At 41.5% G+C, this 144,179-nt stretch overlaps 1 protein-coding gene across 6 annotated transcripts; it reads left to right on the top strand.

Moving 5' to 3' along the window:
• The first annotated feature begins 5,111 nt into the window (after nt 1–5,111).
• Nucleotides 5,112–109,731, top strand: LOC130885278 (inversin-A-like). Of its 6 annotated transcripts, XM_057786737.1 has the most exons (21): nt 5,112–5,345; nt 6,377–6,536; nt 7,562–7,704; nt 18,819–19,027; nt 72,693–72,810; nt 73,545–73,718; nt 75,062–75,168; nt 78,355–78,416; nt 80,969–81,005; nt 82,651–82,712; nt 88,508–88,541; nt 90,388–90,449; nt 93,177–93,213; nt 94,968–95,029; nt 97,169–97,202; nt 98,987–99,044; nt 99,624–99,656; nt 100,316–100,459; nt 106,732–107,032; nt 107,217–107,454; nt 108,056–109,731. In XM_057786737.1, the coding sequence occupies exons 4-20, from the start codon at nt 18,864–18,866 to the stop codon at nt 107,414–107,416; spliced, it is 1,689 nt and encodes a 562-aa protein (XP_057642720.1). In that variant the 5' UTR covers nt 5,112–5,345; nt 6,377–6,536; nt 7,562–7,704; nt 18,819–18,863; the 3' UTR covers nt 107,417–107,454; nt 108,056–109,731. The 6 variants fall into 6 exon arrangements, with proteins under 6 accessions (XP_057642720.1, XP_057642724.1, XP_057642722.1 ...); XM_057786741.1 differs by lacking the exons at nt 18,819–19,027; nt 72,693–72,810; XM_057786739.1 differs by lacking the exons at nt 5,112–5,345; nt 7,562–7,704 and having other exon boundaries at nt 6,482–6,536.
• Nucleotides 109,732–144,179: the final 34,448 nt, after the last annotated feature.

Genomic DNA, 144,179 nt, shown 5'->3' on the forward strand with positions numbered 1-144,179 from the left:
TCTGTGCAGTCACAGCCTGTGCTTCAGAGTTCCTCTCCTGGTCCTCTCTGTGAAGTCACCTACATTGCTGCAGAATTCCTCTGAGATTGTGGGGGATAGGAGGGTTTGGAGGCAGAGTAGGACTTGTAGCTTACAGGGTCCAATCAGTGGGGTAGGGGTGTTGAAATACCCTACCTCTTGAACCTCTCTATGTACTTTCAGCCTGTGTTTCAGAGTTGCTCTGAGGTCATGGGGGATAGGAAGGTTTGGGGGCAGAGTGAGACTTGTAACTTACACGGTCTGATTGATGGTATGGGGGTTAGGGGCAGCCTACCTGCAGGAAGCTTACCTACTGGCTGGCTAGAGAAGCTGAGACAAGTTGCGAGGGTCCTGGGAGTTTTCCCTGGTGTGGAGGACCTAGAGAGTGGGCTGCCCTGCCAAGTGGGTGGTCACTCACCTCTTGGTCTTCTCTGTGTATTTTCAGACTGTGTTTCAGAGGTCCTCTGAGGTCATGGGGGATACAAAGGGCTGGGGGCAGAGTGGGGCTTGTAGCTTACAGAGTCCAATCAATGGGTTGGAGTTTTTGGAGCAGGCTACTTGTAGTTCTTTGGCATCTTTTATTTTAACTTCTTTATTTTATGCATATGGGTACTTTTTCTTCAGGTATTTTTGGATACCACATGTGTTTTTGGTGTGTTAAGTGGCTGGAAAAGTATGTGTAAACCTCCATATAGTTGTTGAAAACCAAACATTCTTCTCCACAATAGTAGCCAGTAATCTTAACAGCTGAGAAAAATCTCTCAAGCTCACTTTTATTTTTTTGGAGACAGTGTCTTTCCATGTAGCTCTAGCTGTCCTGGAACTCAGTCTGTAGTTCAAACTGGCCTCAAAATCACAGCTATCTACCTGCTTCTGCCTTCTGAGTACTGGGATTAATAGCATGGGCCATAGCATCCTCCTTGTGACTTGTATGATTAAAGTGCTTACTGTAAAGAAGGCCTTGCACTAGCACTGAAATTAAACCTCACATTGCTTGCATCTCCCTGGGGAAACAGACAGGTAGCAAGAGAAAGCATACCCAGCTTAGATGGAGGTTCCAGTGTCAGGACAACTAAGAATGGTCAGATAAGTGGCAGCTCACAATGGCACCAGTGCTGGGAGGTCTATGCATCGTTACAGCCATGATCATCATGCTCAGGATAAGTTCAGACAAAGAAGAGGTAGAGGGATGAGGTAGCAATTGACCAAGACTAAATACTGAGCAGTGATGAGCAGCATGTGCTTTGCTAAAGCATGCATAGAAACTTCCACCTCTGGATGGCTCCAGAGCATGCAGAGGAATACAACAACTTCAGACTCACATATTCTGAATTTCCTACAGCAGGCAGAACCTTCCCTTGCTACTCAGCACAATCAAGGCCATGAAGACAGTTGCTAGGCCTGGGGACATGGGGCCTTGGGTTTAATTCAGGGGGAAGCTCTAATAGCTTAAATACAAGCAGTGTCACAAACTATTTGAGTTGTCCTGGAAGGAACATCCTAGCATTCTGGATCACTAGAGTCTTACTGGTAAGATTGTTCAAGGTGCATATGCAGGCTTATTACACCACAGGTCATGTCTGAGAGTCTGACAGCCCAGGAATCTGACTGTCAACAGGGTCCTCTGTTGCACTGTGAATAGTCTAGAGATACATTTGCTCGGTGCCGTACCAGAACCCTAGTCTGATCAGCATAGGGGGAAGTGGGACGCCATGTAGCTGCTCCCAAATACAGATGTGCTGGAACCTTGCCAGTAAACCATGAGCCTCATGGTAAAATAGAAAATAATGGAAATAGGTTAATTTAAGATGTAAGAGCTAGCCAATAAGAAACTAGAGCCAATAGGACATACAGTGATTCAATTAATACAGTTTGTATGTGGTTACTTCAAATCTATGTGGCCGAGAATGAATGAGCAGCCTCCACCAACAGCAGGCTATTTTCTTTAATTTTTTCTGGTGTCTTTTTTTCAAACAAGTTGTCTATTTGTGACCTTGGCTGTCCTGAACTAGTTCTTTAGATCAGACTCGCCTTCAACTCCTTGAGATCTTCCAGCTTCTTCTTCAGTAGTTCTGGGACTAACCTGGTCTATAAAGGGAGTTCCAGGATAGCCAGAGCTGTTAGAAAGAGAAACCCTGTCTCGAAAAACTAACACATATATGTATATATTTTTTTAATAATTTTTGGCCAGACCTGGTGGTGCATACTTTGAATCCAAACAGTCAGCAGGCAGATGCAGGTGTACCTCTATGAGTTCAGTCAACCAGATCTGTATAACAAGTAATAGTCCAGACGGAGATCCTGCACAAGTCTTCTGCATGTGCTCCAGCTTCCTCACTGTTATGCAGTCAACAGATCTATATAACAAGTAATAATGCAGACAGAGATCCTGCACAAGTCCTCTGCGTGTGCTCTAGCATTCTTCACTGTTATACAGGCAGCCAGATCTATATAACAAGTAATGGTCCAGACAGAGATCCTGCATAAGTCCTCTGCGTATGCTCTAGCTTTCCTCACTGTTATACAGTTCAGGCCCAAGGCAATGAAGTGATTCTGCCCATTTTAGGATGAGTCGTCTTATCTCAATTAACAATCTATAAAATCTCCCCCAGTCATGACAAAGTCAACCTGATCTCAGTAATTCCTCATTGAGAGTCCATTTTTCCAAATGACTTTCTTTTGGGTCAGGGTGATAATGAAAGCTAACAAACACACTGTCCCAACATCACTGCTAACATCAGGCAGAATTTGTGCCTCACATCTGTGGTCTTCCGTGGGACCAATGCCTGTAAGCTTCTTAACATGAAAAGATACTTCCTGAACATCTTTTGCCCATAAGGAATCTCAGGTTCTATGTGTCAGATTCTAGTACTTTGACTACCTTAATGCCCAGTAAGAGCAGACCACTTCAAACTACATCACACAGTGGAGTTATTCCTGTATCAGTCACATGCTCACCACACAGAATTCAGTCATATTGTCTGCCCCACTGACTGTCTTGCTTGCCTCATGGCACTTGTTCCTAGTCTATGCAAACTTGTTCCTCTGGCAGAAACATTGCCTGACTGACTGCAGTTTCCATCCTAAGACCAACAGAATCTGTAATTTTCTTTGAGAGGCATTAACCACTGAGAACCTAGACAGCAAAGAGGACCCTAAGAGAGATATAGATGGATTTACATATGAAGGAGAAAAAGACAAGATCTGAGTAAATTGGGAGCATGGTGGTCACAGGAAAGGGTAAAAAGAGAGAGTGGAGGAAGCGAGGGGAGCATAGAACAATGTACAAATCAATAAAAACAATAAAAGAGGCATTACCCAAAAACCTGTACCCAACAATTTTTCTGTCCTTTTCACTGTTGCATTCTATCCTCTTCTATGTCCTTTTCTTCTAGAGCAGAGATGCAGCCTGGCTGTGCATTGGGTACACTCTGTGTACAGAGCATTGATGAACCAGGCACCCAGGTGACCTTGAAGGTGTTCTGCTTTGCAGGGGTAGCCTCCATGAACATCACCGTGGTGTGTCATGGATCAAAGAGATTATCAAGCTTCGAAGTCCATCAGGTAGCTGCTCCCTGGCTTGTTCCTTTAGGACCAGTCATCTCTTTGCTCATGAATGCCTGTTGTTTGTTAGTAGGGCAGTGTCTAATGTCCAGAGGGCAGGTTTGCTATTCTGATCAGTGATTGGCTTTTAGAAAGTCATACAAGTCAAAAATGGATATGGTCAAAATGGAAACTATGGTCTTATTTGCTTTATTTATTCAATATTTTTTATTTTCTGTAAATGAGTAATTTATCTACACATAGCTTTACAAGAGAAGATGGCATCAGAACCCACTGGAGATGGTTGCAAGCCAGCCTGTGGTTGCTGGGAATTGAACTCAGAGCATCTGGAAGAGCAGCCTGTGTTCTCAATTGATGAGTCATCTCTCAGCCACTTGTTTTGATTTTTTATAGCCAATAGTTACATGAGTTTGTCATAGGCATTGTACTATGCTAGCAGAAGTGGGTATTACTCAGTAGATAAGATGGCCAAACCCACTTTCATTTGACCTCTATGTGGATCTAAGGAAAGGCAAGAGCAATGTCCTTAAATTACAAAGATGATTCTACCTACCAGTACATCTCCATAAGATGAAAGACTGTTAGGGAGAATGGTAAGTTCTTTTTATTAGAAAGGATTGGGAAGTGAGGCCTTAAAGGTTGGGTTTGTTTCTGGTTTATTTTTTGAGGAAGGGTCTAATGTCTCCCAAGGTGTCCTCAAGCTGGCTTTGCAGGTTCCCCTTGAGCTTAGTTCATCCTGCTTACACTTCACAAGTGCTGAGATTTTAAGTGGAGCCACCAAGACCAGTGAGGACAGCACTAGTCATTGACCACAGTACTTGCTGCATGCTAGGCAGGCACTCTGCCAGCTGAGATATGTCTACAGTTGTCTTTATTTTCCCACTATCCTTCCTTTTCCTCCATTAGTCAGACCCTCGCTGTAACTTACAGAGCCCTGTAACTAATCCTGCCTTGGTGTCTTTCGTGCAGTGTGGAGAGCATCACACTCGGCCTGAGGCCTTTCATCATGCTGGATCCACTATTTCAGCTTTCCTCTGCCAATGGATCATCACACTTTTGCCATAGCCTGATGAGTGCATTCTCTAAGTGCACCTGGGACAGTTTTCTAAATCTAAGCCTATGGCTTCTATGACTGTACTCTTATACCAAATCCTACACTGTAACCAGCCCTGCAGGTTCTTCTGTATGTATTTTCAAACACTTGTACTTCAGGAATGTGATGTTTTCTCATCTACATTTATCCTAACATGGCTTCTCGGGAATATTTAATTGTTTATATTGATGAATAGAGTGATTTTAAGGAAGGAACAAGAAGTTTCTGGGCACTATTTGAAAAGCATAGCTTATTTCTCAAAATGGAAAATACTATGGGCCTTCCAATCAAGCTAAGGGAACTCTAGCTTTAGAATGAAGAGGTGTTGAAGATCTTCTCCTGTGTTCCAAGAGAGGCTCCTGGAAAGGGAACGTGGGCTTCTGGTCATTTCAGAAAAGGCATGGAGGCAAAGGCTGTTCCCCATGACATCAGCAGTCTCTTCTCTGCACAATCTGTTGTATCCTGGAAAGCTCCTGGAATCCCGTGATGCCACCAGTGATGTTGCAATACCAGCTGCCTTTAGGCCATTCCTTCAGTGCCTGTAGGGTACACCATTAGAGATGTTGTCAAGACTGAGGAGTCTACATGGGAGAGAGAATGGTGATCGTCCAGAGAGCAGAGAGATGTAGAAGAGTATACAAGATCAAATGAATGGCTCTGGATAGAAACAGTGAGTCCTGGGCAGGAGATGTTGAGCTTCCTGGAGGAGGTGGACTTGTGGTAATGGGACAGAGGAGCTAGAGACTCTGAGATGCAAATGGGATCTCTTGTTTATCATAAGTCCTAAAATTCAAAGATTCCAGAACATTAGTTTATCAGTTCCCTAATCTAGGAGCTGGCCATGCCCAAACTGTTATGTGGGAGTATCTAGCTTTTACATTTATTGGGATTTGGAGATATAATTTGGGGACAGAAGGAGAACAAACAGCAGAAGGCAGGGAGGCACTAATGTGTCCCCACCTTAGGACACGCCTTACTGCACCTCACACTCAGTAACTTCCTTTAGGTTCAGTGGCTCTCTGACACTAGTCACATGGAGCGAAAGGTGTTTCTGGCTAAGACATTGTGTCCTCAGACTGTACAGCAGAATTCCTCTGACCACCTCTCCCTGACAGTGGCCCACTTGGGGTACTGATCAGCATTTGAGGGGGGCAGCCAGTTCTCTAGGGTAGCCAAAGAACTCTCAGAGGCATGGTACTAGGACAGAGATCGACTCTTTGATGCCAGCTTCCATGTTCTGGATTGTCAGTGGGGTGACTTAGTGAGTCTGCTGATCATGTTCTGCCCATGCGTGACTTTTCAATTTACAACTCTTCCAGGCAGGAGATCTGGGCTCCTCACAGCACCTGAGTGCTTGTGCACTCTGTCATTTTTCTCCTGGTTTCTGAAACCACAGGAAGGATTCAGGGTCCTGGGCCATGTTGCATCCTGTGCTGCTGTGAATAAGCCTGAAGAGTTGCCCTCTGTTTTCACCTGAAACATGTGTAGGAAGGCAGAGAAAACCCCTGGCTTCTTATGTAGCCACATCTCTACATAGTGATGGGAAAGATTACATTCACAGAGGGTGCAACTCAACCAGGCTGAAAAATTTGGTTTGTCACTTGGTTCCAAACTTGATCTTTCTGTTTGGGCCTCAGGGTGGTCTGTCTGTCCTCTGTGCCTTGTCCTGTGCAGTTTCACTTGTGTTCTGTCTACCCACAGATGCTGCTATGGAGCCAAAATCCCACCCAATGCTCCTCACCAAGAAACAAATGAAGCAGGGAGTAGATAGGCTGACCATGGAGCTGCAGCTGATCACCAGCCAAAGAAATGAGCTGCAAGATCACCTGACCTCCATCAGTGAAGATACCATGGAGAACAGGTATTCATTGTTTCCGTCTTCATGGGACTTTCAGCAATGTCACCCTCACCTTTTTCCTTTAAGGTTTTGGGTTCTCAGGTACCGGACCTTCAGTCCTGAATGCATTTGGGAAGGACCTGACAGGTGGTGGCTTGGGTGAGATACTAGCTGCTGTGAGTTTGTGTGAGTCTTTGAACTTGCCTGAAAGCTGATTGTGTACTGGAAGCTCCTGGTAGCAGCTGGAGAGACTTGTTCCTACTTTGTCCATCTGTGTGCATGACTTATCTGTGTGCATGACTAGAAGTCCTGGGACTCATCACAGTTTCTCTCTAGCTTTGTGCCTCATACTCTTAGACAATAATGCTCTGCGAATTTCTTTGGCATGCAAACATGGTTCTCTCTCTCTCTCTCTCTCTCTCTCTCTCTCTCTCTCTCTTCCTCTCTCCCCCTCTCTGCTTCCTCTCCCTAATGTGTTTGTGGTTGTTTTTGATTGTGTGTGTGTGCACGCACATGCATTTTCAGGTTTGTGTGTCCATAAAGACTCTGGGATCCAGGGGTCTGTAAAGGACATGATGATTTGCCTGCACCAATTTCCGGGTGGTGCTAGTGCTGAGATCAGAAAACCTTACTTTAAACAGCATAGCTCTTGTCCTACATACTCACCTTCATGACCCCTAGGCATCCCTTGTGGGACTTTATATCACTATCCTGTGTAATAGTCACAGGGGACCTAGAATCGCTGTTCTGAAGTGGGAGAAATGTCATTGTAATATTTGGTGTGGCAAGACGTGTAGCATAAACCCTGGTAACATGGAGAGCTACACTGAATCTCTAAGCATACTCAGTGAACACATGTGACCATGGCATCCTCCATCTGTGAAGCCAGCTGGTCTAGTGCCTAGATAACAAGTTTAAAAGCACCAGGAGGTCTCTGTACATAGGATGCAGAATGTGGCATTCAGTGGACTGTGGTAGACCAGGATACAACGTGAGTTCTCATGATCCTTGAGGCCTCTGTTCACAAGGTTTTTTCCTCCTGTTTCTAGGCCCTACCACAAGCCAAATCCTTTCAATGAAAAGCTGATTTGGAGCATGCACAGGTCGTGTTAGAACTAAGGACCCTGGAAGCTGATTACACTGAGACCTCAGAGAAGTTCAGTGAGCTGACCAAGGAGACAGTTTTCTATCAGTAAGTGCCCATCTTGGCATGGACTCCAAAAGTTGTGAAATGGCCATCTTTGCCTTCATTTTTTCTTTTTCTTTTTTTTTTTGAATATATATATATATATATATTTTCTTTTTAATTTTTTTATTAATTAATTTATTTAATTATTAAAGATTTCTGCCTCTTCCCCGCCACCACCTCCCATTCCCTCCCCCTCCCCCAATCAAGTCTTCCTCCCTCCTCAGCCCAGAGAACAAGCAGGTTTCTCTGCCCTGTGGGAGGTCCAAGGACCACCCACCTCCATCCAGGTCTATTAAGGTGAGCATCCAAACTACCTGGGCTCCCACAAAGCCATTACTTGCAATAGGATCAAGAACCCATTGCCATTGTTCTTTAGTTCTCAGTAGTCCTCATTGTCCGTTATGTTCAGCGAGGGCGGTTTTGTCCCATGATTTTTCAGACCCCGGCCAGCTGGCCTTGGTGAGTTCCCGATAGAACATCCCCATTGCCTCAGTGTGTGGGTGCACCCCTCGCAGTCCTGAGTTCCTTGCTCGTGCTCACTCTCCTTCTGCTCCTCCTTTGGATCGTGAGACTTCAGTCCAGTGCTCCAATGTTGGTCTCTGTCTCTGTCTTCTTTCATCGCCTGATGAAGGTTAATATTCAGGAGGACGCTTATATGTTTTTCTTTGGGTTCACCTTCTTATTTAGCTTCTCTAGAATCACGAATTATAGTCTCAATGTCCTTTATTTATGGCTAGAAACCAAATATGAGTGAGTACATCCCATGTTCCTCTTTTTGGGTCTGGCTTACCTCACTCAGGATCGTGTTTTCTATTTCTGTCCATTTGTATGCAAAATTCAAGAAGTCATTGTTTTTTACTGCTGAGTAGTACTCTAATATGTATATATTCCATACTTTCTTCATCCATTCTTCCATTGAAGGACATCTAGGTTGTTTCCAGGTTCTGGCTATTACAAACAATGCTGCTATGAACATAGTTGAGCATATACTTTTGATGTATGTTTGGGCATCTCTTGGGTATATTCCCAAGACTGGTATTGCTGGGTCGAGAGGTAGGTTGAACCCGACTTTCGTGAGAAACCGCCACACTGCTTTCCAAAGTGGTTGCACAAGTTTGCATTCCCACCAGCAATGGATGAGTATACCCCTTTCTCCACAACCTCTCCAGCAGAAGCTATCATTGGTATTTTTGATTTTAGCCATTCTGACAGGGGTAAGATGGTATTTTAATGTTGTCTTGATTTGCTTTTCCCTGATTGCTAAGGAAGTTGAACATGATCTTAAGTGTCTTTTGGCCATTTGAACTTCTTCTGTTGAAAAGTCTCTGTTCAGCTCAGTGCCCCATTTTATAATTGGATTGATTAACCTTTTACGGTCTAATTTCTTGAGTTCTTTATATATTTTGGATATCAGACCTTTGTCAGTTGCGGGGTTGGTGAAGATCTTCTCCCAGTCAGTGGGTTGCCTTTCTGTCTTAGTGACAGTGTCCTTTGCTTTACAGAAGCTTCTCAGTTTCAGGAGGTCCCATTTATTCAATGATGTCCTTAGTGTTTGTGCTGCTGGGGTTATACGTAGGAAGTGTTCTCCTGTGCCCATGTGTTGTAGAGTACTTCCCACTTTCTCTTCTATCAGGTTCAGTGTGTTTGGACTGATATTGAGGTCTTTAATCCATTTGGACTTGAGTTTTGTGCATGGTGATAGATATGGGTCTATTTTCATTCTTCTACAGATTGACTTCCAGTTTTGCCAGCACAATTTGTTGAAGATGCTCTCTTTTTTCCATTGTATACTTTTAGCTCCTTTATCGAAAATCAGGTGTTCATAGGTTTGTGGGCTAAAGTCAGGGTCTTCTATTCTATTCCATTGGTCGACTTCTCTGTTTTTATGCCAGTACCAAGCTGTTTTCAGTACTGTAGCTCTGTAATAGAGTTTGAAGTCAGGGATGGTAATGCCTCCAGACGATCCTTTATTGTATAAGATTGTTTTGGCTATCCTGGGTTTTTTGTTTTTCCGTATAAAGTTGATTATTGTCTTCTCCAGATCTGTGAAGAATTTTGATGGGGATTGCGTTGAATCTATAGATTGCTTTTGGTAGAATTGCCATTTTTACTATGTTGATCCTCCCAATCCAAGAGCAAGGGAGGTCCTTCCATTTTCTGGTGTCCTCTTCAATTTCTTTCTTCAAAGACTTAAAGTTCTTGCCAAATAGATCTTTCACTTCCTTGGTCAGAGTTACCCCAAGATATTTTATGCTATTTGTGGCTATCGTGAAAGGTGATGCTTCTCTGATTTCCCTCTCTGCTTCCTTATCCTTAGTGTATAGGAAGGCAACTGATTTTTTGGAGTTGATTTTGTAACCTGCCACATTACCAAAGGTGTTTATCAGCTGTAGGAGTTCTTTGGTAGAGTTTTTGGCGTCGCTTATGTATACTATCATATCATCTGCAAATAATGAAAGCTTAACTTCTTCCTTTCCAATATGGATCCCCTTGATCCCCTTATGTTGTCTTATTGCTATTGCTAGAACTTCAAGCACTATATTGAAGAGGTATGGAGAGAGTGGACATCCTTGTCGTGTTCCTGATTTTAGTGGGATGGCTTTGAGTTTTTCTCCATTTAATTTAATGTTGGCTGTCGGCTTGCTGTAAATAGCTTTTATTATATTTAGGTATGACCCTTGTATCCCTAATCTCTCCAAGACCTTTATCATAAAGGGGTGTTGAATTTTGTCGAATGCTTTTTCAGCATCTAATGAAATGATCATATGGTTTTTTTCTTTCAGTTTATTTATATGGTTGATTCCATTGATAGATTTTCGTATGTTGAACCAGCCCTGCATCTCTGGAATGAAGCCTACTTGATCATAATGGATAACTTTTCTACTGTGTTCTTGGATTCGGTTTGCCAGTATTTTATTGAGAATTTTTGCGTCGATGTTCATGAGTGAGATAGGCCTGTAATTCTCTTTCTTGGTTGGGTCTTTGTGTGGTTTTGGTATCAGGGTAACTGTAGCTTCATAAAAGGAATTTGGCAATGACTCTTCTGTTTCTATATTGTGAAATACATTAAGAAGTATAGGTATCAGCTCTTCTTGGAAGTTCTGGTAGAATTCTGCATTGAAACCATCTGGTCCTGGGCTTTTTTTGGAAGGGAGATTTTTGATAACTGTTTCTAATTCTTCGCGACTAACAGGTCTATTTAGATCATTCACCTGGTCTTGGTTTAGCTTTGGTATATGGTACTTATCTAAAAAAGTGTCCATTTCTTTTGCATTTTCCAGTTTTGTGGCATACAGGCTTTTGTAGTAAGATCTAATGATTCTCTGAATTTCCTCTGTGTCTGTGGTTATGTCCCCCTTTTCATTTCTGATCTTATTTATATGCGTGTTCTCTCTCTGTCGTTTAATTAGTTTGGATAGGGGTTTGTCAATCTTGTCGATTTTCTCCAAGAACCAACTTTTTGTTTCATTGATTCTTTGGACTGTTTTCTGTGTTTCTATTTTGTTGATTTCCGCCCTCAGTTTGATTATTTCCAGTCTTCTACTCCTCCTGGGCGCGTCTGCTTCTTTTTTTTCTAGAGCTTTCAGGTGTGCTGTTAAGTCCCCAATGTATGCTTTCTCCGTTTTCTTTAAGTGGGCATTTAGTGCTATGAACTTTCCTCTTAGCACTGCTTTCATCGTGTCCCATAGGTTTGAGTATGTTGTCTCTTTATTTTCATTAAATTCAAGGAAGACTTTAATTTCTTTCTTAGTTTCTTCCTTGACCCAGGTGTGGTTCAGTAGTTGACTGTTCAGTTTCCATGAGTTTGTCAGCTTTCTGGGGGTAGCATTGTTGGTGCCTTCTAACTTTAATCCGTGGTGATCTGATAAGACACAGGTGGACACTGATATTTTTTTGTATCTGTGGAGGTTTCCTTTGTTTCCAATATGTGGTCAATTTTCGAGAAGGTTCCATGAGCTGCAGAGAAGGTGTATTCTTTCCTATTTGGGTGGAGTGTTCTATAGATGTCTGTTAAGTCCATTTGATTCATTACCTCCAACAATTCTCTTAATTCTCTATTAGTTTTCTGTCTGATTGACCTGTCCATTGGTGAGAGAGGTGTGTTGAAGTCTCCTACTACTAGTGTGTGTGATTTGATGTCTGCCTTGAGTTTTAGCAGTATTTCTTTTACATAAGTGGGTGCTTTTATATTAGGGGCATATATATTCAGGATTGAGACTTCATCCTGCTGAATTGTTCCTGTTATGAGTATAAAGTGTCCCTCTCGATCTCTTCTGATTGATTTTAGTTTGAAGTCAGTTTTGTTAGAAATTAGTATGGCCACACCTGCTTTTTTCTTAGGACCATTTGCTTGAAAAACCTTTTCCCAACCCTTTACTCTGAGTAGATGCCTGTCTTTGTGGTTGAGATGAGTCTTGCAAACAGCAGACTGTTGGATCCTGTTTTCGTATCCAATCTCTTAGCCTGTGCCTTTTTATTGGTGAGCTGAGACCATTAATATTAAGTGATATTAATGACCAGTGGTTGTTAACTCCGGTTATTCTTATTGCTTTTGGTAGAAGAGTTTGTGTGTCTCCCTTCTTTGAGTTGTGCTGTTGAAGGGTCGCTATATGCCTGGGTTATTGTAGGCAGTGTTGGCAACGTTGGATTCCTTGGGTTGTGATTTTCCTTCTATTACTTTCTGTAGGGCTGGATTTGTGGCAACGTATTGTTTAAATTTGTTCTTATCCTGGAATGTCTTGTTTTCTCCATTGATAGTGAATGATAGCTTGGCTGGGTATAGTAGTTTGGGTTTGCATCCATGGTCTCTTAGTTTCTGTAGTACCTCTATCCAGGACCTTCTGGCCTTCATGGTTTCCATAGAGAAGTCAGGTGTAAGTCTGATCGGTTTACCTTTATAAGTTACTTGGCCTTTTTCCTTTGCAGCTCTTAATATTCTTTCTTTAATCTGTATATTTTGTGTTTTGATTATTATATGGCGAGGGGACATTTTTTTTTGATCCAGTCTGTTTGGTGTTCTGTATGCTTCTTGAATATTCAAAGGAACATCTTTCTTTATGTTGGGGAAGTTTTCTTCCATAATTTTGTTAAAAATGTTTTCTGGACCTTTGAGCTGTGCCTCTTCTCCTTCTTCTATCCCTATTATTCTTAGGTTTGGTCTTTTTATTGTGTCCCATATTTCCTGAATGTTTTGTGATGAGAATTTGTTGGTTTTGGTGTTTTCTTTGATCAGTCCGTTTATTTTCTCTATGTTGTCTTCAGAATCTGAGATTCTTTCTTCTATCTCTTGTATTCTATTGATTATGCTTGTTTCTGTAGTCTCTGCTCGTTGACCTATATTTGCCATATCCAGCTGGTCCTCAGTTTGTGTTTTCTTCCTTGCTTCCATTTCAGTTTTCAATTCTTGGACTGTTTCTATTACCTGTTTGATCGTTTTTTCTTGGCTTCCCAGGGTATCATTTACGTATTTACTCATTTCTTCAAACTTTTTGTTATACTTCTCATCCATTTCTATGAGGGCGTTTTTTACATGTTGTTTAAGGGACTCTATTGCTTTCAAAAAGTCAGTTTTTTCCTCTTCTGTGTTAGGGTGTTCAAGTCCTTGTGTTGTAAGATCATTGGGTTCTGGTGTTTTCATGTTGTTTTTCAGATTGTTGGGTGAATTCTTGCCTTGGCGTCTGCCCATCTCCTCTTACCGATGCTATCTATTGGGTTTGATTTAATTGTAGCGGGGCAATCTTCTCCCAGTGCGGGCTTCACTGTTTCTTGCCTGCACTATCCTGCATCCAGTGCCTCCGCCGCCCGGGCCTGCCTGCCCGCCTGTGCCTCCGCCGCCCGGACTTGCCTGCTTGACGGTGCCTCCGCCACCAGGGCCTGCCTGACGGTGCCTCCGCCACCCGGGACTGCCTGCGCACAGGTGTCTCCGCCGCCTAGGCCTGCCTGCCGGTGTCCGACGCCTGGGCCTGCCTGCCGGTGCCTCCGCGGCCTGGGCCTGCCTGCCGGTGCCTCCGCCGCCCGGGCCTGCCTGCGCGCCGGTGCTTCCGCCGCCCGGGCCTGCCTGCCGAAGCCTCTGCCACCTGGGCCTGCCTGCCGGTGCCTCTGCCACCCGGTCCTGCCTGCGCGCCGGTGCCTCTGCTGCCCGGACTTGCCTGCCTGCCGGTGCCTCCGCCGCCTGTGCCTGCCTGCACGCCGGTGCTTCCGCCGCCTAGGCTTGCCTGCCGGTGCCTCCGCCGCCCGGACCTGCCTGCGCGCCGGTGCTTCCGCCGCCTAGGCTTGCCTGCTGGTGCCTCCGCCACCAGGGCCTGCCTGCTGGTGCCTCCGGCGCCCAGGCCTGCCTGCGCGCTGGTGCTTCCGCCGCCTGGGCCTGCCTGCCGGTGCCTCCGCCACCCGGGCCTGCCTGCGCGCCGGTGCCTCTGCCGCCCAGACTTGCCTGCCTGCCGGCGCCTCAGCCGCCTGGGCCTGCCTGCGCGCCGGTGCTTCCGCTGCCTAGGCCTGCCTGCCGGTGCCTCTGCCACCTGGGCCTGCCGCCAATAGTAGGAGACTTTAATACTCCTCTCTCACCAATGGACAGGTCAATTAGACAGAAACCATGATGTGGTTCCCCAGCTCGCCAAAGCTCTCAGTTCACCATATGCCAGCAGCAGCAACTTCGCTGCAGCACAAGAAAGCACAGCCGCCAGTGCCTCCATGAAGCTGAGTCTCCTTCATTTTTTCTTGAAGGAGCATCCCCAACTCCGGTTCTAGCCTTTCTGCTTCTTAGCAAGCAGCCTTAGCATGCATCTCTTGGACTTTTGTCTCTTGGACCTAGTATTCCTACATGTGAAAGAGATTGTTAGCTGGAGGCTGGGGTTACTGGAGGCATGGGTGGCAGGATCTTATTATGCAGAGCATCTCCAGCAGTCTGCACAGCTGGCTCCTAGTGGAGCAGACTCAACTGGAGAAGTTGTACATGCTGAGGCAGAAGAAAAAGAAACTGCTAGATGACTAGGTGACTGGCCTCCTACTGAAGCACCACTTGGAGGACTTGAATGTGATCTGTAAGGACCGAGAGGAAGAGACTAGTGGCCTCAAGACCCAGCAACAAGAGGTAGGGGCAGACAAATAAGTCAGGGTGAAATTGGGCACCTTTTGCCCATTTGACTGCCTCTCTGCCCATCTACCCACCTGTGCTTGCACCCATCACCTTACTTATCCATGTTCCCATCCAGCCACCCACCTCATGCTACCTGGGGTGTTCATTTCAGTGTTCATGCACAAATACTTCTGGGACATTAGCCTCTCGTGAGAAACTGAATATTGGCAAGCCATCCCTGAGTCTGAAGTTGCAGTCTAGTGAAGGAGAAGGGTCAATAACATACCATACATCTACATGTCATTATGATAGGTAACATTCTGTGCTCAGAGCTTTGAGTAAGTGAGTTCCTGGTCCTGGGGCTCTTGTGAGATCACAGGTGGGAAGCAGTTTGCAAGGAGGAGATTTCCATGCAGGTACCAAATGAGTGCTTCTCACAGTCATGGATGTGGTTGACATGCGGCCCTCTCCTTTCTTCCTGCATCCCAATATTTTCTCTTCCCATTGCCCAGCTCTTGGTTTACAGTAATAGAAGTCAAGTAGCAGTTTGTCAGCCTCTTTTCTGTGAGTGGTGCTGGACAGTTCCCCATCCAGCTGTATATAGTCTGGGGTTATTGGATTATCCGCTCTGGGATTTTGACAAGCTGGTGGTGGATGGTGTGAGACTTGGGCCTTCAGGAGAAGAATTTTCTAGCTAGTTCAACACAGTCTGGTCAAGAATATCATATTTTTCACAATAGTATTTCTCCCCAGGGAATTATGTATGGGTTGTGAGATTCTTCTGAAAGATTGGGTGTGGTTAGTCTAAACTGAAGATGTGTGTTGTTGGAGGCTGCTTGTTCATTTCCCAACTGCCCGGACTCAAAATAACCACACAGAAACTATATTATTTACAATACTGTTTGGCCAATAGCTTAAGTATATTTCTGGCTAACTTTTATATCTTAAATTATCCCATTTCTATTAATCTGTGTATCACCACATGGCTGTGGCTTACCGGCAAGGTGCCAGTGCATCTGTCTCCTGTGGGGGGCTACGTGATTTTTCTCTGACTCTGCCTACTCTCTCTCTCTCTCTCTCTCTCTCTCTCTTTCAGCTGGGCTTTACTCTGTTAAGCCATTGAGCAAAAACAGCTTCTTTATTAACCAATGGCAATAAAACAGATTAACAGCATACAGAAGGGAATCCCACATTACTTCCCCATTTCTGTCAAATTAAAAAGGAAGGTTTTAACTTTAACATAGCAAGATTGCATACAACAAAACAGTTATGAAGCAAGAATTATAGTTACAATATTTATATCTACTTTATATTTTATTATAACTAAGGAACAGTATAATTGTAACTACCTATTCTTCAACTCCTTCAAAGACATCAAAGATTTCAGAAGGATATATTACGTAAGTAAACAGGAAGTGCATTGTAAGCAACTTCTGAAATTCCAGAATTGACAGAGACATCTCGCTGCCTGGAGAGTCACCCAAATTTCTTCTTTAACTTTGAGGCATCCCATTTTCAGCCCACAGAAACATAGTATCCAGCAGACTTTTCCATGAATCAGGAAATTTCAAAGACAGTTCCATGTATATTGATAGTTTGTCAGTCACATTCTTCTGTATCCTACAGAATGTTTGGCAGACTTGTTCATGACACAGGAACCCTGAAAGACCATCTCACCTTCTTCTTTTTTTTTTTTTTGTTTTTTTTTTTGTTTTTGGTTTTTCGAGACAGGGTTTCTCTGTGGCTTTGGAGCCTGTCCTGGAACTAGCTCTGTAGACCAGGCTAGTCTCGAACTCACAGAAATCCGCCTGCCTCTGCCTCCTGAGTGCTGGGATTAAAGGCGTGCGCCACCACCGCCTGGCTCCTTCTCACCTTCTTTAGACAACTTCAGTAGTCATTTTTCTATGAGTTCTGCAAGTCCAGTCAGGCAGTTCGGGCAAGAGCAGTTTCTTGCCCTCATGATTAACAAACTCCATGAGGAGACTCTTTAATGTCCATCATCCTCTTAAAGTAGATTGGTGCTGCCAAGAGCAGATGTGTCATGAGAAGTTATAAGTTTTTAAAACATTTTAAATGTCATATTCTGTTAGTCTTTGAAAGGTTTGAAGATTATCTATCTAACTGAAATATATCTCTATATATCTAGAAAAGCTAACTAACATGACGACAATCTTGATCATTGTAGATGACTATTATTAGCCTATATTTCTTAATTATATACTACATTTTTAAATGAGCTGCACAAACACAACACTTTAATCAAGAGCATAAATTTACAAATAACAAAACTGACCTAAAATTTGTATCATTGAACAAAGATCTATACCAATGCAAAGTACCCATCTCTATAGCATATTCCCCTTTAAATGTAAACAATCATCTAGGGAATTTGGATGTAGTTATCTCCACTACTTCCTGCTTTTTGTTGGGCAAAGTAATTTTGAAGGAGGATCTTGGTCCACCAAACCACATTAATCTGGAAGGAATCCACAAGTTCTCATCCGCTTTGGAAACAAAATCTCTTTTCCAAGACAACAAATCTTGAGACCCAAGTTTTGAAGTCAAGATACCTTTAAAATATATATATGTTGGTTTACCTTAGCAACAATGAAATATCTGTACAATGAAATATCTCTGTGTAGTTAGCTCATTCACACTCAAAAATTCAGAGAAAACACAATAATATACATAATCCAAAATCTCTGTGTATATTCTATCTATATGTGGCTTATTTTTATTACTCCTTTTATCTATGACTGTCTGTATTCTATCTCCTTAAAGACTTTTTATAACCACTTATTTCCTTTTGTAACTGAATATATTCTTTTTATTCCAAAACTGTGACCCATTTAGAGTTCATTTTCATCTTAATTTGTCTTTATTGTGTATCTGTAATCCTTTTCTGACCAGGACTGCTTCTTAAAATACAAAGTGGTGTGGCTAGGCCCAAGGCTGCTTTGCCTTTTGGCTCCACCTAATCCAAATGGCAAAGGTCTGTTCACTGCATCCGAGACTATCGGGTGGGAGTCATGCTCACTGCCTCAACTCTGGTAACCAGTTGGTCCATGTAGTGACCAAATAACTTGCAGCACACTGCTCACACACCCTATTGGAGTGCTTTGCCTCCTGAAAGGTCCAGTGTGCACACTGACAACACACACCAGGAAGCCTCCATTTGGAAACCACACTTTTTTTTTGCTACTGCCGAATAAAGAAGCCTCTTATACAGGAACCATGGTGCTCCCGCTCCCCTTCAACAAACACAGCCTATCCAAAAAAAAAAGTGCCAGCTACCAAGAAGCCATTCTTATCTCTTTCCCTTTGTGTCTAGAATTTATTTTCAAGCTTCTCAGGTTTTACAAGGATGTAATCAGCCCCACACTGGCACACTAGTCTGTTGTTGGAGGCTGCTTGTTCATTTTCAGACTGCCCAGACTTGAAATAATCACACAGAAACTATATTATTTGCAATACTGTTTGGCCAATAGCTTAAGTGTATTTTTGGTTAAGTCTTAAATTAACCCATTTCTATTACTCTCAGAATTGCCACAGTGATGTGGCTTTCTGGCAAGGTTCGGGTGTGTCTGTCTTCTGGGGACATCTAAATGTATTTTCCTTGACTCCAAGTACTCTCTGTATATAGCTTTTCAAGCCTGGCTTTCCACTGTTAAGCTATTGACAGAAAACATCTTCTTTATTAACCAATGGCATAAAACATATTAACAGCATACAGAGGGGAATCCCACATTAGATGTCCTCTTCTGCCATGATATTTCTTTCTACTGGCTTCCTTCTTTCCTCCTTTCCTTTCTCCATCTCTCTCTCTCTCTCTCTCTCTCTCTCTCTCTCTCTCTCTCCTTCTCTCTCTCTTTGTATGTGTGTGTGTGTGTGTGCTAGTAGTAGTAGTAGTAGTATAAGTATTTAGGTGATCTTGTGTGTTATGCATGTGTGCGATTGGCTAGTAGTCACTCTGTTTCTGATCAGTCTCTAAATTGAATCCAGGTTTCTAACTCTCCTGGGTGCTTTTACTGTTTTGTCTACCTAGCTGACCAGCAAGCTATTTGGATCCTTTGTATGTGCCTAGAGATGTATGATGGTCTGTGACTCTCCACTAACAACACAGTCTTCTAATGAACTGGAGCTCAAGAGATTGGAGGAAAGTCTTCAGTTCCTGTGGAAGCAAAGGGGAATGCCCATGCAGAAAAAGGACTTGTCAGAAAAGCTACAGCATCACTTTGAATTCTTCCAGCCGAGGTAGGAACCCAGGGTCGGGGAGGAAGTAGAGCCCAGTAGGTACCTTTTACCTGGAATCTCTGTCTTTTATTGTCTTCTGCTCACATGTATGGTTTCCAACTAGAACCAGGGAAAAATACCTAAGAGAATTGTCCTGGTCCAATCAACAAGAAATTCTGTTCAGAAAACAATATATTTGATACTCAGTGTATCTCCAGAATTGAGTCTTCCTTCCTCCCTTCTGAACTCTCCATGTTCTGAGCAGAAGTTTCTTGAACTGGCAGTGATCTGCCTGCTTCAGCTTCCAAGTAATGGGATTTAAATGTGTGTACCACCATACCTGGCTGAAATAACACTTTTGTTTAGGAACATCCCTTGTGGAGAAGAGAATTCCACCTTTGAACTTTGTTTTCTGCAATATTACCCATTTCTTGTGCAAAGTGTTCTCTGAATAGAATAGGTTAAGAACTTTCCAGGATGACACAGGCAGATGCCTCAGCTACAGGTGAGATCAGAACCTTCTCAGAGTATGCTGTTACCAATTCCCAAAGAGAGCCAGGATGCAGGTTCCCAGCTCTAGTCCCAAGGATACCACAAGTTTCTGCTTGGTCCCAGATCCCTGGCAGGGCCAGGGTACTCAGGCACACATCTCAGGAAATGCTGCTCTAGCATGAGAGGCTCTATCCTGCATGATGTTCATGTTCAATTGTTTCCTGGACATGAGAACTCAGCTAGCCTCATGACCTTGTTCAGCTTCCTAGATGGCAAGGCTTTATTATGATTATCAATAAAATGATATAGTTGATCAGTAACTCATCATCAATAACAATTGTATTGCTCATATACTCTTGGACATGGTATTAATATCCTGTTGTTATTTACAAAATGATTTTTTTCTGAACTTTAGGAGAATGTCCTATTCATTCAAGTAGAAAGACCATTTTACAGTGCTGTTTAAAATATGACATGTTTAGGTCTGAAAAAATTCTAGGCCTAGCTACTATGTGATCCTTTTCTTTTGAGGATAAAAAGAATGGTATCAGTCCAAAGATCAATGTTGATTGTCCAGGCCACCTAAGGTGGTGGAAGATGGTAGCTAGACAGTTGAAATGCATGTCTCCTCACCTGTGTTCTAATTGCTTTCATCTCCTGTAGTAAGAGGAGCACGGGCTGCATCCCACCACCTGGCTAGCTTAACCCCAAAAATAACCACACAGAAATTGTATTAATTAAATTACTGCCTGACCCATTATGTCTAGCCTCTTATTGGCTAACTCTCACATCTTGATCTAACCATTTCTATTAATCTGTGTTCACCACGAGGTCGTGGCTTACCTAGAAAGATTCAGCATGTCTGACTTGGAGGCTCCATAGCAGCTCTCCCTCCATGCCTTCTTTCTCCCAGCACACAGTTCTCTTTTGCCTGCCTATCTAAGTGCTGCCCTATCAACAGGCCAATGCAGTTTCTTTATTCAACCAGTGAAAGCAACACATACACAGAAGAACTTCCTACACCATTTCCCCCTTCTCTGTTTAAACAAAAAAGAAAGGCTTTCTTTTTAACATAGTAAAATTACATATAACAGAGCAGCTATCAAGCAAGAATTACAATTACAGTATTTAGATCTATTTTATCTTTTATCATAACAAAGGAAAATGATAACTATAACTATCTATCTATTCTTCAACTCCATCAAAGACTCCAGAAGGATATAATATTACCTAAGTAAACAATAAGTAAGCAACTTCCCAAACTCTGGAAATGACAGAGACATCTCACTGCCTGGACTGTCACCCAAAGTTTTTCTGTATCATTGGAACATCCATCTTCAGCCTTCAGGCCCATAGTTTCCAGCAGACTTTTCCATGAAGCAAAAAATTTCAAAGACAGTTCAGTCATTTTCTTTTGTATCCTGCAGAATGTCTTGCAGACTCTTTCATGAAGCAGGAACCCCAAAGGACCATCTCAACTTTAGTCAAGTTTAACAGTCCTCACTCTTTATCAGTTCTTCATGTCCAGTTTATGCAACGGTCCAGGCAAGAGCAGTTTCTTGCCCAAATCGCTAGCAAACTCCATAAGGAGCCTCTTGGATACCCATCTTCCTCAGGAAGTAGCTTGGTGCTGCCAAGAGCAGACGTGTCTTGTTGTCATGAAAAGCCCTAAGATATTAAAACATTTTAAATGCCATATTCTGTAGTCTTTGAAAGATATGAAGAATACCTATCTAACTGAAATGTATCTCTATATATCTAGAAAATCTAACTAACATGACTACAAACTTGACTATTATTGATGATTATCCATTGACAACCTATATTTCCTAATTATACATTACATTTTTAAATGAACTACACAATCACAATACCTTAATTAAGATCAGAAATACATATACATATAATTAAATTGACCTTAAATTTCTATCAATAAACCAAGATCTATACCAAAGCAAATTATTCATATCTATATCATATCTTCCTTGAAATGTAAACAAACAGTTCTAAATAATATTTGGGAATATGGGCACAGTTATTTCTCTCCAAACTTCTTCATGCTGTATGGGGGCACTGTTAATCAGGTCTTTTATGGTATATCCTGTGTGCTAGGTTTATCTTAGTCTGAAGTTGACTGAAGTAATTTTTTGAGGGTGTTCACAGCAACCTTTCAAGAAGGTGTGGTCTATCATACCATATTGGTCTAGAAGCAATCCACAGGGTCTTATCCTCTGTGAAAACAAAAGAAGAACCTCTTTTCCAAAGCATCATATCCTTAGACCCAAATTTGGAAGTCATGATACCTTTAAAACGTATATGCTGGTTTAGCTTAGGAGATTACACAATGAAGTGTCTCTCTGTATTTAGCTCCTTCACGGTCAAAAAATTTAAAGAACCCAATAATATAAATAATCCAGACTCTCTGTGAATTTTTCATTTTTACGTGGCTTATTTTTCTTTATGACTTTACTCTGTCTCTTCAAAGACTTTACCCTTTTTATAAAAGCATTATTTTATGACTATATACTCTTTATTTCTTTTCTCTTAAGACTAATATGTACCTTTATTAAGCAGTGTGACCCATTTAGAGGGCTTTTATATCTGAATCTGTCCCATTGTGAATCTGTAATTCTTAACTATCCAGGAGTACTTATTAAAATGCTAAGCACAACTTAAAAACTTCAGTTGCGCCATTTGGGGTAATAAGGTACCGCCTGTTTCCTGCCCAGTCTAAACCTTAACTGTGCTGTTATTATGATAATTATGATAGTTCCTGCCTGAGATCAGCACAGTTCAGCATAGTGGAGCCGCTTCTGCCTCAGAGCCATTTGGTGCCCCTGAGCCATACACAGTTCCAGGCACACAGCAGTTCACATTGCCATCAAGCAAGCCGTAGCACTTTACTCACAAAACCCCATCCAAATTCTCTGTGTCTCACGAGAGACAGAGGTCACACTAGGAGCATAGCACAGAAAGCCGACTTTTTAAAACTGTGCAGCTTTTTTCTACATCTGAATTAGGAAAATCTCTCTTCAGCATGTCACCAGCAAACAGCAAAAAGCTATGTTAAAGTCTGTTATTTTCTGTGTGTCTAGAATTTTTTTTAAAGACTTCTCAGGTTTTACGTGACATTGGGCAGCCACATTGGGCAGCCACTCTGTTGAAGGAGGAGCAGGTTGCATTCCGCTGCCTGGCTAGCTTAACCCCTGAAATAACCATGCAGCAATTGTATTAATTAAATTATCTCCTGGCCAATTAATTCTAGCCTCTTATTGTCTACCTCTCACATCTTGATTCAACTCATTTCTAATAATCTGTGTTCACAACCAGGTTGTGGCTTACTGGGAAAGATTCAGTATGTCTGACCTGGAGGCTCCATGGCAGCTCTCCCTGCCTTCCTTCTTTCTCCCAGCATACAGTTCTCTTGTGCCTGCCTATCTAAGTGCTGTCCTATCAAAAGGCCAAGTTAGTTTCTTTATTCAACCAATGAAATCAACATATAGACAAAAGAACCTCCTACACCAATCTCCCAGGTCCAAGAATCTTCAGTTTGGGCTTGAACAGGCTACAGCCCAGACTGAGGGCCACTTTCAGAAGGAGCTGCTACTGTAAGAGCCACCAGTTTATCCCCATTGCCAGAAGCTACTCAATTTTGGGCATGCATTTTGTTCTTCAAATTTGGTTTCCTTTGTGTAATAGGTCTTGATGATGTCTACCCAGTAATCCAGCATGGCTGCTTCTGGGTCTTGACTCCTTTTCCCCCTTGACAACACTGTTGTAGGAACTGAGGAAGCCAAAGGAACCCATAGACATCTTGAAAACATCTCATTTTTACCCTAGGATCTAGGCCTCTTCATAAACAGACACCACTTCATGACTGGGAACTCACAAGAAGGAAAATGCCTTCTCACCCTTGGGGAGAACATGCATATAAAGCCCCAAAGATGAGTGGCTGTTTTCATTTTGAAAATTCTGTTACAGTTGGTGACTGTCTTCCTCTTATGTCTCCAAGGCAAAGCGTATGTTGTCTCTCTGTGCTATTCAATCTGCAGAGAGAGAATGCTACTTATCTTCATTTTCTTTGGGTTTTGGTTTAGGGTTTTGTTTTGGGTTGTTTAGGTTTTTGTTTTGTTGTTATATTGATGTTATTTGTTCTTTTTCTTGCTTTTTCCCAATTTGCTAAGGTTTTTCACTGTTTATATTGACTGCCCATTTAAAGCCCCTTTTGAGAAAAAAAAATCTATGTTTCTGCATAAAAAAGCAATTACAACTTTTCACACTTAAGTCCAGCCTCTTTAGTCAGGTGTGGTGTCATACTCCTATAATCCCTGAACTCACAGGCACAGATGCATCTACACAAGGTCCAGCCAGTTCAGAGCTGAGGAGGTTACACTGGATACAAACATGCATGGCTATGTGCAGGATGCCCAAGGGAAATGAAAGAGCTGTGGGGTTCAGGACAAAGCACCAGGGAGACTCAGACTGCTAGAATCTGTATGGTACAATGATATCAGTGCACATTAGGAAGATGAACTCTAGAATGTTTATATCCTTAGGAATGGAATGATTGCAGATGAGGAAAAGCCTTGGACCAGGTATACTTAAGATATGTCTGCAAATGGAGGTGTTTGGGACTCCACTCTAGCTAAGGATGCACAGGGGAGGGCTTCAGAAAAGAACTGAAGCAAATCCAGAGCTGCTGGACCTCCAGGAGGAGTCTGCGAGTGTAACCAATGCTCGTTCTGATGGATCATCTAGGGCACTTTAGTGGACATGACTCAAGTGAATTCAACAGTCTTTGAGACAAAGCCTGTAACATGTTAATCCTTGATCTTGGTGAGAACATGACATATAGTATAAAACCCCAAAGAGGCATGGCTCTTCTCATCTTGAAAAGGTTGTAACAATCAGTGACTACATTGCTTCCACCTGTCCAAGGTCAGCCGCAGGCTCTAGGTCTGTGCTTCTCAATCTGCAGTGAGAGAATCCTGCCAGCTTAATTTTTGTTTGTCATTTGGTTTAGGTTTTTATTTTGGTTGTTTAGGTTTTACTTTTGTTATTTTGATTTTATTTGTTCTTGTTTTTCATAATTTGCCAAGGGTATCATTCACTGATTGCCCATTAAAAGCCTCATTTGAGAAAAATGTAGTGTTAATTAGTAAAATATAAAATGATTTCAATTTTTTCACACTCAAGAGCAGTTTGTTTTTTCTGGTGTTGTGCTACACTACTATAAACCCAGAACTCACAAACAGACATGGATCTACTTGTTCCAGGCAGCATGGGCTACATAGTGAGTTCCCAATCAGTCAGAGCTACACAGGTTATTGGTGTCTTGGTTGAGGATAGCCTGGCTTGCTCTCTGGATAAACACTTTATGAGGAAATCAGTACCCATACTGTATCCATCATCAATGATAAGCACACAACGTAAATAATGACCTTCCAAGTCACTTAGGGAAGCAACATTTGTCTAGATGCTGTTGTCCTTGCCCATGCATTTGATGTACTTTTTTTCTTTTTAGATTTATTTATTTTTTATTTTATGTGAATGGATGTTTTTCTTATTATACATTTGTGCACATGAGATGAACAGTTGATTCTGCCCCTTGCCATTGGAGATGTCAGAGTATATTGAGGAAAGGTTTCTTCTAGGTGACTGTTTCATAATTGTAGAACTCCTGGGGCAGATCCAATTTCTGAGACTGGAAGTAAGTCAGAGAGTTCAAATGTGGAGGAAGCAAGCCTGTGGGTCCCCAGACAGGAATTGATAAACCCAGGCATTTACAAGCTCAGCAGGCAAAGCATCATAGTAGAGGCTTTGGTTACTCTCTGCCACAGGTCACCTCCTATTTCTGAGATGACCCTGACACAGAAAGAGCCATCTATAGATACACTGGTAACTATGCAAGACTTGGGTTAGGCCACACTGCTAAGTTATTACTATATTGATTGGGTCTCTTTGTCTGTTTTAGTACCTTGTTGGATCTTGGGACAGCTATGCCTTACTCACTTGTGTGTTCTCAGCAGAGTGGCTGCTTTGTTAAATGCTGCCAGATGGGTATTGTCCTGGCTTCTTCTACTGGCATTTGTGCAGGTAGATGGCAATTTCTTGTCAGCCTTCCTCAGTCTAAACTATCCTTATTTCACAGTGTAGACTGTGCACTTCTTTTTTATCTCCCAGATAACTAAATACTTCCTGTCTTGAAAGCATTCTCTCAACCATTCTCAAGGACCAGTGTTGGGGTGAACAAATTGACAGATAACTACCCTTACCCTGCCTGCCCTGTAATTGTTGTAGAAGATGAGTTTAGACCTGGGATGTAACTCAATGGTAGAATAGTCACAGTGTGGCTCCAGGCAAGTGACTTCACCTGTCTGAGCTTCCATTTATCCACCTAGCAAATGGTAATTCTATTAGTGCCTCCTTCTGAAAGCTGTTATGATCAGTACATGGACAAGGCAGTGCTCAGCACAGAGGCTGGTACCATGATGCCCCCCCTTGCCACTGCTAGTGAGAGATGACTAAGTGCCTAGTGCTGAAGGACTTTCTGCAGCTTTCTTACTAACTGGAACAAGAAGAACCAGGAATTCCCTCCAGAAAGGTGACCAGGATGGGCAGACAATGGGAAGGACGGGTATCCACAGAAGCCCCAAGACAGCTAATGCAAAGGCTCTGTGGCCACAGACTCTGAATTCACACACAGGACCTTTAGAAATTAAAGCAAGGGAAAAACGGGGTCTCAGTAAAGGCAATACTAAAACTCATGGCAATTCTTTTGCCTCGGCCTCCCTAGTAATGAGATTAGAGAGACAGATACCACTGCACCCAGCTAAGACAAGTGTTTGTGTCATTATCATAATGACTCACAATGGCTTCAGCCTCTAATTGGGATGCTAGTGAAAGTGGGGACCAGCTGGATCTAGAGACAGTAGTCATGATGGTAGTAAATGAGATCTAGAGGAATGGGAACAAAGCCAGATCATAAGGAATCTGAGCCACCAAGAGATAAAGCCACAGACTGGTAGATTTCAGTAGCGAGTGGGTTTGGGAGAGACTCAGGAACCAGTGCAAACTGTCATCTTGCAGCCCCAATTTCTGACCAAAGGCCTCATTCCACACATCCATTTTGGTCTCAGATAGTCAGCCACATGCTCATGTATCCCAGCTTTTGTATCAGGGGTGCCCCCATTATTCCATATGAGCATCTTCTGTTCTTCCAGGTCTAACACAACTTTCTAAACCACGCTCTGAGTCTCTTGGTTATAGTCCAAAAGTCAGTGCAGGGAGTGAATCAGCACAAAATATACCCATCAGTCAGAGGTGCCAACCATAGGGTAGAGGGCCATGGCTAGATAAGACATAAACCTAGACCCCCAGTACTAGGGGATGGAGACAGAAGTCTGAGAAACCCTAGGCAATTATAAACACATCCACTACCAGGAGGAAAACAAAGTCCTTCCCATTGTGTCACCCTTCAAAACCACAGACGGGGATCCAAGGCAGATGGACCTGTGTACAGTCCAAATCATGTCAGAGGTCTCTGTGCTTGCTTCCAGAGGTGACATCCCAATTCTCTGTCTCTTGAGTTGGGTTCTTAGAGCGGATATGGGCCTGTCCAAGCCTCAGCTTCTACATCTGTGACATTCCTGGACCATCACCAAAACAGCAGTATTATATGTCCTGGAACCACCCTGTTACTTTCTGCCTGGAAGAAGCCACCTCCATGGCATAGCTCTTTGAGACCTACACAGGGACCTAGGAGAAATCCCATGCAAACTCTAATGGAGCTCAGAGAATGCTAGTACTGACAGTAGCAAAGGCTTCCTTCTGTCCTGTGTGCCCATAGTGGGTTCTGGCACCCTTGGCACCTCTCTTCAAACCTTCTGGGGACCTACGACTAAGCTTTCATTCTCAGGATGGTAAGAGTCCCTGCAACCACAGCAGGGTAAGAGTCCCTGCAACCACAGCAGGACTTCCCTGCTCTGAATAGAGTTGTCCTGCTCTGCACAGGGAACTGACCACAAGGCTGTTGGCTGAAGCAATCATGGTTCCCTGCTGACTCTGACTGTGAATTTGCCACTCCACGTTGATGCTCAGAAGCAGGGGAATTTGTGGCCCATGGTGGGGTCCTCGATTTGATTCCATTGGTCAACATCTCTGTTTTTATGCCAGTACCAAGCTGTTTTCATTACTGTAGCTCTGTAATAGACTTTGAAGTCAGGGATGGTATTTCCTCCAGAAGTATTTTTATTGTATAGGATTGGTTTTGCTATCCTGGGTTTTTTGCTTTTCCACATAAAGTTTATTATTATTCTCTCTAGGTCTGTGAAGAATTTTGTTGGGATTTTTATGGGGATTGCATTGAATCTATAGATTGTTTTTGGTATTTTTTCATTTTTACTGTGTTGATCCTACCAATCCAAGAGCATGGGAGATCCTTCCATTTTCTGGTATCCTCTTCAATTTCTTTCTTCAAAGACTTAAAATTCTTGTCAAATAGATCTTGCAAATCCTTGGTTAGAGTTACCCCAAGATACTTTATGCTATTTTTGGCTATCACGAAACGTGATGTTTCTCTGATTTCCCTCTCTTCTTCTTTGTTCTTTGTGTATAGGAGGGCTACTGATTTTTTGGAGTTGATCTTGTATCCAGTCACATTACTAAAGGTGTTTATCTGCTGTAGGAGTTCTTTGGTGGAGTTTTTGGAGTCGCTTATGTACAGTATCATCTGCAAATAATGAAAGTTTGACTTCTTCCTTTCTGATTCAAATTCCCTTGATCTCCTTATGTTGTCTTATTGCTATTGCTAGAACGTCAAGCACGATATTGAAGAGGTACGGGAGAGAGTGGACAGTCTTGTCTTGTTTCTGATTTTAGTGGAATGGCTTTAAGTTTCTCTCCATTTAATTTGATATTAGCTGTCGGTTTGCTGTATATTGCTTTTATTATATTTAGGTATGAAAGTTGTATCCTAGTCTCTCCAAAACCTTTATCATAAAGGGGTGTTGAATTTTGTCAAATGCTTTTTCAGCATCTAATGAAATATTCATATGTTTTTTTCCTTCAGTTTATTTATATGATGGATTACATTGATATATTTTCGTATGTTTTTTTAATTTATTTTTATTCTTTTTTAATTAAAATTTCCACCTGCTCCCCGTTTCCCATTTCCTTCCTCCCACATATTGCCCCCTCCCCACATTCCCCTCCCCCTATCCCCACTTCTCTTCTCCTTCCCCCACTCCATTCCCCCTCCCTCTCGATACTGAAGAGCAGTCCATATTCCCTGCCCTGCAGGAAGACCAAGTTCCTCCCACTTCTATCTAGATCCAGGAAGGTGAGCATCCAAACAGGCTAAGCTCCCACAAAGCCAGTTCATGTATTAAGATCGAAACCTAGTGCCATTGTCCTTGGCTTCTCATCAGCTTTCATTGTCCGCCATGTTCAGAGAGTCCAGTTTCAACCCATGCTTATTCAGTCCCAGTCCAGCTGGCCTTGGTAGGCTCCCAATAGATCAGTTCCACTGTCACAGTGGGTGGGTGCACCCCTCGTGGTCCTGACTTCCTTGCTCATGTTCTCCCTCCTTCTGCTCCTCATTTGGACCTTAAGAGCTCAGACCGTTGCTCCAAATTGAGTCTCTCTCTCTATCTCGATCTATCGCCAGATGAAGGTTCTAAGGTGATATGTAAGATATTCATCAGTATAGGATAGGGTCATTTCAGGTTCCCTCTCCTCAGTTGCCCAAGGTACCAGCTGGGGACATCTCCCTGGACACCTGCGAGCCCCTCTAGAGTCAAGTCTCTTGCCAACTCTAAGATGTCTCCCTTAGTTAGGATTTATACTTCGCTGCTCCTGTATCCACCCTTCCTATATCCTAACCATCCCAATCCCCCAAGCTCCTCCCATCCTCCCCTTCTAACGTTTCTCATCCCATTTCCCCTTAGTCCCATGCCACCTCACCCGCAAGTTCCCAGTTTTTGCCCGGCAATCTTGTCTACTTCCCCTATCTAGGCAGATGACTATACGATTTTCTTTGGGTTCACTTTCTTATTTAGCTTCTCTAGGATCACAAATTATATGCTCAATGTCCTTTATTTATGGCTAGAAACCAATTATGAGTGAGTACATCCCATGTTCTTCTTTTTGGGTCTGGGATACCTCACTCAGGATAGTGTTTTCTATTTCCATCCATTTGCATGCAAAATTCGAGAAGTCATTGTTTTTTACCGCTGAGTACTACTCTAACATGTATATATTCCACACTTTCTTCATCCATTCCTCCATTGAAGGGCATCTAGGTTGTTTCCAGGTTCTGGCTATTACAAACAATGCTGCTATGAACATAGTTGAACAGATACTTTTGTCATATGATAGGGCATCTCTTGGGTATATTCCCAAGAGTGGTATTACTGGATCTTGGGGTAGGTTGATCCCAAATTTCCTGAGAAATCTCCACACAGATTTCCAAAGTGGATGCACAAGTCTGCATTCCCACCAGCAATGGATGCGTGTGTCCCTTACTCCACAACCTCTCCAGCAAAGGCTATCATTGGTGTTTTTGATTTTAGCCATTCTGACAGGTGTGAAATGGTATCTCAAAGTTGTTTTAATTTGCATTTCCCTTATCGCTAAGGAGGTTGAGAATGATTTAAGTGTCTTTTGGCCATTTGAATTTCTTGTGTTGAGAATTCTCTGTTAAGTTCAGTGCCCCATTTTTAATTGGGTTAATTAGCATTTTAAAGTCTAGTTTCTTGAGTTCTATATATATTTTGGAGATCAGACCTTTGTCTGTTGCAGGGTTGGTGAAGATCTTCTCCCAGTCAGTGGGTTGCCTTTTTGTCTTAGTGACAGTGTCCTTTGCTTTACAGAAGCTTCTCAGTTTCAGGAGGTCCCATTTATTCAATGTTGGCCTTAATGTCTGTGCTGCTGGGGATATATGTAGGAAGTGATCTCCTGTACCCATATGTTGTAGAGTACTTCCCACTTTTTCTTCTATCAGGTTCAGTGTGTTCAGACTGATATTGAGGTCTTTAATCCATTTGGACTTGAGTTTTGTGCATGGCGATAGATATGGATCTATTTTCATTCTTCTACAGGTTGACAACCAGTTCTGCCAGCACCATTTGTTGAAGATGCTCTCTTTTTTCCATTGAATACTTTTAGCTCCTTTATCAAAAATCAGGTGTTCATATGTTTGTGGGTTAAAATCAGGGTCTTCTACTCGGTTCCATTGATCGACTTCTCTGTTTTTATGCCAATACCAAGCTGTTTTCAATACTGAAGCTCTGTAATAGATTTTGAAGTCAGGGATGGTAATGCCTCCAGACGATCTTTTATAATATAAGATTGTTTTGGCTATCCTGGGTTTTTTGTTTTTCCATATAAAGTTGATTAATGTCCTCTCAAGATCTGTGAAGAATTTTGATGGGATTTTAATGGGGATTGCATTGAATCTATAAATTGCCCTTGGTAGAATTGCCATTTTTACTATGTTGATCCTCCCAATCCAAGAGCAAGGGAGATCCTTCCATTTTCTGGTATGCTCCTCAATTTCTTTCTTCAAAGACTTAAAGTTCTTGTCAAATAGATCCTTCACTTCCTTGGTTAGAGTTACCCCTAGATATTTTATGCTATTTGTGGCTATCGTGAAGGGTGATGCTTCTCTGATTTCCCTCTCTGCTTCCTTATCCTTTGTGTATAGGAAGGCAACTGATTTTTTGGAGTTGATCTTGTATCCTGCCACGCTTCTAAAGGTGTTTATCAGCTGTAGGAGTTCTTTGCTGGAGTTTTTGGCGTCACTTATGTACACTATCATATCGTCTGCAAGTAATGAAAGTTTAACTTCTTCCTTTCCAATTTGAATCCCTTTGATCCCCTTATGTTGTCTTATTGCTATCGCTAGAATTTCAAGCACGATATTAAATAGGTAGGGAGAGAGTGGACAGCCTTGTCGTGTTCCTGATTTTAGTGGAATTGCTTGGAGTTTCTCTCCGTTTAATTTGATATCAGCTGTTGGTTTGCTGTATATTGCTTTTATTATATTTAGGTATGAAAGTTGTATCCTAGTCTCTCCAAAACCTTTATCATAAAGGGGTGTTGAATTTTGTCAAATGCTTTTTCAGCATCTAATGAAATATTCATATGTTTTTTTCCTTCAGTTTATTTATATGATGGATTACATTGATACATTTTCGTATGTTGATTCAGCCCTGCGTCTCTGGAATGAAGCCTACTTGATCATAATGGATAATTTTTTGGTTGTGTTTTTGGATTCGGTTTGCCAGAATTTTACTGAGAATTTTTGCATCGATGTTCATGAATGAGACTGGTCTGTAATTCTCTTTATTGGTTGAGTCTTTGTGTGGTTTTGGAATCAGGTTAACTTTAGTTTCATAAAAGGAGTTTGCCAATGACCCTTCTGTTTCCATTTTGTGAAACACATTAAGGGGTATGGGTATTAGCTCTTCTTGGAAGTTCTGGTAGAATTCTGCATTGAAACCATCTGGTCCAGGGCTTTTTTTGGTAGGGAGGTTTCTGATGAGAGCTTCTAATTCCTCGTGACTTATAGGTCTATTTAAATTGTTCACCTAGTCATGATTTGATTTTGGTATATGGTACTTATCTAAAATATGTGCATTTTTTTTTTTACATTTTCCAATTTTGTGCCATACAAGCTTTTGTAGTAAAATCTGATGATTCCCTGAATTTCCTCGGTGTCTGTGTGGTTATGTCCCCCTTTTCATTTCTGATCTTGTTAATTTGCATGTTTTCCCTCTGCCATTTGATTAGTTTGGATAGGGGTTTGTCAATCTTGTTGATTTTCTCCAAGAACCAGCTTTTATTTCATTGATTCTTTGGATAGTTTTCTGTGTTTCTATATTGTTGATATCAGCCCTCAGTTTGATTATTTCCAGTCTTCTACTCCTCTTTGGTGAATCTGATTCTTTTCTTTCTAGAGATTTCAGGTGTACTGTTAAGTCTAATGTGAGCTTTCTCCCTTTTCTTTATGTAGGCACTTAGTGCTATGTACTTTCCTCTTAGCACTGCTTTCATAGTGTCCCATAGGTTTGGATATATTGTGTCTTTATTTTTGTTGAATTCAAGGAAGACTTTAATTTCTTTCTTTATTTCTTACTTGACCCAGGGGTGGTTCAGTAGTTGACTGTTCAGTTTCCATGAGTTTGTAGTCTCTCTGGGGTTTGAATTGTCATTGAATTCTAACTTTATTCCATGGTAATCCTATAGTACACAGGTGATTACTACAATTTCTTTGTATCTGTGGATATTTGCTTTGTTACAAGTTATGTGATCAATTTTTGAGAAGGTTCCATGAGATGCTGAGTAGAAGGTATATTTTTTTTTTCTGTTTGGGTGGAATATTCTATAGATGTCTGTTAAGTCCATTTGGTTCATTACATCTGTTAGTTCTCTTATTTCTCTGTTAAGTTTGTGTCTGATTGACCTGTCCATTGGTGAGAGAGGAGTGTTGAAATCTCCTACTATTAGAGTGTGGGGTTTGATGTATGCTTTGAGTTCTAGTATGTTTCTTTTACATATGTGGGTGCTTTATATTAGGGGTGTAGATATTCAGGATTGAGACTTCCTCCTGATAAATTGTTCTTGTTATGAGTCTAAAGTGTCCTTTTCCATCTCTTCTGATTGATTTTAATTTGAAATCAATTTTGTTAGATATTAGTGTAGCCACACTCATGTGTTTCTTAGGTCCATTTGATTGAAAAACCTTTTCCCAACCCTTTACTCTGAGGTGGTGTCTGTCTTTGAGGTTGAGGTGTGTTTCTTGTAAACAGCAGAATGTTGGATCCTGTTATTTTATCCATTCTCTTGATCTGTGCCTTTTTATAGGTGAATTGAGTCCATTGTTATTAAGTGATGTTAATGACCAGTAGTTGTTAACTCCAGTTATTTTTTTTGGTGATAGTGTCTGTGTGTTTCCCTTCTTTGAGTTGTGCTCATAGAGGGTTGTCAGATGCTTGGGTTATTATGGGTTTTGTTAGTTAGCTTCCTTGGTTTGTGGTCTTCCTTCTAATTTTCTGTAAGGCCGGGTTTGTGGCTACATATTGTTTAAATCAGTTTTTGTCCTGGAATATCTTGTTTTCTCCATCGATGGTGAATGCAAGCTTTGCTGGGTATAATAGTCTGGTCTCTTAATGTCTACAGCACATCTATCCAAGACCTTCTGGCTTTCGTGGTTTCCATTGATAAGTCAGGTGTAATTCTGATAGGTTTCCACTTACATGTTACTTGACTCATTTCCTTTGAAACTTTTAATATTCTTTTTTAATTCTGTATGTTTTGTGTTTTTATTATTACTTGGCGAGGTGTTTTTTTTTTTTTTTTTGACCCAGTCTATTTGGTGTTCTGTATGCTTCTTGTACCTTCATAGGAATATACTTCTTTAGGTTGGAAAAGTTTTCTTCTATAATTTTGTTGAACATATTTTCTAGACCTATGTGCTGTAATTCTTCTCCTTCTTCTACACTTATTATTCTTAGGTTTGGTCTTTTCATGGTGTCCCAGATTTCCTGGATGTTTTGTGTTAAGAATTTGTTGGATTTTTGATGTTCTTTAATCACTGAGTTTATTTCCTTTATAGTATGTTCAGCATCTGAGATTCTTTCTCCCTCTCTTGTATTCTTATATATGGTTATACTTGTCTCTGTAGTTTCTGTTCATTTACCCGGATTTTCTATATCAAGCCTTCCCTCGGTTTGTGTTTTCTTCATTACTACCATTTCATTTTTCAAGTCTTGAGCTGTTTCCATTACCTGTTTGATTGCTTTTCCTTGTTTTTCTTGGGTATCTTTGAGAGATTTATTCATTTCTTCGACATTATTGTTTGTCTTCTCGATTCCTTTTTTTAAATTTTATTTATTTATTAAAAATTTACACCTCCTCCCATCCTCCTATTTCCCTCCCACTACCCCCACTCTCCATCCCCTTCACTCTCTAAGGAAAGTCAGGGTGCCCTGCCCTGTGGGAAGTCCAAGCCCCCCCCATCCAGGTCTAGGAATGTGTGCATGCAAACAGACTAGACTCCCAAACAGCCAGTACATGCAGTAGAATCAAAATACGGTGCACTTATCCTTGGCTTCTCAGTCAGCCATCATTGTCAGCCACATTCAGAGAGTCCAGTCTGATCACATGGTCATTCTGTCCCAGTCCAGATGGCCATGGTGAGCTCCCATTAGATCAGTCCCATCTTCTCAGTGGGTGAGCACACCCCTCATAGTCCTGAGTTCCTTTCTCATGTTCTCCCTCCTTCTGCTCTTCATCTAGACCTTGGGAGCTCAGGCCAGTGCTCCAATATGGGTCTCTTTCTCTATCTCCATCTGTTGCCAGATGAAGGTTCTATGGTGATATGCAGGATATTCATCAGGGTGGCTATGGGAGAGGGCCAGTTCATGCACCCTCTCCTCTGCTCTCCACAGACCTAGCTGGGGAAATCCCCTTGGACACCTGGGAACCCCTCTAGATCCAAGTCTCTTACCAACCCTAAAATGGCTCCCTTATTTAAGATATCTTCTTCTCTGCTCCCATATCCAACCTTCCTCCATCTCCACCATCCCATTCCCCCAGCTCTCCCCAGTCCTCCCCTTCTCCCTTCTCTCTCCCCATCTCCCCTTCCCCCACCCCACCCCCACTCCCCTGCTCCCAATTTTTGCCCCATGATCTTGTCTACTTCCAATATCCAAGTCTTGAACTGTTTCCATTACCGGTTTGATTGCTTTTCTTTGTTTTCTTGGGTATCTTTGAGAGATTTATTCATTTCTTCTACCTTTTTGTTTGTCTTCTCCATTTCTTTTTTTTTCCATTTCTCACTTGAGCTGTTATTTATTTATTTATTTATTTATTCTTTTTTAATTAAAATTTCCAACTGCTCCCCGTTTCCCATTTCCCTCCCCCTCCTCCCACATATTGCCCCCTCCCCCCACTCCCCTCCCCCATCCCCACTCCTCTTCTCCTCTCCCCAGTCCATTCCCCCTCCCTCTCGATACTGAAGAGCAGTCTAAATTCCCAGCCCTACAGGAAGACCAAGGTCCTCCCACTTCCATCCAGGCCCAGGAAGGTGAGCATCCAAACAGGCTAAGCTCCCACAAAGCCAGTTCATGTATTAGGATCAAAACCTAGTGCCATTGTCCTTGGCTTCTCCTCAGCCTTCATTGTCCGCCATGTTCAGAGAGTCCAGTTTCAACCCATGCTTATTCAGTCCCAGTCCAGCTGGCCTTGGAGAGCTCCCAATAGATCAGTTCCACTGTCACAGTGGGTGGGTGCACGCCTCGTGGTCCTGATTTCCTTGCTCATGTTCTCCCTCCTTCTGCTCCTCATTTGGACCTTAAGAGCTCAGACGGTTGATCCAAATTGGGTCTCTGTCTCTCTCTTGATCTATCGCCAGATGAAAGTTCCTGTGCCATTCTCCTTGGCCTCTCGTCAGCTCTCATTGTCCGCCACATTCCGAGAGTCCGGTTTTATCCCATGTTTTTTCAGTAGCACTCGAGCTGGCCTTGGTGAGCTCCCAATAGATCGGCCCCTCTGTCTCAGTGGTTGGGTGCACCCCTCATGGTCCTGACTTCCTTGTTCATGTTCTCTCTCCTTCTGCTCCTCATTATAACCTTGGGAGCTCAGTCCGGTGCTCCAGTGTGGGTCTCTGGCTCTATCTCCATCCATCGCTAGATGAAGGTTCTATTCTTCTCCATTTCTTTATAGCAGCTTTTCACATCTTGTTTAAGGTCCTCTATTATTTTTATAATGTTACCTTTAAAGTCAATTTCTTCTACTTCTTCTGGAATAGGATATTCAAATCTTGTTGCGTGATCCATGGACTCTGGTGATGTCATGTTGCCTTTCAGGTTGTTGGAGGAATTCTTGCATTGGTGCCTGCTCATCTCTTCTTTCAAATGCAGGCAGGAGAGTCTTGGCGTTTTGGTCCAATCTTTGCTGTGACTGACACCATGGGTGGATCTCCTCAGTGCAGAAGCAAGAATTGTTCCTGGGCCAAAGACCTCGCAGACCATAGTACATGCTTCGGGGAGGCAGGGTCATGTGGAACAAAGAAACTCCTGCAGCAGGAACTGGAGGGGTCCTGTGCTCCTTTCCTGGACTGTCCACCCCACCCCTGGATGGCACACACTCATCAGTCCGGATGGTTCTCTTCAGTACGGGGATAGGGACTCCTGGAAGTCCAAGGACCCCGCAGACAAAAGGGTTAATTTGGCTGGAGGGGAGGGTTATGTGGAACAAAGTAGCCCCTGCAGCAGGAGCTGAAGGTGCCTTGCACTCCCTTCCGGTGGGTGGGCGCACACTCACCCCTCTGGGTGGATAGCCTCAGTGCAAGAGCAGGAACTGTTCCTGGGCCAACGACATCACAACGACAATAGGGCAGGTTTGTGGGAGGCAGGTTAATGTGGAACAAAGAAGCCCCTGTAGCAGGAGTTGGAAGGGCCCTGTGCTCCTTTCCTGGAATGCCCGCCCAACTGGCAATGGCACCCACTCACCAGTCTGGATTGTTCTCAGTATAGGGACAGGGACTCCCAAACTTGATTATTATAGAGGATTATCTATTAACCTATATTTTTTAATTATACATTACAGTTTTAAATGAACTACACAATCACAACACCTCAATCAAGAGCAGAAATGTACTTATAACAAGATTGACCTTAAATTTGTATCAATAAAACAAAGATCCATACCAAATGCAAATTATTCATATCTATATCATATCCCTATTTAAATGTAAAAGAACTTTTATAAACAATATTTGGGACTATGGGCATAGTTTTTTCTCTCCAAACTGTTTCGTGCTATATGGGGGCACTGTTATTCAGGTCTTTTATGGTGTATCTTATGTGCTAGGTTTATCTCAGTCAGCAGTTGAGTGAAGTAAGTTTTTGAGGGTGTTCACGGAAACCTTTCAGGAGGCCTTGGTCCATGAAACCATATTTGCCTGGAGGCAATCCACAGGTTCTCATCCTCTGTGAAAACAAAAGAAGAACCTCTTTTCCAAAGCAACTTAGACTCAAATTTGGAAGTCATGATACCTTTATAACATACATGCTAGTTTAGCTTAGCAGTGAATGACATGTCTCTCTGTGTTTAACTCCTTCACAGTCAAAAAAGCAAAGAAAACACAATAGAATACATAATCCAGACTCTCTGGAAATTTTCCAGTTTTATGTGGCTTATTTTTCATTACTTCTTTTCATCTATGACTATATATACTCTGTATCTTTAAAGACGTTACCGTTGTTTTAAAGCATTAACTTTATGACTCTGTATACTCTTTTTTTTTTCTCTCAAGCCTACATACATTTATCCAACACTGTGACCCATTTTTAGGTCTTTTATGTCTGAATCTGTCCTTACTGCATTGTCTGTAATTTTTTACTGTCTAGAAGAGCTTTTAAAATATTAAGAAGCTTGGTAGCTTGGTTTCAGCTGCTCTGGATGTTGGTTCCACCTTTCTCCAATTTTAAAATGGTGGAAGCACGACTACTGTTAGCTCTGGGGCTGCCAGGCAGGAGTCATGCTCAGCAGTCCAACCCTGAGAATGAGTGTGTAGCACATTAACACTTTTTTTTTCTGAGTTACAGCAAAATCTGCCATGTAGAGCACTTCAAAACCTAGAAACATCTCTCTGTATGGCAGCAGAAATTGGCCATGCTCTCTTGCCTGCCCATGCCTGATACTGCTGCCTGCCCAGGCAGGAAGAGCCAAGCCATGGGCATAGTCGGTCTCAGCTACTTCCTCCTGACCCCAACTAGGCACACAAACACCTGAGCCCACAAAATGCCCCATAGCCACAGTTTGCATCAGCGGCAGGGCCCAGGAAGCTTTGTTTGAAAATGGTGTGGCTGAGTCAGGAATCTCTCTGTGGCACTCCACCAGCAAACAGCAAAAAGCTGTGCTAAACTCTGTTGTTTTTTGTCTAGAAGCAATTCCTTTTTAAGCCCTCTTAGGTTTTACGTGGAATTAGTTGACCACATAGGAGTGCCAAGTGTTGTAGGGGATGAGAGACAGTCTGCTGTTCATCCTGGCCACCCGGCTAGCTTACACACAAAATAACCACAAGGAAACTGTATTAATTAAATTACTTCTTGGACCATTAGCTCTAATTTCTTATTGGCTAATTCTTACATCTTGATTTAACCCATTTCTATTAATCTCTGTATTGCCACGTGGCCGTGGCTTACTGGGAAAGATTCAGCATGTCTGATCTGGCAGCTCCATAGCTCTCCCTGTGCCCTTCTTCCCAGCATTCAGTTCTGTCTTCTCCGCCTACTTAAGTTCAGCCCTATCAGACCCAAAGAAGTTTCTTTATTCCTTAACCAATGAAAGCAACACATGAACAGCAGGAAGCTGGGCAACCATGTTTATAACTTGGATCCTGGCCTTGGTGTTCCTGTATAACCAACAGAGATCACGAGCATCTTGTTCCACTGTCCAGACCCACACAGTGCCCTTCACTGAGTAAGAACAGTAGCAGACAAGAGGTAACCATTTCTCTTCCTCTTTGCATGGACCTAAGTACCAGAAACTGGAAGGAAACAGGTCTCCCACCTAGAACACCTAATACCTAGCATCTGGCAAACTTCCAAGGGGGCATGAATGGTGACAGTAGTACCAACTGAAGACTGTCTAGCAGTTCGATGGGAGCCAGGTGTCTTCTCTGTGGCGATCTTAATGTTTACATATGTGCTATACATAGGGTCAGTTGACTTCAATGACACCCTTTTTAATGTTCCATTTGGATGAGGACATGACTCCCATCCACAGCTGTGTGATCCTGAGCTTGTCTCACATCTTCATGTCCTCAAAGAACATAAGGTATCTTCTTGTCTGTGTGGGCACTGTGGACCTGCCCGCTTGCGGCCATATGAACAAAGATGGATGGCAGTGGGCATGAAGATGACACCCTGTCTGATGTCCTCCGTGGCTTTGGCTGTAGAAGACCAACTGACCTCTGGCTCCTCCTGGATTTCCAAACATATCTGAATTCAAGAGGAAAAACCGTGAAATTCCCCAGCCCATTAGGCATAAGACTGAACCACTAGAGGCCGCAACCATCAGAACTTGCAGAACACAGGTTTGCTGCTTCTAGGAGTCTCATACTGAAGCCTCCTTTCAGACCAGAACTTCTGTCACACTCCAAGTCCTGAACAATACAAATTCTGTGTCCAGGCCACCAGCAATGGGGCCCCAGTGCTGACTTCCTGAAAAGCAGGGCTGTAAGAATACATGGGAACAAAGCTCTAGAGAGGAGAGGTTAGGCCAGACAATCCAAGGACCTGTGCTGCAGGTATACTGGAGAGAACAGGTCTCCAAGTCCAGGCCTGTGGATATAGCCTTGGCGTACTGTAACTAGCAAAGGAGGCTAGAGGTCTACCAAGAACCAGGGGTGGGAATTCTGGACAGGCCTAGCATGACCTAGGGCCAATCCACAGGATGTGAGTACAGGGGGTGTGGATTGGGCAGACATGAGCAAGGTTGTGGTGGGGACCCTGAGGGCCCTGAGTTGCCTGAAGGTCTACATGGCATGGGCAGGGCTAAGGAGAAGAGCAGGCCTGCTGAGGCCCACCTGGGAAAAGGAAGGATGGGACATGGGCAGAGCCAGGACCTGGAAGGACAGGCTGTGCGCCGGGCTCACGGGGTGGTGGGGCATTCAGGGGCAGAGCCATAGGAAGGATGAGCAAAGGGACAGGGTCAGATTGAGGACAGCAGAGGCCGTGTTCTTGTAAGCAGGACCAGCTGAAGATTGGGGTCGAGGAGAGGAGAGTAACTGAGAGGCAGGCTCAATGTAAAGAGATCAGAACGAGGGACAGTGTCAACGTGAGAAAGCTGGCATAAGGAGTGAAGTCAATGTGAACCAAAGAGCTGAGGGGCAAGAGAATTATGAAGCTGGCATCGGGGCCAGGGTCAATGTGAAGAGGCCACTGATGGGCAGGATCAGTGTCGTGAGGTGGCTAAGGGACAGAGTCAATGTGAGGATGGACTGGGAAAAGGGTCAATGTGAGGATGACAGATGAGTGGTGGAGCCAGCTAGAGGAAAGACAGCCAGGCCAAGACTGGGTGAGCTTGTGGAAAACAGGGCATCCAGAAAAAGTATGAGCATTAGTTTGGGGTAGCACCAGTCGGAAGAATGATCTGAAGACAGTGCCAACAGGGACAGGAAGGTTCAACTGCGGGCCACATTCTAGCGAGTGGTCAGAGGAGGGGCAGTTGGCTGCTATGTACAGGCTCCACTTTCCTAGTGAACCTGCTGGGAGTTCCTTCAAGGTTCCCATGGGATCAGTGCTCGCCCCTTGCTGATTGCAGGTACCATGGAGAAAAGCCAATGAGTGGTGGCATCTGCCCAAGAACAGAGAAGCCATCACTACCACACTGCCCATCCGGCAGTCCATGTTCCGAAGTGCAGAGCCATCACTTGGGGCTTCTGCAGTGGCACTGGTAGGCCAGGAACTGCTAGGCGGGCTGGGGGCCATTAACCACCTCACAGTGCCTCTGCTTCCCACCTGTCTGGGTCTAGAGGGAGCTGCCAGGAGAGCACTGGCCCAGACACATGTCGATTAGGAAGCAGAGCCATCCCCAACACATCAAGTATGAGAACAGTTTTGCCCCTAAACCCCTGCTTGCACCAAGCCTCAGTGTACTGCCCCTGTGCAGTCGCCCAGGCCCGCTGGGCCCACAACTTCACACAGTGCTGTGCCCCATTGTGTGGATTTGCCAAGAGCATCTTAATCCAATTTCTTCCAGTGGGCAAGGCCACTGCCTCTCATCAAGGGCAGCCCACAGCTCACTCCATGGACTACATTTGTTGAATGTATTTTCACTAAAGCAATCATTCATTCCTGGGGTAAAAATAATCTACTCTAGATGAATAAAGCACTCATATATACATACTGGGAATCTAGATATGGATACATAGCTTATGGAATTTCATGTTTAAGGAGATCGGCTGGTGAGATGGTTCAGTAGGTAAAGGTACTTGATGTCAAGCCTTATATCTTTTCTGGGACCCACAATGGTAGAAAGATTGAACAAACTTTTCCCAAACTATCCTCTGATCTTGATGCATATGCACCCACACACCCACCACAACTAGTTTTTAAATGACTCAGAAGTCCAAGGTGAAAACATGTGTCGACACACCTGTCAGTGACATCTTGTGCCTTGATAGTAAACACTGAATGGGTGGGTTACTTTATCTATACCCTGTCACGTGACAATGTGACTGTTCTCTAGCAAGCTGTGGTGTGTATCACCACCATGGAGAACAGCAAGAGCTCCACATAATATATGCTGCAATTCCCAATCTGAGGAAAAGCCTCTTCTTGTAGAGGGACAGCACAGAATAGGGCTTGGGGTAGGAGACAATATTGAGTTCAAGGCCTGGACCACTTCCTGGTCATATTGCTAAATGATTGGTCAGATTTTATCCCAGCCCTCACATCAAAGGTCAGTCCATTAGATTTCCTTCTCTTCTGTTGTACAAGGCTGCTTGTCTGTTTTCAGCTGCTCAGCCCCAAATTAATCACACAGAAACCATATTATTTGCAATACTGTTTAACCAATAGCTTGAGCATAATTCTGGCTAACTCATACATCTTAATTTAATTCATTTCTATTAATCTTGGGCTGATAGGGGCAGAACTCAGGTAAGCAGAGAAGACAGAACAGAATTCTGGAAGGAAGAAGGCAGAGTCAGAGAGTCGCCATGGAGCCGCCAGTGGCAGACATGCTGAATCTTTTCTGGTAATCCACTGCCAAGTGGCGATACACCGATTAATAGAAATGGGTTAAATCAAGATGTGAGAGTTAGCCAGTAAGAGGCTAGAGCTAATGGGCCAATCAGTAATTTAATTAATACAGTTTCTGTGTGGTTATTTTGGGGCTAAGCTAGACGGATGGCCAGGATAAACAAGCGGGCCCTCTCCTTTGTAACATACCATGCTGTGCTATAGGATCAAAGCACTTTCCTTATTCATTAACCAATAAAGGTAACACATAGACAGAAGGATCTCCCACACCACTCTTCTTACATCAAATTGATTGTACATGGGCTACAGTTCCCAGAACTGCCTTTCTCCCTGACTCAGACAGCACATAAGCACACCTAGGTTAAGTGTATTCATGATGGTCACTGCTGGCAACAGAATCAAGGGCATAGTGTCCCCAGTACTTACAGAGACCCAAACACACCCAGCAGCCTCCTGATGTGTCTTTTCTTGCCATAAAGTTCAGTGTACCATTCCTGTTCTTTGGTCCATGTCCTATAAGCAACTAAATCAAATCACTTTGTGCCCCTGAGATAGAAGCTCAGATAGCCTCACCTGTGCCCTCACCCTGATATTCCTAGGAACAGTTCCTCAGATAGGCAATAGGTACTGGCTACCCATTCCTGCACCATACTGTGTTGGATCTTATGGAGCACTTGTTATTTGACAAATAATGTCAGCGCCATCCTGGATTGGAATAAGCCCTACACTGGTGTTCTTGCTTCATCTATGTATCAGCTGCCATGGAATATCCATACCTCTCTACCTGCTACATTCATGTAAATGTGTTAGTGTTTGTTCCATTAGAGGATATGAACTTTTGTTTTTTTCCCCCAGAAGCTATCAAAACCAAGATAGCTGGCCTCAAAGCATCACCTGAAAAGTGGGTTAAGTGAATGTGGCCATCGGGAATTTTTAACTGAACTGAGACCAATGTAAGGCCTAATCACCTCTAAAAGGTCTTCTATGTTGCCTGGATAAGTACTTCTCTTGTTTAGCTCTGAGTGTCTCCAAGGGACTGTTTTGTACCAAAGGCAGGCCATTCTCTGTGACCTGTTAAAGTATCACAACATCTTATAACATACTTTAGATGGCCTGGATGATGGACAGCTTGTCCAGGTGAGCTTTATTCTGTCATCCACACTCCTCTGAGATGTTAGCAGTCAATCCCACCACCCAGAGCCAAAGAACACACAGCACTAGCTCTCCTGTGTTCAGGCAGACACGAGCTGCAAACTAGAAGGGACCTGGCATTGTGGGCGTTTGCCCAGGCTGACAGCAGCCGGCTCTAGGAAGGGTAAATAACCTGATAATAAGAAAAGGACTGTGAGGAGGCAGGCAGAGATTCTGGATGAATTCTTCAAGAACTCCTCAGGCCTCCAACAGTTATTTCCCATTGCCAGGATCTTTGGCATAAGGGGTCCATACAGCACAGGAGAGCAATGAAAGTCATTGTCCTGGAATACAATGCACCTTTTGTGCTGAATGTGCATATTTGGGTCTGCCTAGTGCCAAGAATAAATGGTTATGGACACAGCTCCCTCTCCCAAAGGTGGACCTGTTCTCCTTCCTTTTCCTGTCTACATGGATTGAATTTAATCTTCCTTGCTCCCTGAATGGTGAGGTGAAAAGAAGTAGGGATTTGACCACGTTCACTTCCATAATGGTCCAAGTGGTCTAGCTCTCTCAGCATCTACAAGAAGCAATGGTCTATCCTGCTATGGAGGCACATGCATTTAACACTCGGGGAGGTAGAAGCAGGAGATCTCTATGTGCTTGAAGCCATACTTAGAGAGTTCCAGAACAGTCAAGTAGAATGGATGTGTAATCAAGAGCTAGTTGTGCAAAAGAAAAAAAAAGCGAAAGCAAGATATCAAAATATTTAAACAATATTTTCTAGAACACTTATATTCTCAGACTTCTCCTAGTTGATTTTCTAACCTCTGAGTTTACATTGCTAAGAAGTTCAGTTTGGCTATGGATGCTTGGAGTAACCACTGAGGCATGCTTTTCTTTCATGCTGACATGGTATTATTCTCTAGCCCAGGCAAGCTCTTCAAATCCAAGTCCCTCTTCCTCAGCTTTCCCAGTGTTAGGATTGTAGGCTTTCAATAACTACACCAGCAATTTTTGACCTGATTTTTTTTAAAGACCTAAGGCCAGGTTTCCTGAAGGCAGAAGACTCGCCTAAGATGAAGGTGAAACTAGTCCATATAACAAGGCTATAGCATAATCTGAGATTTGTGGTTTAGGGCTGCATCTATCGGACTGACCTCTCAGAGCATCAGTGATGTGAAAATGACATTTTCTTAATTTTCTCCTACTTAATAAGCTAGTCTGAGTCATAGCAAAGATGCCAGGCCAGTAACTAAGGTTAATTCAGGCTTTCCTCTCTTATGGACATATCTTCCATGAGATCCTAAGAGCTAGACAGGTACCCATGTGTGCATACACATATGTTTCCCTGCAAAACTCTCCGGGAAGAAGACACGGGCCTGGTCAGACTCAGGAGCAAAAATACACACCATCGCAATGAGCAGAGGAGGGGAGCAGTGGCCAACACCAGGCCGTTCTGCTTGTGACCTACTTGAAATTAGGGCTGTGTACTCTCAGGACAATGACAAATGTCCTTCTGAATGGAAGATTGCACAACTATGTTCCTATGGGTCCTGGAGGCAGATCAGTGTGTAACATTCTGGGAATTAACTGGTAGAGCTCAGTGTGATGACTGTAAGGACCATATAGTTGGAAGTAACCTCCTAAGTCCCTTCCTGGTACCCCTACCCAAGCCATGCTGTGATCTACCATGCCCAGCTTCACCCCTCCAAACATGGTGCCATTCTGTCTGCACTGTGATCATGCTGTTGCATCCAGGGCCTGGATCATGGAGACAGGCTGTACACAGGAGGAGGCCTCATCAAAGTGAAGAAAGAGGTCTTGCTGACACTTAAGGGAAGTTCTAGCGTCCAATCCCTCCCTTTTGGGTCTTCTTCTCTTAGGCCCAGAGGCCAGAGGCTATGCCCACAGCAGAGGACCCAGGAAGGTCATCCTTACACAGTATATAACTGCCATCTTACTTGCTAAGTCTCTGATCTGTACTCTAGTGAAGTGCCCCTATGGATGAAATTTGTGAAATGATTGGACTTAGGAGACTTGTATTCCACAATCATTGAGGACTCAAGTCCCAGATGCTCTTTTCTCAGGTGAACAAAAAGTGTCAAGCCTTTGCTTAACTTATCTGCCTCATGTGTTAGAGACAGAAGCCAATTCTATTCCAGTGTGGAGTCATAGTGGTCATTAAGACCAGTGTACTTCAGATGAATTGAATAAGAGTTGTTATTTTTTTCTCATAGACCATCAGTCAAGTAAAAAACAAATTTATTACATAACACAGCATCCCATTAGAGGGGTTTAGTGAATCACACATCTGAACGTCTTTGCATGCTTGGTACATGGTACACTTAAAATGCTTGCAGCTGTGGTGACCCTTCCACTCATCTTTAATGAAAACACAGTCTGAATTCACAAGTACGTACCTACACTCTAGGCTTAATTTATTTATTTTGGTAGGACAGTTGATTGAACATGGACCCTTGTTTGTCCTCCTGTGTCTTGTAATTCACTCAAGGAGCTGTGGTTTGTTAATTTGTAAAGATGGTGTTCTTACAGCACATTCTCCATCTGTCTACCCAATCTGCAAATCTGGGAATTGTTTTATACTAGGAAGGAGAAAACTAAGGAAATGGGTGACTGGCAGTTGACTGAAGGCTTGAAGAGTTTAATAGAAACCATAAGATCCATGTGATTCCAATGCAGCATTAATATCAGAGTGCTTCAGATGACTAGATAAGACTTGTTGACTCGATAGACATGGGCAAGGATGCTATTAGTCATTCTTTTATATAACACAGTGCACCGGGATCTGCATCATTTTTCCTCCATGAGATTACCATTTGAAAGTCATCAGCAAGGGATATGTTAAAGAGCTGGGAGTGATGGCAGCCTCTGAAGGAAAACCATGCAATGCAGTAATGAGGGTGGAAGAATTTATTTTCACCCTGCTCTGTTGTACCTTTGTTTGTTGGTGCTCTTTTAAGATCTTCCCTACTGAATTTTTAAATCAATGTCAGAGGGTAAAGAAATCAAGTCATCTTGGAGCTGACCTGGCACTAAAATTTCTTGATAGGTCTAGTGAGATGGCTCATATGATAAACATGGGTGCTGTCAACCCTCATGACCAGAGTGAAAGGAGAGAACCAACTCTCCAAGTGGTTCTCTGACTTCCCACTGGAGCTCGTGCATGTGTGTGTCTACATGTCTGTACATGTGCACATACAGACACACATAAATAATACATAAAGATAAATTAGAAAGGACTTGAGTTCTGCTCTGGAAATAGTTGAGTTGTCCCTTCTAGGGACAGCAGTTGAAAGCAGGTAAACACCATTCCTCAGGTCACAACATGACCAAATGTCTAGCTGACACAGTCCCAAATGCCTAAGATTTTCTTTTCTACAAAAGGTTTTTAGTGGGAGATGTCAGGGAGCACGTGGCAGGCATGCAAAAGGTCTTTCAGTTCCCTCTTCAGCACAAAAGAACTCAAATAAAAATTTCAAGTGGCCATTTTGGCCATTTAGGTGCTCATATATTGGTTGATCAGTGCTGTCCACCATCGTGGAGGTAGGGGTCTCCTCATTCATTGTGGCTTAAGGAGTTTGCCAGAGAGGGCTCTTCACATAGCTAGATCCAGGACAGCAGAATGTTACCTCTCTTTACTTCCTCCCCACATTTCTGCATGTAAGCCTAGGCCCCAATCCTGGCCCCCAACACAGGAACCAGATCCAAATACTTCTACCATAGACTGCTATGGGTGAGTTATTTAGGGATCTCCAAATAATCACTTAAGTGTCACCATGGCAAGAGTTGTCATGGAGATTAGAGTAGAAGATGTCACCATGGAGACACTGAGATACTCCATAGGAAATCACTACCAAGTGGAGCAGTTTGGAAAATAGGATGTGTGAACGCATGGAAAGCCCTGTGGTCTGTCCTCTTACATGAGGAGCAAGGGGAGGGGCAGAGTGAGAGAGATTACCTTAGAGAGGCAGGAGAGTTCATGATGTCCACTAATGCCACAACCACCTGATGTAAAGCTGCTAGAAGAAGCTTGAGGGATTCAGAAAGGAAGGACAAAACATGGGTGGTAGTGGTGATGCCATGGGATTCTATGTGTGTTGTCTTGCATTTGCATTTATTTTACCACACTATGCAACTATTAAATTATCTTACAGTTGTGATTGTTGATCATTTCTCATGAGGTCTATGTTGTCTCCTCAAACCAATCTCACATGGCAGCAATCAGTTCTATAACCTGGATGAGGAACCATGATCCAGGCTTCTCAAACTAACTTAGGAGGTATGCATTTTGGGCAACTTCATTCCAAACATAGCACTGTCACATATGACCTAACTTTGAACTTAGCCTTCTGTGATCAGCACTTTTCTCTCAGGGACTAAAGAGGGGAGCATCCTGGAGAGAGAAGGTACCTGTGCCTGCAGCTTCTGGAACCCACAGCAGCCCTCACCCACACTTGTAGTAAGGAGGCTGCTTATTTGTTCCTCACTGGTCCAACCTGAAATAACCTCTCAGAAACTATTAATTAAGTCACTGCTTGGCCCATTAGCTCTAAATTCCTATTGGTTAACTCTGACATCATAATTTAATCCATTTCTAGTAATCTGTGTATCACAACATGGCTGTGGCTTACCAGGTCAAGTTACATCTGGTTCCAGTGGGGCTATATGTATTCTCTCTAACTCCACCTCCTTACTCCCAGCATTCAGGTTAGTTTTCCCTGCATAGCTCTATTCTATTCTATCACGGGCTCAAGAGAGTTTCTTTAATAACCAATGGTATTTACTATATACACAGGGGAATCCCACATCACCTCCCCTTTTCTGTTTAAATAAAAAGAAAGGTTTTAACTTTAGCATAGTAAAATTATATATAACAGTTATCAAGCAAAAATTACAGTTACAATATTTATATCTATTTTATCTTTTATCATAACTAAGGAAAACTATATCATTACTATCTATTCTTCAACTCCATTAAAGACTTCAGAAGGATATAATATTACTTAATTAAACAGGAAGTTCATTGCAAGCAATTTCCAAAACTCCAGAATTGACATAGATATTTTGTGGGCCTGGAGAGTCACCCAAAGTTCTTCTGTATCATTGGGGAATCCATCTTTAACCTACAGGCCCATGGTATCCAGCAGACTTTTCCACAAAGCAGGAAATTTTAAAGACAGTTCTGCCTATATTGGCAGTTTGTCAGTCACTTTCTTCTGTGTCCTGCAGAATGTCTGGCATACTCATTCATAAAGCAGGAACCCCAAAGGACTGTCTCACCTTCTTTAGGCAACTTTAGCAGTAATTTTCCCATGGGTCCTGCATGTCCAGTCCACACAGCAAACCATCAAGCAGTCCAGGCAAGAGCAGTTTCTTGCCCAATGGCTAGTAAACTCCATAAAAAGCCTCTTTGGTACGCATTTTCCTCTTGAAGTAATTGGTGCTTCCAGGAGCAGATGTGTCTCATTGTCATGAAAAGTTATAGAAAGAGCAAGTAGGGCATTTCTTTATAATCTCCTTAGCTTGTTGCCTTGTAATGGAAAACTCTTTCCTTAAACCTTTGCTATTGAAGTGATGTACTTTTATGATATTCTGAGGCCTGTAACATGCTTCCAATCAATAATTGATCAATTTCTGCATTCCCTTGTGCTAGAGAACCAGGCAGACCCATATGGAATCAGATGTGTGTTATATACATAGGACAAAGCCTATTCCTGATTTTTTCTTGTACCTGGATAAACAATGTAGTCAATTCTGTATCATCTGGTATAAATTCAGTGGTTTCAATATGTAAGATAACTTTCTGTATATTGTGAATCAGTAACTATATTAAGAGGCTCTTTAAAATCCCTTAACACCATAAGAATGGCATATGAGTTTTAAAGTTTTACTTGGTTTGTGTGGTAAATATATCCATTCTAAAATAATATCATCCCTTTCCATTAAAATTTCTGTAGGAGAAATTCTGGGAGGCCATATGACTAGAATACAACTAAGATTTGGATTCACCCTATCCACATGTGCCTCTTGTAATTTTTCCTCAACCATTGTCAGTTCCTTTACTGCTTCAGCTGTTAATTCTCTGGGACTATTCAAATCTTTGTCACCATCTAAGGTTTTGTTTAAATGAATTATTAGATCAGGTGTTATTCCAACAGCCAGTCGTAGACTGGAAATGTCTCCTAACAATCTTTGAAAGTCATTAAGAGTCTGTAACTAGTCTCTCCTAATTTGTTCCTTTTGTGTTCTAATTTTCTGTAAACCTATTCTATAACCTAGGTAATTAACAGAATCTCCTCTTTGAATCTTTTCAGAAGTAATTTCTAATTCCCATTTAGGCAAAACTATCTTTACTTTCTCAAACGTTCTTTCTAAAGTATCTATGTTTGAATCAGATAACAAAATGCCATCCATGTAATGGTAAATTATAGACTTAGGGAATTGCTTACATATTATTTCTAATGGCAGACTTACAAAGTATTGATACAGGCTAGGGCTATTGAGCATTCCCTGTGGTAGGACAGTCCACTGGTATCTCCTAGTAGGCTGAGAATTATTATAAATAGGCACTGTGAAGGCAAATTTTTCTCTATCCTTTTCTTGTAAAGGTATAGTGAAGAAGCAATCCTTCAAATCAATAAGTGTAAGAGGCCATCCTTTGGGTACCAGAGAAGGCAGAGAAATTCCAGACTGTAGAGGGCCCATAGGTTGAATTACCTTGTTGACAGCCCTTAGATCTGTCACCATTGTCCATTTACCAGATTTCTTTTTTACAACAAACATAGGAGAATTCCAAGGGCTAATTGACTTCTCAATATGTTGAGCATCTAATTGCTCCTGTACCAGTTGTTCTAAAGCCTGCAATTTATCTTAAGCTAGAATCCATTGCTTAACCCATATTGGCTTCTCAGCCATATTAAAAGTAGGGCTGTTGGTACCTCTAAAGGTTTGTTTGTTAGTTACTTTATGTTATCATAAAGGCTGAATGGCTGGTGTACTTTGTGTATAGTACTTTATTACATACATCCTTCCCAGAATTATGAGTTCCTGGGACTGCAGGAATGTTAATCTAGTATTCCATTGCTGTAGCAGGTCACAGCCCCATAAATTTATTGCAATATCAGGTACATATGGCCTTAGTTTTCCTCTTTGACCTTCTGGCCCATCTCTTGCTTTGTTTAACTCGAGATATGGTTCCAGTTCCTAGTAATTGAACATCTGCTTCTTGAAGAGGCCAATTTGTATGCCAAATTCTTGAGTGAAGATACTCACCTCCACTCCTGTGTCTATCAAGCCAACAATCACAATTCCATCTATACGGACTCCTAGCTTTGATCTCTGATCATTTATAGAAGTTTGCCAAAATATACGCTCCTTATTTCCTATTTGCATTTCTGATTTATCCTCCAAATTTGAGCCATAATTTAGAACCTTATGATGTTGCACAGAAGGTTTAATTTTCCTGCGACATGTCCTTCATAGTTACTGGGATCGACTGAGCCACTTTGGCTTGGTTCCTGCTAGAGGCCCCTCAAGGAATTTCCCAATGTTATCAGGTTTCCTTGTCTGTCAGTTGTTGATCTGTACTAATTGGTCCATTGTTGTCCTTTACCACACCTCCTACATATACCTGAAGGCCAAGGTTTCCTATTCCTGTCATTCCCAGATGAAGTGTTATTCCTAGAAATTACTTGCCTGCAATCCCTTTTCAGGTGTCCTAATCTATCACAATTAAAACATTTGGCATGTTGATATCCCCTCATCGCTTTGGAAATCGCTTTTCTTACCCAAGATTCATCTTCGTAGTTAAAGGTCTGAAAATTCATGGTATGCTGGATCCATTCATCCATAGGTGCTGATCTAGACCCTAAAGGCCCAATTATCTTTTTGCAGTCTAAGTTTGCATTTTCAAAAATCAGTGATTGAAGAAATAGTTGTCTAGCTTCTGGGTCTGTTACTCCTATGTTCAGAGCCTTAATTAATCTTTGCAAAAAGTCAGTATAGGGTTCTCCCTGTCCCTGCCTAACCCTGGTATATAACTCTAATTTTTTTTTCTAGTTCAGGTATTCTTTCTCAGGCATTCAAGGCTGCTTTGTGGCATAGGGACAATACTTCTTTATCATAAAGGACATGGACCTGTGGATCAGCGTAAGTTCCTATGCCAAGAATTTGATCCTGCAAAACCTCCACACCTTTTGCTTTTCCTTGCTATTCCATATGTTTGGATTCTTCTTCTAAATATACTCCAAACATCAAGAGAGGTCCATCTTCCAGCATCACTGATGTTAACTGGGAGAAATCATGGGGCGTAGATTTGACATTAGGATCCCAAGTCCTTATCATTTCCATAACAAACGTAGAGTGCAAGCCATAAATAATGACGGCGTGCTTAATTTCCTTCAAATCATTCAGTCCTATTGGCATCCATCTACTTTCTTTGACTCCCTTTGAGCCCTTAGAAAGTGGCCCTTTGTCAGAATAAACTACAGGGTATGTTGCTAAAACCCTGGGTAAACCAGTTCTGACAGCTCTTGGTGGCATTGTATCCTGCCCTTGTGTCTTCTCACCCAGTTCATCAGCTCCAATAATTTCCTCAATATTTTCAAATCTCTTAATCATTGTCTCCTGTAAGGCCTGAATGTCCTGACCTGCAAAGGTTTCTAGTGATTTCCCTATGGTATTAATTTTCTGGTCCCCATTCTGTACCTGTGATTCCAAGGTCTTAATGTTTCCTTTCAAAGATAACATCTCCTTCTTGAACTGTTCCCAGATATCGTGTAAGTTGTCATCCTAGAGGTACATCTGTCTGTTACCTTATCAAAACTCTGTGATAACTTCTGAAAGTCAAATTCAACAGCCTGGACACTTTCAGTTAAGTTCCTAGTACCCTTAGATATGGAGTCAATTTTGCCTATCATGTTATTAATCCTATCAATGCCATATACTTCCATAATGACATAATATGGAGAAGAAAACTGAAATTTAATAACCAGTAAATTGAGGTACCTACAAGGTCATAGAGGCCTCATGTGATTTCAGCAAAAACCACGGCTAGAGTCTCGTTAAAAATGAAACCTGCCATTCTACCTGACAACCAGCAGATGGCACTATTTCCAAGTCTTGACCAGAATCAATAGAATGGTTTCAGCATAGATCATGTGGTACTCGAGAGGTTATATTTATACAGAGGAAGAAAACCCAGGGTCCAGGCACAAAAGCAAAAATCCAGGGAGCTTCCAGTGGCTGATAAACAGCAAGGCTCACCCCAGGTGCCTGCCTTGCTCTGACCCGATACATGGGGTCATGACACAGCCTCTGTGAGAACGGCTGACTGCCTGCCCAGTGTCCCTATGCTGTTCTGCTGGGACAAAGGGTCACAGCGCAAATGCAAACACTGTGGTGGGGATTTCAAACAGTACTTTCTGCTGGATGTGGCAATGGCTTGCGCTCTGACTTAAACTGCCCAAGTGCTGCGCTTAAAACCTGCTCAGAAAAGATCAAACCAGGCGGGCAGAGACTGTCCTGGCCCATGGATCTTGGGAGGTGTGGAGTTTTTAACTGCTGACTCCACACACAGGCTTTGGCTTAGGGAGGGCTCATACCAAACCGGCAGCCGACATCCAAGCAGGGAGATGAGGGGTGGAGAGGTAAGGGGGTGGTTCTATAACCAAATGTTGGGCACCAGATAAAGCGTGAAACAATCCCACACCTGTTTGGACTTATTATTAAAAAGGTTATTTATTTGAGGGGAAAAAACTTACAAAACACTGTCCTACACGACAGCCAGGAAAAGAGTCTAGTCACCGGAACTGGAGTCCAGAGAGCATGCAGAGGGCTGCTGCTGCTTTTTAAAGAGAAAGAGACCATGCCTCAGTGGGCTGGTATCTCAAAGGCTATTGGCTGAAAAGTGGAAGGAGATCCCACAGCACTGAAGGTGTTTCAAAAATTTGAAGAATACCTGTCTAACTGAAATATAGCCCTATATATCTAGAAAACCTAACATGACTACAAACTTGACTATTATGGATGATTATCTATTAAACTTTTTTCTTAATTATATATTACATTTTTAAATAAGCTGTACAAAACAATACCTTAATCAAGAGCATTTATATATGTATATATATGTGTGTGTGTGTGTGTGTGTGTGTGTATCACAAAATTGATCTTAAAATTTGGGCATAGCTCTCTCCAAACTGCTTCTAGCTTTTGGTAGGACAAAGTAATTTTTAGGGATGTTCACGACAACCTTTCAGGGGATTTTGGTTCACCAAACAACATTAGTCTGGAAGAAATCCACAAGTTCTCATCATCTGTGGAAACAAAAAAAAAAAGAATCTTTTTTTCCAAAGTAACATATTCTTAGATCCGTGTTTTGAAATCAAGATAACTTTAAGTTATATAGCAGCCCATACAATGAAGTGTCTCTCTGTCCTTAGCTCCTTAACAGTCAAAAAGTTCAAAGAAAACACAATAATATACATAATTTAGACTGTGAATATTCTATATTTACATGGATTTTATTTTCTTTACTCATTTAATCTATGACTGCTTGTACTCTGTTTCTTTAAAGACTTTTTAAAGACCATTTACTTCCTTTTATAACTCTCTATACTCTTTTTTTCTCTCTCCCAAGCCTACTTACAGTTTTTAAGCACACAATATCTCACTTATAAGTCTGTTATGTCTGACTCTGTTCTTACTGCATATCTTTTTTTTCCTTTTTTTCCCTCATTTTTTTTATTCTTTTTTAATTAAAATTTCCAACTGCTCCCCGTTTCCCATTTCCCTCCCCCTCCTCCCACATATTGCCCCCCCGCTCCCCTCCCCCTACCCCCACTCCTCTTCTCCTCCCCCCAGTCCATTTCCCCTCCCTCTCGATACTGAAGAGCAGTCCAAATTCCCTGCCCTACAGGAAGACCAAGGTCCTCCCACTTCTATCTAGGTCCAGGAAGGTGAGCTGCTGGGGTTATACATAGGAAGCGATCTGCTGTGCCCATATGTTGTAGGGTACTTCCCATTTTCTCTTCTATCAGGTTGAGTGTGTTCAGATTGATATTGAGGTCTTTGATCCATTTGGACTTGAGTTTTGTGCATGGTGATAGATATGGGTCTATTTTCATTCTTCTACAGGTTGACATCCAGTTGTGCCAGCACCATTTGTTGAAGATGCTTTCTTTCTTCCATTGTACACTTTTAGCTCCTTTATCGAAAATGAGGTGTTCATAGGTTTGTGGGTTAAAATCCGGGTCTTCTATACGATTCCATTGGTCGACTTCTCTGTTTTTATGCCAGTACCACGCTGTTTTCATTACTGTAGCTCCTTAATAGAGTTTGAAGTCAGGGATGGTAATGCCTCCAGAAGTTCCTTTATTGTATAAGATTGTTTTGGCTATCCTGGGTTTTTTGTTTTTCCATATAAAGTTGATTGTTGTCCTCTCAAGATCTGTGAAGAATTTTGATGGGACCTTGATGGGGATTGCATTGAATCTATAGATTGCCTTTGTTAGAATTGCCATTTTTACTATGTTGATCCTCCCAATCCAAGAGCAAGGGAGGGGCTGGAGAGATGGCTCAGTGGTTAAGACCATTGCCTGCTCTACCAAAGGTCATGAGTTCAATTCCCAGCAACCACATGATGGCTCACAACCATCTGTAATGAGGTCTGGTGTCCTCTTCTGGCCTGCAGACATACATACAGACAGACTATTGTATACATAATAAATAAATAAATATTAAAAAAAAAATGCAAGGGAGATCCTTCCATATTCTGGTATCCTCTTCAATTTCTTTCTTCAAAGACTTAAAGTTCTTGTCAAATAGATCTTTCACTTCCTTGGTTAGAGTTACCCCAAGATATTTTATGCTGTTTGTGGCTATCGTGAAAGGTGATGATTCTCTTATTTCCCTCTCTGCTTCCATATCCTTTGTGTATAAGAGGGCGACTGATTTTTTTGGAGTTGATCTTGTATCCTGCCACATTACTAAAGGCGTTTATCAGCTGTAGAAGTTCTTTGGTGGAGTTTTTGGGGTCGCTTAAGTACACTATCATATCATCTGCAAATAATGCAAGTTTAACTTCTTCCTTTCCAATTCGAATCCCCTTGATCCCCTTATGTTGTCTTATTGCTATTGCTAAGACTTCAAGAACTATATTGAAGAGGTATGGGGAGAGTGGACAGCCTTGGCGTGTTCCTGATTTTAGTGGGATGGCTTTAAGTTTCTCTCCATTTAATTTGATGTTAGCTGTCGGCTTGCTGTAAATAGCTTTAATTATATTTAGGTATGGCCCTTGTATCCCTAATCTCTCCAAGACTTTTATCATAAAGGAATGTTGAATTTTGTCAAATGCTTTTTCAGCATCTAATGAAACTATCATATGGTTTTTTTCTTTCAGTTTATTTATATGATGGATTACATTGATAGATTTGCGTATGTTAAACCAGCCCTGCATCTCTGGGATGAAGCCTACTTGATCATAATGGATAATTTTTCTAATGTGTTCTTGGATTCGGTTTGCCAGTATTTTGTTGGGGATTTTTGCGTCGATGTTCCTGAGTGAGATTGGCCTGTAATTCTCTTTCTTGGTTGAGTCTTGGTGTGGTTTTGGTATCAGAGTTACTGTAGCTTCATAGAAGGAATTTGGCAATGACTCTTCTGTTTCTATATTGTGAAATACATTTAGGAGTATAGGTATTAGGTCTTCTTGGAAGATCTGGTAGAATTCCGCATTGAAACCATCTGGTCCTGGACTTTTTTTGGAAGGGAGGTTTTTGATAACAGCTTCTAATTCTTCACAACTCACAGGTCTATTTAGGTTGTTCACCTGGTCCTGGTTTAACTTTGGTATATGGTATTCATCTAAAAAAGTGTCCATTTCTTTAACATTTTCCAGTTTTGTGGCATAGAGGCTTTTGTAGTAAGATCTAATGATTGTCTGAATTTCCTCTGTGTCTGTGGTTATGTCCCCCTTTTCATTTCTGATTTTATTAATTTGAAAATTCTCTCTCTGCCGTTTGATTAGTTTGGATAGGGGTTTATCAATCTTGTTGATTTTCTCCAGGAACCAGCTTTTTGTTTCATTGATTCTTTCAATTGGTTTCTGTGTTTCTATTTTGTTGATTTCAGCCCTTAGTTTGATTATTTCCAGTATTCTACCCCTTCTAGGTGAGTCTGCTTCTTTCTTTTTCTAGAGCTTTCAGGTGGGCTGTTAAGTCTCCAATGTGTGCTTTCTCTGTTTTCTTTAAGTGGGCACTTAGTGCTATGAACTTTCCTCTCAGGACTGCTTTCATAGTGTCCCATAGGTTTGAGTATGTTGTTTCTTTATTTTCATTGTCTTCAAGGAAGACTTTAATTTCTTTATTTCTTCCTTAATCCAGGTATGGTTCAGTAGTTGCCTGTTCAGTTTCCATGAGTTTGTAGGCTTTCTGGAGGTAGCATTGTTGTTGAATTCTAGCTTTAATCCATGGTGATCTGATAAGATACAGGTGGTTACAGATATTTTTTTTTAACTGTGGATGTTTGCTTTGTTACCGAGTATGTGGTCAATTTTCGAGAAGGTTCCATGAGCTGCAGAGAAGAAGGTATATTCTTTCCTATTTGGGTGGAATATTCTATAGATGTCTCTTAAGTCCATTTGATTCATTACCTCCGATAATTCTCTTATTTCTCTGTTAGGTTTCTGTCTGATTGACCTGTCCATTGGTGAGAGAGGAGTGTTAAAGTCTCCTACTATTAATGTGTGTGGTTTGATTGCTGCCTTGAGTTTTAGCAATGTTTCTTTTACGTACGTGGGTGCTTTTGTATTAGGGGCATAGATATTCAGGATTGAGACTTCATCCTGATGAATTGTTCCTGTTATGAGTAGAAAATGTCCCTCTCCATCTCTTCTGATTGATTTAAGTTTGAAGTCAAGTTTGGTAGAAATTAGTATGGCCACACCTGCTTGTTTCTTAGGTCCATTAACTTGATACACCTTATCCCAACCCTTTACTCTGAGTAGGTGTCTGTCTTTGTAGTTGAGGTGTGTTTCTTGTAAACAGCAGAATGTTGGATCCTGTTTTCATATCCAATCTCTTAGTCTGTGCCTTTTTATAGGTGAGTTGAGTCCATTGACATTAAGTGATATTAATGACCAGTGGTTGTTAACTCCGGTCATTTTTTTAGTAGTAAATTTTGTGTGTTTCCCTTCTTCGAGTTTCGCTGGTGAAGGGTTTCTAGTTGTCTGAGATATTGTGGTCAATGTTGGACTCCTTGGTTAGTGATTTTCCTTCTATTACTTTGTGTATGGCTGGATTTGTGGCTACGTATTGTTTAAATTTGTTTTTATCCTGGAAAATTTTGTTTTCTCCATTTATAGTGAACGAAAGTTTGGCTGGGTATAGTAGTCTGGGCTTGCATCCACGGTCTCTTAGTTTCTGCAGTACATCTATCCAGGACCTTCTGGCTTTCATTGTTTCCATAGAGAAGTCAGGTGTAAGTCTGATAGGTTTACCTTTATAAGTAACTTGGCCTTTTTCCTTTGCAGCTCTTAATATTCTTTCTTTGTTCTGTATGCTTTGTGTTATGATTATTATATGGCGAGGGGATGTTTTTTTTTTTGATCCAGCCTATTCGGTGTTCTGTATGCTTCTTGAACCTTCGTAGGTATATCTTTCTTTAGGTTGGGAAACTTTTCTTCTATAATTTTATTAAATATATTTTCTGGACCGTTGAGATGCACTTCTTCCCCTTCTTCTACTCCTATTATTCTTAGGTTTGGTCTTTTTATTGTGTCCCATATTTCCTGAATGTTTTGTGATGAGAGTTTGTTGGCCTTGCTGTTTTCTTTGATCAGCGTGTTTATTTTCTCTATGGTATCTTCAGAATCTGAGATTCTTTCTTCTATCTCTTGTATTCTTTTGGTTATGCTTGTTTCTGTAGACTCTATTCGTTTACCTAGATTTTCCATGTCCAGCCAGCCTTCTGTTTGTGTTTTCTTCTTTGCCTCCAATTCAGTTTTCAAGACTTGAACTGTTTCATTATCTGTGTGATTGTTTTTCCTTGGTTTCCTAGGGTATCATTCACTGATTTACTCAATTCTTCAAACTTTCTGTAATACTTCTCATCCATTTCTATAAGGGCATTTTTTACATGGCTGTTTAAGGGCGTCAATCACTTTCATAAAGTCATTTTTTTCTACTTCTTCATGATTAAGGTGTTCATGTCCTGTTGTGAGGTCGCTGGGTACTGGTGGTTTCATATAGTTTTTCAGATTGTTGGGTGAATTCTTGCATTGGCGCCTGCCCATCTCTTCCTCCGAATGCTCTCCTATGGATCTTCTTTTACAGGATCAGGTCTCCTTGCCTACGGTTGTACCTTCCCAGTGATGGTACTCCCCAGTGATGGTTCTCCTGGTGCTCCAGTGATGTCTCTCCTGGTGACAATATCAGATCTCCGTGCCCAATGATGGCTCTCCTGGTGCCAAGATCCGCTCTCCTTGCTGGTTGGGTAGTTCGTAAACAAAGCGCCTACCTTGCTTGGTGCAGGCAGGCCAGTGAAACAAAGGAACTCCCATCTGCCTGTTTGCCCTGAGGATTCGCCCCCAGTGCCCAGACAGGCCAGTGAAACAAAGGAACTCCCGCCCGCCTGTTTGCCCTGAGGATTCGCCCCCAGCGCCCGGACAGGCTGAGCTAGGTGGTGTTATGTGCCCAAAGAAGGAAGGGGGCAGAAGGAAGAAGGGTTCTGGATGCTAGGTGGGTGGGATAGGAACAGAGAGGCAGTCTGCAGGGAGTAGAGTCTCTGCTGGGAGCCCAGGAGGGGTGGGGGGTGTGAGGAACTTCTGAGTTCCCTGTCCGGGGCTGCTGCCGCATCACCCTTACTGCATATCTTTATTCCTTTTGTGACCAGGACGGCTTCTTAAAAGGCTAAGATGCAATGGGACTAGGGTTAAGGCTGCTTTGCCTTTTGGCTCTGTCTAGTCTGACCAGTTAGAGGAGGTCTGTACATTGCCTCTGAGAGCCATACTATCCAGATGCAGGGTCAGGTCATAGCAGGTATGTAGTCATTAAACAAGTTGTAGCACTCTGCTCATGAACCCATTTACATGCTCCATAGCTGGACCTCCAGAAAGTGTCAGAGATCATGCTGGTAGCAGGGCCCAAGAAGCTGCTGTTTCAAACCATATGGCTTTTTTTCCCTCCTACCACTGAATCAGCAAAACCTGTCTTAAAGGAGCTGCAACACACTGCCACACTGGAAAAAAAATTACAGCTAAACTTTGGGGTTTTTATGTGTATCTAGAGTTCCTTTTCGAGTTTTTTTTTAGGTTTTACATGGATATAGTCAACCACTATTTGTTGTAAAGAAGCTGCTTTTTTTGTTCTTGGCTGCTCAGATCTGAAATAATCACACAAAAAAACTGTATTAATTAAATCACTTCTTGGCCTATTAGCTCTAACTTCTTATTGGCCAACTCTTACATCTTAATTTAACCCATTTCTAGTAATCTGTGTATTGCCACGTGGCTGTGTCTTACTGGGTCAAGTTATGTCTGGCTCCAGCAGACTACATGACTTCTCTCTGACTCTGCCTTCTTTCTCCCAGCATTCAATTTAATTTTCCCCACATAGCTCTATTCTACTTTGTCACAGTCTCAAGACCGTTTCTTTAATATCACATTAAATATTCACAGCATACAAAAGGGAACCCCACATCACTCATCCACTTGGTTTCTATACTCTACTCCATCCTCTACCAGGCCCTGTTCCACAGCACCCACTCTTGTTTTAAAGCCTTCAGCTGGATTCCCATTCACAGAGAGACAACCTGACGAGAGCTCTAGAGTCAGCAGAGCAAACCTGGCTTTACTTTTGCCTCTGCATCCAATGCTGAGTGTAAGACCTGAGCAGACAGCTCAGTTGACTGGCCTGTGCTTCTCCAGACATTCCACACCCAGATGGTGCCAATTTATGCAGGGGAGAAAGGAAATGTATTTGAAGAGAGTTAAAGTAAGGAAGAGACTCTGCCTAGCAGTGAACTGCAGGCATCCTGGAAAAACTTTCCAGAGGCAGAGGACTGGGAGACTCAGTTTGCAAGCTGACCTAAAAGAATTATTCCATGGCTTCTAAGGGGAGTAAGGGAAGAGCTGGCCACGTCCCTGCTCTGCACCTGGCCCCCAGAGCATCTCTGTCAGGCTAGGATGTATGGGATCATTGGGTTTACATTCAAACAGGCCTCATTCTTACAATTTGTTTGCCTTGTGGGAAATGGAATCAGGCTAACTAAAGGGATGATTCTAAGTAGGAGGTGGCACAAACCTTAGGAAAAGCTGCTACTAGTAAGGATTGAGCATCTGATGGGTGGAAACAATCTCTTGAGGTTCAGAGAAAAGCCTTAAGGGTAGAAACTTTGGATTCTGACAGTTCAAGTTCAAGTTGCTTTAATTTGTTTGGTCAGTTGCGTTTTTAATCAGGATTTCTCCATGTATCCATGGCTGTCTTGGAACTTGCTTGTAGATCATGTTGGGATAAAACACAGAGCTCTGCCTGCCTCTGCCTCCCTAGTTCTGGGAGTAAGGTATGTACAATCACCACCCTGCCAAATTCAAGGGCATGACTTGTGACAAGATGTTAACGTCTCTGAGACTGTTTCTTCATTGAAAAAACCTGAGAAACAAAGACAATTCAACTGTTGTGTTATTCACCCCTAAGTGGGCCTAGACTCAGTAGAGAGTAAATTTTAAATAGTACACCTCCTCACTCAAATTAACTTAGCTACTATGGGGAGCCTGTTATCTTTGCATTTGGGAGATTAAGGTAAGATAATCTCAAGTAGAAGTTTAGACCCAGCTTGATAGAGAGACCCTGTCTCAAAAACACACCAAAAATACAAAGAATTACTAGTATTGAGGGGTAAGGTGGAAGAAGATTTTTTGTACTTTTTTTGGAGGAAAATAACAAAACCCAGCTATCGCTCCTTACTCTAAAACTCTATTTACCATAAGAAACAGATGATGTGGGATTCTGCTCTGTATGCTGTGAATATGTTTTATTGTCATTGATTAAAAAGGAAGCTGATTAACAACTTTACCTAACAGAGTAAAGTTGCCAGGTGACAACTCCAAACAGAGATATAATGAGAAAGTAGGCAGAGTCAAGAAGAAGCCATGTAGCTACCAGAGGAGAAAGATGCTCCGAACTTTACTGATAAATCATGAGCCTTGTGGTTAAATATAAAATAATAGAAATGGTTAATTTAACATACACTTAAGCTATCAGACAAACAGTATTGCAAAATAATGCAGTTTCTGTGTGATTATTTGGAGTCTGGGTGGCAAGGAAATAAACAATCAGCCTCCGCCAACAGACAGATCTCCTTCCATCATCTCATCCCATTTACCCAGGGCGTGAGGAAGGGCAGGGCCAAGATATCTGTGGGTGCGTGTGTATATTTGTTTATCAAACTATGGTGCATGCACGTGTATGTACGTGTGTGTGTGTGTGTGTGTGTGTGTGAAAGAGAGAGAGAGAGAGAGAGAGAGAGAGAGAGAGAGAGAGAGAGAGAGACTTAGTTCTCCTACCCATGGTCAGCATGATGTCTGGGGTTCTGTATCCAGTCCTAAAACAGACACTGTGGCCTATGAATAAAGTGACCCATCGTTATCAATTATGTTGTCCAATTATTCATCCTCACCTCTCACCAACTGCCCCATCTACTCCTTTCTCTGTAGCTTCCCACCAGATGTGTGCTTTCTCACCTCTGGCTGTTTGCAGGTACTGCCTCTGTCTTTCTGGATTGTCTTCACTGTTCTCCACCTTAGAGCCATTAGTGCTGGCCCAAGTCTGACACATAAGCCTTCTGTGTGCTCCAGTAGTTCCCTGTACACATACATAGAATATAACCAGTGTGGACACGCTGTCCATCTGATTTGGGAGGTTATATCGTATGGTTGCTGAATAGTGGATCTTGTCATGAGTCCACTGCTTGTCCTAGTACATGGCTGTTGACTAGATAACAGTGGGGAACTATCCAGCATTTAGCTAGATGGTGACAAAGTCTGGGTGCAAACATAAGCATATTACATTCTTCTCGTTTTGTAATGTAAGGGTACTTACATAATTTTATTCTCAACTATGAGTGGTGCTCTCAATCTGCCCTACTGGCTTATGCTAACCTATTTCTAAAGCCTTTCTGTCTAGGTTCTGCTCGAGTACATCCTTGTTCCTTGTAAGCTCCTCCTTCAGGATCAGTATGCTGACATTCACAATCTATGTCAGGAGGAATGAAAAGCATAGAAATTTTAAAGAAAAGTATTTTCTGAATGATGAAAAAAATTTAGTGAAGTGTTTGCATATTTAATAGTTTCTATTAAAATACACTAATTAGAAATCAATCATTTAAAACTCTTTATGGCATCCGTAGCTTTTTGGTGGATTTTTTTTTATTATTTTATTTTATTTTTTTTTTTTATTCTTTTCTAATTAAAATTACCACCTGATCCCCGTTTCCCACTTCCCTCCCCTCCTCCCAAACATTGCCCCTCCCCCCACTTCCCTCCCCCCATCCCCACTCCTCCTCCCCTCCCCCCACTCCATTCCCCCTCCCTCTGGACACCGAAGAGCAGTCCAAACTCCCTGCCCTGCGGGAAGACCAAGGTCCTTCTATCTACGTCCAGAAAGGTGAGCGTCCAAACAGGCTAAGCTCCCACAAAGCCAGTTCATGTATTAGGATCGAAACCTAGTGCCATTGTCCTTGGCTTCTCATCAGTCTTCATTGACAGCCATGCTCAGAGAGTCCGGAATCAACCCATGCTCATTCAGTCCCAGACCAGCTGGCCTTGGTGGGCTCCCAATAAATCAGCCCCACTGTCACAGTGGGTGGGTGCATCCCTCGTGGTCCTGATTTTTTGCTCATGTTCTCCCTCCTTCTGCTCCTCATTTGGACCTTAAGAGCTCAGACCGTTGCTCCAAATTGAGACTCTGTCTCTACCTCGATCCATCGCCAGATGAAGGTTCTAAGGTGATATGCAAGATATTCATCAGTATAGGATAGGGTCATTTCAGGTTCCCTCTCCTTAGTTGCCCAAGGTACCAGCTGGGGACATATTCCTGGACACCTGCGAACCCCTCAAGAGTCAAGTCTCTTGCCAACCCCAAGATGGCTCCCTTAGATAGGATACATACTTCGCTGCTCCCGTATCCACCCTTCCTACATCCCAACCATCCCAATCCCCCGAGCTCCTCCCATCCTCCCCCTCTCATATTTCTCATCCCATTTCCCCTTTGCCCCATGCCACCTCACCCGCAAGTTCCCAGTCTTTGCCCTGCAATCCTGTCTACTTCCCCCTCTCCATGCGGATGACTATATGATTTTCTTTGGGTTCACTTTCTTATTTAGCTTCTATAGGATCACACATTATATGCTTAATGTCTTTTATTTATGGCTAGAAACCGATTATGAGTGAGTACATCCCATGTTCCTCTTTTTGGGTCTGGGATACCTCACTCAGGATAGTGTTTTCTATTTCCATCCATTTGCACGCAAAATTCGAGAAGTCATTGTTTTTTACTGCTGAGTAGTACTCTAATATGTATATAGTCCACACTTTCTTCATCCATTCCTCCATTGAAGGGCATCTAGGTTGTTTCCAGGTTTTGGCTATTACAAACAATGCTGCTATGAACATAGTTGAACAGATACTTTTGTCATTTGATGTGGCATCTCTTGGGTATATTCCCAATAGTGGTATTACTGGATCTTGGGGTAGGTTGATCCCAAATTTCCTGAGAAATCGCCACACTGATTTCCAAAGTGGTTGCACAAGTTTGCATTCCCACCAGCAATGAATGAGTGTGCCTCTTTCTCCACAACCTCTCCAGCAAAGGCTATCATTGGTGTTTTTGATTTTAGCCATTCTGACAGGTGTAAGATGGTATCTCAAAGTTGTTTTAATTTGCATTTCCCTTATCGCTAAGGAGGTTGAGCATGACCTTAGGTGTCTTTTGGCCATTTGAATTTCTTCTGTTGAGAATTCTCTGTTCAGATCAGTGCCCCATTTTTTTATTGGGTTCATTAGCATTTTAAAGTTTAGTTTCTTGAGTTCTTTATATATTTTGGTGATCAGACCTTTGTCTGTTGCATGGTTGGTGAAGATCTTCTCCCAGTCAGTGGGTTGCAGAACTGGTTGTCAACGTGTAGAAGAATGAAAATAGATCCATATCTATCACCATGCACAAAACTCAAGTCCAAATGGATTAAAGACCTCAATATTAGTCTGAACACACTGAACCTGATAGAAGAAAAAGTTGGAAGTACTCTACAACATATGGGTACAGGAGATCACTTCCTACGTTTATCCCCAGCAGCACAGACATTAAGGGCAACATTGAATAAATGGGACCTCCTGAAACTGAGTAGCTTCTGTAAAGCAAAGGACACTATCACTAAGACAAAAAGGCAACCCACTGACTGGGAGAAGATCTTTTTGGTGGATTTTTAAGGTGGCAACCAGTCCTTCTGCCCAAGTGCTACCCCTTTAAATATTATTCTTATCAATAAATATTTTGGTAGGGAGAAAAAACAGTTGATTAACAATTTACCTGCATTTTTCTCCTCCAGTATTATATAGGCATGGAATTCCTGAGTGCAGTCATTGTGTCCTCTCCTGAAGACCCAGTTTCCAGCAATTCTTCCCCAACTCTGACTTTTACACCCTTTCTTGCTCCCTCTTCTACAGTAACACCTGAGCCTTGGGTGCTGCTGTGGTGGTTAATTTTTGCCAGTTTGACACAAACCTAGACATAATGTGGGATGAAGGAGGAAAATTCTCCATCACATTTTCCTGTAGGCAAGTCATTGGAGACATTTTTATGATTAATGATTGATGTAGGAAGGTCCAGCTTACTGTGGGTAGCAGTAATCTGTACAGATGGTCCTCATTCACAAAAGAATACAGTCTGAGAAAGCCATAGGGAACAGGCCAATAAGCAGTGATCCTCCTTGCTACCCCCTCTCGTGTGTGTGTGTGTGTGTGTGTGTGTGTGTGTGTGAAAGACAAGGTAGATATGTGGAGGTCAGAGGACACCATCTTGGAGTTGGTTTAATTCTCCTATCATGGATTCCAGGAATGGAATTCAGGTTATCAGGCTTGTATGGAATATGGTTTTAGGTGCTGAGCCATTTCAATGGCCCTTTTCCCATGTTTTCTTTCCATTAAAAAATAAAAACAGAAGTGTTTCTTATATTTCTCTCCTTCCCTAAATAAGCAAATGCTTGTAAAATGCTAGCTAGTAAGGAAAACATAGGGCTGTGCATGCAGCTTGGGGGTAGTGTGAGCTTGCCTCATACATGGGTCCAGAAGAAATCATTGTATATCCCCTGCTCTTTGAATTATTGTTATGTGTTGTATATAACCATATATAGGCCTATAGGGAATTTTCTTCAGAATTTAAGATTTCTTATAACTCAACACTAGAATGACAGCCCAGTGACACAGAGAGCAATAAATGGATCTGAAGAGAAATTTTGTTAGTATTCAGGCACATCCTCACACAACACCTCACACCATCTGCCTGGCTGTATAGCAAATGGTATCCTGTCCCTTTAAGTGACCCTCTGCTCACTCTCAGTCTCTCTAGTGCTCTCCCTCCCTTCCCCCTCTCTCTTTTTCTCTTTTTCCCTCACTGAGGCAAGCAGGTCTCAGCCTCTTTTCCTTCTCCCTCCTCCCTCTCTCTCTCTTTCTCTTTCTCTCTGTCCCTTCCTCCCATCCCTTCCTCCCCACTACACCTCCCCTTTTAATAAAACTTTGCACTCAATCTTCATCTACATGGCATATTTGTCTGTCCCTAACCAGCCGCGGGTTGAACCTCTCCCTCATACCATGGGACCTGGAAAGATTTCCAAATGTCCCACTGCCACACTGGAAGATGTTCAACATCATCAGCTGTCAAGTGTTACAAATCAAATTTCAATGAGATGATACTTGATACCATTAAGATGGTGAAAATATAAAAGATAAGTCAGTCCTGGTTTCACAGCTCTGGAATCCCAGCACTTGGTAGAGGAGTGTGTGTGTGTTTGTGTGTGTGTGTGTGTGTGGTGTCTATCACATATGAATTTGAAGCTGGACAGCAAAATATGGTCTAAATATTGAAAAGTACATGTTGCATGCTGAGGATATAAGTCTCAGGGAAAGCACTTGTCTAGCATGCACAGGTGCTGGGACACATGTGAGAGTGTAAACATACCAGAGAACAGGAACCTGCTGCATTACTGCTGGAATGTAGATTAAAATGGTGCAGCCACCAGCACCTGAGCATTTATATAAGAAAAAAGAGAGAAACCCCAATTACCTACTGCTTGATGAGTAGGTAAACAAAGGGTGGTGTGTTAATAGAGTGGTCTAGTTTCTAGTCATGGAAAGGGGTAGAGAAAGGATACATCCCATAACATGAATAAATATCACAAACATTACTTTCATTTGAAAGTAGCCAAAGGACTGAAGAATGGGGCACTTCTTTATTAGATAATTTGATTTCTCTTTAAAACCCAGAATGAGACACTTGAAACAGAAAGTTAGATTGATAACTAATAGGTGGTAGGGGTCTGGAGAAATGAAGAGTAACTACTAATGAATAAAGAGTTTTTTTCTCGAATGAGAAAATTATTTTAAAAGTAAATAGAATGATGGTTGCATAATTTTAAGAACATAGTAAAAAAATACCTACTGGGTTATATACTTTAAAAGAGTGAACTTACTACATAAATGTATTACTTCTCAATATCTACAGATCACATTTCATGTCTATGTATGTTTTGTCTGCATATATGTATGTTCACTGTGTGCATGCCTGGTGCCTGCAAAGAGACAAGAGGGTGTTGGATCCCCTAGATATAAATATCTGTGAGCTTCCTTCCATTTGGGTGTGGTTGTAGGTTGAAGGGTTTGTGCTGAGAGGTATTGAGGACTACTTTTCTCCTCCAGGGGCATGTAGAGTACCTTCCAGGACAGTGATCTGTGGTTAGTAGGTGAATAATGTAGTTAGACACCAGCTCAACTTCTCCATATTCAGTGACAGAAGTGTTACCTCCATAAACAAGACCTTAACATCAGCTTGTGTGAGCAACCAAGAGACTTGGCAATAGCCTGTGCTATTTGATGGTTTCCATGGGTACCTTTGGTGAATGACTCAAAAGGCTGTAACCTGTTCTTGGCACTGGAGGTTTAATTTGGTGGCACAAGATATCTAGTTGAAGTCTTCTCTCCCTGTTGTTTTTTATCTCCCTGTGAGTTCCTTTCACATATGTATAGGAAGATTCTAGGATAATCAATGTCCATATAGTTTTTCAAAGGACCTTTAGTATTGATTGTCCCTCTCCATTTTCCTTCCTTTACCTTTCTGTCCCATCCCCTTTTCATTAAACCATCCAATTCTAGTTTTCCTTAATAGCTACATAACACTATAGACTTTTTCCTTTCCTTGAGAGATACTCTCCTCCCTCCTGGTCCCTTAGTAGGTTCCATACCTCTGTGGGTATTCAGATTGAAGTTCCCATATCAGAACCATAACATCCTTAAAACAGAAAACATACAATATTTGTCTACATGTACTGAGCACTGTATGTTTTGTCGCTGGAGTCTGATATGGGCATGCACAGAACACACACTTGGTGCACAGCTGCTGAGTACCATTGTGAGGTCATAGCGCATCACTATGCCCCTAGAACTGTGTTGCTAAGAGTGAAGCAGAATTCAGCTCACACTGAACCAAGGATCTGTCCAAGCAGGACGCTTATTTGGTTCAGTGGGGAGTTTTAACCAGATTTTGAACGTTTGTTTACTGTTGGGTTTGGGAGGGTGCGGGTGGTTAAAGGGGAAGGCAGGGAGGGGCAGTAGGGCCAGTAGGGCCAGGAGGGCTGGGAGGGCCGGGAGGTCCCAGAGGGTGGAAGGGGGGCGGGGTTGTCGGGAGGGCCAGGAGGGCCAGGAGGGCCTGTGGGGCCTTGAGCCTCAAAATGCAGGAGGATATGGAATATGATGCCCTAACCATTCGGGCCCCTCAGCGGTCTCGCTGGTATACCCGCCTGTGGCCAGCATGCCTGGGTCATGGGTGCTTGGGTCCAAGACAGCAGCGATTTCCCTTGTACCTTATTGGGTACGATCCTGTGGGGCGGTTCCAAAGGGCGGCCAGTGTGGGTGATGTGGCTTTGGTAGAAAGATTGATCAATGCCAGTGAACACCATGTCAACGAATGCGACAGGAGGGGCAGGTAATGGTGCCTGAGGAGGGGCGAGGGGCAGGAGGGGCAGAAACTGTTGGGGACAGTCAGGGTCTACCAGGGAGAAACATACCTTCCAGATCTGCAGCCTGCGGGGCTGGGGGGGGCAGATGTCATGCGTAAGGCTCTTCTTTCATGGAGATCTCTGGGTGTGTACCTGCTTTAGGCTCCTAGGCACCTGAAACCTGCACACCTTGGAAGGCCATCTCCGAGGCTTTCTTTAAGAGAAGCAAAACAAAGAACTTCAGTTAGTTTACAAATCCCTTTACATTGTCTCTTTTAGAGCACTTTATTGAGGGCTTTAAAGGAATTTCTCTAAGAAAACCACATACATCTTTTTATGTGTACACTTATAATTTTTTAGGTTTCAGTGTTTTGGCTGCATGTATTTTCAGTGTACCACACAAGCATAGGAAGAGGGTGTTGGATCTCCTGGAACTGGAGTCATGGACAGTTGTGATCTGCTGTGTGGGTGCTAGGAATCAAACCCAGGTCCTCTGCAGGAAAAACTAGAGCTTGTAAATGTCAAGCCATCTCTCCAGCCCTTTAATGTATATGTTTTTAGTGCTGTTATATGCAACACAGAAAATTGTATCATAAGATAAATTTTCACATAAAAAGCCAACTCAAAGCCAAAAAACCCCACAAAGAATTAACAAGAAATCTTATGTCTGTTTCATGCTTGCTGAGGTATTTCATAAGGAAATTTTCAACTTGAACTATAACTCTGTCCCCCGGCCCCTTATATACATGTTGTGTGTGTTTTGGTACATACATGAAGGCTAACGGTTGACATTCTCTTTGAAAATTTCTTTTCATGTCATTAAAAAAATCATATGTGTGTGTGCACCTGTGCCTCACACATGCCAAGTAAGTGTGTGAAGGTCAGAAGAGAACTATCGACAGCTGTGTTCTGCTGTGTTTTGGATTCTGGGGATTGAACATAGGCCATTGGCTCTGCCAGTAGGTGCCCTCACCTGATGAACCACCCTGTGGTTCCTCCACCTCAGCTTTTTAGACAGATTCTCTCACCCAAATCCCCGCTGTGTTTGACTGATTGTCTTGGAGTATACTGATTGACCTAGACTTGCTGGCAAGATAGATTTGGGGATCCTCCTGTATCCACATCTCCAGCACCAGTTTCTCAAGGTGCTGGGGGTTCTGAAGTTGGGGTCTCAGGCTTGCAGGGTGAGTGGTTTTCCAACTGAGTTGTAACAATCACTGCAGCCCTCTTTCCTAGTCCTTGTTTCCTGTTTCTTGCTAGATTATAGGCAGGAAACAATGACCCTCAACAGTAGATTCTCCATAGCTCACATGCTTCTTGATCATGTCTATGGTTGTGAGGTTATTTAGTCTATAGTTATTCAGTCTTCCAAATGACAGCTTCATACAAATATTAGAACAGTAAATTATTGTTTCAAAGTATTTTTGCTTAATAAGTGTATTCTTTTTTTTATTGAAAAAAAAATTTTCCGCTTCCTCCCTGCCTCCCATTTCCCTCCCCCTCCTCCCGCCCCTCTCCCTCTCCCCCCACTTCTCTTCTCCTCCCTCTCTAGTCCCAGGAGCAGTCAGGGTTCCCTGCCCTGTGGAAAGTCCAAGGTCCTCCCCCCTCCATCCAGATCTAGGAAGGTGAACATCCAAACTGTCTAGGCTCCCACAAAGCCAGAACCTGAAGTAGTATCAAAACCCAGTGCCCTTGTCCTTGGTCTCTCGTCAGCTCTCATTGTCCGCCATGTTCAGAGAGTCCGGTTTTATCCCATGCTTTTTCAGTCACAGTCCAGCTGGCCTTGGTGAGCTCCCAATAGATCGGCCCCACTATCTCAGTGGGTGGGTGCACCCCTCGTGGTCCTGACTTCGTTGTACATGTTCTCCCTCCTTCTGCTCCTCATTAGGACCTTGGGAGCTCAGTCCGGTGCTCCAGTGTGGGTCTCTGTCTCTATCTCCATCCATCGCTAGATGAAGGTTCTATGGTGATATGCAAGATATTCATCAGTATGGCTATAGGATAGGTTCAATTCAGGTTCCCTATCCTCAGGTGCCCAAGGAACTAACTGGGGACATTGCCCTGGGCATCTGGTAGCCACTCCAAGTTCAAGTCTCTTGCCAACCCTTAGGTGGCTCCCTTAACTAAGGTATGAGTTTCCCTGCTCCCCTATCCAACCTTCCTATATCCCCAATCATCCCGTTTCCCCAAGTTCCCCTCATCCTCTCCTTCACACTTTTCTCTCTCCATCTCCCCTTACCCACATCCCACCCCACCCCACCCCCAAGATTCCAATTTTTTGCCTGGCAATATTGTCTATTTCCCATAGCCAGGAGGATAACTGTATGTTTTTCCTTGGGTTTGCCCTCTTGTTTAGCTTCTTTAGGACCACAAATTATAGACTCTGGCCCCCTATCCATGGCTAGAAACCAATTATGAGTGAGTACATCCCATGATCTCTCTTTGGGTCTGGGTTACCTCACTCAGGATAGTATTTTCCATTTCCATCCATTTGCATGCAAAATTCGAGAAGTCATTGTTTTTTACCGCAGAGTAGTACTCTAATGTGTATATATTCCACACTTTCTTCATCCATTCAAGTGTATTCTTTTAAAACACTGAATTTTCCAGCTGTATTTATCCATTCTGCCAATCTACTTATTCCCTGCACGTAACTTAGATATCTACTGTACAGCATACAAATCTACTAGCTCTCAAGACCCTCTCATTCTTAAGATATTACATTTCTCTGTCCAGTCAGCTTTCCTGACGTTCTATAAATTTAAATATTGAAAACAATGAATGATGCTCAGTTGAATCCCTAGTAATTTTTGTCTTTAAACTTTTTGAAAATCAAAGCAAGGGATCTATGATACCCATGGGTTATCTCCTTCTGTATAGATTTACTAAGTTTTGGTGCTAATTCATGGAGGTATAAGGCAAAGAGCCATTTGCTACCACCCGGTGTCTATATTAACATGGACATTCTGTCTATTGACTGAGGACTATGTTGTTGGCAAATATAGAAACATTAATTCTGGGCATTGAGATATGAAAAAAAATTAAAGTATTGATGACTGAAATTTTAGGTTTTTCTTTGTTGTTATTGCTATTCTAAATATGTTTACATTTCATAGTCTTAAGAGCTGAAATTTACATACATACATGTGACCTTTAGAAGTGTCATGGGCCTGTGGATTGTGTCATATTTCATTGGATGTAAGGCACAATGGACTGCATGGTGACCTTTTATTTTGTATGGTAGCAAAGTAAAAAACATTGCCAATTATAGTCATAAAATATCATGAATTATAAGTGGCAGACATCAGCGATGCTAAAGTGTGAAATAAAGAGTAAGGTGGGTGCAGTGGAACTGCCTGCATTCTTACCTACTGGGAGGATTACCTAGTTCAAGGCCAGCTTAGGGAATATAGTTTTAAAATATTGTAAAGATACTTGAGTAAAAACTTTCACATCTGCAGTAGGTATAATTCTGCTATTTCTCTTCATTGAAATATTGTGTTTGTTACCATTAGGAACAAATTGTAATTGAATCCAGCAAACACTGAGCTGTCAGGTGCTGGGAGCATTTGTACGTGCTCTTGAAGATGTGAGTTGAAGCATCACAGCAGCACTGTGTAAGAGAGCCGCAGTGTTGAATCCCCATTCTACAGATGGAGAGATTGATTTGTGGAGCTCATAGGAAGTCTGTGTTGTAACTAGAAACACTCAGTGATTAGAGTAGGATTCAGATCCAATCTGAGTTCAATCTACTGGGCATTCTCCTGTTATCCAGAGAGGCTGCTCTGAGGAAGGATGAAGCTTGTGATAGAGCACTCGCCTTGAATGGGACAGCCATGCACTATATGCCTAGCACAGAAAGTGAACACCTGAGTAGAGAAATAAGTAAATAAGAAAATTTCCCTTTCTTCTCTTACATCAGAAGGAAATGCACATTGGTGTCTACTTGAGTGTGCCTTTACATAATAATCTATAATTTCCTAAAATGTCCTCTCAATTTGTAGGAGTGCACTGCACTACGCCTCTGCCCATAATCATCCTAATGTAGTGACATTGCTATCGTCCAACGACTGTACCGATATTAATATGAAGGATGATGAAGGCTGCACACCCTTAATTAAGGTAGCTATCGCAAAACACTTTTGGTATAAAGTGGATTAGAAATCATCCTTGTTTGGTTTTTGTTGCTGTGATGAAACACTGGCCAAAACCATCTCAGGAAAGGAAAGGTTTATTTGGCTTACAATTCCACATCACAGTCCGTCATGAAGGGAAACCAGGTCAGGAGTTCAATCAGAACCTGAGGGAGGAAATGAAACAGAGATCATGGGGGAATGATGCTTTTCCGTGGCTTTTTCCAAGGCTTGCTCAGATATCTTATACTACACAGGACAACCTTCCCAGTCATGCCACCACCCCTAGGAAGCTGTGCCCTCCCATATCAACCTCAATTAAGAAAGTACTATACAGGCTTCCCAGAGTCCAGTCTGGTGGAGGCAATTCTTCAAGTGAGATTCTTTCTTTCCAGGTGTCTTCAACCTGTGTCAAGTTATCAAAACAAGCAAATGAACAAGCAACCTCCCCCACTACAAAAATGGCCAAACAGTGCTGGTGAAATGCTTTAATATCTAGGTGTGCTGGCACACCTATGAAACTCTACCACTTGGAAAACTTTGGTGGGGAGGTTATGAATTTAGGAAAGTCTGGTTACTTGAGGACCTTGTCTCAAAAAGAGAGGGATAATATGCATGACCTAAACAATTGGTCTGATCCAAGGGTAACTATTCAATGGAATTGTTGGAATGCTTATTCAAGTTCTTGATTTCAGTGTCTCTCTCTTTATCCAATACCCACAGGCCACCCAGCGGGACAACATAGAGTGCATCTCTATACTACTCATGCACGGTGCTGATCCCCACATTATAGATGCCAATGGCGATGCTGCCCTCCACCACGCCATTTGCAGAGGGAACATAACAGTTGTCAGCAAACTGCTGGAGTATAATGTAGATATTGACACCGAAACAGAGGTAAGAATCATTCAACTTCATTCACAGTGTACTTCCAGCAATGACACTCAGATCACTTTCCACCTTCTGAAGCTCAAGCAGTCTCACTGAATCTGTTCAGAGTAAAGCATTTTTTCCAAATCTGTTTTTCATAGTTTGTAGGTAACTTAAAGGAACTCTGCACAGCATATTTTGTTTCAGACTTGGGCTTTACTTTAAAATTCAACAAGTAAAGGACTTGGGCCCACACATACTTCACATACACACAAACAATAGAAAAATAATTTTAAGATAAATGGCTGTAGAAAAAACAGAAATCTGTTGCAATTAAGAAGTTACTGATGTGACTTGTCCCTCAGAGATGAGGCTAGAGTGGGAAGGTCACAGGCACACAGGTAAATGTGGAAAATTGATCATTGAAGAAAACATGCTGAGAAGACATTTTTACTTAACTTTTTCAGATTTTATATGTACATAACAAAGGGGCCAAAATGTGACTCTATCTTAGACAAGGAGCAACTCCATTGTAATCAATGACCTAAGCCTGAATCCAGGACGTTCCCCAGTCAAGTTTAGCCAATTGGCTAAACAGTTCCAAACCTGGCCTTATAAGGCCAGGAGACCAGAGTTGCAGGATCTGGCCGCTACTGACTATATGTGACAGAAAAATCCCACAATGGATGAAACTGTTACTTATTCTGTCCAATCAACATGCCCCTCGTGTAACTGCTCCCTGAATGCCCAATTATTGAAAAAATATTTAAAGGATTAAAAAGATAGAATTCCCCACATCCACTTTAAAAGGGCCTGTATGTCTTTGTCCGTGGTCCTCATTATCACTTTATATGGGTGATGGACTGTTGCATGCGGGCTGTTTCTGAAGAATAAGCACTCTTTGTTTTTACATACCATTTGAGTCTGAGGTCTTCCTCCAGCATCTTTTGGACCACTACAACAGGAAACGATGTTTGGTTTGGGAGAAAATTTTTAGGTTAGGGAAAATAGTTTTGAAAAACAGGTTGAGAAACTGCTCCAGAGATGCCACTTGAGTTCACTCATTCAACAGAGGCATACCAAATCTATCTCTACATTTTAGGATTGGGGCAATGGAGGCACATCTCCATGGAGCTAAGAAACTTGGAACTAGCAAGCGTTTGTGGGAAGTTCTGGAAATAGTGGTGTTCACAGGCATTGTTGGACAGGGAAAGATGTTTCAAAGGAAAGGGAAGCCCTGTGTGTGTGAATCTGCAGCAAGGGCTGAAGGAAAATCTATCCTTTTGTGACTCATTTTGTTTTCAAAATCTGTGATACAGTTTTCATCTGAGAAGCATGTCAATTTATAAAATGAAATTTTTCCTTTCCAGTATGGGTTGACACCCTATAAACTCGCTTTATTTGAAAATCAACTTAAAATGGCGGAGTTTTTAATTGAGAACGGTGCAGATGCACCTTCGGAGCTTACACCAAATAGGTACCGTTTCTTTTTTACAATCTTAGTGCTGTTCTTGAGGGTGTCATTGCTTAAGTAATGAACACTAAAATGCTAGAGGGAAAATGGCTTCAACTCATAAGCATATATTGAGTAAGACTAGCTCACAGCGAGTGTGAGCTGGAAAAGAGACTGTTCCAACGTAAACAAAGGAACAGTGTGTGCCAGGGCTCAGCTTCCCATTTAAAAATAAGTTATCATTTCTAATCTGATTTGATTGGCAATTTTCTACTTGTTCAGGCAACTTCACATTAATGTTGTTTACTTTGAAAAGTGTCAACTTTATTATCAACACTGAAATGTATAATTTTATCATTTTTAGCCTGTTCCTTATATATTTTCTTCTTATATATGTTCAACTTAAATATTTTTTTTCAAATCATGTTGTTTCTTTGATCACTCACTCTGCTTTAAGTGAATTTGAATAAGCAAATAGTTTAGGGTGTCCATTAATTAGATGATATTACCAGATGCTATTGTTTTTCCCCTGTCCTGTCTGAAATATCTTGACACTGTGTTAGTCAGATATGAATCTGTACACCCAAACTCCTGAAACAGTTAATCTGGATAGGGACACTTGTCCAAAATGAGTACAAAGAACTAAGACTCCATTGAGAAAATGCCTCCATGAGATCTGGTTGTAAGGCATTTTCTTAATTAGTGATTGATGGGTAAGGGCCCAACACATCATGGGAGGCGCTGTTCCAGGGCTCATGGCCCTGAGTTCTATAAGAAAGCAGAATGAGCAAGCCAGTAAGCAACTCCCATCCATGACCTCTGTAAGCTCCTGCCTCCAGCTTCCTTCCCTGTTTGAGTTCCTGACCTGTCTTCCTTTAATGATGGACTATGATATAAGCCAAATGAATCCTTTGGTCCCCAGGTTCATTTTGATCATGGTGTTCTATCACAGAAATAGCAGCTCTAAATAGGACACTTGATATTTAAGACGATTTCAGCATTAAAAATCAAATGATTACCTTTTTTGTTCATACATGCAAGTTTAAAGTCAGATGAATTAAAAAGTAAAGCCTGTGTGTTGTGTATTTTTTATTGAAAATACACTTTGTACATACCATATATTCTAACATGGTTTAGCATCCCTCATCTTCATGTACTTGTTTTTGTGTCAGAGGACACGCATGCACTGATATTCCCAACCAAGACACAGTACAACACTGTGTGATGGCTTTGCCTTCCATCTTATTTGAGGCATTTTTTCTATTTTTATTTGGCACTTATCCACTTACTCCAGGTAAGCAGGCTGGGAAGCCTCTTTGGAATCTTACTACCTCCACTTCCTTTGTACTATAAAAGTGTCAGACTTTTTGTTGACAGTGTCAGACTTTTTGTTAAATTCCAGGTATTCAAATTCTGGGCTACTATGACCATTATGTATACCCACTGAGCCATCTATCTGGCTCTGAAACCCTCAATTTTAAAAAGAAGACTTTGAGTCTAAATTAAAGAGGTGGCTATAAGTGTATTGCTATTAATTATGGAACTAAGGCTTCTGAGTACAGAGCACTTTCAATTAAACCTCTAATCCAGCTAGAGGGCCTGTGTTTCCCTCTAAGAAGAGACATTTGAGGTCATTTATTCTTCCTTTAATACACAATAGACAGAAATTTGTAGCTGGTACTTTTGAAGCAAATAAAGTGTGCTTGTGACTTTGACATGGAATAGCACAGTTTTAGGAATTCATGACTAGGAACATGTCTCAGAAATAAAGTACTTATCACACAAACCCAAGATTTCAGAGTTCAACTCCTCAGCACATAGAAAGGGCCTCATGTGCTGTGTGCATCTTTATCTCAGGGAACCTTGAGGGACTTGGGAGATGGAGACAGGAGACTGTCTGGAAAGTTATACTTTAGATAGTCTTGCTTTTTACAGCTGTTACCAAGAAACTCTGCCTCAAAACTAAGTTAGGAGGCAAGGACTGACAGTCAAGGATGTCCTCTGACCTAAAAAACATGCACTAGGATCAACAGACACAAATGCATACACAGATGTGAACAGGAACACATATCAAATATGAAGATGAAAAAGTAAATTTAGATTGTTGATCTAATAAGATTGGGGATCATTATCTGCTCAAAAGACATTGGAAATAGTGGTCAATGTTGAAGGTTTTCTTAGTTTTCTGGAGATCACTTCAGTAGCAGTGCTATTTTGGACAAGGTTCACACCGCAGGTGAAAAGTCCCCATGACAAGTTCCAAGACTGTGATGACAGCCAAAGCAGAAACTAGGAAAATAAAGCTGCTGGTCCAGAGTATCCTGGCAATAGGCCCTGAAGTGCAGCATTCTTAGCTCCGACCTGGGAAGAATATAACTGACAAAGGAGTGTTGCTTTCCTTGAGTTTTGAAGCTGGTCGTGAGTTACAGAGACTCAGGATTACACAAAAAGGCTTATGAACAAAGAAACAGCCAGGCAGTGGTTTCAGCATTCACACATGAAAGAACTGTTAAAACAATTTGAAGGTACCACAACTGTCATGGTTTCTGAGAATGCAGGCAGAAGGATGCTTAGAAGCAAAAAAAAATAAATAACTTTTACATATACTGACCATTGAGAGCATAGTACTCAACAAAATACCTCCAAAGAGTTCTGACTTGTGGGACCATAGGGACATGCAGGCAGATGAGTGGAACAGGAGCACTGACACCATGAGCATATAAATACAAGGTTACCGGAGCATTCAAAGAAAATCATGGAAAAAGCACTGCTATCATTCGTGTGTGCGTGCGAGAGAGAGAGAGAGAGAGAGAGAGAGAGAGAGAGAGAGAGAGAGAGAGCGCTAATCAAGAGCTAAATTTTCTCTGTTTCTTCTTATGAGGGAAGGTGGGAAGGACAGCAGTCATTAATCATCACCAACTGTTGAAGAATTAGTTTAGAGTTCTTAGGCTGGGTCTTGATGCCCATGCCTTTAATCCCAGAACTTGGAAAACAGGAGGCACAGAGATCTCTTTCATTTCAAGACCAACATGATGCATATAGTGGGTTTAAGGTCAGCTGGACTGCATAATGAAATCCTGTTTCAAGAAATTATTTGTAAATATCTAATGTAAGATATATTAGGGACTCAAAAATAAAGAATTTAGAAAACATGCTAAGTGTTTTTCTATGAATAATTAAATGATGATCACTTTTAAACATATGTCACAGTGGAGGAGCAGCTGCAGTAGAATCAGAACAATCAATGAAAAAGTATGCCATCTTCAACCAAGGTAAGAACGACTCCAACTGCTCCTACCTTCCCTAAAGAAAATAAGGAAGAGCGAAGATTTTAGATCCCCAAAAAGGAGTTAAGGAAATCCAGTATAAATGCAGTTCTGTGGTTTTCAAATATTCTGAAAAGTCAGAATTAATTAAGAAATTATTTCAAAGAACTTTCAACTGTGAAGATTATTGTCAAAACATTGCTTATTTTATATTAATGCTGATATCTGTACTCCCTTTGAATAAAGGAGAAATCAACTTTACGCACACATATCCTCCATAGTCCCATTGCAGCAAATAGGATTATTAGAAATGCATATTCTCCTTGAGTTTTATGACAAGAGCCTTGTATTTTGTACTGCATAACAATACACAGGTAGGTATCACTAGAATGTAATTATGTCACAAACCAACCTCAGTAATCAATAACTTTCATTAAATAATTTCCTACCTTATGATATAATTAAAATCTTCTGACCTCTTTAATGTGTGTGCAATTTCTCAATTTGTACAGTTTTGTCCTACTGTATAATTGTTTTCTTTAGAAATCTCCCATTTTAGGATGAAAGCTTCGTTCTGTAATGAATTTATGAAGACTTATCAATCCTGACATGTTTTCTTTTTCCCTTCCTTCCTTCCTTCCTTCCTTCCTTCCTTCTTTCCTTCCTTCCTTCCTTCTCTTCATTCCTTCTTTTTTGTTTTGGTTTGATTTTCTCAAGTGCTAGACATTGAGCACAAGGCTTTGGGAGCATTCTAGGCAAGCACCCTACCCATTATCCCTAACTTCAGTACTTTTCTCTTTAGTTTTTCTTATAGAACATGGTAAGGGTGAATATCATTTCCATGCTGCAAAACATGATTCAGGAATAAATATTGGAACAAAAAGCAGAGTGTAGAAAATGACATCATTCTGTATTTCAAAGAATTGTCTGCTTCTCCACTGAGTCTGGAGAGACTTTGTGGCAGGGGCAGGAACACCACGTAGTGTTTACTTCCAGCAACTGTCACCACAGTGTCTTTTATACCTAAGTTGCCAGTGGCAACCACTCTAGGTAGTGAATCCAAAACCCTCCTCCCTCAAGAGGTAAGATGAAGAGAGTCAATATTATTGTAATGGAGACAGCGTTGTGTCACTTTATTATGAAGTTTGCTGTTCATGGCATTTGTGGTGGTGAGAACTGACTGAGGCCTCCTGCATAATAAGCATAGGCTTTTCCTACTGAGCCGCAATCCCAGTCCAGTAGTTGGTTTCTCAAATGAACTTCCTGAGTTGTGGGGAATGCTATGAAAGCACATTAAGTTTCTCTGACTTTAATCAAGACAAAAAATAAATGAAGGTTTTTTTTTTTCATTTTTGTTTTCCCATGTTTATTTTGGTTTTGTGAGACAGGGTTTTCCTGTGTGTTGACTTTGAGCCTAACCTGAAATTCATTCTGTAGACAAGGCTAGGCTTGAAATTACAGAGATCTGCATGTCTCTGGTATCAAGTGCTGGGATTAAAGGGGTGCACCATCACTGCCCAACTCAAATGTTTATTTCTAAAAGCAAGCTGCAAGTGTCTAGGGAAGTATTCGGTGAGTTTATTGTTTACGTATGTAGACACATACAATGATCCTATGTCAGAAGGAAGCCCATGGAATTTGCTGCTCCAGTCTCACAGCTGCTTCTCTGCTGATCTCTCACCTGAGGTGGAGCTCGGGGTTATTACTACCAAGGGAGGGATCTTTCCAATAATTCATTTCAGGGGAGATGATGCCTGCTTTCATGAGCATCCTTTAAGCTGCATATAAGGCTGGGAACCCAGATGGAACTAAGGATATTCTTCCCTCAACGGGGATGAGGAGAGGAAGCCTGTTGCACTCCCTTGAGCTGTTAGGTAAAATTCTTTGCCCTTCTTCTCTTTTTTTCTGTTAGGTTATACCCTGATACAAAAGACAGAAGCCATACATCTAGTCCCAGTGGTAGCAATTTGCACCATAAAATGAACAATTGTAACTAAAAAGCTGAACAAGATTCCTTGTTTCCCTGAAGAACAAAAATGTGTATAGGCTCATGGATTTTTTTTCCATTTTGAAATTGTTTTGTGAGACGCAGTCTCATTGTTACGTAGTTCTGGCTGTCTTGGGAATCACAGGGATCCACCTGCCTTTACCCATGTGCTGGGATTAATGTTGTGTGCCACCATCCAGACTCTAGAATTTTTCTCAAGTGTCATTATCCCACAGTCAAAGAAGAACCACAGAAGATATTTTGTGACACAGTTAATTGATGCTTATACTGGTAAGGATGCTGCTCTCCATCTGTCTGAGAGAGATCATTTAGGACCATTTCAATTGTTTATGGGTGGGTGTTTACCTTTAGGTATTATGCTTATTAAATTTAAGTCTTCTTTGATTTGAAATATAAAGAAAACGAATGAATTCCACATGAAGAAATGTCTTACAAAGGAGTATTTACTCTAGAATAATCTAGATTCATCTCAAAAATTATACTGTATGTCTAATAATTTTATACGTTATATTTTTCTAGCATTGTAATGAATTAATTTTGATTTTTTCAGAAGAAAATTTCAGCACTGACATAAAGTCTTCTTGCAGGTAAGGTCTAACAATATATAAAGACTAAGGAAACTCAAAGATAACAAGCTAATTATTGGTTGTATTCTCAGATAGATACTGATTTATACACTCAATTTTTGCTTTGTCTTACAATCCCCATAGTATTATCAATGTATTTTAGCCAGAAATATTGTTGTTTTTAGATCGTGGACATGAGGTGTATACTCAACCATCATTTCCCAAGTACCAATTCTGCGTTTTGGAAAATGAGCCTACTGATGATAACCATACTCACTATGTCCATCTGACATTCCTTGCCTTTCAAAACTTCCTGAAATCAGCTAGTGAACTAGATCTTCATCGCATTTGTCTTTCTGAGAGCTGACAGGATTTGGGACCATTCTGCGTTATCACAGAGTGTTCCAAGAAGCCAACAAATTACTTTCTTCATTTGACACCATCTCCACATGTAGAGGCCCTTTTGTTCTGTGTAGGACCCTTTCACAGATGGTGGAAGATCCCATGCCTTCCTCCTACCACAGTGCTCCATCCATCACTTGTCCATTCCTGTGAGCTGTTTTCTACAGTAATGAAGTCTCTGGATCTCAGTACATTATCTGAATGTAGAGAGTCAAACTGTGGCATGTTTACTCTTTATGTGTCTATAAAAGGGGCTTTGTCTTCCCCATCAGTAGGACATGAACATAGAGTAGAAGGCCCCTTCTGTCAGTGATCTGCTATCTCAGACCCTGATTTGGCAGAAAATTAAAGGTGGTATGTCAAGCTAGTTCTGTGCTCATCTTAATTGATTACTTCCACAATAGAGGACAATTGTGTTATCATTTGTGGGAACATGTATCATAAAGCATTCGATACACATTAGTAAATTGTTTATTACTAATTATTTATTAATAAATTACTCCAAGTTAAAAGGTTCAAATGCATCACAGTTAATGTCCAAAGTGCAGACTCATAAATTACCGTAGCTACAACTGTTCAAAGACACACCTTGTAAAAACCATGTTCCTTTCTACTAGGAATTCTAAACTGTCTCAAGCTAATAACCTGAAATTATCCACTGAGTTTTATTGCTGTTTGTTTATATTTTTATCTCGTTAATAGCAATGCTCATTTGGCATAGAAACAGGCCGATTATGGTTTCAAGATCCACTCATGAGTGGCCTACTAAGGGACAGCTTGAGCATATCCTGGCCATGGTATCTTGTCAGAGTGCTAGCAGAAGCAGGAATCTATTCTATGGTCCACAAACAAACCTTGTGAGAGATAACAACACATGCATTGAGAGCCCACAAAATAACCTGAGAGAGAGGGGTTCTGTGATGCTCTATGAGCAGACAATGACATGACAAGTGGAATCGGGGCACTAATTACATTGAGCACAAGAGTAACCATCAGCTACTGCAGGATTAAAAAATGTGTTGTGGAGAAACTAGTGACTTTCTTCGTGTGTGTGTGTGTGTGTGTGTGTGTCTTTCTATGCTTTTAGTGGACCAAATTCTTTTTTCACATGAGAAAAAGTGTTAAGGAAATTGTCACCAAACCTAATCAACTGATTGAAGGGCAATTTAATGGCTGATGGTAAATCTCTAATGTATTTTAGGAAAACATTTGGTAAATGTTTTTATATGAATATTAAAATATTACTTTTTAAAACATGCCACAGTGCAGTAAGACCAGCAAGACAGCTAAAATCCCTATTGAAGAAGTCTTTCCAGATTAAAAGAGGTAAGAGTGATGGTGAATACTTTACTACCACCTCCCTAATTTCAAAAACAGCTTGGTTTTTTCAAAATATGAACAGAGGAAATTATATAGAAATGTAATTCTATCTTCTTTAAATTTGCTTTCAAATGTCCTTTGGATTCAGAATTATTTAAGAAGTAATTTCTGAGAAATTGTCAGTCTCAAACTATATCATCTGAAACATGTTTGTTTATTTAATGTGAGTCTCTGATGTACACAGTATCTTTGTATAAATAAAAAGATCTCTAACTAGTCCCCAGTGCGTGTCCTCTATGGTCATGTAACCGCAGGTTGATTTGTTATAAATGGATTTTTTATTAAAACCACATTGTGTTTATGCTACATATTATTATATACATCCATGTCAATGTCAATAAGATGATCATGTTAAAAAACCAAAAATACAGTATTCAATTACTTTAAGTTTTTTGAGGAGTAAATGTTAATAAGTTTTCTGGGTTTTGCTCCTTTCTATAATTTCTCAATTTAGACATATTAGATAATTCACATATGGTATTATGTTTGACTTTAATTATCTGTTATTTAATCTGAATATATTTTGACAAAAATCTTGACCTAAGAAATAATAGGCTTGCTCAACATTTTAAAGAAATAAATGGACTTTGAGTCCTGTAGGCAGTTTGGGGGATTGAACACTGTTGTTATAAACATTCTCCAGTAGCGCATGCCCTATTGACTATATTGCCAGTAGCTTTTTCCTTTGGTTTTCTTAGTTAGTGTAAGATATGATGATACTTGGTTTGTATGATGATAGACATAATTTCCATAGCAATTGCCATAATAGGAGGAAGGCTGAGAAAGTGCATCATTCTACAGTCGACAGCACTGATTGGTCCATTGAGAATATGGTATCTATCTAACAAAATTGTTCATTTCTTTTACATTTTCCAATATTGTGTAGTACAGGTTTTGTAGTATGACCTAATGGTTCTCTGAATTTCCTCAATGTCTGTTGTTATGTCCTTCTTTTCATATCTGATTTTGTTAATTTGAATGATGTCTCTCCATCTTTTGATTAGTTTGGATAACGGTTTGTCAATCTTGTTGATTTTTTTTCAAAGAACTAGCTCTTTGTGCCATTGATTCTTTGTATTGTTTTCTGTGTTTCTTTTTTTTTTATTTTTATTCTTTTTTAATTAAAATTTCCACCTGCTCCCCATTTCCCATTTCCCTCCCCTCCTCCCAAATATTGCCCTCCCCCCACTTCCCTCCCCCTAACCCCACTCCTCTTCTCCTCCCCCCACTCCATTCCCCCCCCCTCTCGATACTGAGAGCAGTCCAAATTCCCTGCCCTGCGGGAAGACCAAGGTCCTTCTATCTACGTCCAGAAAGGTGAGCGTCCAAACAGGCTAAGCTCCCACAAAGCCAGTTCATGTATTAGGATCGAAACCTAGTGCCATTGTCCTTGGCTTCTCATCAGTCTTCATTGACCGCCATGCTCAGAGAGTCCGGAATCAACCCATGCTTATTCAGTCCCAGACCAGCTGGCCTTGGTGGGCTCCCAATAAATCAGTTCCACTGTCACAGTGGGTGGGTGCATCCCTCGTGGTCCTGATTTTTTGCTCATGTTCTCCCTCCTTCTGCTCCTCATTTGGACCTTAAGAGCTCAGACCGTTGCTCCAAATTGAGACTCTGTCTCTACCTCGATCCATCGCCAGATGAAGGTTCTAAGGTGATATGCAAGATATTCATCAGTATAGGATAGGGTCATTTCAGGTTCCCTCTCCTTAGTTGCCCAAGGTACCAGCTGGGGACATATTCCTGGACACCTGCGAACCCCTCAAGAGTCAAGTCTCTTGCCAACCCTACGATGGCTCCCTTAGATAGGATATATACTTCGCTGCTCCCGTATCCCTCCTTCCTATATCCCAACCATCCCAATCCTCCGAGCTCCTCCCATCCTCCCCTTCTCATATTTCTCATCCCATTTCCCCTTTGCCCCATGCCCCCTCACCCGCAAGTTCCCAGTTTTTGCCCTGGAATCTTGTCTACTTCCCCCTCTCCATGCGGATGACTATATGATTTTCTTTGGGTTCACTTTCTTATTTAGCTTCTATAGGATCACACATTATATGCTTAATGTCTTTTATTTTATGGCTAGAAACCGATTATGAGTGAGTACATCCCATGTTCCTCTTTTTGAGTCTGGGATACCTCACTCAGGATAGTGTTTTCTATTTCCATCCATTTGCACGCAAAATTCGAGAAGTCATTGTTTTTTACTGCTGAGTAGTACTCTAATATGTATATAGTCCACACTTTCTTCATCCATTCCTCCATTGAAGGGCATCTAGGTTGTTTCCAGGTTTTGGCTATTACAAACAATGCTGCTATGAACATAGTTGAACAGATACTTTTGTCATTTGATGTGGCATCTCTTGGGTATATTCCCAATAGTGGTATTACTGGATCTTGGGGTAGGTTGATCCCAAATTTCCTGAGAAATCGCCACACTGATTTCCAAAGTGGTTGCACAAGTTTGCATTCCCACCAGCAATGAATGAGTGTGCCTCTTTCTCCACAACCTCTCCAGCAAAGGCTATGATTGGTGTTTTTGATTTTAGCCATTCTGACAGGTGTAAGATGGTATCTCAAAGTTGTTTTAATTTGCATTTCCCTTATCGCTAAGGAGGTTGAGCATGACCTTAGGTGTCTTTTGGCCATTTGAATTTCTTCTGTTGAGAATTCTCTGTTCAGATCAGTGCCCCATTTTTTTATTGGGTTCATTAGCATTTTAAAGTTTTCTGTGTTTCTATTGTGTTGATTTCAGCCCTCTGTTTGATTATTTCCTGTCTTCTACTCCTTCTGGGTGAGTTCTTTATTTGGGGGGGGGTCGGTGTGGAGTGTTCTATAGATGTCTGTTAAGGCCATGTGATTCTTTACAACTGTTCTCTTGTATCTCTCTTTAGTTTCTGTCTGGTTGATCTGTCCATTGGATAGAGGGAGTGTTGAAATCTCCTACTATTAGTGTGTGGTGTTTGATGTATGATTTCAGTTTTAGTAATGTTTCTTTTACATATGTGGGTGCTCTTGAATTTGGGGCATATATATTCAGGATAGAGACTTCATCCTGATGAATTGTTCCTGTCATGAGTATAAAGTGTCCTTCACCATGTCTTCTGATTGATTTTAGTTTGAAATAAAGTTTGTTTGATATTACACCCGCTTGTTTCTTAGGTCCATTTGATTGGAAGATCTTTTCCCAACCCTTTACTCCGAGATAGAGTCTGTCTTTGAGGTTGAAGTGTGTTTCTTGTAAATAGCAGAAGATTCTGTTTTCATATCCATTCGCTTAGCCTGTGCCTAAGAGTAGATTGATTTAAGCGATATTAATGACCAGTGGTTGTTAACTCTGGTTCTCTTTCAGTAGTGGTGTTTGTGTGTTTCCCTTCTTTGGGTTATGCTGGTGGGGGGCTACCAGATTTCCATGGTATTGTGGGTGTAGTTAGCTTCCTTGGGTTGAAGTTTTCCTACTAGTACTTTCTGTAAGGCTGAGTTTTTGGATATGTACTGTTTAAATCTGTTTTTGTCATGGAGTATCTTGCTTTATCCATAGATGGTGAGTGAAAGCTTTGCTGAGTATAGTAGCCTGGGCTTGCATCCATAGTTTCCTAGCGTCTACAAAACATCTATCCAGGACCTTCTGGCTTTCATGGTTTCCATTGAGAAGTCAGGTGTAATTCTGATAGGTTTACCTTATATGTTACTTGACCATTTTCCTTTGCACCTTTTAATATTCTTTCATTATTCTGTATGTTCTTTGTTTTGATTATTATATGGCTAGGGAATGCTATTCTTTTGATCCAGTCTATTTGGTCATCTGTAAGCTTCTTGTGTCTTCATAGGAATATCCTTCTTTAGGTTAGGAAAGTTTTCTTCTATAATTTTGTTGAATATGTTTTCTGTGCCTTTGAGCTGGAGTTCTTCTTATTCTTCTACTCCTATTATTCTTAGTGTTGGCCTTTTCATGGTAGCTCAGATTTCCTGAATGTTTTGTGTTAAGAATTTGTTGACCAATGAGTATTTTCTTTATGGTATGTTCAGCACCTGAGATTCTTTCTTTTATCTCTTATATTCCGTTGGTTATACTTGTCTCTGTAGTTCCTGTCATTTACCCAGATTTCCCATATCCACAATTCCCTTGGTGTGTGTTTTCTTTATTACATGTATTTCAGTCTTCAAGTCTTCAACTGTTTCTTTCACTTGTTTGATTGTTTTATCATGTGTATTTTTGGGTTTCTTTGAGGAATTTATTAATTTCTTCAAATTTGTCTTCTCTTCAATTTCTTTAAGGGAGTTTTTCACTTCCTCTTTATAGATATTCATCATTTTCATAAAGTTACATTCAAACTCGTTTTCTTCTATTTTGCGGTTAGGATGGTCAAGTCTTCCTTTTGTGTGCCCACTGGATTCTCGTGTTACCATTTTGTGTTTTAGGATGTTGGAGGAATTCTTGCATAGGCACCTACCCATCTCTTCCTTCAAATGAGGCCAGCAGTGTCTTGGCATCTTGGTCCATTTTTGCTGTGGCTGTCTCTTAGGTCTCCTCAGTATTGAAGCAAGCTGTGTTTCAGAATTCCATGGAGCTCGCTGGCACTTGTGGCCCCTCAGTATTGGAACAAACTGTGTTTTAGGGTTCCACGGAGATTGCAGGTGAACAGGCACCACCTTGGATTTTCATTGTGGTAAAGAGGGTTGATGGAGGTCTCCCACATGCTAAGCCTCATTGGCAATCCATTTGTTGTTGGGACCAACACTCTGCTTCAGCCATAGGCAATGCCAAGGAAGTTATATTACAGTTTATATACTGTGAATAAAATAAACAAGAACTTGTTTTATTCCTTTTCAGAGGGCGGGCTTTTAGCATGCAGTGGGAGCTTGATACATTGTCTGTGGGAACTCTGATGTTTCCTGTAAGGTACTACTACCATGGAATTGCTGCTTGGTCCCCACGTTTCTTCCATACTTTTCGCCCTAGAGATACAGTTCAGGCTGAATAACTACTGCAGGGGGCTTTGCAATAGCTCTTACCATGGGAGGTGACAGCTGCTAATGCTGAACTTCTTTGCACTGCCCATTAGCGAAGGAACAGAAGCTAGAACTGAGGGCCTTCTGCAGCTTCCTCAGAAGCACTTGAGGAGAGTACACACCTTGACCCCTCTCTGGAGCTTTGCCAACCTATCAGTTTGAAATTCTTTGCAGGAGCCATTGTCCTTGGTCTGCTTGTGGGTTTTTTTTGTTTTTTGTTTGTTTTTTCATTTTGCTATGCTGCAAAGGGCAGTCACAATAGACTTAGCTTCCTTGTGTCTGGAATTTTCATCTTCAATGGAATAAGGTCAACTCAAACCTTAGATAAACTCTTTTCACTTCCATACAAGATGAGTATACTCACAATTCTCCTGCCACCACTAGTCCAGAGACAAAAGCCACAGCAGCAACACTGTGCTACTACTTTAACACTTCAGCTTGTGATATTTATTCTGGTTAAGATGTCTTATAGTGCTCAAGATCATAGGTGTTTTGTACACCAATTTATTATAAGTAGTAACTTTTGATAAGTTTGTCTCTATTTGAAACATACAAAGAAGTCTCAATTAAGAGTTATCCATATATTTGTTGTCTATAAATCAATATTCACTTTAAATTTTATCCACATTTGGGGACAAAGTATATGTAGAAAAAAATATTGGCCTTGGCATTTAATGCTCTTATATTTTACAGTTGATTATAATATATTTTGTTTTTCGACTTTATAGGTAGTCGAAGACTAAAAGACCAGATCTCACTCAGGTAAGAATGTCTGGATTTTAAAATACATTGAGCATGTAGCGAATATAAAGTTTAGAAGCTGCCACCATGTTTTTCTCTGCGTAAGACAGTTTCAGCTTCTTGATTATTTGCTAATCAAAACTGAATATTTATCTATGGAGAAGCATATAGTTTTAAATAACTGATTATTCATCTGATACAGCATGAAATGCTATTAGGGCTCCCTATCTGTGGAGGTGATTCAGCGGGTAAAGTGCTGGCTGTGCATATGGGAGAATGGGAGATGGATTCCCAGGGTCTATATGAGGCCTGTTGGTCTTGTGCACTTCTAAAATTCTGGTGAGCTTATGGTGAGATTGCAGGTGGAGACAGAGCATCCCCTGACATTTCCTGGATTTCTTGCCTGAGGCTTGCATTCATGAGTGAGAGACCCAGCTGGTAAACTATGCTTAAGGTTAGGGTCAACTCCCAAGTCTATATTCCAATCACCACACCTACACACTGGCATGTATGTACCTTAAATCACACATACATAGAAATACACAGCATATAACATATTTTGCACATATATGTAAAAGGATCCATTTTCAAGTCATTAATCTTTTTCACTAATTTGTTTGGCTGAGTTGTCTGTGGGAAGAGTGTGAATAATATGGCAAGGTTCAAAACTCTCCAAGGCTTTGCTAAAGATCACCTCAGAATGGCCTTATAGACGTGCTTCTGTCCAGCTGGTTAATAGCTCCCTTAATGAGTTCCCCAACTGTGGTGAATCACCAGGTAGGTGAAGTTAGAAAAGCAAACTGGTTGGTCCAGAGCTTACCAACCAGAAGCCCTGAAATTTGGATCTCTTAGCTGTAGTTTGGATGGAGTAGAGCTGAGGGTACTGTATTGCTCTGCAGTGCCCTGTAAATACTCAAGACGTGTGCAGGAAGTAATGGCCGTTGAGTATAAAGAGGATCATCATAGATCCAGGTGGTTTTGGTGCATGCTTTTAATCCTAGCACTCAGGAAAGCAGAGGCAGGCATATCTGTGAGTTCAATACAAGCCTGTTTTACAAGAACCAGTTCCAGGACAGGCTTCAAAACTACAGAGAAACTCTATCTCAAAAAACCAAAAAAAAAGGAAAAAAAGAATTTCATCATGTACTTGTGCACAGACTACCAATAAAGCAGCTTCAAATCACCAAAATATGGTGAATTGTGATATTGTTGGCAGCTTGATGTTTAAATGTTTAGATGTTTAGATTTTTGATGTTTAGATCAAAATGTTGCTCCCAAAGCAATTTCTTGGGGAGAGTGAGTGACTAAATGTAATGCCTAAAAAGTTTCTTGACAGAAAAGAGGACAAGGTGCTTTAGGTTTAGGGGAAGAAATGAAATAGAAGCATTAAGTACTTAGAGCACAAAACGATCAGTTACTGCAACCATCAGAACAAAGTGTGTGGAAAAACCATCCCATTCCTCTGTCTTGTGTGCTTGGATGTGTGTGTTGTGTGTGTTATTTTAATCCAGAGCTAAATTTTGTATGTTCTTCTCCATGATGAAAGGTGGAAAGGAGAGCAGTCATTAATCATCACCAACTGTTGAAGAATGAATTCAGAATTGTTTGGCTCGGCCTCTTTGCCCATGCCTTTAATCGCAGAATGTGGGAGGCAGGAGGCATAGATCTCTTTGATTTCAAGACAAACATGAAACACATAGTGTATAAAAAGTTATCTGGAATACATAATGAGATCCTGTTTCCAAAAATGTTTTTGTAAATATGTAATGTAAGATGTATTAGGGACTCAAAAATAAAGAATTTATAAACATGCTAAGTGTTTTTATATGGATAGTTAAATGATGATCACTTTCAACATATGTCACAGTGAAGGAACAATGACAAGAGAGCCAGAGAAGAGAAAGAAAAATTGTGTCACCTTCAACAAAGGTAAGAATTACTCCATCTGTCCTACCTTCCCTGAAGAAGAAGGAATAAGGAAGAGTAAAGATTTTAGATCCCAAAAAGGAGTTAAGGAAAACAAGTATAAATCAAGCACTTTCAAGTGTGAAGAATTTTTGTCAAAACATTGTTTATTTCATTTTCATGCTGATATCTGTACAGCCTTTGAATAAATGAGAAAACATCTTTACACAGCGCATGTCTTCCATAGTCACATTGCAGCAAATAGGATTGTCAGAAATGCAGATTTTCCCTGAGTTTTATGACAAATGCCTTGTATTTTGTACTGCATATCGCTACAAATCTCACTGCCACTAAAATGAAATTATGTCACAAAACCTTAATCTATTATTTTCATTAACTAATTTCCCTACCTTATGATGTTACTAAATCATCAGAGTTCTTTTTTTTTTTTTTTTTTTTTTTTTTTTTTTGGTTTTTCGAGACAGGGTTTCTCTGTAGCTTTGGAGCCTTTCCTGGAACTCCCTTTGTAGCCCAGGCTGGCCTCGAACTCCCAGAGATCCGCCTGCCTCTGCCTCCCGAGTGCTGGGATTAAAGGCGTGCGCCACCACCGCCCGGCATCATCAGAGTTCTTAAATGTCTGTGAAAGTTCTCAGTTTGGAATGTGTTGGCATACTATATAATTGTTTTCTTTAGAAATCTCCTACTTTAGGGTGGAAGTGTTTCTTTTCCAGTGGATGCATTGATTTTAGGAAGACTTAACAATCCTTATATATTTTCCTTTTCTTTCTTTTCCTTCTTCCTTTTTCTTGGTCCCTGCCTCCCCTCCCTCCCTCCCTCCCTCCCTCCCTCCCTTCTTTCTTTCTTTCTTTCTTTCTTTCTTTCTTTCTTTCTTTCTTTCTTTCTTTCTTTCTTTCTTTCTTTCCTCTGAAGTGCTAGAGGTTGAACATAAGGCTTTGGGAGCATTTTAGGCAAGCACCTTAGCCATTATATCTGCCTTCTGTTTTTGTTAAATAGAATATGGTAAGGGTGTATATCATTTCCATGCTGCAAAGCATGATTCAAGAATAAAAATTGAAACAAGGAGCTGGAGAGATGGCTCAGAGGTTAAGAGCACAGGCAGCACTTTCAGAGGTCCTGAGTTCAATTCCCAGCAACCACATGGTGGCTCACAACTATCTGTAATGAGATCTGGTGCCCTCTTCTGGCCTGCAGGAATATATGAGGACAAAACACTGTAGATATAAGAAATCTTTTTAAAAAATTGAAACAAAAAGCAAAGTGAAGAAAACGACATCATTCGGTATTTCATAGAATTGTCTGCTTCTCCACTGAGTCTGGAGAGACTTTGTGGCAGTGGCAGGAACACCACGTAGTGTTTACTTTCAGCAACTGTCACCACAGTGTCTTTTATACCTAAGTTGCCAGTGGCAACCACTCTAGGTAGTGAATCCAAAACCCTCCTCCCTCAAGAGGTAAGATGAAGAGAGTCAATATTATTGTAATGGAGACAGCGTTGTGTCACTTTATTATGAAGTTTGCTGTTCATGGCATTTGTGGTGGTGAGAACTGACTGAGGCTTCCTGCATAACAAGCATAGGCTTTCCTACTGAGCCGCAATCCCAGTCCACTAGTTGGTGGCTCAAATGGCCTTCCTGAGACATGGGGGAATGCTAAAAAGGCACACTAAGTTTCCTTGACTTTCAACAAGACAAAAATAAATGATTTCATTTCTTTTTTGGTTTATGTTTATTTTAAGGTTATTGAGACAGGGTTTTTCTGTGTGTAGATTGGAGCCTGCCCTTTAATGTATTCTCTACAGAAGCTTGCCTTCTTGCCTCAAACTCCCATGGAGCCTCCTGCCTCTGTCTTCAAGCACTGGGATTAAAGGTGTGAGCAACTACTGCCTGCCTCCAATGTTTCATTTCTAAAAGCAAACTGCAAGTGTCCAGGGAACAATTCAGTGAGTTTACTGTTTATGTATGTAAACATGTACAATGATCCTATGTCAGAAGGTAGCCCATGGAATTTGCTGCTCCAGTCTCACAGCTGCTTCTCTGATGCTCTTGCACCTGAGGTAGAACTCGGGTTTATTACTACCAAGGGAGGGATCTTTTCAATAATTCATTTCAGGGGAGATGATGCCTGATATCATGAGCATTCTCTAAGCTGCATATAAGGCTGGGAACCCAGATGGAACTAAGGATATTCTTCCCTCAAAGGGGATGAGGAGAGGAAGCTTGATGCCTGCCCTATCTTGAGCTGTTATGTGAAGGTCTTTGTCCTTCTTCTCTTTCTTTCTGCCAGGTTTTATCCTGATACAAAAGACAGAAGCCATACATCTAGTCCCAGTGGTAGCAATTTGCACCATAAAATGAACAATTTTAACTAAAAGGCTCAACAAGGTTCTTTGTTTCCTTGAAGAACAAAAATGTGTATAGGCCCATGGATTTTTTTTTTCCATTTTGAATCTGTTGTTTTGTTTGTGAGACACAGTTTTATTGTTATGTAGTTCTGGCTGTCTTGGGAATCACAGGGTGATTGTTTATTTTTAGGTATTGTGCTTGATAAGTTTAAGTCTTGTTTGATTTGAAATAAACAAAATGGATCAATTCTACATATACGAATTTCCTACAAAAAGAGTATTTACTCTATAATAGTCTATATTAGTCTCAAAAATGGATACTATGTATCTAATCATTTTATATGTTATCTTTCTCTAGCATTGTAATAAATTCATTTTGATTTTTTTAGAAGTACATTACAATACCAATAAGAAGCCTTTTTGCAGGTAAGGTCTAAGAATACAATAATACTAAGGAAATTCAGAGATAACAAGCCAATTATTGGTTGTATTCTCAGATAGATACTGATTTATACACTCAATGTTTGCTTTGTCTTACAATGCCCATCGTATTATCAATGTATTTTAGCCAGAAATATTGTTGATTTTAGATCGTGGACATGAGGTGTATACTCAACCATCATTTCCCAAGTACCAATTTTGCGTCTTGGAAAATGAGCCTACTGATGATAACGGCACTCACTATGTTCATCTGACATTCCTTGCCTTTTCAATTTTTTTCTGAAATCAGCTAGTGAACTAGATCTTCATCGCATTTGTCTTTCTGAGAGCTGACAGGATTTGGGACCATTCTGCGTTATCACAGAGTGTTCCAAGAAGCCAACAAATTACTTTCTTCATTTGACACCATCTCCACATGTAGAGGCCCTTTTATTCTGTGTAGGACCCTTTTATAGATGGTGGAAGATCCCATGCCTTCCTCCTACCACAGTGCTCCATCCATCACTTGTCCATTCCTGTGAGCTGTTTTCTACAGTAATGAAGTCTCTGGATCTCAGTACATTATCTGAATGTAGAGAGTCAAACTGTGGCATGTTTACTCTTTATGTGTCTATAAAAGGGGCTTTGTCTTCCCCATCAGTAGGACATGAACATAGAGTAGAAGGCCCCTTCTGTCAGTGATCTGCTATCTCAGACCCTGATTTGGCAGAAAATTAAAGGTGGTATGTCAAGCTAGTTCTGTGCTCATCTTAATTGATTACTTCCACAATAGAGGACAATTGTGTTATCATTTGTGGGAACATGTATCATAAAGCATTCGATACACATTAGTAAATTGTTTATTACTAATTATTTATTAATAAATTACTCCAAGTTAAAAGGTTCAAATGCATCACAGTTAATGTCCAAAGTACAGACTCATAAATTACCGTAGCTACAACTGTTCAAAGACACACCTTGTAAAAACCATGTTCCTTTCTACTAGGAGTTCTAAACTGTCTCAAGCTGAAATTATCCACTGAGTTTTATTGCTGTTTGTTCATATTTTTATCTCGATAACTTAATAGCAATGCTCATTTGGCATAGAAACAGACCGATTATGGTTTCAAGATCCACTCATGAATGGACTACTAAGGGACAGCCTGAGCATTTCCTAGGCCATGGTATCTTGTCAGAGTGCTAGCAGAAGCAGGAATCTATTTTATGGTCCACAAACAAACCTTGTGAGAGATAACAACACATGCATTGAGAGCCCACAAAGTAACCTGAGAGAGAGAGGGGTTCTGTGATGCTCTAGGAGCAGACGATGACATGACAAGTGGAATCAGGGTACTAATTACATTGAGCAGAAGAGTGACCATCAGTTACTACAATATTAAAATATGTGCTGGAGAGAAACTACTGTCTTTGGTGTTCTCTCTCTCTCTGTCTCTCTTATCTCTCTCTCATCTCTCTCTCTCTCTCTCTTTCTCTCTCTCTCTCTCTCTCTTTCTCTTTCTCTCTCGTGTGTTTTATGCTTTCCGTGAACTAATTTCTGTGGACTAAATTCTTTCCTTTCTTTCACTTGGGAAAAGTTTAAAAGAAAGTGTCACCAAACCTAATCAACTGATTGAAGGACAAGTTAATGCTTGACTGTAAATCTCTAATGTATGTTAGGAAATCAAACAGCAAATAATCAAAGCATTCGGTCAATGTTCTTGTATGAATATTAAAATATTAATTTTTAAAATATGCCACAGGGGCATACGACCACCTGAAGAGCTGAAACCAATACTTAAGAAGTCTCTTCAGATCAGTGGAGGTAAGAGTAATCATGAATACTTTGCTGCTACTTCCCTAGTTTCAATAGCAACTTAATTCATTCAAAAAAGGAACAAAGTAAATGAGATATAAACATAATTTCATTTTTTAAAATTTGCTTTCTAATGCTCTTCACATTCAAAATTATTTCAGAAATGATTTTCTGAGAAATTTCAGTATCAAACTATCTTATCTGAACCATGTTTGTTTATTTAACATGAGCCTCTGATGCACACAGTATGTTTGTATAAATAAAAGGACCTCTAACTAGTCCACAGTATGTGTCCTCTAGAGTTATGTGACAGCAGTTTTGCTTGTTATAAAATGAATTTTTCTTTCATTTTTATAATAAATATATTACCTTTATACTACTTATATATTACTGTCAATAAAATGTTATCATGTAAAAATCAGAAATACAGTATTCAATTACTTTCATTAAGGATTTTGAGAACTAAATTAACTACATTTTTATGGGTTTTGTTCCTTTCTATGATTACTCTATTTAGACAATTAGACAATTCACATATGGTTTTATGTTTATCTTTAATTATCTGCTATTTAATCTGACTATTTTTTGGCATAAGAAATAATAGGCTTGCTCAACGTTTTACAAAAGTGGACTTTGAGTCCTGTAGGCAGTGCTGTGGATTGAACATTGCCATTCTAAGATTCTAGCTAGCGCTCGCCCTAATGGCTATACCGCCAGCACCTTTTTCCTTTGGTTTTATTAGTGTAGGATATGGTGATACTTGGTTTACATGCTGATAGACATAATTTCCAGGACAATTTGCAACAGTAGGAGGAAGGCTGAGAAAAGAGCATCATTCTGCAGGGGACAGCACTGACTGGTCCATTGAGTCTGGATCAGATTCTAAGAGTGGGAGGAACACTACAGCGTTTGGGCTTTCAGCTGTCACCACAGTGTCTTTCACACCTACCGTGCCTATGGAGAGCACAGCATCAAGTGAATAGGAGTACATGGAGTGTAGAGGAATCTGAAAGACTTTATTGAAAAGAGTCAGTATTATTGTAATGTGGGTGACTGTCCTTTACATTATTTCGACACTAAATTTCCTTTGTGGTGACGATGGTTGATGGAGGTCTCCAACATGCTAAGCCTCATTGGCAGTCCATTTGTTGGTGGGACAAATGCTCTGCCTCAGCCATCGGCAATGCCAAGGAGGTTATGCTGCAGTTTCCATACTGTGAATGAAATAAGCAAATATTTGCTTTATTCCTTTGTGAAGGGCGGGCTGTTAGCATGCAGTGAAAGCTGCTCACTGAAGTTGTGTATGTGTGGACACAAACGTTTCCTGTGAGGTACTACTCCCGTGGAATTGCTGCTTGGTCCCCACATTTCTTCCATGCTTCTCACCCTAGAGATACAGTTCAGGGTGCATAACTACTACAGGGGGCTTTCCCATAGCTCTTACCATGGGAGGTGATAGCAGCTAGTGCTGATCTTCTTTGCACTGCCCATTAGCGAGGGACCAGAAGCTAGAACTGAGGGGCTTCTGCATCTTCCTCAGAAGCACTTGAGGAGAGTACACACAATGCCCTCTCTCTGTGTGTAGCTTTGCCACCCTGGCATCTGGAAATTCTTTGCCCTTGGTCTACCTGTGTTTCTTAACTTTTGCTATGCTGCAAAGAGCGGTCCTCACAGACTTAGCTTCCTTGTGTCTGGAATTTTCATCTTCAACGAAATAAGTTCAACTTAATCTTTAGAGAGGCTTTTTTCACTTCCATGTAAGATGATATGCTCACTTGCAATTCTCCTAACACCACTAGTCCAGAGACAAATCCAGCAGTAGCAACACTGCTACCAATTAACACTTCAGCTTGTGATATTGATTCTGGTTAAGATGTCAGTTTCTCTGTTTGATAATGCTCATGATCATAGGTGTTTTGTACACCAATTTATTATTAGTATCAACTTTTGATAAAATTGTCTCTGTATTTTAAACCTACAAAGAAGTGTAAATTAAGAGTTATCCTTGTATTTATTGTCTATAAATCAGTATTCATCTTGAAAGCTACACAGATACAAAATATATGTAGTAACGAAGCATTGGCCTTGGCATTCAATGCTCTTTTTTCTACAGTTGCTTATAACATATTTTGCCTTTCTACTCTGTAGATAATGGAAGAAATCAAGACCAAATCTCACTCAAGTAAGTATGTCTGGATTTTAAATACAGTATGTAGAGAATATAAAATTCAGAAGTTGCCACCATGTTTTCCTCTGTGTAAGACAATTTTAGCTTCTTGATTATTTGCTACTGAAAGCTGAATTATGCCTCAGATACAGCGTGCAATGCTGTTAGGACTCCCTGTCTGTGGAGGTGATTCAGCAGATAAAGTGCTGGCTGTGCATATGGGAGAATGGGAGATGGACGCCCAGGGTCCACATGAGGCCTGTTGGTCTTATGCGCTTCTAAAATCCTGGTGAGCTTTGGTGAGATTGCAGGTGGAGACAGAGCATGCTCTGACATTTTCCGGATGGCTTGGCTGGATTGCTTGCCTGGGGATTGCATTCATGAATGAGATTCAGCCATATAACTAAGGCTGAGGGTGAGGGTCAACACCCAAGTCTGTACTCCAATCACCACACCTACACACTGGCATGTATATATCTGAAATCACACATACTTACAAATACACTGCACATAACATGCCATGTACATAGATGTAAAAATATTAGTTTTCAGGCTATTAATCCTGTTTACTAGTATGTTTGGGGCAAGGTGTCTGCTGGGAAGAGTGTGGGCAAAATTCTCCCAAACTTTGCTGAGAGGATCACCTCAGAATGGCCTTATAGACATGCTTCTGTTCAGCAGGTTTATTTCCCTCTTAATGAGTTCCACCTCTGTGGTGAATCCCTAGTTAGGTGGAAGTTAGAAAAAGAAAGTGTTTGTTCCAGAGTTTGCCAATCAGAAACCCTGAAATTAGGAACTTTTAGCTGTAGTTCAGAAGAAGCAAAGTTGAGGGGACAATGTTGCTATCCAGTGTCCTATAAAATGACTCAGAAATACCCTTGAGTATAAAGAGTTTCAACATATGCATGTGGACACACTATCAAAACATAACTTCGAGGCCCCAAAATATGGTGACTTCTGAGATTGATGGCAACTTAATTCTTAGACATAGAGTATATTTCATGTTTTCCCAAAGCAACTCCTTGGGAGAGAGTGCTATGAAATGAAATGCCTAATTTTTTTTGTTTGTTTTTTTTTTTACAAAAAACAGGCTATGGTGCTTTAGGTTTAGGGGAACAAATGAAATAGGAGCATTAAGTGCTCAAAACAATCAGTTACTGCAACCATCATAACAAGTGTGTGCAAAACTCGCCATTCCCCCCTCCTATGTGATGGGATGTGTGTGTGTGTTGCATGTGTGTGTGTTGCATGTGTGTGTGTTGCATGTGTGCATATGCCTGTGCCTGATGCATGCTTTGCATATTTCTCTGTGCAGACATGAAGGAAAGAGGAGGATATTGGTGTCTTGCATCATTCTCTAACTTATCCACTTGACATAAGATCTCTGACTGACCCTGGAGCTGGTCTGGCAGCCAATAAGCCCAAATGGTAGCCTGTCTCTTCCACCCACAGTACTGGGGTTACATGTTCATGTACCATGCCCAGTTTTTTATGTGGATGCTGAGGATTCAAACTCAGGTTGATCTGTGTTGGCAGCAAACATTCTTACTGACTGACCCATCTCCCAAACCACGGGCTTTTTAAATTTTTATTTTTAAATACAACTATGAGTGAGTCTTCACTGAATGTTACATAGATTGAGACAAGTTGAAACTGCCAAAGCAAAAACTTTTTAAAACGGGGGTCAATGTTGAATTACATAAATGCAAAAATGTCACTTAGTGCACAGATAACAAACTTTTCAAGAGAGATGCTCTAAGGACCAAACTCACCTCTCACTGCATGTTTTGATTCTAAAGGCTCTCTGAAAGACCTCATGTTACAACAGAGGACATGGCCACCACCTCTGCTATTAAGGTAAAATTCTCCTTTGTGAAATTTGTTTTCTTATGAATTTTGTTAAAATGCAGCAGTAGTCTACGTATCCAGTTTTACATGGAAATTTGGTCAGAGAAAAGTGTTTGGTATCAGTGAACCATCTCTTCTATAAATTCCAGTGAGCAGTAAGTCCTTGCAGATAGCGGTGGCCCGATAAGAGAATGAACTGGAAACACAGGGAGTGGAAGATTGAGTGCAGTTCTCATATATTAGAAGATGCCTGGTGCTTGATCAAGGATGGTTTGCAGAAATAGATACACATTAGACTGATTTTAAAAAACTGTGGTAATACATCTGAATACATTTTAAAGGGTCCAGTTATTGTAGTGATCCAGGCATCACCCAGGTGCCTTTTCTCTCAGGATAATTGCAGGCAGGTTTTCTCTTCCTTTGAATATTTCTATTTCAGGACCACAGATAAGACCATCTCCTCTGTCTGTCTCTTTTCTTCTGTATTTACATCAGCAAGAAATTCTGGAAATGTAGCTATTTGTAATCTGTTCAACCAAGTTTTCATTATGAAGAGATTACAGTGTGTTTTCTATTTGATTCCACCAGGAGGATATTGACAACTCTTCCTCCAGGTACACGGTAAGTATTTTTCCCCAATTAGCCAGCAGTGTAGATGTGAAGATTCAATTACTATATAGTAACACTTTGGTTTCCGGATATTTGCTCTGTATTTGACAATAATATACACTCGGATTCTTTGTTTCATGTTCACATATTTAAAATATTTTAGGGTTATACTTAGCATTTATGTGTTCCTAGTAAAGTGACCTCATCACTGTGAGCTGCAGGAGGTTAGGAATCCTGTTTGTAACCTGGAGCCTTAGAGTAAGGGCTGTGTGAATCAGAAGTTGAATATTAATGACTTTTGAACGGAACTCAGCAGAAAAATGGGTTTCTATAAAGCAGTTTCACAGATTCTATGATATGGAGGACACTAGTAAGTGAGAGTTTATTTGTAAGTTGAAAATAATATACATTTTGCCTCCCAAACGTAGAAGAGAAACACTGATGAAAGGGGGGCTATTAAAATTAATAATCATCTCAAATAAGATTCAGAAAGTTTAAAATATAGTGAGTTCAGTTTAGTCTCAATCACAGGGAAAGGCCAAATTTCTCAATTCATGATTTTCTCAATCTACCTAGTAAGGAATAAAGTAGTTTTGATATTGTGCACCCCAAATCAAGAGTTCATTTCCTAATCAAACTAGGAAAATTGATCCTCTGTCTTTTCATTGCAGATCATACAGAAACAAATTTTGTATTACAAGAAGATCACTGCAATGAAGAAACTGGACCAAGCAGGTCTTAGCAAATCAGTGCTAGACCTAAGTACTCTGGGAGAGGCACTTCCTGAATTCTCTAGAAAGAAATCATTCTTCATGGTAATTCCTATTAATTTAAAAAGTAACATATTTGTCTGTGAGGAGAATGTTGACTTTGTGTTTCTATGTCTGTATAGTTGCAAATCATGTCAGAGAAGACAAAGCCTTGAACATACTTTTCACCCCCATCATACTCTCCTTCCTATGAATACTCATGCTAGCCTGTCCCCTTCTAAGACAGTAGTTCTCAATGTTCCTTATGCTGTGAACATTTAACACAATTTCTCATGTGATGATCCTACCCATAAAATGATTTTTGCTGCTCCTTCATAACTGTAATTTTGCTAATGTGATGAATCATAATGTCGATATCTATGTTTCCAGAAGGCCTTAGATGATCTCTGTAAAAAGGTCCTATGATCCCCAAATGGGTTCACAGGTTGGGAATCCCTGTTCTAAGGTGTAAGTGATAGCAAATTAGACTATGGAAACAAAAATCAGAAAGTGAGTAACTTTTATCACAGTTGTGGAGGACTCATAAAACACAGAGAATAAAAAATAAAGACTCCTTGAGTCATAACTGTCAACATGAGTGCACATAACATACATACAATGTTTTAAACTGATTTATTTTATGTGTATAAATATTTTGCATGCATTCTCTCCATTCACTTTGTGTGTGTGCTGCCCACAGACACCCAAGACAGCATTTGATCTCCTGGAATTGGTGTTCCAGATGGTTGTCAGCATATGTGTGGGCTGGAATCTAGTCCAGGTCTCTGCAAGAGGAACAAGTGTCATAAACTACTGAGCCATCTTTCCAGTCCCCAGAATTAATCCATTTGATACACAAATAGAATATATCATCAGTGGAAATGAGTAGTCAGTCTCAGGATGTTTACTACCCTCCTAGCCCTAGGCCACTTTGACACATTGAAATCCAGAGAACACAGAGGCAGCACAAAGAGCAATAGGAGGCTGGGCATGTTGGTGCACACCTTTAATCCCTGTAATCACTAAGCAGAGGCTGGCTGTTCTCTGTCAGTTCAAGGACACCCTGGTCTCTATTTATTTGAAGGATGAGGGGAGGCAAGGAACATGTGCACCAAGCAGAAGTGTGGAGGTCAAAGGATAATGTATATAGGAGTAAGTTTTCTCATTTCAGGCTCAGGTATCAAATTCAAGTTGTCAGTCATACTGGCAAGTGCCTTCATCCATTTAGCCATCACACTGGCTCTCTGATTTAAAATTGGACTGAAATGTTGTAGCACTCACACACACCACCACCACCACCAGCACCACCAGCACTACCACCACCACCAAACAAGAGAAAAAGAGTGACAGAGAGAGAAAGGATATCATATGTTTGAATACTTTGTTACAATTTAGGAGATTGGTTAACCTTTGGGATGGCATATGGTCTGGTTAGCAGAAGGTTGTCTGTGGTGGGTCTTAGTGTTTATCACTACTTCTGGAATCAGTTCTGAGTTGTCTCCTTCCCTGTCTACCAGCATGTGAGAAGCAATAGACCCTTGCCACAGACAAAGCTTCCCTGTTTGCTTTCCCTACTTCAACTGCTGCAGGGAAAGTCAGTCAGTTAGAGCAGGGAAGGCAAACAGTAGTTCCCTGTAGCCATGAGCCTTTTTCCCTTGCATAAATAATCTCTGTCAGATATTTTGTCACAGCGACTATAAAAGTAATTGCCTTCTTTGTTTTTATTTATTTATTTTACTTTTTCTTTTATTCTTTAAGACAATCTTTTTTTTTATTTTACATACCAATCCCAATTCCCTCTCCCTCCCTTCTGCCTGCTCCTCCAACTCTCCACCACCCCACTCCACACTACCCCACTCCTCATTCATTCCTCATAGAAGATGAGGTCTCCCACGGGGAGTCAACAAAGTCTGTCATATCCTTTGAGGAAGGACTAAGGCCATCCTCCCTGTATCTAGGCTGAGCAAAGTATCCCTCCATGGGTAATGGGTTCCAAAAAGCCAGTTCACACACTAGGGGTAAATAAATCCTGACCCACTGCCAGTGGACCCACAAAACTGACCAAACCATATGACTGTCACCCACATTCAGAGGGCCTAGTTTGGTCCTGTGCCAGTTCCCTAGTTGTCAGTCAAGAGCCAGTGAGCTCCCACAAGTTTGGGTCAGCTGTTTCTGCAGGTTTTTTTTTTCTATAATCGACCTCAGATTTTATCACAAAGCAAATCTCAACAGATTAAAAATAGTGGAAACAACCCCGTGTCTTATTGGATCACCTGTGGGTTAAAGTTAGAATTCAACAACACTAATTGCAAAAATTCCACATACTCATGGAAACTGAACAGTTCTCAACAGAATTATCCCTGGATCAAGGAAAAATAAAGGAAGCCTTCCTAGAATTTAATAAAAATGAATGCATGACATACCCAATTCTTTGGGATGCTTTGAAAGCAGTACTAACAGGAAAATTCATAGCCCTAAGTGCCTATATAAAGAACCTGGAGAAATCTCACACTAGCATCTTAACAGCACACCTGAAAGCTCTAGAACAACAACAACAAAAAAGAGTTTCACTCAGGAGGAGTAGATACCAGAAAATTATCAATTTGAGGACTAAAATCAATAAAATAGAAACAAAGTAAATGAAACAAAGAGTCAATGGGACAAAGAGATGGGGTTTTGAGAAAATCAGCAAGATAGACAAACCCTTATTCAAACTAATCAAAAGAAAGAGAGACCAAAATCAGAAATAAAAGGGGACATAGCATCAGACACTGAGGAAATCCAGAGAATTATCAGGTCATATTTCAAAAATCTGTATTGGAGAAAAGTGGAAAATATAAAGGAAATGGACAATTTTCTTTTGTGTTTTAAACCTTCAGAAGGTATAAAGCAAGCAGGAGAGCTCGCTCTGTTTGTACCCCCTACTTAACCAAGTGCCAGTTTCCATTACAAATGGCTAACAACTAGCTAGTTACCTTGAACCATCTAAATTCAGCATTAGGAGAGACAAGGGCAGACTTGACTTAATTATGACACTTAATAAAACCATTAGTAACTGTAATTTTAATATATTCAGAACCAAACTCCGAAGTTCTTTCTTTTAAGCCTAATCCAACTTGGTTTCTAAATTAATATTAGCTATTATGTGTGGGGTCAAAGTGAGTAATTGGTCAAGGGAGGTCTTAGCAGGGAGACAGATCTCAAGTGATTTTAATAAACAGACATTCAATTGCCAGACATCTTCCAAGATTTCAGTGAAAAATCATTAGCATATAAATTGACATGATTAATACAAATGTAAATTTTAGACTAATGTTGAAATTTTAGGCTGATACAGAAAGTAAATGGTAATGTGATGAGTGTGGCGACCATGGAGTGTTCCCCTTGGTGTGAAGGGACCAACATCTTGGATATGCAAAGGATTAGAATACAAACCACAATATACAAAGCACAATATCACTAATAGAAATGAGATCTTAGCATATTCTTGAGGCAAATAAAGCGAAAGGGCAGTTGTTTCTATCCTTCAAAGATGTGATTGAAATAAAAAGAGACATCACTTTTATGATGTTAGATTTGCATAAAATCATATTAACACATGAGTTTCCAGAACCCATTACCTGGTGATTGCAGTGTAATGAGTATAAAATCACCACCTGATCTAGATAATGTCAGTTCCCCATACTAGCAGAATACTAAGCAGAAGTCTTCATGAAGAGCTACAGTCAGACATGCTGATAAATGACACAGGCTTCAAAGGCACAAAGATGATGCTTAGCTTAGGAGAAAGAAAAAGCTCACATCACAATGAGATGGAGAAAACATCTTCATTCTGAACTGATAAAAACCAATCTCTACCTCTATCTCTGTTTTTCTCTCCTCTCTCTCTCGCACACACTTCTTTTCATTAAAAGGCTACAACACAGAGAGAGAGACACACACACATATGCCAGCAGTTCAGAGCCCTTACATTGCAATCCTGTTGATAGGAGTTCCATCCCAGAGAACCAAACAAACAACAAGTGTCTCACATATGTAATCTCAACACCCCTAAATCCAGATTGGAGGCTGAGAGAGTAGAACAGCTCTGAAACCTACAAACCAGCCAGACTGGAACACACAGAGGCACAGAAACATTGAGAGACCCTGTCTCACGCAGTGAAACAGAGAGCTGCCTCCTGAAGGTTATCCTCTGCGCTTCACACACACACACACATGCATGCATGCACGTATACTCACACGCACTAGCATAGCACAAACAGGCATATTAATTCAAGCACACAAGCAAACACACACTCCAATAGTAATTTTTAGGATGATACAAAATTGATTATTCAGATAATAAATGGTGTCTATATATTCATTGTCACTCCTGTTGTGTAACTAACATATAAGGAAAATATCTTCAGGGTCTTCTCAGTCATCTTTAGTGTTTCTATTCTCCATGTGACATGTGTCCTGGAAAACTATACTTGTACCATGTGGCCCTTTCATTCCCTTTTTATAACTGGCTTAAGCATATTTAGTTAATGATGAAGCAATGAGTGAAATATATGGCGTGTGAAAATGTGTCTGAGGCTCACAAACCTCGAACTTTGATGTGTTCACACTCATCATTCTCAAGGAAACCAATGAACTGAACATTTTCACATGATGCCCTTGAGCAGTTTGGACACACATGTAGTATGTGTACTTCCTCATCTGTTTTCCTTTACAAACAATGCTTCTCAAGCTATTTTGTTTACTATCTCCACGTTATGTTACATTGTTTGATCATGTTGGGTAAGCTTTGGAACGTTTGAGTTTTTCACATAAGTAGCACAAAGTCTCCTCAAACCTGGTACAGAAAGATAAACATAGACTGCTAAGTTAGGAGTCTCCCTGAGATGTCATGAATGATTAAGGCCTAACATCATTATTTGTAATTGGAATAAAAGTTGGGGAAGCTCCTCTTCTGACAAACAGCATCAAATGCATTTTCAAAACTGGCACTTCCTAGATGTATCTGATTAAATCAGGTGGTGCTCTATGTATCCTATCTAAGCAAACATTATGGAATTGTCTCAACTCTTTTGGCATAATCCACTGCAAAATACCCCTTCAGCCTTTCAAATGCATCCTTCGGGTTCTGTCCATGTCATTGGAAGATGGTTATATTATTTTCTATTGCTGTAATAAAACACCCTGCCCATGGGGGATGGAGAGATGGCTCAGTGGTTAAGAGCACTGCTTGCTCTTCCAAAGGTCCTGAGTTCAATTCCCAGCAACCACATGGTGGCTCACTACCATCTATGAAGGGATTTGGTGCCCTCTTCTGGACTGCAGGGCTAGATGCATGATACTAACAATACCGTATACATAATAAATAAATAAATCTTTAAAAGAATTAAAAAAAAAACACCATGCCGAAAGCAACATCTAGAAGAAAGTGTTTATTCAGAGTGTGACACATGGTTCCAATGGGATACATACAATTTCATCACCACCATGATTCAGGCTGGCAGGCATGGTGCTGTAGCAGCAGCTGAGAGTTACATTTAACTCTATACAAGAAACCAAGAGCTCACTAGAAATGGCACCAATCCTTTGAAACCCAAGACCACACAACTCCTCCAACAAGGCCACACCTCCTAACCTTCCCCCCAAATAGTTCCACTGCCCGGAAACCGACATTCAAATATTTGAACCCATGAGTCCGTTCTCATTCAAGCCACCACAGAGATGCTGGAACAGGCTATTACATTCATCAGCCATATATAAAAACAGTCATAGCTAAGGAGTAAGAATTTGGATGGCATCTCCCAGAACCCTCACTTCAGCTCCATAGTTCCCATCTGCTGTGGATGGTGGCACACTTTATTCATGCATTTCAAAAGTCACCCTCACTATTCAGTTATCCCAGGAACCTAATGGGCAATTGTGAAAGCCATGGGGAAAGCAGGAGTGTGGTGCAGAAGAGAGAGGTTCTTTTTGTTTCCAAAGCCCCTGATTGTCACATTCTCTTATGGAATGTAAAGTCCTTGTCATAAAGACAGGAGAGGACACATTGTGTCTTTTTTTCCATCTTCCCGTTATAGAGAGGTAGCAAAGAACCGTAGAAAAGAAGGCATAAAGCTGAGAAGGTCCCCTTTTAAGATTCTCAAACTCTGGGCCTTTGACTAAACCAGAAAGGAAGCAAAAGTTTCAGGATATCAGCGGTTATAGTGATAAAATTAGCCTGAGAAAACAAACATTTGGGGACTCTAAATCAAGACCCTGACATGAACAGATAAGTTCTAAAATGAACAAAAATAAGTGAACTTTTCAATGAAATCTAACATCTCAAAATTTCCTTAAAGGTTGAAACAAAGAAGGGAGAAGGTGTCCTTCCTCCACCTAATGTGCATGACATCGTGCCCCAGCCTCCTGCCCATGCTGATGCGACATCAACTTCTCATGTTAGTGAAAAAGGTGACAATCGTCAGTCACCTGAGGAAACTACTGTTAAGAACACCAGCGTTAGTGAAAGAGGTGACAGTCGTCAGTCACCTGAGGAAACAGCTGTTAACAACACCAGCGTTAGTGAAAGAGGTGACAATCGTCAGTCACCTGAAGAAACTACTGTTAACAACATCAGCGTGGATCACACACGTTCTCTAGGTACTTATACTGGGCATGCAAGGGGGAGAACACATGCTGTCCCTTAGCTTGCTCCTGGTAGACACACTGGTGACACCATGGACCCTGTGCAACATTCTGACCCCGTTCTTGACACCTGCTTAGAAGAGAACACAGTGTCTTAGCTTCGCTACTGACCAGAAATCTGCTCTTGTTTGTATCCCAGGTGACGCATTGCACCCTCAGAATGCTAATATGCGGGTTCTTGCTTCAAGTCCCGCTCACCGCACCAGCTATGCAGCGAATACCCCCACCAAGGTTTTTTCAATTTGGGCAGCAACCACATCATTGCTCCTCCTAACATCGTCATTATGGTTGCTGAAGTTGGTGGCTTTGATGATGCCGTGGGTATGGAACCTAATTTAGAAATCCTGCACAGTTAAAGTTACAAGGAGCTTAACAAGGTAAGTTAGACCATAACAATGGCTTAAAATTGATAAATATTTCTGTGCGAGAAATCCAATTCTCTTTGGCTCTAATATGCGTGATGATAAATAAATATCATACTTTGTATAGGACTCTTTAGATATTACCTATAACTATAAAAAATGATTATCTTTTCTAGTCATACTGAAAATGCATCACATAAAATTAACAAAATCAGTTTAGTCCAACCAAACTGATCAAGTAAAGTTGGTAAGCACACAGTTGCCTCCCATGCTGGAATGAGGAAATGATTTTTACTCTTAATGTGAAACTTGTATTTTCTGAATGGCTAAGCAGGGAAATGTAACTGTTAGATATTAGTTTTTATTTTTCTGTGTCCATACACTGTGACTTATGTGGACAGCATCGTTTTGGAAACAAACACCCCAAAAGAAACAACCTCTGAGAATAAAACCAATGAAACAAGACTCCACATTCTCACCATTCTCAAACACAATGATATTCATGGTGACACGACACTGCATAGGATTCTCCGGGTGATGCCTCTGTTACTGCTTATCTTGACGATGCCACCCATGATGTTCTGAAACTACTGATAATTCTTGCTTTTCTTTTTAGTTTCTGCTGAAGAACCTATGAGGATCTCCTGTCATCATCAAGTAACAAACTGTCAGAAACATTTTTTGAGGTTTTCTTTCATTTTATTGTTTGAAGAATATTTTCAGTTTACTCTTTGACATTTTAATGTATGTAATTCAGATCATCCATGTTGCTCATATCTTCCCCATCTCTGTCCTCTGCCTCCATCCCATCCCCTAACTTGTCCTCATCCCATTTTTGTGTCATTTATCTTAAGGAGTGTGACTTCCAGTAGGATCCCCACAGCCAAGTGCATGTGGACATTATCAGTTGGACTGAGTGAGGTATTAAAATAGGGAGGGAGACATAACATCCATCTTTCACTACTTTTGCAGATAAATTACATATAGTGTTTTGTTCCTTGAATTACTGGCCAGGCATTAAATCATTATATCTTATCTTATTCTACAGACCTTATTATGCTTTCAGAACATGTAAAGCTTGCTAAACTTTCATTCACCAATTAAACATGTATTGTACATGCATCCCCAGAGAGATGGCACAACTGAAGGGGATACTCAATTCAATAGGAATTTGACTTTTCTAGTGGAACAGACTGATAAATTCTGAAAGATAAAAAAAATACTTTGCTACTTGGACTTTCTCCCTTAGTCCTTGATCAGAGGTCTCCTAGTTGTGCAGAATTCTAAGGAGATTAAGGAGCTGTAATGGAGAGCTGAAAGCAGCAAAGGGTCAAAAGTATTTCCAAGAGGTCAATAAATTTATTATTCTGCCATCTGATAAAATATTGAAATAAATTTCTGCCTAGAATGAATTTCATGAGATTTGTAGAAAATGAATAGAGTTGTTCATTTGTAACAAAAGATGACAAATATTAGATGCCGAGTTTGCCACATCTTTATGAATACAAATATAGATATGTATGGGTTCCTTGGCACCCTATTGTTCAACACTCTGGAATGAAAAATTCCACTGAGAATTGTTGAGGCTAAGAGGCCCAGCTAGGGCTAGAATATAAAAATCAACATGGCAAATGTATGTGGGGGTTTATTTATGTATATATGTACAATTAAAATACATGGTCCTTTAAATGAGCTCAATTTTATTCAGAATGCATGATTTTAAAACTGTGTTTTTGAAGAAGCATGTGGAATATACTGCAGGGGAGGAAAGAATACTATCAAAATATATCATAAAAATAAATTATAATGTATTTCTGGTAGCATATAGTAATCTAGTTCCCTCTTAGTTCACCGCCTTTTGTAGTATTCTAAAAAACCTATTAACCTGTTGTACATTATTTTGAAAGATTAAAGATATTAGAACCTTTAAAAATGATGTTATTATGATGTTATTACATTGACTATCAAGTGATAATCTGTCAGAAATATTTTATAAAATTTAGAAATTTTCCTCATTTGGACCTTGGGAGCTCAGTCCAGTGCTCCAATGTGGGTCTCTGTCTCTATCTTCATCCATCACCACATTCATCAGTGTGGCTATAGGATAGGGCCAGTTCAGGCGGCCTCTCCTCAGCTGCTCAAGGAACAAGCTGGGGACATCTCCTTGGATACTTGGGAACCTCTCTAGAGTCCAGTCTCTTGCCAACTCTAAAATGGCTCCCTTAATTAAGATATATAATTCCCTGCTCCCATATCCTCTCTTCCTCCATCCCAACCATCCCATTCCCCCAAGTTCTCCCCATCCTTTCCTTCTCACTTCTCTCTCCCCCTCTCCCCTTACCCCCACCTCAGCCCCATCCCCAAGCTCTCAAATTTTGCCTGGCTATCTTGTCTACTTCCAATATCCAGGAGGATAACTACAGGTTTTTCTTTGGGTTCACCTCCTATTTAGCTTCTCTAGGATCACGAAGTATAGGCTCAATGTCCTTTATTTATGGCTAGAATCCACTAATGAGTGAGGACATACCATATTCATCTTTTGGGGTCTGGGTTACCTCACTCGGGATAGTGTTTTCTATTTCCATCCATTTGCATGCAAAATTCAAGATGTCATTGTTTTATACCGCTGAGGAGAGAGAACATGAGCAAGGAAGTCAGGACCGCCAGGGGTGTGCCCACCCACTGTGACAGTGGGGCTGATCTAATGGGAGCTCACTAGCCAGACTGGGACTGATGGAGCATGTGATCAAACCAGACTCTCTGAACATGGCTGACAAGGAGGGCTGACTGAGAAGCCAAGGACAATGGCACTGGGTTTTGATTCTACTGCATGTACTGGCTTCGTGGGAGCCTAGTCTGTTTGGATGCTCACCTTCCTAGACCTGGATGGAGGTGGGAGGACCTTGGACTTCCCACCGGGCGGGGAACCCTGCCTGCTGTTTGGACTGGAGAGGGATGGGGAGGGGGGAATGAGGGGAAGGGGAGGGAAATAGGAGGGGATGAGGTGAAAATTTTTAATAATAATAATAATTAATAAAATAAAATTCGTACTTACTCTCAGAAAAAAATTTAGAAATTTTAATGTTAAATATTTCTCTGAAAATTGATACAGTATATATTGAATTTTAGTAGCTTGTCACTAAAATGTACTATGAAAATACTTTAAACTGTTTCTTTGTATTGTACAAGCTGATGGCATGACCTCTTGGTGACATGTTTAAGGAGCAAGCTTCTATTATAGCTATCAGAGATAGAACAGACAGCGGCATATCAAGTCACCCAGAGCAGAAATAGATGTTGGCTGAACATAGTCAACTGCACCTGCCTATGATAGAAGCAGAAGCAGAGCAGAGAGGCAGATGGAGAGAAACAGAAGAGGAGACACAGTGTGAGAGAGGGAGAGGAGCGTAGAGACAGGAGGAGACAGAGAGAGAGGTTTAGAAAGAGAATGAGAAGCTGGGATAGGGATGCTTCTGAACTAGAGGGAGTTTAGGGTAGGGGAGCAGGGTAGAAGACCTAGCACACGAGCATGGACTCTGACATGTACAGCGGGTACTGGTGCTGCTGAAGGAGCCTGGAGGCTAGTCTGTACCTTATTATAGTAATAGCCAACACAGGTAGTCAATTTTTCCTACTGCCAGTGATAAGAGAAATGACCCCTTTGAGAAGAGGAAGTAGCTTCACAAGTTTTTAAGGAATGTTGGATTTATCTACCCTCCAGAAATCCTCCAAAAGTCAAGGTTGGGCCCATTTCTGGGTATCTGGGCCTGCAATTGCAGTTTTGGAAACTGGAGTTCAATGAATTTTAGTGGATTTTCCAAGGCACAAACCAGTCATGTTGAGGTTTCCATTCTCACACTGCTCTCACATGAGTAAAAACACCACCCGAACTACTCTATTGGCCTTTACATCCATAGAGGTAAACTGTGGCTGCTTACCTGCCTTCCCTCTTTACTTTTTATGACATTCCATCACCAGCACATATGAAGTGAGCAAAGTCACTCACTGAGGGTGGGGCCTTATGAGTCCCTTCCTGTGTATGATTATCATTGTGTCCTGGACACCATTTCACAGAAACAATCTACAACCTCTGCCTCTCTCTTCCAAAGTGGTCCCTGAGCCTTGCAGCGTGTTATGGTTCAGATGTCCTGCTGAGGTCTGAGAGCTGCACAGTTATGTATTCTCTAGACTTTGGCCAGGTGTGAGTCTGTGCAGTCAGCAGAGCCCACTTCCTAAAGAAGCCTCTCTCATTAGGGATCACAGTTGCTCGAATGTATAGGTGTCAGAGAGAGTACATAGAAGGCAGCTTGATGCCATGTAATTTTAACAAAACAACAACAGAGGGCCTGTTGTGTGGATTCACCACATCAGTGATTAGCTCAGAGTCACCAATACTGCATCAGCATGGCAGTAACAAAATAAAAGCACTTCCACTGGGAGTCATTTCCAGGTTTGAATTTTCTCCATGTTCCCTGTCTTACCTCCTCTGTCTGTTGCATGAATCCAAATCTGTGCCTTTCTGAAGAAGTGTGCCTGTCCCTTTGTCTGTTTTTTTTGTGTGTGTGTGTCTGAGTCTGTGTCTGTCCCTATGTCTGTCTGTCCCTACATGTGTCCCTATGTGTGAATTTGTGTGTCTGCCCCTTTTCTTGCTCTCTCTTTTATTGAATTCCCCATAAGAATCACATGGGGAAGGAGTTGGGTACTTTACAGAAATCATTCATGGAATCTTACAAGGGATTAAGGTAATGAGCGCAACTGAACCCAATTCACCCAGACAGGAAAAAAAAATTACAAATACCATGATTGCCCAGTAATGCTGCTGTGCTCAACAGTTTTGGTGGATACTCATTTAGAAGTGTTTTCAACCTCTATGTTTGCTCTTTTATACAAATGATATACATGAATTGTTCTGGATCAGGGGCACAGAAGAAGACATAATTTAACATTACAATTAAATATTACTTTAGTTTGTTAAAGGCGGCTATTATGAAGACCAAGGAAAGTGGTGGTAACTGTTTTTCTCTTAAAAGTTGGCTAAACAATCATTTGAGTACACAATAGGAGAGCAGCCTTATGTCTTAAGTGACCTCAAAATATGTTCTGAACTCTGGCTGTGATGTCAAGCAAATGTTCCAGTCTCTAAAGTAAGACATATTTCCATATTACATCACCATGGCCTCAGTCATTGAGCTCTTAACCAAGTTTACAGAACCAGCCAAGAGTTCCCTACTGTGTGGTAGACCTAAAATCAAATCACAAATTTCATTGTTCCTATAAGAGTGAACACACAGAGAATATCTTGCCAGGAAAGTTGTCACATACAGGGTCTACAGATGGGTAGAATCATTGCCAACTTCCCTCTTCCAGTAGCTTGCATAGAAGTTCTAGTACTGTGAAAGCTAGCCAGCATGGATACAACACGACTTCTAAATGTCCTATATCCCAAGGGCGTAGAGTGTTCAGAAGAGTCCTACATCTAATTCTCATGTGGAAATGAGGACATTGGCAAGAGCTTGTAATGTTTGACAGGAGCCCCCCTTACTTCACAGCTCAGAGGGAACTATCCCATAGTATTGGGGTCTTTGTTTAATAAACTTAATCTTCTGGGAGGAACGTTATCCGTGCATGCAGGGCTCCTTCATTCAGTTGTTTTACTTAGGCTTCCAAGGATGCAGCTTCATTCATTTGGCTTGGTGGCAAACCATGGTCCATGTGTGGAGGTCAGAGGATCATTTTCTGGGTCATTTTCTTACCTTTTACTATGTGACTTCCCAACATCAAACTTAACATTATATGGTTGCCGTCAAGCACCTTAACATGCTAAACTTAAACAACTTAAAATGTAATATTTGTCCAAAAGGATTTTTTCCTCCATGCATACTTTTGGTTAACCCTTTCCCCAACACCACACTTCTTCCATCCCTGGTTAAACCTTTCCACTTGCAAGGATTCCCTTACCCCCGTCCACAGTGCATTTCTTCTGCCCTCCCACTTCCCTCAAGGCCTGTTCTCCTCTAAGGATCCATTTCATGCTTTCTGGCTTTAACAGGTATTCTGAATTAAATTCATTAATCTGAGAATTCAAAGCTTGAAACCACATGTAAAACAGAAGGGACACAGAAACATTCAGTCCATACAAAGAACCAGGGACATCATTGGCAGTGTGGCAGCTCCCTAATTACCAAGGCATCTGGGGAAAGCTTAAATTCAAGGGCATTTGAGCCACACCCTCATCTCATTTGACCTAGGACAATGCTACCCACAAAGGATCCAGGACCACAGCATGGCATGAAGCAAGACAAGGACCCATTTTAATGACCAAACAACATGGCTATGTCTTAATACAAAGAATGTATAGGGTGCTTCAGACCTTATCCTGACATCAGATGATTTTTTTTTCAAATCAGATACTATATTACTTGAAAAATTTTTTGGATAACTAAGCTGTGAAGAACAAAGAAACTTTGGAGCATCAGAGGAAAACAACATGAGAGAAGGTGTTAAAATGGGCTAGAAGAATAATAACATCATGCATGAGAGAATCAGGAGGGAAACATCAAGAGTAAAGATAGAGTTAGAATGAGAGATGGAGAAAGCAGGGAGGGTAACAAAGGGGCATCATGAAAGCACCATGAGCGAGTAAAGAAGGAATCCATCAGAATAGGTCTGAGTGTCCATTTCCTAAGCCCTCAGATAAAAAAGTTTCAGTTTGTGCTACACTGTGGACTTTCCCTTCAGTGCTGTCAGCAGCCTGGAAGCTGGTTCTTTCAGACTCTTACAGGCATCTTGCAGTGCACGTGCCACGCTTGCTGTATACAAGTGTCAGTCTCACACAGGATATGCACCATGAGCGCTGCTGCAGTTGTGTCAGCCTCCTGCAGTGCATGCAAGGGAAGTGCTGGGCTACTGGTTTGCACTTGGGGCAGTGCATTCACAGTGAGTGGTGGGATATAGACATGAACTTCTGACAGTACCTGCCCCATGAGTGATAGGTTAGCTGTGTGAGTCTCCATCCACACATAAACCATTAGTTCTTCAGTCTCACTCAGTAATTCACGTTATTGCTGGAGTTTAGGCATGATCCTCCCCCAGCACATGCACCATGAGTACTGTGAGATTCATCTAAGTCTCCCACAGTACATTCACTTTCAGTGCCGGTTTCCACCCATAAGCCCACAATAATTCATGAACAATGAATTCTTAGTTTTAAGTAAGAGCTTCCAGCAGGACATGAACCATGAGTGCTAGATACAACCATGATCCCAGCACATTAAAGGGAAGCTCATGCTTAAAATCCAGCACTCATTGTAAATGTTATGTGTGAGACTCAAACCAGCAACTGAGCACAAGTCGTGTGTACCGCAAGAGTCTCATGCCTATATCCAAGCCTTCATGGTACAAGCACTATTGTGGGCTCATGGTTGTATCCCAACACTCAATGTGCATGTACTGTGGAGGGCTGACACGTTTCCAACCATGCATGGTGGTGTACTCTGACAGGGTCATACTTATATCCCAGCATGTACTGGAGTGCTCTTATGGCTAACACTCAGCATTAATCGTGCATTTACAATGGGAACTGGACAGCTGTATTGCAGCACTCGTGATCTACTGTATGAGGCTCAAATCATTAATCCATCATTCTTACTGAACATAGTGTAGTGGACTTGTGTCCTCAACCATGTTCTCGTTGTGAATGTACTGTGCCATAATGAACTCCAGACTCAAGCTGTATGCACTGTGGGTGGATCATGCCAATAACCTGCGTCCATTGTGTATATACAATGGTAGGCTTACAGCTATAACCCAGAACTGATAGTGTATGTATTTTTGGATGGGATTCCCTATTACCCAACATTCATGGTATATGTTCTGCTGCGGGCACTAGGCTGTAACCCAGCTCTCATGGTACATACTGTGGGAGATATGTATCTCACCTCTCATGGTGCATGGACTGTGGTGGGCTCATGGCTGTCACACATATTTGATTATGCATATAATGTGGAAGGCTGACAACTGTATCTCAGAAGCACTTGTGTGGGAAGTACAAGCTGATGTAACCCAGGACTCATTGTTATTGCACTATGGATGCTGACACCTATATCCCAGAACTCCTTTGGAGGGTTCTGGGTGACCACCAATAAGTAACCCAGCGCTCAGAGTGCATACACTGTGGGAAGCTGATGCGTGTTTTCTAGCAATCACATTGCAGATACTCTGGGAGGCTGGAATGTGTATCCCACCTCTCATGGTGCATGTACTGCAATGGGCTCATGCCTATAGCACTAGTGGTGCAGGAACTCTAGACAAATTTCCAAACTACATATGTATATGACTCTATTAGATACAAAATATATCAATATCAAATCAAGTGATTCAGAATTTGACATCCTAGCCATCTGTTTTGTCGCAATGAATGCATTAACTTTGCTCAGGCTTATTAGAGCTGTTGAACAATCTCTCTTCCAGAAAATGCCTAATAGGTTCCCAATGTCATTGCAAATACAAAAGCAAAATCCACTAGAAAATTAGAAGCATACAAATTACAATGGGAGATTGACACTATTATAATCACATAAGGTATTACATTATGCAAAATGGAAGACTAGAGAGTGAATGGTAATACACGCGTAGATAGACACAAAAGAAAGGGTGAAAGAACAACCGCACTGCATAAAGCATTTATATTTATGTAAAGAAACCTAAAAGAATAAACTGTACTGCATGATCACTTCATAGAACAGAGGAATGTGTGATTATTTAAGAAAATTGTTTCATTAAAATACAGTAAAAGGACTCCCATCTGCTCTGACACCATCTCCACATAGCTGGTCTGACTCCAGAAATGTGGCTCAAGCATTGTCTCTGCGTGCAAAGTTCCTCTGACCCCTCACTCACCCCTGCACATTTTCCACACCCCCAGACCTATCCCCAGTCAGGCAAGAAGCTCATGGACCAGCTGTCTATGGCTTTCTCTGACTACATAACTTCTGCAGTGGAGCAGCTAAAGCCTCACTTCAGACCAAGAGCAGGAGAAAGAAATTCTTTGAAGACCTCATCACTTGTCATGGAGGGAGAACCATTAATCAGGGATTTTGAGGATCTGAGCAGGAAAGGGGTCTGCAAGACCCTTTAGTAGTTTAGAGCTCTTCCTTTCTTCCACATCCAGTGGGGAGATCACTATGGCTACAAGTTCTTCAGTCAAGTGGAATATTTTACCACCCTGTGTCAGTTTCCTTCCCTGAATGATCCATTTCCAGGTTAAAAGCTTTAGTTCTAGCTTTTCCAGTTATTCTGACCTGAGGTAACAGTATTGTGTAGCACTATATACTTCTTGTTTTTTTCTAGTAGCAGCAGGTTGAGATCACACACACACACACACATCCTCACACACACGCACACAATCAGAAAGACACAAACTGATTTTCTTTTTATATTTTGTATGAATTTAAATTTCTAATTTCAAGGTATTGTGATCATATTTTCCCTCCCTAAACTAATAGCCCAAGGACCTATTGAAAAATGAAATAATGATGGTATGAAAAATGCATTAATAAAATGTGTAAACAATACATTTTCATATTTCAGTTTATAACACATTTATGATACTGCATGTTTAACAAAAAACATTAATAAAATTATTCCTAATATTTTGACAAACTCATAGATCAGTGTCTTGTTTTGATATTATCTGAGAAGCTTCCTTCTGCAGCATGTAAGAGCAAGTACACTGACCCACAGCCAGACATTGTACAGAGAGTAAGAGACTTTGAACCACTTTTCCATCAGGGGGATGTACCCATGAAATTCATGTCCTTGGGGGTCAGGGAACTCTATAAAATAGAAGGTGGCAAATAGTGTTGGAGCCTGACAGTATGGAGCACACCAAGAGAAGAAGGCCCTCAGAATCAACAGGAGCAAAGCTCTTTTTTTTTATTGAAAAAAAAATTTTCCCACTTCCTCCTCGCCTCCCATTTCCCTCTCACTCCTCCCGCCCCTCTCCCCCTCCCCCCACTCCTCTTCTCCTCCCTCTCCAGTCCCAAGAGCAGTCAGGGTTCCCTATTCTGTGGAAAGTCCAAGGTCTACCCCCCTCCATCCAGGCCTAGAAAGGTGACCATCCAAACTGTCTAGGCTCCCACAAAGCCGGAACATGAAGTAGGATCAAAACCCTGTGCCATTCTCCTTGGCCTCTTGTCAGCTCTCATTGTCCGCCATGTTCAGAGAGTCCGGTTTTATCCCATGCTTTTTCAGTCACAGTCCAGCTGGCCTTGGTGAGCTCCCAATAGATCGGCCCCACTGTCTCAGTGGGTGGGTGCACCCCTCATGATCCAGACTTCCTTGTTCATGTTCTCCCTCCTTCTGCTCCTCATTAGGACCTTGGGAGCTCAGTCCGGTGCTCCAGTGTGGGTCTCTGTCTCTATCTTCATCCATCGCTAGATGAAGGTTCTATGGTGATATGCAAGATATTCATTAGTATGGTTATAGGATAGGTTCATTTCAGGTTCCCTATCCTCAGGTGCCCCAAGGAATTAACTGGGGACATTGCCCTGGGCACCTGGTAGCCATTCCAAGTTCAAGGAGCAAAGCTCTTATGAACTCACAGACTAAGGCAGCATGGATATGGTCTGCAGGGTTTGCCTGCACCAGGTCTTCTGTATACCTTATGGATCCAGTTTAATAATTTTATGGGATTGCTGAGTGTGTGATTGAGTGAATCTCTGATTCCTACGCCCTCTCTTGGACTCTTTTCCTACGGTTGGTTTGTCTTGCTCAACTCTGATGCAATAGTTTTTGTTATTTTACATTTTATTATGTTATACTTCTTAGAAAAATGAATGGATTATTAATGAATGAACACTTCAGACACTATGATAAAAGTTAACAAAAGAATTGCCAGTTATGCTAGCTCAGACAAGGATAATCACTTTTCTTTTATAGTGTGACACTGGATACCCATCCAGGACAGGCCTCACTTTCTAGAATAACTGACCAACACATAATGGACTCCACATTTTGTGTATTTATGCTTTAATTTGGTTAGAGTTTGGTGGAGTTTTGTTTGCTTATTTTATTTTCCTTTTTGGGTCTGATTTTATTTTATAGTATTGGTTTTGGAGGGTTTTGTTGTTTAAATGTTGTTTGTTTTTTGAAACTTTTTAACCTGTTTGGAAAGCAGCATGAACAAGGTTATTTTGTAAACTGGCAAGGCAAAACACTTGACACATAAAGAGAGAAATGTAGTACAGCCCCTCACTTTTGAAAGGTTAGTTTTCTGCTAATATGATTGTTATTATTTACTGCAATTCCATCAGATCAATAGATTAAAATTGAAAAATAGAGGATATTTCCTTAATTTTTCAAGCAAAAAAAAGATATCTTTACTCCACTTACCTAAATCTTTTGTTTTAAAATGTACTCAGTCATAAGGGGCTTTTAAACATGAAGCAAAGAAAAACCAGCCTACAATTCACAATCCCAGAGAATCTAAACAACAAAGGTGTTCCTAAGACAAACAAACATGGATCTAAATGGGATGGAGAAAAAGACAAGATCCCCTAGTACATTGGGAGCATGGGGGTCACAGGAGAGTGTAGCAGGGTAGAGGAGAAGATGAGAGGGAAGAAGAGCAAAATGTATAGTGCAATAAAAACAATAAAAGAAAAAAATAACAAAAAATATAGCAACACACTATGTTGACTTCCCATGGGAAGTCTTATACACTCTGAGGAGCCAATGGATGTGAAAGAGGGAAGATGGGAAAGCAGGAGGGAAGGGAGTGGGAACTGGGTTTGGTATGCTAAATCAGAAAAGATTGTTCTAAAAAACAAAATGAAGCATTTTGAAGAAATAAGAAAATGAAAATATGATCACATGCCAGGCAGTAGTGGAGAACACATTTAATCCCAGCACTTGGGAGGCAGAGGCAGGCAGATCTCTGTGAGTTTGAGATCAGGCTAGTCTAAAGATCAAGTTCCAGCATAGCCACACCTGTTATATAGATATATCCTATCTCAACACCCTACCCACCTCACCGCCCCCCGGCAAAAACAACCCAAAACTGAAAAATGGACACACATAAAAAATATAGCATTTTCTTTCATTCTGACTAGGTATATAGTTTATGTCTTGATTTATCAAATCCCTTTTACATAATACAAGATCAACAAGGAGCAATTCAAAACATTAATTTTGTTGGTTATCATTCTCACTAGATGAGTCAATTGTGTATAAAAATTAATAATTAAGTATAAAACAGATATGTCTTTTATATGTGTATTACATTATAACCCAAATAACCATATTTTGCAAAGTTCCTTTCCAACACAATGCTATTTTAATACTTTTTGACCTGATTGTACTCAGTAGGATTTGTATTGAGTCACACATACCTTCTCTACACCATCATTTACATTATCACCCAATGTCTTCAATTCTAAACAAAGTGGAGATTTTCTACAAAGCACACTAGATAGAACGAGAAGTGGCAATCTTTAATAGTTAGCTGCTTATATCTATTCCATTAAAAATTACTGCTACTCTTTGAAACCATGATCTTTACAAAATCTATTGGTACCATCCAGAGCGTAGGCAAATAAACACATGCCTTCCCACAGTTTTCTTTGTAGACATTTACTGCAGCCATGTGGCACCAGCCTGAGTTTGCATCTTTATTTGTTTTCACTGGAATCTATGAAAAGAGGAGTGCTGTAGAAAGTCTTACAGCCAGTGGTAACCTGCCCACTGGGGCATGGCCTCTTAAACTACATATCCGGGTGTAGAACGTGCATCTGACCTCTTTTCTGGCTTCGGGATTTGGTTTCTGATCTCCATTCAACAAGAGGATTCTGATTTGTGTGTCTACCCCTAAATAAAAAACCATCTATTTCTCAATTCTGAGCTAGTGTGGGATTTCTTTTAAGTGTCCTTCCACATTTGGCACCCATGTGGATTCAGACTCCATGCCTACCTGGTGGACGGTGTAATTGCCTAGCCGGTCCATGGCACAGACATTCTCCCAAGTCTGCCTGCTTCTCTTGCTTTTATCTAAGCAGTTTTTTGTAGAACCCAAGCCACAGCGAAGTTTACTGCTTGTGGCAATTGGAAAATTTTCCAACCATATGCACAACTGCCCCAATCCTTTGCATGGTTCCTTGTAGCGTGGTGACTTGTGCAGCTTCCAGTTTCTGCTTCCTGCCCGTGAGCTCTGGTTTTCTTGCTCTGTGTATGGAATTGATTTAATTGCTTTTAATTTGTCAAGCAAAGCATATTTCTCAGTACTTAACCAGTACCAAGGCAGAAAACTACAGAAGCTCAGAAACTAAGTGGTCCAGGACCATTCCTATCACCACTGGTTGCATTGCTTCTAGTCACAACTTTGCAACCACGACATCTGCTGGACAATAAAGGTTACAGTTTACCAGATCACATAACAGGAAATTAATATATCAATATGAAATACTACATTAATACTGAAACTTTTGTAACTTTTTTGTTAATAGTATGGATTGTACTATGCGAGGCTTACATGGTTATGGTGATATTTCAATTTAGTGGGTATTGGGACTCAGTTTTCTTCTGCAAATGCTATCATTAAGAAAGAATATGGCACTTTTAGGAATGATACAGTCTTTACAGACTAATAATGAACAGCTAGATGACAGGATTAATACCATCAAAAATCAAAAGTTGCCTGAAAAAATTAATACTATTAAAAAGGATAACATTAATTTGACAGACAAAATTGAATATCTCAGGGTACTAAGAATTTATCTGAAAGAATTCATACTGTTGAATTAGACAATTAAAAATTTTTAAAATGTTATGATATGTTAGCAGATAGACGATCTCTCCAGAATGGCAATCTGCACGCTGTTCAAGAAATGTCCAAGGATGAGATGTTATCTTTAAATGAGAAGCTTCAGACCTTCGAATCACATGTGAAAAATGTGGACCAGAGGTTAGGTGCCTCCATGAAATCACTAGTAAACTATATAGGCCAGGAGATTCAGGCTTTACAAAAGATAATAATAAAAAGATTTTAAATACTTGAGGAAATTATTGGAGCTGAAGAACAGGGAAAGAAAGCACAAGGACAGGATTCAACATTGCCAGTAGCTGTCAGAGATGACTTACCCAGGGTTTTAGCTTCATACCTGTAATCTACTCTGACAATGCATCAAGTTCTAAAGGCCCAAAAGGATGCAAAGAAGGTACATGAATATGTATAGGAATGAATGATCTAAAAGAAATTAAGCAAGCTGTTGTAACCTATGATTTGCATTCTGCATTTGTAAGGGAGATCATAAAGACATGGTCTTCTAGCATTAAAGCAACAGCACATAATAGGATTCAGTTAGTTTCAACATTCCTGGATGATGAGTCTCAATTAATGTTTGAAATTTATTTCAGGGAAGGGACAAAAATTTTGGAACAACAGGGAAAAGCAAAAGGCCTTGAGACTTCCCAACATCAAATTCTTGGTGAAGACCCTTAGCTCATCCAGAGGATCAAGCTCTTTTCAATGAATAAATCTTGACTTTATGCCACAAAGCAGCTTTGAATGTTTGGGACAGAATTCAAGAACTAAGGAAAATTTTGAATCATACCAGGGTTAAATAGGGCTAGAGAGAAACCTTTATTGACATTTTGCAAAGATTAATTAAGGCTTTACAATTCAGAGTGAGAGACCCTGAAGCTAGACATGTACTAATTGAATCCTTGGCTTTTGAAAATGCCAACTTATAATGTAAGAAGATACTTGGGCTGTTCTTCCACGACTGACTACCACAGGGTGAGAGAGGCCCTGGGGAGAAAACCAGGGAAAGATGTGATCCCCTTCAATGGCTGGACTCCTGAGGACTGACCAGACTGGGCTGCCAGGATGGGTTAGCTGTGTCTCCTCTTCCAAGTCTGGCCTGTGCGCCCTGGTTCACAACTCGCCTCCACAGGGCCTGTTAACTAGGAAAGCTGTGCCCACTCTTCCATATCTTCCCTTCCCTGGCTCTTCAAGGACTGCCAGGCCAGGGAAGCTGTGCTCTCCTCTCTCACCGCTGGCCTCCCCGGGACAGGGCAGGTCTTAGGGGTCCAGGACAGAAAAGCTACACACCCTCCTCCATGGATGGTCACCCAGAGCCTGGCTATGGCCTGGGTAGCCAAGACATTGAAGCTGTAACTCCTCATCCATGACTGGCCTTCCCAGGCCCTCCAGTCTGGGGAAAGTACACCTGCCCACATTTTCAGCTAGCCTCACAAGGTCATGCCATGTCCTGTCAAGTCAGGTTGTAGGCATTGTAACCCTTCTTCCATGGATGGCCTCTTTAGGGCCAGACGTGCCCTGGGAAGGCAGGCTGGGTCCACTGAACTCTCCTTTCCCATGCCTGGGCTCTGCAGGGATGGACACGCCTTGGAGAGCCAGGCCAGAGACACTGCACCCCTGTCATTTGTGACTTGCCTGTTCATGGCCAAACAGGCACTGTGGAGCAAGTTGGGGGAGTATGTGTCCCCATCTTCCATATATGACCACTGCAGGTTGCACAGATTCTGGAGGGGAGTCTGTGACCCCATGTTCATGACTCCGACTGCAGGACCAGATAGTTCCTATAGTGTCATGCTGGGGAAGCTTTGCCACCCTCTTCCACAGCAATTCTCCGCTCTACAGGCTGGCACCTGGTGTGCCAAGCCAAGGTATGCTCTCTGTTCTACTGATGACCTCCTGTGGGCATGTCCAGTTCAAGTGAGCCTGGCTGGGGAAGCTGTGAATCTTTCATGGCTGGACTCTGCAGGACTGGACATGCCCTGGAAAATCAACCTGGGTAAGAAACTCATGATTTAAATGCTATCGTCGAATTGGTTGATCATGCTCTGGAGTGCCAAGCTATGAAAACTTTGATCACTCCTCCGTAGCTTGCCTGTTCCTTCTCTTTCATGGCTGGCTTGACCAGAGCTTGGGGGTCTGTGTTATCTCTTCTAAAGAGAGTCGCCCAACAGTCTGCCCGGTCAGGGATGCTGTGTATCCTCTTCAATGGCTGTCCTCCCCAAGTTCATCAATGCCCTGAGAAGTAGATCATGGAAGCTGTGCCCTCTCTTTAATGGTTGACCTCTAGCCCCTCTTGCATGACTGGACTCCCAGGTCAGCAAATTTAAAGGAACCAGGTCAGAAAAACTGTGCCCCCTTTCCCATTTCTGGAGTCCCCAAGGCCAGCAATACCCTCAGGAGACAGACTGGGGAAACTGAATCCCCTATTGCCTGACAGGCCTCCCCAGGGCTAGCTATGCACTGATGAACCAGCTTGGGGAATCTGTGCCCCTTTATCCATAGCTGGGCTCTGCAGGATCAGAAAGCCCATGGGGAGCCACGCCAAGGTAGTTGTGCTCCCTCTTCCATGAATGGCCTGTACCTCCCTTTCCACAACTGCCCTCCCTAGGGTCTGTGAATCTGGGGAATATGTCACTTGTCTTTCTCAGAGTGCAACTTTAGGTTCTGCCATTCAGAAAAGCTGTGTTCCCTCTTTTGCGGCTGGCCCCCGCAGTACAGAACAATCTCTGGGGAGCCAGACTAGGGATGCTATGGTTTCCTGTATCACAGTTGTTCTCTCCAGGGCCGGCAATGCACTGGGGTGCCAGGCCCAGGAAGCTATGCCTCCTATTCCTTAGCTGGCCTCCCAAGAGCAGGCCATTTTGGAGTCAGACTGGTGTACAGCACCCCAATTTCTACTGCTGGACTCCACAGGACAATCTCTGCCCTGGGCCTGTGAGGCCATGTAAGATGTGTCCCCAACTTCAAAGGATGGTATCCAGGGGACAGGCCATGCTCTGGGGAGCCAAGTTGTGAAAGCTGCTCCCCATTCCAAAGCTGGCCTCTCATGGCCCGCATGCCCTGGATTCCAGTCCATGGGACCTAGAACCCCTTTTCCACAGTTGTTCTCCAGACTGCCAGACAGATCCTTGAGAACCAGGCAGGGGAACCTGTGCCCCATCTACCATGACTGGCTTCCACAGGGCCAACATGTCCTGTGGACCCAGTACATATGAATCTGCAACCTCTAACTCATGATTGGCAACACAGGAACTGGGGAGCCATAGCAGGGAACCTGTGCCCTGCTCCACCATGGCTTTTCTCTGCAAAGTCAGACAGGACCTGGGGAGTCAGTCCAGGGAAACTGTGACCCCCTTTAACAATGCTTGGATCTGCAGAGCTTTACAGACCCTGGTGACACAGGCCTTGGAATCTGAGCCCCAATTTCCACTGGTGGTTCCATCTGGGCCAGTCAAGCCAAAGGAAATCAGGCCAGGGATGCTGTGCCCCTACCTTCCATGGCTGGCATCCTCAGGGCCAGAAAGACCCTGTGGAGCCAGGCAAGGGAACCTACTTCCCCTTTCTCAGCTGGTCACCAGCTGGCCAGAGAGTCCCTGGGGAAATATGCTGGGGAGGCTCTTCCTCCCTTGTCCACAGATGGTTTCTCCAGGACAGTACAGGCCCTTGGCTGTCAGGCCAGGGAAGCTCTGCCTCCTCTTCCATGGCTGATCTGTGCCCTCTTCTTTCATGACTGACCTCCTCTGGGCCTGACAGTCTGGGGAAACTGTGCCCACTCTTCCACATCTGTCCCAGGGAAGACCAGGACATTGGGAGTCAAGACAGGGAATTCGCCTCATCTCTTCCATGGCTGGCCTCTCCAGGACTGGCCAATACCTGTGGTGTCTTGTGTGAAAGCTCTGCCCCATTTTCCATGCCTGGTCTGTGACTCCTCCACAGGGCCTGACAGCCTGGGGGAGTCACACCCTGTATTCACAACTGGCTTTCCAGGACAGAACATGGATTGTGGTGCCAGGCAAGGCAAGCTGTGCTCCTTCCTACATGACAGAAATCCCAGTGGCCGGCCATAGAATGGGAAGCCAGGTCATGGAAGCTGTGCCCATCTTCCATGGATTACCTGTGCCCCTCTTCCATGACTGGCCTCCCCAGGTCCTACCTTGCCCTGCAGTGTTCAGGCTTGGGAAGCCTCATCCTTCCTTCTACAGCTGTCCAGTGCAGGGCCAGACAAGACATGGGATTCCAGTCCCCGTATAGTATGAACACCTCCTTCAGAACTGGTTTCCATATGGCCAGATTCAGCAGGGCCAGTCAAGGGGTCTGCACCCACATCTTTATGATTGACCTCAACAGGACTAAACAGGCCCTGCAGAGACAGTAGGGGGACGCTGCACCCCTATCTTCCATGGTTGGTCACAACAGGTACTGTAGAGCTAGGCCTGGCTTGCTGTGCCCCTATCTTCCACGTATGATAAACTCAGTGCTGAACCACCACTTAAGAGAAATGCTGGAGAAGCTGTGCCACCAATCATCCACAGCTGGTCTCCACAGTAAAGGACAGGCCCTGGGGTGGCATTCCTGGGTGTCTCTGCCCTTGACAATAATCTGTGCCACCTTTTCCCAGTGACTGACAGGCCAAGTAAGTTGTTCCCCTTCTTCAAGTCCTGGCTTACCCTGGACTGGAGAGTATTTGGAGAGCCAGGCTAGGGATGTGGCACACTGCTTTTCCATGACAGACTTCTCTTGCCTGACCATCTTATGGGGAATCAGGCTGGTGGAGCTGCCCCAACCTCTCCCACGACTGTACTTCTCAGGGCCAGCCATTCTCTGGGATATAGAGTTGGAAAATTGTGCACTCTCTTTCACAGATGACTTTGCCAGGTCTGGTCATGCCCAGAAGATCCAGGCTGCAGAAGATGCGCCCACTATTCCACGATTGGCCTCTCGACTGATGGCAATGTGCTAGTGAGCCAGGCTGGGGATGCTCTCTTCCCCCTTCCAAGGTTGGACTCGGCAGACATGGACAGGTTGTTGGGAGTCTGGCTAGGAATACTGTTCTACCTCTTACAAAGTTGGCCAAGATCAATAAAATAAACCATGTGCTTTCAATGATGTAGGGAAAGGTAACACTTATCCACTGCTGATGGGAGTGCTACCTTCTCTAGCCACTATGAAAATCAGTGTGGTGGTTTTTCAGGAAGCTAGAAATTAATCTCCCTCAAGATCTAGCTAAACCATTTTTAGATATATACCAAAATACAGAAATATTTGCTGATTCATGCTCATTGCTGCTCTATTCATAATAGCTGAAAACAGGAAGCAACCTAGATGTCAACAAACTGATGAATGTATAATGGAAATGTGATGCATTTAGACAATGAAATACTATTCAGCTCTTAAAAATCATAGAATTCTCAGGTAAATGGATAAAGCTAGAAAACATCATCTCAGCTGAGGTAAAATAGATCCTAAAAGACATTGTATGATTTCTTTCATATGTAGATGTTAGCTTTTAAGCTTTCAATATATGTGTTATTTTACAAATAACTACAGAGGTTGGATATCAAGTAAAGGACTGGGGGAAGGAGAGAGTCCCTGAAAGAATAAAAGATAGAATATGTTGGTGTGGAGAGACAGGGATACTAGGAGAATTAAAATGGGAGCAGATGGGAGAAAAAGGTAAAGGAGGGGCTATGGGGAGGACAACTAACACTAAAGGACGTTTGAGAAACCAACGTGGAAACCTACTACTGTAGAAGATTCCTAAATCACTTACATGTTTGAAAGGAACCTAAATGGAGTTACAAAGTACAGTGGATACAACTGGACATCTTATGCCACCAAGTAAAACCTCCAATGCCTGGGAATAGGTGATACCTTGTTGAGCTGTTGGCCAAAGAGGCCCCATGGAAACCCTCAAACATCACAGGTTATTTCCAATGCTACTGATCACTTTCCATAAATCGATAATAAGGCTCTATTGTCGAAGGTAACATTTACTTCTCTCGTCAAATACGGAAGAGCTGAGCTAGTGCCTAATTAGAAGCTTCACCTTTATTGATCAGCTACTTTAGTTCTAGAAGGTACTCTGCTTGATACCATAAGAGAAAGGTAATCGCCAATATTACCGAGCTACAAACCTGTGACTTACAGAAGTGACCTGCCTGTATGACACACTAGCTTAATAGTGGCACGAATTTTATGGGAGCAACCAATAACTTTGTGATTTCCTGAGATGGAACTCATACCTACACTGCAAAGTGGCCAAGAGCCTCACACTGATATGTCACGGTCTTAGAGGACGCCTACTATTATTCTGATAGAGGAACATACCAAAAAAATGTCTCTTAATGGCAGCTGTCTATACCCACAGATCAGTCTTGCCCAATCCACATCAGAGAAGCTTCTTCTTCTAGTAGATGGGAAACCCCCAAGTGCACAATGTGTAGAAAGTGACAGACATTGGAGCATTGAGTCCTAAATGGGATGTTTTGATTGAACCCCTTCCCACAAGGCTCAGGGAAGTGTGAGGAGAGGAGGCAGAAAACCTGTAAGAACCCGAGATGATGGATGAATCCAAGGAAACAGTGACTTCCAGGCAGAGAAGGACTGATGTACATGTGAACTCATGTAGACTGTGGCAGCAAACACAAGATTTTCACAGGTTCAATCCTGTAGTCCCAGCACAGAGAGGGGGAAGTGTTCATATAATTCTTTGAAAATTTTGTATATTCATATAATGTATTTTGGACATATTCACCCACACTATCCCTCTCAACTTCTTCTTTTTAAAAAAATATAGTTAATACATATATATATATACATATACGTGCATGTGTGTATATATATACACACACATATGTACACATATGCACACACACACACTATATATATATATATATATATATATATATATATATATATATATATATTTCACTGTGCTCAATTTCTGATGCCAGTATATGAACAGGAGTTGGGCATTCACTGAGACATGGCTGATCAAGGGGGTTCCAATTCTCAAAGTGACTCTCTTTCCCCAGGAGAGATCAACTGTCAACAGCTCCTCAGAAGCCCCGCCCCCAGTAGGGGCGTTCACTGGGGGGGGCGTAGCTGTCTACTCAAGGTCCACAAGCAGAGCCTACGCGGGTGGGCGGAGGCTGTTGCAGGGGGAGTCAAGGAGGCCCCTGTTAAGCTTCTGGGCTCCTTCACCACCTGGGAGCCTCGACCTCTCCCCAGCCGCCACCAAGGAACTGCCGCCTATTGTAGGTCACCGCCTAGGCGCGGAGCTGTTCGGACTTGGCCGCAAGCGAGCCCTGGGAGCCGACCCACCAGTCAGGGCTCAACTTAGTTGAGGGAAGTCTGGGCTTCTGAGGAGCGGTCGCGAGCAATGGCCTCTCTGCTTTGGTTGCCCGCGGCTATGCGCGACATACAGGACCCGGGTCAGGCGAGAGCAACCCAAGTGGTGGACCTTCTCCCTAGCCTCCATGGATCCGCATTCTCCTGCTACCAGCTTCAGTGGCTCCTGCTTGGACTTTCCTCTGATGGACAGGTGCTCCGCGGGGACATCGCAGGAAAGAGCTCCCTGGTACAGCGGATCAGTCAGGTAAGCACTGCGTGCCCTGGCACTCTTAGGGCATTTTCCCACGCTTTCTCTGGGGGAGGGGGCGTGACCTATGCTCAGAAAACTGCATTCAGATCCTCAGCTGGGGCCCTAGAGTAGAGGCTAACAATTTCAGACCCAGGACATTGCTGCTTTTGGTAAATTGGACTCTCAGGATGCATGAAACAATTGATGTAGAAAACCCTGTTTTCTTCTAGTTGAGAAACTGTGTACCCCCATTCCCACCCCATCTTGCCTCTGAAAATCTCGTTTACATTAAGTTTCTAGACTCTACTGTGAATTCAGGAATTCTCAATGAAAATTGGATTGAGCAACATTTTATTATGCGGTCTTTGCTTTTCCACTCCACAAAGAAGCTACTTTGGGATATCATTGCCAAAGTGATATATCTTTTTGGGTTACTACCGTCACCCCCTTATCATCCCCTCTTATTTTCCAAAGTCATTTACTCATTTCTTTAAATCTTTGGATTGCCCCGGTCTGGAGAAGTGCTCCAGGTTTTTTAAAGATCATTGTCTGGAAAGACGTTCCCATGAGTTCAGGTAACTGTGAGATAATTCGGTGTCATTTTGTACACCTGTATTTCTTGGGGCTTTCCTAACTGCATTGAGCACGTTCCTTCTTAAGTCTGGGGTGGATCCATTCCCCTGCATTTCCGTGGCTGGATTTATGCTCTGGTTATGATTCTGTTTAAATTCCCAAGTGGAACTAGCTTAAGTGTCCTGTCATTTGTATAGAAGCATGATCACCATGCCATTTCATGTTAATTTCAGTTGCATCTCTTTGTCTTATAAAGTTAAAGTTTTCTCTCAAAAATAGTGCAAATGATATTTTGCTTTATTTTCTATGTGAATAACGTAGAGAAGAGTGACTTGGGTTTTCTGGTTTGTTTGGCTTTTATTGACTTGAAATTCAGCTCTGTTTACCTGATGAAACCAAGGAAAAATATTCTTAAGTCCCAGGAATCCAGGACTCACAATCTTTGTGCTTAGTTTTCCTTTCCTGGGTGGGTGTGGTGCAGGAAAGGAGGTTGGCAGAAGTTGGAAGTTATTAGGGAGTCACATAATACAAACATAATTGCCTACAAAATCGGGTGACCAGGACTCCAGTTGCTTTCCTTCCCTGGACTGTGATAACATGTGACAACACATAACTTTGTGTCAGGGTTCCTTAGAATTTAACTTGCTTCACTAAATGGAGACAGTATGCAGTATAAATGGTCTTTCCTAGTCTTTTTCCTCTTAAGGACTCTGATGGGCTGTATTTTGCTATGTACTGACTTTAATAGAAAAGTATCGACACATGGTTGGCACTGAGCTTTCGTTTGATTTCGGTGAAGTGATTAATTATCAGCTACTGATAGTGTACACGGGAGAGACTTAGTAATTCTTGGGCCTTGAATGGGATGGTATTTACCTCGCACATCTGTGGTGAAACTTAGATTAGGAAAATTTGCTAAGGCTTCTCTCTGTTTTGAGATAGGATCTCACTATGTAACCCAGGCTGGTCTTGAACTCACAGAGATCTACCTGCCTTCTGCGTGCTGGAACTAAAGGCCTAGCTTCCCTCTTTCTCTTTGTTTTAGTGTTTGTCTTGTAGTGTAGGCCGGCTCTGAACTCAGGGCTTCCTTGCCTCAGTTTCTTTAGGGTTCTCCTGCCTGAGATGGACACTGGTTAGAATCTTGCAGGTAGGCCACAGTCACATGGCGATACACATTAATGAAGACGGGTTAAACTAATATGTAAGAGTTAGCCAAAAAGAAGTTAGCACTAATGGGCCAGGCAGTGTTTGAATGAATACAGCTTCTGTGTGATTATTTCGGGTGTAAGCTAGTCGAGCAGCTGGGACAAACAAAGGGACCCCTCCTCGTTAGTTATTACTGACAAGGACGAACATCCTTATGGAAGTGATTGTCATTGTGCTGTGTGTTCTGCCTAGCTTACGACACTGTGGGAGAGAGAAGGAAGCTGTTAGTAGGAAGACATTTATTTCATGCACACGTCCTCAAGTATATAGATTCTAGTCCATATCTATGTTGATCAGTTCATTGTATATAGATCAGACATAATCTTTATCAGTCTTTGCTGGGAGGTTGGAATGGTTGATCAGTACTGAAACACTGTGATTGAATTCTGCATTGGGAAATGGGGTGCTTTGTTTTACCTCTTCAGAGCTGCGTCTTGGGACATTTGTATGATATGGATGGTAAGTGAAACAAAGAAGAAGGTGTCAGGGATTTACTCTTTACACCATGATGTAGGCTTCTTGTAGGAATTTTTATTTGCTGATCATAAGCCTGCTCTTGATCTTAGAATCAGTTCCTGCCACCACAAATAATGAATTATTTATAAAAGGTATTGGATTTTTTAGGTTGGTCTGCTCTTGATCTTAGAATCAGTTCCTGCCACCACAAATAATGAATTATTTATCAAAGGTATGGAATTTTTTAGGTTGGTACACTACAATCAACTGCCCTTTTTAACTTGAGGTGTCAACATAGGGGGAAAGCCTTTCCTAGAAGTTAAGCATCAAGGTTTGTAGAACCCCAAGTTGGTACTCTCTTGTGATCTCTACTAAAGGACATTGCCATTTTTACTGTTTGATCTTGAGCAAGCCACTTTATCTTTCTTAGACTTTGTATCTTTGCTTATTAGTCCCACTTCCACCCCCATTCTCCACTATTCACCCTGTCAGCTAAATGCTACTGTTGTGAGAAACAGGCCAGAAAGCCCCATACTGTGTGCTGGTGCAGTTTCATTGATCAGCTCCTGGTATGGACAAAATGGAAATGCTAGCCCTCAAGGGAATATGTGTCACTTGCTTCACTGTTATTTTCCCCCGTGGAAAGCAGCTAAGCCAGTATAAGACATCTGTCCTTCCTCTTGCTTGGGAAAGCTGTCCTTTTTTTCATATTCTGTTTGGGTCTTCTCATATTATCTCTTTGAATATTTATCAGGGAGTTTTTTTTAAACTAACTTTTGGTTCAGAATGCTTGATAGATACAAATCACAGTGGATGCAGCGCTGAATTCGGAGCTGGGGCCTGATGTCAGGTGAAGCAATGGTAAACAGTGAGCAGTGTCTGGATATTTAAAGCAGACTACGGAGGAAATCAGTGTAGCTGCTGTTCTTTCCCGTCATTTTCACACTTATCATTTAAAATTAGTTCACTCAGTTGTCTTCTGTGCTAGGTGCCCTCTATTTTACCTGCTTTAGTCATTTCATTCTCAACCCCTCCCTCCTGTGGGTGGAGACCAATGAAGAATCCTGAGAATGAAATTATTAATCAATTTTTAGAATAAGGAAAAATTACCTTGTAGGCTTTATTGTGATATTAGTTGATTATTATGACTCAGAGGTCAGGCTTCTCCATATCATTGATGCTGTCATATGAAAATTTCAACTTCATTTTAAAAACAAATCAAGTCTGTTGAGGTATTACAGAATGCAATAAATACACCCATTTTAAGAATATAAAATTTAGTTAGTCATGATAAATGATACTTGCCTGTAACTCAACAGGGTCAAAACAACATTTTTACCACTTTCAGAACTGATGGGCCTGTCACCTTCTAGGCTATTCTTTTTAATGCTTATCTGCTGTTTAGTCTACCATAGGCAACCCCTAGAGTACTCTGTATTTTTGATACTGTAGTGCTATCTTCTCTGGCCTGCTGCCTGTTTTTGTAAATAAGGGTTTGGTGAGATGCATCCACAACCATATTGTCTATGGCTGCTTTGGCGCTATAGACTTCTACACAGGTAAGTTGTTGAGCCTTTATCATACCTAACAAGACCCAGTTATTTACATCTAATGTAAACAATACTATATTTTCAGCATGTTCTTTTAGCTTTCATTCAAAAATGTATGGAGGGGCTGGGTAATGGGTCAGTGGGTAAAATGCTCAATGCGGTAAGCTTGAGGACTAGGCATGACACCATGTGTCTGTAATCTGAGGGCTGGAAGGTGGAGACCAGAGAATCCCTGAGGCTCCTAGCCAGCTAGTCTAGCCAGTCTGTGAGCTCCATGTTCTCTGAGTGACTGTCTCAAAGACTAAGGAGGAGAGTGATAGGAGGAGGACAACTGACACCCACCTGTCCTCCCTAGGTACACACATGAGCACACAGCCTGCATCATAATGCACACACCACACACAGGAAAGTCAAGCTTCACTCAGACATTGTTACTATGTCTCTTTAGTCTCCTACTTCTTTCATTCTCTAAAATTATATCCTTTATATTTATTCAAATTTGTTGACTTTAGCGTATAATATCTTACAGATTTTGACAAATATGTATATTCATCTAACCATTGCTTAAATTGGAATAATTCTTTTGTTTTCCCAGGTTAGGCTGTATCTTTTGTAGTCATCCAGGTTTTAATTCCTAATTCACAGAAACCATTAATCTGCTTTCTACCTTCATATGGCTTTTTTTTTTTGGTTTGCTTGTTGTTTGTTTGCTTTTGTTGTTGTTAATCCTTTTTAGGAACCTTTAGGTCTAGAGATGTATGGCAGTTTGTGTGTATCTAGTACGTACAAAAGCCTATGTTCTATCCCTAGTAGCAGATAACCCTGTATGTGGTGGTTGATGTCTATCATCCCTGCACTTGGGGTCGGGTAGAAGAGGTGGATGCTAGAAGATCACACTTTTTTTTTTTATTGAAAAAAATTTCCACCTCCTCCCAGCCTCCCATTTCCCTTCCCCTCCTCCCACTCTTCTCCCCCTCCCCCCACTCCTCTCCACCTCCCTCTCCTGTCTGAAGAGCAGTCAGGGTTCCCTGCCCTGTGGGAAGTCCAAGGTCCTCCCCCCTCCATCCAGGTCTAGGAAGGTGAACATAGAAACTGTCTAGGCTCCCACAAAGCCAGAACATGAAGTAGGATCAAAACCTAGTGCCATTGTCCTTGGCTTCTCATCAGCCCTCATTGTCCGCCATGTTCAGAGAGTCCGGTTTTATCCCATGCTTTTTCAGTCCCAGTCCAGCTGGCCTTGGTGAGCTCTCTGCTTCTTTGTTCTTTGTGTATAGGAGGGCTACTGATTTTTGGAGTTGATCTTGTATCCAGCCACATTACTAAAGGAGTTAATCAGCTGTAGGAGTTCTTTGGTAGAATTTTTGGGGTCGCTTATGTATACTATCATATCATCTGCAAAGAATAAAAGTTTGAATTCTTCCTTTCTAATTTGAATCCTCTTGATCTCCATATGTTGTCTTATTGTTATTGCTAGAACTTCAAGCACTATATTGAAGAGATGTGGAGAGAGTGGACAGTTGTCTTGTTCCCGATTTTAGTGGAATATCTTTAAGTATCTCTCCATTTAATTTGATGTTATCTGTCGGCTTGCTGTATATTGCTTTTATTATATTTAGGTATGAAACTTGTGTCCCTAATCTCTAAGACCTTTATCATAATGGGGTGTTGAATTTTGTCAAATGCTTTTTCAGCATCTAATGAAATGATCATATTTTTTCTTTCAGTTTATTTATATGATAAATTACATTGATAGATTTTCTTTTTTTATTAATTAATTTATTTAATTATTAAAGATTTCTGCCTCTTCCCCGCCACCACCTTCCATTCCCCCCCCATCAAGTATTCCTCCCTCCTCAGCCCAAGAGCAAGCAGGTTTCCCTGCCCTGTGGGAGGTCCAAGGACCACCCACCTCCATCCAGGTCTATTAAGGTAAGCATCCAAACTACCTGGGCTCCCACAAAGCCATTACGTGCAATAGGATCAAGAACCCATTGCCATTGTTCTTCAGTTCTCAGTAGTCCTCATTGTCCGTTATGTTCAGCGAGACCGGTTTTGTCCCATGCTTTTTCAGACCCAGGCCAGCTGGCCTTGGTGAGTTCCCGATAGAACATCCCCATTGCCTCAGTGTGTGGGTGCACCCCTCGTGGTCCTGAGTTCCTTGCTAGTGCTCTCTCTCCTTCTGCTCCTCCTTTGGATCGTGAGACTTCAGTCCAGTTCTCCAATGTTGGTCTCTGTCTCTGTCTTCTTTCATCGTCTGATGAAGGTTAATATTCAGGAGGATGCTTATATGTTTTTCTTTGGGTTCACCTTCTTATTTAGCTTCTCTAGAATCATGAATTATAGTCTCACAGTCCTTTATTTATGGCTAGAAACCAAATATGAGTGAGTACATCCCATGTTCCTCTTTTTGGGTCTGGCTTACCTCACTCAGGATAGTGTTTTCTATTTCCGTCCATTTGTATGCAAAATTCAAGAAGTCATTGTTTTTTACTGCTGAGTAGTACTCTAATATGTATATATTCCATACTTTCTTCATCCATTCTTCCATTGAAGGACATCTAGGTTGTTTCCAGGTTCTGGCTATTACAAACAATGCTGTTATGAACATAGTTGAGCATATACTTTTGTTGTATGTTTGGGCATCTCTTGGGTATATTCCCAATAGTGGTATTGCTGGGTCGAGTGGTAGGTTGAACCCGACTTTCCTGAGAAACCGCCACACTGCTTTCCAAAGTGGTTGCACAAGTTTGCATTCCCACCAGCAATGGATGAGAGTGCCCCTTTCTCCACAACCTCTCCAGCAGAGGCTATCATTGGTGTTTTTGATTTTAGCCATTCTGACCGGTGTAAGATGGTATCTTAATGTTGTCTTGATTTGCATTTCCCTGATTGCTAAGGAAGTTGAGCATGATCTTAAGTGTCTTTTGGCCATTTGAACTTCTTCTGTTGAAAAGTCTCTGTTCAGCTCAGTGCCCCATTTTATAATTGGATTGATTAACCTTTTACGGTCTAATTTCTTGAGTTCTTTGTATATTTTGGATATCAGACCTTTGTCTGTTGCGGGGTTGGTGAAGATCTTCTCCCAGTCAGTGGGTTGCCTTTCTGTCTTAGTGACAGTGTCTTTTGCTTTACAGAAGCTTCTCAGTCTCAGGAGGTCCCATTTATTCAATGATGTCCTTAGTGTTTGTGCTGCTGGGGTTATACGTAGGAAGTGTTCTCCTGTGCCCTTGTGTTGTAGAGTACTTCCCACTTTTTCTTGTTTTTTTTTTTTTTTTTTTTTTTTTGGTTTTTTCGAGACAGGGTTTCTCTGTGGCTTTGGAGCCTTTCCTGGAACTAGCTCTGTAGACCAGGCTGGTCTCGAACTCACAGAGATCCGCCTGCCTCTGCCTCCCGAGTGCTGGGATTAAAGGCGTGCGCCACCACCGCCTGGCCGCCACTTTCTCTTCTATCAGGTTCAGTGTGTTTGGACTGATATTGAGGTCCTTAATCCATTTGGACTTGAGTTTTGTGCATGGCGATAGATATGGATCTATTTTCATTCTTCTACAGATTGACATCCAGTTTTGCCAGCACAATTTGTTGAAGATGCTCTCTTTTTTCCATTGTATACTTTTAACTCCTTTATCGAAAATCAGGTGTTCATAGGTTTGTGGGCTAAAGTCAGGGTCTTCTATTCGATTCCATTGGTCAACTTCTCTGTTTTTATGCCAGTACCAAGCAGTTTTCAATACCGTAGCTCTGTAATAGAATTTGAAGTCAGGGATGGTAATGCCTCCAGACGATCCTTTATTGTATAAGATTGTTTTGGCTATCCTGGGTTTTTTGTTTTTCCATATAAAGTTGATTATTTTCTTCTCCAGATCTGTGAAGAATTTTGATGGGATTATGATGGGGATTGCATTGAATCTATAGATTGCTTTTGGTAGAATTGCCATTTTTACTATGTTGATCCTCCCAATCCAAGAGCAAGGGAGGTCCTTCCATTTTCTGGTGTCCTCTTCAATTTTTTCTTTAAAGACTTAAAGTTCTTGCCAAATAGATCTTTCACTTCCTTGGTCAGAGTTACCCCAAGATATTTTATGCTATTTGTGGCTATCGTGAAAGGTGATGCTTCTCTGATTTCCCTCTCTGCTTCCTTATCCTTTGTGTATAGGAAGGTAACTGATTTTTTGGAGTTGATTTTGTAACCTGCCACATTACCAAAGGTGTTTATCAGCTGTAGGAGTTCTTTGGTAGAGTTTTTGGGGTCAGTTATGTATACTATCATATCATCTGCAAATAATGAAAGCTTAACTTCTTCCTTTCCAATATGGATCCCCTTGATCCCCTTATGTTGTCTTATTGCTATTGCTAGAACTTCAAGCACTATATTGAAGAGGTATGGAGAGAGTGGACATCCTTGTCGTGTTCCTGATTTTAGAGTGGGATGGCTTTGAGTTTTTCTCCGTTTAATTTAATGTTAGCTGTAGGCTTGCTGTAAATAGCTTTTATTATATTTATGTATGACCCTTGTATCCCTAATCTCTCCAAGACCTTTATCATAAAGGGGTGTTGAATTTTGTCGAATGCTTTTTCAGCATTTGATAGATTTTCATATGTTGAACCAGCCCTGCATCTCTGGAATGAAGCCTACTTGATCATAATGGATGACTTTTTTGATGTGTTCTTGGATTCGGTTTCCCAGTATTTTATTGAGAATTTTTGCATCCATGTTCATGAGTGATATAGGCCTGTAATTCTCTTTCTTGGTTGCGTCTTTGTGTGGTTTTGGTATCAGGGTAACTGTAGCTTCATAAAAAGAATTTGGCAATGACTCTTCTGTTTCTATTATATGAAACACATTAAGGAGTATGGGTATCAGCTCTTCTTGGAAGTTCTGGGAGAATTCTCTATTAAAACCAACTGTTCCTGGGCTTTTTTTTTTTTTTTTTTGAAGTTTTTGATGACAGTTTCTATTTCCTCGCAACTTATAGGTCTATTTAAATTGTTCACCTGGTCTTTATTTAATTTTGGTTTATGGTACTTATCTAAAAAAATGTCCATTTCTTTCACATTTTCCAATTTTGTAGTAATGCAGGCTTTTTAGTAAGACGTATGTTTCTCTGAATTTCCTCAGTGTCTGTTGTTATGTCCCTCTTTTGATTTCTGATCTTGTTAATCTGAATGTTCTCTCTCTGCCTTTTGATTAGTTTGGATAGGGGTTTGTCAATCTTGTTGATTTTCTCAAAGAACTACCTCTTTGTCTCATTGTTTCTTTGGATTGTTTTCTATGTTTCTATTTTGTTGATTTCAGTCCTCAGTTTGATTATTTCCAGTCTTCTACTCCTCCTGGGTGAGTCTGCTTCTTTTTTTTCTAGAGCTTTCAGCTGTTCTCTTAAGTCTCTAATGTGAGCTTTCTCTGTTTTTTTGTTTGTTTGTTCATTCATTTGTTTTTTTTTAATGTGAGCACTTAGTGCTACGAACTTTCCTCTTAGCACTGCTTTCATAGTGTCACATAGGTTTGTGTCTTTATTTTCGTTGAATTCAAGGAAGACTTTAATTTCTTTCTTTATTTTCCTTGACCCAAGTGTGGTTCAGTAGTTGACTGTTCCATTTCAATGAGTTTGTAGGCTTTATGGGGGTAGAATTGTTTAATTCTAACTTTATTCCATGGTGATCTGATAAGACACAGGTGGTTACTAAAATTATTTTTGTATCTGTGGATGTTTGCTTTGTTACCAATTATGTGATCAATTTTTGAGAAGGTTCCATGAGATGCTGAGAAGAAGGTATATTCTTTCCTATTTGGGTGGAATGTTCTATAGATGTTTGTTAAGTCAATTTGATTCATTACCTCTGTAAGTTTTCTTATTCCTCTGTTAGGTTTCTCTCTGGTTGACCTTTCTATTGGTGTGAGAGGAGTGTTGAAATCTCCTGCTGTTAAGGTGTGAGGTTTGATGTATGCTTTGAGTTCTATTAAGGACCAGTAAAAGAAACCATAAATTCAAAGCCATCTTTGCCCCTGACCAACTAAACTATCCAATTCCTAAGCAAAAAGCTAAATAGGACCAGTAAGAGAAACGAAGTTTGACCATAAAGGCAAAGCTTCTCTACCCCTTCAGTTAAAGGTGCCCTTAATCCCTCCCTGGAAGAGGCAGCCACTCTCCTGGACTCCTCCTTCTCAAATAAATGTCTTTCTCAAAAGAGTCTTGGGTGACGACCTTCATTTGCCTGGGCAGACTAGAAGAACCAAGGTTGGATTATCTTAAGGGACTGAGCTAAAAAAAAACCTTGTTGAGTCACTCCCTAAGGGATCTCACAGCAAAGACAAGCTGAACCCAAGTACCTTGCTATCATGCTCCTTTTGGGGGCTGAGCAAGGCCTGGCAGAAAAAAATAGCAACTTTTCACTGGAGACAGGAGATTGCTACATTCCTGCAGGGGCTAAAGGAGAGTGTTAGCAAAGAAGAAGCATCATGGGCCACAGAAGAAGAATATAGCTCTGCTACAATGTTCCCTTAAGGGTACAGAGCTGAATTCAGCTGTAGAAGCTCTCCAGGAGAAGAACAGGATCACTATATCCTGTGGGGAGACCATCCCTCACCACACCACAGCTTCTGTTAGCCTGGCTTCCCAATAATCAGGACACCTTTTCTCCAGGGTTGAGCTGTTGTATTGAAAATCTAACCTCCAGGGTTGAGCTGTCCTACTGAGAGTCTAGCATCCATGACTGTCCTATTGCAGCTCTGACCACTAGGGCTAAGCTGTCCTATTGCATCTCTAAATGTATCCCGAATTTCTGATAAGTCAGGATATCTCTGTAATACTGCAGCTGTAACACATTACCCTACATATACAATCTCAGCATAAAGAGCTGACCAAGGAATATAGGTGTACAACTTAATTCCCAGTACTGGAAGCCAGGGGTATGTAGATCTCTTTGAATTCAAAGCCTGCCTGGTTTACAAAATGAGTTGCAGAATAATCAGAACTGTTGCATAGAGCAACCCTGCCTCAAATAACCAAAAGAAGAAAAGAGAAGGAGAGACAGGAAGAGGATATAATAGGAGAACATAGGAGATAAAAGGAGAGGAGAGGAGGAGAGGAGAGGAAAAGGGATGACTAGCCCAAGCCTCTCTGAGATGCTATAACCATATGATAGAGACAGTGATGGTCAGAGTTATCGATGACATATTCAAAGAAGCCTTGATGGTTGGGTCATGCACACTTTGAGTGTGGAAATGTATGCCACACAGAGTCCCCAGAGCTATACTGAGCTCCTTTCCACCTCTGAGATAAGGCCCCAAGATAACCCACGGGAAAAGGTTGCATAATGAGACCTAACCATATCTTAGCAGAGTCAGTTTCTGTAGAGTGTGAGGCTCCTTACAAGCACAGTGTGAAAGAACCAACACCCACATTGCATACTTGATGCAGTGTGGTTATCAGTTGCTAAGATATGGTACACTGTGTCCATTGTTGACGGATACAGAATGATTGTGCTCTCCAAAGCCTAGAGAATCATACAATTAATGTGTGCTCTATATTCTTTTATGAAAATGAAAACACTGATTAATGGGTTGTCTGTAAAGATCACAAAAGTGAGAGACATATATGGCATCAACGATAATGGCACAAGAGTTGTACAGCCTTCCCATGCATGTGGGACTCAGTGATTTGCAGATGTAGCATGTAGATGGACACTTGGATTTGTCCTTCTATCCTCATGGTCTGTACCAGTTGGACTGCATCATCCTTAACCAAATAGAGTAGTTTCTATTGACCTGTGGGATAAAGCACAGGAGATAGGTAAGCTAATTTTTCTAGAGTGCCAGGTTTCCATGCAGGTCTCCTGTGTCTGGGATATTCTCACTGGGCTAAGCATTCTAGCTAGCCTGGTTTCATCTCCATTGATTTGGTAAAATGCTCTGACCAAAGGCAAGTTATAGAAGGGAAGAATTAATTTTTAGCTCATAGGTCCAGCTTAGAGTCTATGAGGGGAAGTCAAGGCAAGAATTCATCTAGTCACGTCACACTGGCGTTCAAGAGCAGAGAGCCCCTGCTTATGCTCTGGCTTTCTTCACTGTTGTGCAGTTTGGGCCCCAGGCAATGAAATGAGTCTTCTCCTCAGAACTAGCAATCTCTGAACAACACCCCAGACATGCCAAAGTCAACCTATCTATACAGTTGCTCATTGAGAGTCCCTTTTCCCAGGGAACTCTCTGTCAGAGCAGGCTGATAATAAAAACTGACAAGCACACTGTCAGTATCACTGCCAGCACTGTCAAAGTTCTGTGCCTACATCTGTGGTTGCCAGTGAAATCATTGGCTTGATGCTCCTTAACGTGAAAGAACTTACAAAGGTATTTTGTGAATATCTTTTGTCCATAAAAACCCCACATACTATGACAGATTCCAGTTCTCTGACAACCTTAATGCCCAGTAAGAGAATACCACTTCAAAATCCTCCCCACAGTGGAATGATTCCTCTATATATCACAGAAAATTTTGTCATATTTTCTGCTCCTTTGACTGTCTTGCTTGCCTAATGGCACTTGTTCCTAGTCTGTGTAAGCCTGTTCCTCTGGCACAAACATTGCCTGGGTTATTTCTGTTTGTATCCTAATCCAACAGAGTCTACATGTTTTCTTTGAAGAGTCAGTAACTAGAAGCCTGTACCTAGCAATTTTCATCACTGCATAGTATCCTCTACTGTGCCTTTTCCTTCTAGGGCATATACATGTCTGGCAGATATTTCAGCCATGTGTTCTCTTGGTTCTTCTCACTCTTTTGGTTCTCTTGGTCCTCTGCTCCTTCCTGGTTGAACACTCTTGTCTGTCTCTCTTCTCTCACTTCCTTCCTACTCTACTCTCATGGTCAGCTTAGGTCTGCTGGTTCTATTCAGTGTTTTAATTTTCCCCCTCCTCTGGGTCACCCAGGTGTATTTGGTTGAACTCTCTCATATCCACAACAAAACCTTTCTCATCAACCACTCCTTGGAGCAGCCATGTCCAAATCATATTCACCCAGGTCCTCTGGAAGAGCAGCAAGTGTTCTTAGCCATTGAGCCACGTTTCCAAGCCTTATCATTTCTTTCTATATAACCTGGCTTTTGATGTATGTTCAATTGGTTTCCCAGACTTGACATCCCTGCACAAAATAGTACACAGGATATTCCCAATGAATTGCTCAAAACTGTGGGTATTGATTTTCCTTCCATCTGGTTAACACCCTATCAGAAGTACCCTGGCCTGGACCCTTATGACCATGTTCATCTAGAAGCTGCTTTACAGCTTTTGCTTCTACATAGGAGAGGTTTGCTTAGATGGGTGACATGAACAGCTTCCTGGGGAGGGTGATCCTATCACTTTCTAACTTCTCCATCCTGACCAAGCTCACTGGCCCCTCTGAGCTCAGCAGGGAACCACATGGTTGTTTCCTGCTGTCACAAGGTTGAGGGAAGAATATAGAAAAGGCCGAAAGAAATATTTGAAGTCCTCTTGGCTTTACATTAGCTCCATTCAGTGTTTCTAAGTTAGACCAAACCTTCTAGCAGTTGGCTTCTACTTCCATGGCACTTTATAGCCTCTGAGAGCCTGACTGGGATCAGGTGACCCTTTATATCTGCCTTGCATATGTCTCCACCCACATGACAGGACAGTTCTTGAATTTTAGCTTCTTCCTCAGAAGCTGGGCTTCATTCTTTGGAAAACAGGGACTCCTTTATGGCACTGAAGAACTCTTCTAGATTTCTCAGCTACCCTGTACTACAGATTGTTCCTGTAGGAGAGGAGGTACGCTCTGCAGAAGAGTGGGAGGGCATCAGAATGCTGAAACTTAGAGCATTTATCTGCACAGTGGAGTCAGTCAGGCTGTTCTACTCATGCTGTCTCTTGAGAAGAGTCGTTAAGGACTGTGGGGAAAGTATCAGAATAGGGCCTTCCATGATCTTGGTGCTCAGGAAAATGGGACTGTTCTGACTTGCTCATGGTTACAAATGCGTTTCTTCATGGAGTCCCTGGTCTCAGAGCTGAGCCTTTGTCTACACTAGAGAATAGAGGTGACCCTATTGAAGTTAGTGTCTGTATTTCAGAACAATTAATACAGTTCATCTCTCTGTCCCCAATTCATCCATCCAACAAAGTACTCAGAGCCCTGATGCATGTGATATGCATGGAGACAGCGACTGGGGAAAAAGGCTGATGTGTCAGAGTTAAAAAGGATGACAAAGTAGTAATCAGTTCAAAAAGGAAGCTGACAAAATTCTTTCCACTGAAGTTCATACCAATGAGAACTCTAGAGTGAGTGCTGAATTTAATGCCATCACCCTGGAGACAGAAGCAGGCATATCTCTGCAATTTCAAGGCTAGCCTGATATCTAGGGCTACATAGAGAATCCTTGTCTCTAAAAAAAGGAAAGAAAACAATAAGAGATACTGTTGCTCATCCTAGTAATTGTTTCTAGGAAAGCCAGGTTATTAGCACAGATGCGGCTATCCACATTTTGTCTTAGTGACATAAGGTACTTTTATTGAGTAGCAGTCATGGCACAAAGGCAAGGTTATGAAGGGTACACTGAACTATGTGGTAAGAAAGACACATCAGGAGGCTTCAGAGTGGGACTGGTGTCTGTTAGAACTGGGCACACTCTGCCCTTGATTCTGTTGCCAGCAGTGACCACCAGCCATATTCCTACCATAGGAGTGCTTGTGTGCTGTCTGGGCCATGGAAAAAGGCATCTCAGGGTACTGTAACCTTTTATTATTGAATTTGATGAGAGAACACATGGAAAACTAATGCACTGAGTTCTGGTGTGAGAGCTGGCCCTAAAACCTCTACAATCTTTAGCACTATGGCCAGTGCTAAAGTGGTATGGACCTTGAGCTCAATAGTGACCCCTATCAAGACCAGGCCTTATTCTTCACTGTATTTCCACAATGAGAAGCCCACAATGAATGTGTTTGTTGCCTGAGAGTCTATAAAGAAAAAGGGTGTATTTCTCAATAATGTAGTCTTATGAACAATTTATGAAAGTGTATCTATAGAGTACTTTAATAGGGGTAACTAAGTACATGAAAGTGTAGATACAGCACAAGACAATGATTTTATCATTAAGTGTGTGTATATAGAGGTAAGCCTAGCTATGCATACACAAGGCGCCAAACTGCTGTGTCTGCCAGGCTGTCTGGGAACTCACTATGTGGCCCATTCTGTCTGGAAGTCGCAGCGATCCACATTTCCTTTTGATTTCTGGGGTTATAAGAGTATGACACTACCCCTGACTAAATAAGCTGGGTTTAAGTGTGAAGAGTTGGAAATTGCTTTTTTATTCACAAAGAAATACATTTCTCTCACAAGGGACAATAAAAGGACTTTCAACATAAACAATGAATAGCCTTACCAAACTAAGAAAATCAATAACAAGAACAAATAACATCATAACAAAGAAACCAAAACCAAAATAATCAAATCCAAAAGTATAAAGCAAAAAGCAAACAAAATTTCAACTAATTAGCATTCATCAAGGCAGATGGAATAGCACAGAACTATAATAGGCTCTGGCTTGCCTTGGAGACGTT

This window comes from Chionomys nivalis, chromosome 12 (genome assembly GCF_950005125.1).
Source record: "Chionomys nivalis chromosome 12, mChiNiv1.1, whole genome shotgun sequence".
Lineage (NCBI taxonomy): Eukaryota > Metazoa > Chordata > Mammalia > Rodentia > Cricetidae > Chionomys > Chionomys nivalis.

Excerpts from the sequence above, each read along its gene's own strand:
- LOC130885278 (XM_057786737.1), top strand. The coding sequence starts at position 18,864 with ATGATGGTCTGTGACTCTCCACTAACAACACAGTCTTCTAATGAACTG. Across the intron at positions 81,006-82,650 it reads GACATAAAGTCTTCTTGCAG|TGCAGTAAGACCAGCAAGAC; the intron begins GTAAGGTCTAAC and ends AACATGCCACAG. Across the intron at positions 97,203-98,986 it reads CAAGACCAAATCTCACTCAA|GCTCTCTGAAAGACCTCATG; the intron begins GTAAGTATGTCT and ends TTGATTCTAAAG.